Source organism: Peromyscus leucopus, chromosome 1 (genome assembly GCF_004664715.2).
Source record: "Peromyscus leucopus breed LL Stock chromosome 1, UCI_PerLeu_2.1, whole genome shotgun sequence".
Lineage (NCBI taxonomy): Eukaryota > Metazoa > Chordata > Mammalia > Rodentia > Cricetidae > Peromyscus > Peromyscus leucopus.
Window position 1 is genome coordinate 57,364,966 of NC_051063.1, and position 115,022 is coordinate 57,479,987.

At 45.9% G+C, this 115,022-nt stretch overlaps 3 protein-coding genes across 17 annotated transcripts; 1 reads left to right on the forward strand and 2 right to left on the reverse strand.

Moving 5' to 3' along the window:
* The first annotated feature begins 840 nt into the window (after positions 1 to 840).
* On the forward strand, positions 841 to 86,757 carry LOC114709125 (RNA-binding protein 14). 12 transcript variants are annotated; one of them, XM_037208295.1, is made up of 5 exons: positions 19,420 to 19,753; positions 20,762 to 21,184; positions 60,623 to 60,719; positions 65,919 to 65,991; positions 86,357 to 86,757. In XM_037208295.1, exons 2-4 carry the CDS (start codon positions 20,773 to 20,775, stop codon positions 65,962 to 65,964), a joined length of 555 nt encoding a protein of 184 aa, XP_037064190.1. In that variant the 5' UTR covers positions 19,420 to 19,753; positions 20,762 to 20,772; the 3' UTR covers positions 65,965 to 65,991; positions 86,357 to 86,757. The 12 variants fall into 12 exon arrangements, with proteins under 12 accessions (XP_028748624.1, XP_037064179.1, XP_028748619.1 ...); XM_028892789.2 differs by lacking the exon at positions 86,357 to 86,757 and adding an exon at positions 72,317 to 73,239; XM_028892792.2 differs by lacking the exons at positions 19,420 to 19,753; positions 60,623 to 60,719; positions 65,919 to 65,991; positions 86,357 to 86,757 and adding exons at positions 862 to 1,305; positions 26,000 to 26,678; positions 28,505 to 28,934.
* Positions 54,203 to 64,297, reverse strand: LOC114709127 (RNA-binding protein 4B). 2 transcript variants are annotated; one of them, XM_028892793.1, is made up of 4 exons: positions 64,111 to 64,297; positions 63,041 to 63,464; positions 57,945 to 58,615; positions 54,203 to 54,808 (listed from the first exon to the last, which is right to left on the reverse strand). In XM_028892793.1, exons 2-3 carry the CDS (start codon positions 63,450 to 63,452, stop codon positions 57,954 to 57,956), a joined length of 1,074 nt encoding a protein of 357 aa, XP_028748626.1. In that variant the 5' UTR covers positions 63,453 to 63,464; positions 64,111 to 64,297; the 3' UTR covers positions 54,203 to 54,808; positions 57,945 to 57,953. The 2 variants fall into 2 exon arrangements, with proteins under 2 accessions (XP_028748626.1, XP_028748627.1); XM_028892794.2 differs by having other exon boundaries at positions 54,684 to 55,809.
* On the reverse strand, positions 69,786 to 112,044 carry Sptbn2 (spectrin beta, non-erythrocytic 2). Of its 3 annotated transcripts, none has more exons than XM_028892782.2 (37): positions 111,572 to 112,044; positions 105,196 to 105,374; positions 100,101 to 100,252; positions 99,505 to 99,678; positions 98,644 to 98,735; positions 98,427 to 98,507; positions 97,936 to 98,051; positions 95,561 to 95,673; positions 95,229 to 95,416; positions 92,762 to 92,879; positions 92,071 to 92,229; positions 91,459 to 91,761; positions 90,356 to 90,509; positions 89,266 to 90,136; positions 86,494 to 86,631; positions 85,146 to 85,902; positions 84,042 to 84,244; positions 83,591 to 83,681; positions 83,256 to 83,402; positions 80,614 to 80,877; positions 78,859 to 79,083; positions 77,503 to 77,592; positions 76,744 to 77,004; positions 76,527 to 76,657; positions 76,132 to 76,336; positions 75,306 to 75,680; positions 74,271 to 74,515; positions 74,030 to 74,168; positions 73,527 to 73,611; positions 73,078 to 73,274; positions 72,637 to 72,779; positions 72,473 to 72,548; positions 72,349 to 72,399; positions 71,936 to 72,156; positions 71,500 to 71,673; positions 70,963 to 71,005; positions 69,787 to 70,639 (listed from the first exon to the last, which is right to left on the reverse strand). In XM_028892782.2, the coding sequence occupies exons 2-37, from the start codon at positions 105,350 to 105,352 to the stop codon at positions 70,412 to 70,414; spliced, it is 7,167 nt and encodes a 2,388-aa protein (XP_028748615.1). In that variant the 5' UTR covers positions 105,353 to 105,374; positions 111,572 to 112,044; the 3' UTR covers positions 69,787 to 70,411. The 3 variants fall into 3 exon arrangements, with proteins under 3 accessions (XP_037064178.1, XP_028748615.1, XP_028748616.1); XM_028892783.2 differs by lacking the exon at positions 111,572 to 112,044 and adding an exon at positions 110,919 to 111,024 and having other exon boundaries at positions 70,412 to 70,639; XM_037208283.1 differs by lacking the exons at positions 105,196 to 105,374; positions 111,572 to 112,044 and adding an exon at positions 102,581 to 105,139 and having other exon boundaries at positions 69,786 to 70,639.
* Between the last annotated feature and the right edge of the window lie 2,978 nt (positions 112,045 to 115,022).

Here is a 115,022-nt window from a genome sequence, read left to right on the forward strand (position 1 = left end):
GGGATTAAAGGCGTGCGCCGCCATCGCCCGGCCAGGGTTTCTACATAGCTCTGGCTGTCTTGGAACTCACTATGTAGACTAGGCTGGCCTCAAACAGTCCACCAGCCTCCAGAGTGCTGTAATTAAAGGGGGTGCGCCATCACGCATGGCTCCCTCCGTATTTTTTTAAGCCCCGACTTTTGGCCTCCTTAGGATGACTGCTCTTCTATTTTATGAAACATTATATTGTGAAAAATCTTCATGCAAACAATAAACAGTCACCTCTGTATTTCTCGATTTTCAATCCCATTAGGTTTGTACAGACTCTGCTCAGTTTTCACTGTCTGCAAAATCCTCCAGAGCCTCAGCAACCCCAAGTAATGTGCTTGCAAACAACAAACTACTCAGGGGAGGCGCCTCTCTGGTCCTGATCCTGAAATCGGTTCCTGATCCTAGACTGAAGGCGTTTGTCCTGGTTTCTCCCTCCAGGCCTGGCCTTCCGGCAGACACACTACCACAGCACTCGGGGGTTGGCCGAGGCAGCTGGAATGCAGGAGCCCTGACTTCCCCGAGAGAACAAAGTTTTCCTAGGGGCCCTGCCGGTGTGCCACACCCCGGCCAGAGGCCGCTTTGCAGACTAGGCCTCTGCCGACTCAGCCTGAGCGCGCTCCCTCGCCGCTGGCCCTCCTTCCCCCTCCCCCCGGCGGCGGCGGTTGGTCGCGCGCCTCCGTGCCTTTGCCGCCCCCTCCGATAACAAGCGGGCTGCAGGCCCTCTGGGATTGGCTGCGTCAAAGGGCATCTTCTCTCCACCTCTTTGATTGGCTGCCGTAGGCGCGGGATGCAGTCTCCCATTGGCTAGGTTAGAGCGCCTGCGCGGCGGGGTTCTCGGTCGCCAGCCATTCCTGTGGAGGACTGCGGGTCGTTCGGACGTTTTGCCTGTCGCTGTAGGAGAGATCCCGTCTCTCCGGGAAGGCGGCTACGGCGGCAAAATGAAGATCTTTGTGGGCAATGTCGATGGGGCGGATACGACGCCGGAGGAGCTGGCAGCCCTCTTCGCGCCCTACGGCACGGTCATGAGCTGCGCCGTCATGAAACAGTTTGCCTTCGTGCACATGCGCGAGAGCGCTGGCGCGGTGCGCGCCATCGAGGCCCTGCATGGCCACGAGCTGCGTCCAGGTCGCGCGCTCGTGGTGGAGATGTCGCGCCCAAGGCCCTTGAACACTTGGAAGATTTTCGTGGGCAATGTGTCGGCTGCATGCACAAGCCAGGAATTGCGCAGCCTCTTCGAGCGCCGTGGACGCGTCATCGAGTGTGACGTGGTAAAAGGTAATGCGGGAGCGCGCTCGGGGGAGGGGACGCGCGGTGCACCCAGCCTATTAGCCACGCCCCTTACCCGGGGGTTGGTCCTTGCGGTTGGGAATGGTGGGGGACGTGCGCGGGAGCGGGGCCTGAGGTGTTGGGGGCGAGCCGAGTAGAGCCACCCTCCGCTGCGGTCCAGGCAGCATTCATCAAGTGGGAGGAGTCGGCTTGGGCGGGTGCAGTGGCCACTGCAAGCCGAAGCCACGGGGGCCGGGGACGCGCCAGAGACTTGCGAATGTACCGGGTTGGGGCGGGGGTGCATTTTCCTGGTTGCAAGGGCTTGGTACCAAACTGAAATTGGGAAGTGACGGGCACCAACCGGACCATGGAGCGGGGAAGATTTCGCCACTTCCCCACTTACTCTGCACACATCGGTCAGATCAAGGGAAGAGGGAAAAAAGGTGGGGGCTAAAGCCCCAGGGCCTTCCTGGGGTTCCCTCCTGACGAATGCTCCTAAGCGGAAGGTAACGGGGCCCTTGGTCGTTTCCGGGGTTGCAATCTTTATTAGCATTGTCTGTCATGGATCTGCTTGTACCAGAAGGACCTTTTCCAAACCCATTTGGCCTTTCAATATTTGGTGGGTTAGCCTTGGCAGTTTTGTGCTTTCCAATTCTCGGGTCCCCCCCCCCCGCCCCCCTCCGCTTTGTGTTCAGTTTTACGTCTTATCTGCTGGAAAGCCCTAATTTTGTTTATTTTTGCATGTGGAAGTGGGCTTGTGTTGTGAAGCCTTCGCCCCAGATAGCCTTTACTTGCCAAGTTGGTGCCTCGGGGCACATCTGTTTTATAAGCTTGGTGAGATTGCAAAGGGGTATGTATACTCTGGCTTTGGGGGACATCGAGAGGCGTGTGGGGTCTCTTGTTAAACTTGAACTAAATATCATTTACCAAGTAGTCTTGCTTGAATAATACTTAGGATAGCTCCCTAGTTTTCATTTTCTCTGAGGAAATGTGTCTTTTTGAGACACATTTTAGGGTCTTATTACCGCTTATCTCCTAAATGCTATTCTTTTTTGGTTGGCAAGATTTGATGGGACAACCCAGGCCAGTGTCTATTTCACTGATGCGAGTTAACTTCGCCCTGTCGTTTTCAACAGTGCAACCTGGGAGTCATGTCCTGTTCATGCCTTACTTCTGTTGGATTCATATCTGCTCATGCCCTGTGGGAAATTTTGAGGACAGGAAATAAATGCGGGTGTAGATGCTTGCTCATTCTCATCAAATAGTTCATTTGCTATCCAGGAAAGTCACACGTTTTGGGCCATTTCTTGTCTTTTCTGTAATGGGCGCGTGTTTAAAGGGGTGTGCATTACTAGGAACACAATTTTTATTCTGCATTGATACTGCATTCTGTTTCTCAACTCAGGTTATATCTGGAATGAGACTTTCTCGCAGACTAAAGACTTAAAAGCGGACTGTGGTGCATGGAGTTTTGCTTCTTTTTAGAGTAAAAGAGTGGAGAAGATCTCGCTTTGGGTACTTGGCCAGCAAAAGGATGGGATATATGAGTTTTTGTGAGTTTTGTGTTTAATTTACCTGTCCAGTTTCTTCTGTGGTTTTTAGGTAGGCTGGCTACTGGAGTGGAAATCTAGAATTCAGTACCTCAAGGGATAGTCTCCATTGGAATTCATATGGATCAATAAACTTCCTCAGATGGTAGGCCAGCAGTTGGCCTGACTTTGTTTGGGGTTGACAGTAAGCAGCAGTGAGGGTGGTGGTTGGTAATAACTTCACACATGATGTGAACTCTAGGTGGATTCCCTGTGAGAGTTAGAAAGTTTTGTGCTTTTTTTTTCTTTTGGAAACAAATATTTATAGCAGAACTACTCTCTAGGCTGATATAACACAGACTCTATATTTTGATAAAAAAGATTTGGTGAGGATCTGAACATACTTCCACTGATGCCATTCTCTTTTGGGATGAAAGCTTTTTAAAGTTGGGAGTGTACTAGAAGAGACTGGCTCTGTAAATACCTTACTCAATTTTGGGAGGGGAGGTTGAGAATGGACATGTGATTGAGCTGTCAAGTCTTTGAAAAGTACAAAAGCTTGATCTTACACAGAATGGCCAGCTCTGTTTTATTTCACAGGAAAAAAACATAGTTGCTTGGTTACTTGAGCTTAGGTATGATTTGTAAAACAAAAATCCTCATAGCAACAATAACTATTCTCCACAGCTATATACTCTTGAATATTCAAAGATGAACAGTTTCAGGAAGCATATAGGTTTCAAGGGAGGTCTGAATATCAGAAATACTTTTTTTTTTTTTGGGTCAGGCATTCTTTCTGTACACACCTTTGTAAATTCAGTTAAAAGCGTTTAGTTTTTGTTTGGGGAAAACTCAGTTTCTAGTATTCTCTTAGCTTTGTTGCTAGACAGATTACGGTGCCATCACACCATAGAAGGGCCTAAAAACATCACTTGCTAGTCACACCCATTCCCCCCATCCTCTTGCACCCTGCCCCAGGGATTCTCTGTGTAGTCCTGGCTGCCCTGAAACTCGCTCTGTAGACCAGGCTGGCCTCAAACTCAGAGATCTGCCTGCCTCTGCTTCCAAGGCGTGCACCACTACTGCCTGGCCCTACTTGCTAATCTTAATGCAGTGGTTTCTTTGAAGTAGTTCACCAGGCAAGTGGCTCTTTGTCGTCCTAGTGGTGGTTGGGTTCTGAGAGTCTTTGACAGATCTGAGTTTGGCTGCGTACTGTGATGATGAAACTTAGCCCTGTGTAGTCTCATAAACTAGGTAACAGACTTCCTGGGCTTCTGCTAACTGAGGCACATCTTTAGCATGCACATAGACATTCTTTTAGGTCTATTTTATGTCTATAAATGCCTGCATGTATGTAAGTGTGCTACATGCTTGCCTGATGCTCACAGAAGTCAGAAGAGGTTATCTGATCCCATGGAATTGGAGTTAGGGATGGTTGTGAGCTACAATGTGAGTGCTGGATACGGATTCTGGATTCTCTCCAAGAACTACTAGTCTTGTAGAGAATTCAGAATTCATCTCTCCAGTCCCTGTCCCTTTTTTGAGATAGTGTTTTATGCAGCCCAAGCTGGTTTTGAATTTGCTATGTAGCTGAGAATGGCCTTGAAGTCCTGATCTCAATTACCTCTACCTCCTACAAGCTATTATTGTAGGTATGTACTGCGATGCCCACCTCACACTTCCTTCTAAGATTAGACTTAGACATTTTCTGATAAAAGTTGACTGTATTTGTATCAGAGGCCTTCCTTCATTATGGCTCATTTGAAAGTACTGTTCCTTTTTCCTTCCTTTCGCCTCCTTTTCTGTCCTCCTCCCCTTGCCTTCCCTTTTTTGTGGTATTGGGGGGCGGGTCAAACTAAGGTCCTTATACTTGCTATGCATATACCATCACTCTGCTACATTCCAGTTCTTTTTTTGTTGAGTTGTTTTCAAGACAGGGTGTCACTGTGTAGCACTGGCTGTCCTGGAATTCACTATGTATACCAGGCTGGCCTTGAACTCACAGAGATCCACTGAAAAGCTGGGACTAAAGGTGTTCACCCCTATCACTCCGCTCCTCCTTGCCAGTTCTTAAACCTCAATTTTCTGATTTGCCACTTAATTTAAGCTTTTTTTGTTTGTTTAAGACAGGGCCTCACTGAGTAATCTAGGTTGGCCTCCAACCTCTGGTCCTCCTTACCCTTCCTCCTAATTGCTAGGATTACAGGGCTGCTATCACATGCTGGGCAGCACTTTTTTTTTTTTAAACTCAAAACCATGTGTGAGGTGTAGATGATGGGAGATCTAATTTCCCTTGTAAACCCATTGAAATTTTTGTTACATGTTTTTCCTAGCTCATTTTTTGAATAGAATGATAAGAAAATGGGTAGGTGGTCATGGTGGTGCATGCCTTTATTCATTTACTTATTTAACATTTATTTTTTGGGTGCTGGAGAGATGGCTCAGATGTTAAGAGCCCTGGCAGCTCTTCTAGAAGTTCTGAGTTCAACTCCCAGCAACCACATGGTAGCTCACAACCATCTGTAATGAAATCTGGTGCCCTCTTATGGCCTGCAGGCATATATGCAGGCAGAAAACTGTATACATAATAAATAAAAAGATTTATTTTTTTTTTAAGTTATGTGTATACATGGAGTCTAGAACTAGAGGACATTGACTCCCCTGGAGCTGAAGTTACAGGGAGTTGTGAACCACTTGCTAGAGATGAACAGAACATGCTCTTAACCACTGAGCCATCTCTTTGGCCTCCATTGTGTGCCTTTAATTCCAACATTTTACGAGTCAGGCAGACAGGTCTCTTATGAGTTGGAGGCTAGTCTGGTCTAGGCCAGCCAGGGTTTCATAGTGAGGGAACAAAGTTCAAGAAAACAGCAAGGTTCCTTTGTCATTCAGGGTGTTTGATTGTCTGTTTCCACCTCACCTTCCTGCTCCATCTCCCTTTAAGCTCCAGCTAAATCTTGATGTTTTCATTTGGAGTGGGTGTTTCTGCTTGTCATTGCAATTTCCTGGTACCCTTGTCATTCCTGAGGTGAGTTCAACCCCCCCCCCCCTTTGGCAGTGTCTTTGTAGCTTTTGTTGGCCTCTTAATTCATCTGTGTGTCTCACCTCCTGAGTGCTGGGGTTGTAGGCAAGCTTTACCATACCTGATCTCTCTGTTTTTAAAAGATCTCTTAGACCACAACTGCTTTTTTTTTTTTTTTTGTTTTTTTTTTGTTTTTTTGGTTTTTCAAGACAGGGTTTCTCTCTGTAGTTTTGGTGCCTGTCCTGGATCTTGCTCTGTAGACCAGGCTGGCCTGGAAACTCACAGAGATCTACCTGGCTCTGCCATCCAGTGCTGGGATTAAAGGCGTGTGCTATCACTATCCAGCCACAACTGCTATTTTTAGTTGATTCATCCCAAAATGGAGATCAGGAGTCAAAGGACAAATCAAATACCCTGTGGCTAGGTGCAAAGGAACATTTAGCCTTTCATAATTGTTAAAAAAAGAAGTCGGTTTTTGACTTTGGGGTCATTGAAGACTAGCATTTGTTGAACGAGGAGCATCAAGCTTGGTGTTCATGTTGTTCTTAAAAATTAAGCCTGGTGGGGTTGAGGATTTAGCTCAATGGTAGAGCGCTTGCCTAGCAAGTCCAAGGCCCTGGGTTCGGTCCTTAGCTTTGACAAAAATTAAGCCTGGCATAATGGTGCACACCTTTAATCTCAGTACTCAGGAGGCAGAAGCAGGGGGAATCTCTGAGTTGGAGACAGCCTGGCCTGCATAGTGTGTTCTAAGACAGCCAGAGCTACACAGTGAGACCCTATCTTGAACCCCCTCCACAAAAAAGTATTATTTTATGTGTATGAAAGTTTTGCCTTCATATATGTGTCTACGCAGCTCAGAAGAGGGTGTGGGATTCTTTGGAGCTGGAGTTGCAGACAGGTGGTTGTGGCCACCCATGTGGGTGCTGGGAACCAAACCTGGATCCTCTAACAACAGTGCTCTTTACTGCAGATCCAGCTCTCTAGCCTCATTTTGTTCTTTTATTGTATAAAACAGTTTTCAAGTTTATGTGGCATTATGTTTTATTATAGATGAAAAATAATATTTTCTAGGGAAATAAACCTCTGGTTGGTTAGTTTAGGTTTGAAGAATTGTCATAATTCTCCATTATCTACATCCATTTGCACCTCGTAAGGCATTTCTGTCTTCTTACTTGAACCTCTAACTTGAGGTTGGTAGGGTAATTTTTCTAATGGGGAATAAATGGTAAGTTCTCTAGGATCACCTTATGAGTCAGTGATGAATGGATCTAAGACTGGGCCTTGTAGTATAGTCCAGGATCCTTTACATTGTACTGCACTTGGCTTTTGCCTTTTGTTTCTTGGGAGATGACTTGTTCTATAGGAACAATAGCTTAGATAAGGCATCTCAGAATGAAAGTCCTAAAAGTAGGACACTTGTTTGGAGGCCATTCACAATAATTTGTTTTATAAAAATAGAGCCTTAGTAATTCCATCCAGATAACTCTTCATTTCTTGAACTGATATGACAGAGATTGGGTCCTGGCTCTTGCGTTAATTAAAAGTAGCCACAGGTCCAAAATGGAGTTAGGGGCAGAACCTTATTTTTCAAGGACAGGTTCCTTTCATCCTTTATATTCTGCTGATGGCATTATTATGGTTTGTGGTATGGTATGTGATATTATCGAGAATTTCTTCCCCTTTAAAGTTTTTCCCTGTGTTGTAGATGATTAGAGTTCTCAGATCAGTATCCTGCCTTAGAATTTCTCCCAACACAACTTACTCAGTTCTTTAATGAGAGAGCCTAGGTTGGTGATATTGTTCAGTCATGAACTGGCATGTGAGAGGCCCTTCCTATGTTCAGTCCCTGGCCCTGCTGTAGTTTCCCCCGACCCCCATAAAAGCAAGTGCCCCTTAAGGGTAAACCTGAAAAATCAGTAAACAGTTTTTTAAGGGGAAGGTATTCTTCTGTTCCTTAAAGAGGAAATAGCAGATGAAGCAATGTGATATTCATAAGGTCTAGCTTTTGTCCAAGTTAATATTTTTAGTCCTACTACATAGTCCTGTCCATGGACTTCTCAGGGATGAAACAAAGGGCATGGAAGAGCTTGCTGGGGCTTTGGTCCTGGCATTAATACATTGGTTTACAGCAAGCCACCTAGGAACTTTGAGCATGTTTACCTAATAGGGAAGACGATGGGCCTTTTCCCTGTTGCCTCACAGGTTTGTTGAGAGGTCGTCCTGTATGTGAAAGTGGATGTGAAAACTGGAAAGTAATATGAAAGTGTTTCATAGGAGGAATTTTGTGTTTGCTTCTTGCAATCACTCTGTTTTTCCTAATTGGACCTACACTGAGAATTGAGACATGCCAAAATGTGAGTGGTTGTTTCTAGTGTTTTAAGCTCTCAGCTTCAGATGTGAGTGGTAAGAGGTTATTAGATGTGCTTGAATTGAGAACACTGAGAAATTGAGTGATCTGGAAATGCTTTTTGTGTTTACTTGCTGGTTTATGTTTATAGAGGCTGTGAAGATTTTTATCCTGTGCTGGAGTTCATCTTTGCTTTTCCTTTTGTCACAGAAAGTTAGTTGATTGAGGTGGCAGGGGGACAGGGAAGAAGGTCATAGTCAAAGGTGACTGCTTTGTTAGACATCAGCCACATTTCATGGCGTACTCACGTAGAGGAGGGTTTGGAGGCCTGGTTGTAGCTGGCAACAGCTGGGTGCTGTTGTGTGTCCAGTTTGGGACCCAACAGGTAGCATGCCCTGCCCCCCTAATTGCTAACCCTCTGTCTGCTGCTTTATCAGACTACGCGTTTGTTCACATGGAGAAGGAAGCAGATGCCAAAGCCGCCATCGCGCAGCTCAACGGCAAAGAAGTGAAGGGCAAGCGCATCAACGTGGAACTCTCAACCAAGGGGCAGAAGAAGGGGCCTGCCCTGGCTGTCCAGTCTGGGGACAAGACCAAGAAACCAGGGGCTGGGGATACAGCATTCCCTGGAACTGGTGGCTTCTCTGCCACCTTCGACTACCAGCAGGCTTTTGGCAACAGCACTGGTGGCTTTGATGGGCAAGCTCGTCAGCCCACACCGCCATTCTTTGGTCGCGACCGCAGCCCCCTGCGCCGTTCACCTCCTCGAGCCTCTTATGTGGCTCCTCTGACGGCCCAACCAGCCACCTACCGGGCCCAACCCTCAGTGTCGTTGGGAGCTGCCTATAGGGCCCAGCCTTCTGCCTCTTTGGGTGTTGGTTATCGGACTCAGCCCATGACAGCCCAGGCAGCCTCTTACCGTGCTCAGCCCTCTGTCTCCCTTGGGGCCCCATACAGGGGTCAGCTGGCTAGCCCTAGTTCCCAGTCTGCTGCAGCTTCCTCACTTGGCCCCTATGCTGGAGCCCAGCCCTCAGCCTCAGCCCTTTCCACTTATGGGGGTCAGGCAGCCGCAGCTTCTTCGCTTAACACCTATGGGGCTCAGGGATCCTCCCTCGCCTCCTATGGTAACCAGCCATCCTCTTATGGCGCCCAGGCTGCCTCTTCCTATGGGGTTCGTGCAGCAGCTTCTTCCTACAACACACAGGGAGCAGCTTCTTCCCTAGGTTCCTATGGGGCTCAGGCAGCCTCCTATGGTGCCCAGTCTGCAGCCACCTCACTAGCTTATGGAGCCCAGGCAGCCTCGTACAGTGCCCAGCCCTCAGCCTCTTACAGTGCCCAGTCTGCCCCATATGCTGCACAACAGGCTGCTTCCTATTCTTCCCAGCCTGCTGCTTATGTGGCACAGCCAGCCACAGCTGCTGCCTATGCTAGCCAGCCAGCTGCCTATGCTGCACAAGCCACTACCCCAATGGCTGGTTCCTACGGGGCTCAACCAGTTGTTCAGACCCAGCTGAATAGTTACGGGGCTCAAGCATCGATGGGCCTGTCAGGCTCATACGGAGCTCAGTCTGCTGCTGCGGCTACTGGTTCCTATGGTGCAGCAGCTGCCTATGGGGCTCAGCCTTCTGCCACCCTGGCAGCTCCTTACCGCACTCAGTCGTCAGCCTCATTGGCTGCTTCCTATGCTGCTCAGCAGCATCCCCAGGCTGCTGCCTCCTACCGTGGCCAGCCGGGCAGTGCCTACGATGGGACAGGCCAGCCGTCAGCAGCCTACCTGTCCATGTCCCAGGGGGCCGTTGCCAACGCCAACAGCACCCCACCGCCCTATGAGCGTACCCGCCTCTCCCCACCCCGGGCCAGCTACGACGATCCCTACAAAAAGGCTGTCGCCATGTCGAAAAGGTACTGTATGCCCCTCCGCCTCAGCCCCCAGCTGGGGCTTAGGGCAAGGGGCTGAGGTTGGCATGGGAGGGAAACAGGAGCCATTGGCCCCTCCCTTGGTCTTACTTCTGTGGGCTGTCCTAAGGTCATGAGGGTGAGTGTCTGAACATTTCTGGCCATCAGGGTTCAGGTGGAGCATAGTGCTCAGTCTGGGTTGATACTAACAACCTAGGGCCAGGAAACATCACCATTCTAGGATAGCCTGTTGTGCCATATAGCCACTTTCTGCAGGATTGGCTCACAGCTTTTCCCACTGTCTGAAGGATCGTTAAGCCCATTCCCTTGTTGTCCTGGTTTTGGTGGGGTAGATATGAAAGAGTAGTCATTTTGCCACTCACTGGCTGAAGGCAAGCTTATGAGGTGTGTTCACCCTGGGAAGGAAGTTGGGGACCCTGCTTTTCGTCCGTCGTTCTGTTGATGAACCAAGGTCTTTTTGTGCAGGGCCTACGAATGGGGATAGTTTGTTTGGGAATGTAGACCAAAATTCACCTTGACTAGTTTGGAAGGGAGAGCTTCAGCAGAGGGCTTGGTTTCCCGCTGACTTGAACCCAGGGTTGATTTCTTGGCCTGGATAGGATGATGAGCCTTCTGACAAGGAAACCAAACGGTTGGAGACAAATCTGATAACACCCTCCCTGTCCCCAGTGGCATCTCCCCTAGGCCCACCTGGAGCCCTCCCTCAACTGTCTCATTCACCAACTGTCTTCTTCTCTCGACTAGGTATGGTTCCGACCGGCGTTTAGCCGAGCTCTCTGATTACCGCCGTTTATCAGAGTCGCAGCTTTCGTTCCGCCGCTCGCCGACAAAGTCCTCGCTGGATTACCGTCGCCTGCCCGATGCCCATTCCGATTACGCACGCTATTCGGGCTCCTATAATGATTACCTGCGGGCAGCTCAGATGCACTCTGGCTACCAGCGCCGCATGTAGGGCCATCCTGGGGATGGGGCGCCACAGGAAGGGAGAGAGAGGAAGAGGTAGGGTAGGGTGCAGACCCAGGTTATCCCCACCCTGTCTCATCCCTCTCCCGATGGTGGTTTTTCATCCCCTCCCTCTGTCACGTGGGCCTTCCCCAGGAGAGGACCCTTTTGTGTTTGGCAGTGACCTGCTTTGTTTCTTTGCCTCAGCAACACATCTTGCTACTGGCTTTAGATCTGCGGTTTTCCCTCGACCCTGCCATCTCCCCAGAATGGATATTTCTTTTATATTTTTATTTTTTTCCTGGCTCCCTTTTATTTTTCTGCGCGATACTTAAGGTTGTCTGGAGGGTGATACAACCTGCAGCTGAGGTCAGGCGGTGCGTTTTTCTTTTTAGATGTGAGGGAGGCCAGGAAAGGGTTACTTTAACCATTTCCTATGGGCCAAGCTGTGCCAGCAGTCCAGGGGGCTGTGAGTGTCCTCTGTAGAGACTATTGAGACTGAGATCCTGTTGGGACAGTCAGTTGGTATGTGTCCAAATCCCTGCTTATTACCATTGAAGTTTTAGCTGATGGTGACTGGCATAGTCCCAATTCCCTATCTCCCCAAGTAGGTGGTGTTAGAAACCTTAATTTTTTTTCTCTTTTGTATGGACTACAAATAAAACTTGGGGCGATTTGTGGTTTGGAAACCTGGTTGTCATTGTCTTGATTGCACTCAGTGTCAGGTGAGCCAGTTTGACATCCAGGAAGACATGGCAGCTAGAAGAAAGGCAGCCTGAAGACCCAGAGTGGGCATGGAAACGTGCTTGAATGGGGGGATTAGAATGATTCCCTAGTATCCAGTGGGAGTAAGCTCATTATTGTCTTAAATAGCATGCCATCCATCTTTAGAACTGGAGAGTTCAGACCAAGTGGTTGGACTTTCTAACCATCAGTTTCAGTTGATCACATCAAAATTTAGTAAACAATGCCCATTTTCCTCTGCTTATGTTTGACTAATGTCCATGACTTTTTCCCAGCTCAGGAAAAAACAAAAAGCAAAAACTACGGTCCAGCAGGGTGGTTCTGGTTGAGATCTGACTGGGATTGGGTAATGGGTTGCTGCAATGTTGACAAAGCTAATGAATCCAGGCAGTAGGCTTGAGTGAGTGTTGAGGCTGGGACCGGGGACAGGAGCCATAGTGGGGTGGGGTGATGTCACTATCCGGTACTGCCCTGTGGTTGGAGAAATGAGGGGCAAGGAATATTTGAAGTATATGGGGCGTTCTGGCCAATCCTGGTACTTCACCTGTTGAACTTCACCACGGAGCATCCTTCCTGTGTCCTGCCAACCTCGGTCATCACAACACCTGAGACTCCTTTTCCCTATCTGCATCTGTTATGGTTTTTAGATGTTTTCTTGCTAGGTTTATGTCTGAAGGTGTTATATTCCTGAGAAGGGGCTGGAGTGCAGACAAATCAAGTAGGAATTCTTGGGGGAAGAATGGAAACTTCTTACACTTTAGCTTGTCTGGGAAGACCTGAGCAGTTAGAACCAGGGGTGAGGTGGAGGCTTGAACTTGATGGGTAGATGAAAGAAGACTGGTGAAGTGGAGTGATAACAGAAACCTGATACTCCTTGGGAAAGGATGCTTTGGAGATATTGGGGGCCTGCTGGATCAAGATGACTTAGCAAAAGGAGGATGTGTGTGCCTGCGTGCGTGCGTGAGTGCGTGCATGCATGTGTGTGCGTGTGTGTGACTGCAGCTGCCAAATAGATTGGGTGGGTTGTCTCTGCCTCCTTCATTGGCTTCATAGGAACTTGGCTGTGACAGTAGCTTGCCCCAAATGTCTTCTTCCTTCTGCCCATCATGTAAAAATGCCTCAAAAATCAGAAGTTCTTATTTGTGCTAACTGAGAACTCTCAGCAAGTATTGGGGTCATAGCTCTTTTATTTGCTTCTCTTTCTGCTCATCGCCTTGCCTTCAGATGCTTTGCTGCTCATTTTCATTCCTCTGCAGAACTGGGATAGAGTGGGAAGATGGGTTTCTTAATACTTTTCTCTGTGATGGTAGAATGATCTGAGGGCTAAGTTACAAGCTCGGCGTGATGACTGTGGGGGATAGAGGGTTGAATATAGGGTTGGGATTGTGGCCTATGTATTTGCCGTATTTCTTTGTCATTTTCCTTTTTCTCCGGTTCTTCTGCCACAGTCACAATTCCATGGTTCCTGCAAAAAACAAAAACAAATCCCAAACCCCTAAAAAACCCAGCTTAATGTGTTCCCAGGGCCAGTGTTAATGATCTTTATTGCAGTCCAGACTCGTCAAAGTGATCTGGCGTATTGATTGGATCAGTATAACTGTCAGCTATCTTTAGATCCTGATGCCTTGTTGCCTCATCAGCCCTCAGGGTTCTCATTCAAGCCAGAAGGAGCTACAGAGCTAAATCATTTGTCATTTTCCTTTCTCTTGCAGATGGTTTAAAAACGGTTTCTTTTTATTTAAAATACTCATTTGTGTTAATTCTATAACCCACTCATACTTTGCTTTTTATATATTTCTGAGTTTTAAGTTCTTATAACTTGGGGGAAAGTTAGGTTTGGTGAATGGGAGGACAGAACTGTAATGAGTGTTTGGGGGAAAGGGATTTTCCTTATATCTTCAGAACATTCACCTTCTACACATATCAATCGCCTCTAGACCTTGGCCATTGGAGAAGTTGCGGCAAGACTACATAGATAGAGGCTTCTAGCCTTGTCAGCCTGTCCTCTTCTGAGGTTTGGCTTTTGATTTCAACTCCGTTGGGTGGCCTGAGACTATTTCTTGAAATAGAGGTAATGAGAGACTGTCAATGAGGAGTGTACTATGTTTCTGATCATATCTCTACACACAACCCTCCTGGCCCTTGCATCCCCAATGAAGCTGTGTCAGAGAGTCCTTTCACAGTCTGTTGATTTCCCACGCGTTTTGGCCTATCAAGCCAAGTCAGTGGAAATAGAGTAGCATGAATGGGTAAAGTCATAATGAAAATACATTTACTAGATTTATGGACTAGTGTTATTTAATAGAAGTTTGGGTAATAGAGAAGATAAGATAGCACACAGAAAGCTAATATTTAAATTCTATTTTGAAAACATGCTAAATTAAGACTTTCTTTTGAAAACCTAAAGTTGATTACAGGTCTACCTCTGAGTCATCTGAAATCTGTATTTAAAGCTTGAGATAGTAGTGCTTGGGAGCTTAGTCTTGGGTTGACTAGAGAGATCTCCACACTGGGAAGTGAACTGGGTACAGTTAATAAGCAAAGGGTAGATGGGAGAGGAGAAGAGGATGTGTCAGTGGCTAGAGAATACTTTTTTTTTGGAAATGAGGTTTGATTTGAAAACTTGCTACTGAGAATTCTCCAGTAGGACTTGCCTCAGGTTTGAGTTTGAATCCTAGTTCTACCTCTTTGTGTGATAATTGGACATGTCAGTAAGTACTTACGCCTCAAATTTGTCACCCAGCCTTTTTTTTTTCCCCTTTTTAAATTTGAGATGGTGTCACTTGTAGCCCTGGCTGGCCAGGAACTCAATGGATAGATGAGGCTGCCCTCGGTTCAGACTCAGCTGTTGGCCTGCCTCTGTTTCATGAGTGCTGTAATTAAAGCTGTAATGGAAGCACAACCATACTCAGCCTTTTCTTTACTTTTTTTTCTCTTTATTTTTTTTTGAGACAGGCTTTTACATGCCTGAGGTTGGTCTCCCAACTCCATATGTAGCTGAGGATGGCCTTGAATTCATATCTTTCTGTCTTCACATTCCAAGTGCTACAGTTACTGACATGTACCACTGTGCCCAGTGTATATGGTGCTTGGGATTTGAATGACTCCAGGGACTCCTTCATGCTAGGAAGCATTGTACCAACTGAGCTATGTCCTTAGTTCCTCATCTGACAATGATCACAGTTCTAAGTATTGCTTAAAAGTCATTTTTTTATTAACCAACTCAGAAATGTAAATGATAATTTTAGTACCAAAAAAGTGATTTATATATTAATGTTCATCGAAACAAAATGCATTAGCTCTCGTAATTATTCCCTATTAGTATTAGAAGGGGCGAGTGAACATAGGACAAATGACAAGTGTTATAGTCGGCTACTAAGTTTTATCTCTTAGGGCTCCAGAGATGGCTCATTGGTTAAGAGTGCTTTCTGCTCTTGCAAAGGGGACTGACTGGGTTTGGTTCTCAGAACCTACTTGGCAGCTCACAACAACCCTTAACTCTATCTAGTTCTAGAGCATCCAATGCCCTCTGCGGGTCCTGTACATGGTGCACATAAATACTCACAGGCTCACACACATACCCATAAAACGAAATTCATTTTAGTAATGAGACATTAGAATTTGGGGTCACTGAAATGACCTAGTGTAGCACTTAGTTGTGCAAAGGACTTGGATATAGGTGTGAATGCAGCACATACAAGTCATACTTAAATCTGAATTTTTGCTGACTGGTAAATAATAGTGACTTAAGCTGCTAGACCACACCAGTTTTGGTTACCCTTCCCCAGACTCTGATGACACTATTTTGTGCCCTAGGATCATGTTCTTTCGTTTGTGGAAAACGAAGTTTGTGGACAAGGAGAGAAGTCTGAATGTCAGGGGTAGTATAGTCTAACTAGCAGAGGGCCTGGAGCAGGCCCGCTGTGGGGGTTAGCCTGTTGGCTCCCTGTGAACATCCTGGAAGGAGAACTGGCTTTTAATTTGAACTTGGGTCAAACTTGTAACTCATTTTTGGGTTAGAGGCCAGTTACTTATTAAAAGTGTAAATTATTAGATGGATGAGTTGGCTTATGGCTATATTTCTAGTACTAGAAAGGCTGAGGCAGGAGGATCATGACTTTGAGGTCAGACAAAAGGCATCTAAGAATTTTTTGTTATGTTGCTGCAGAATGAACCCAGGTCCTTGCTAGGCAGGCATTTTGTGACTGGGTAACATCCCTAGCCCTGACAGACAAGATGATTTAAAAATAGTATTCCAGGACAGTGAGATGGCTCAGGCAGCAAAAGTGCTTCTGTAGGTGGGATTATAGATAAGGTAGAGGGATTGAATTAGGTGCCTAATTTTTTTTTATTTAGGGAAAATTATACACCAAGTTCCTATAGCTGTGAGTAACCTGTGAGTAAGCTGTGGGTAAATAGACATCAATATGAAGACACTTGATCTATAGTTAACCTCTTTACCTAAGGCTTCATTTTGCTTTTATCAAAGTTATGATGAAAAGCCACCTCGGACTTGATTACCAGATTTTGTTTCGAAAGAAATTGGAATGTTGTTCTGGGTGATGATAAGAGTAAGGGTGTATGCTTACAGTACTGGTAACTTTTTCCTTGAAGTTCTGGGATTCTAAACTTAAGTTCCTCACATGTTAGGCTCTTATCATTGAGCATATACCTCTCCAGCCAACATACCTATGTCCCAAGATCTTCCTCCAGCCAACATACCTATGTCCCAAGATCTTTTTTTTTTTTTTTTTTCTAGACAGGGTTTCTCTGTGTAGCTTTGAACCTTTCCTGGAACTCACTTGGTAGTCCAGGCTGGCCTCAAACTCACAGAGATCCGCGCTGTTTAATTTAGAGAAGGGCCACCACCGCCCACCTGTCTCAAGGTCTTAACATGATACTGAAAATTCAGTCACTTACTTCCTCATGGTTATCAAAAGTTTTCTCATGCATTAGTTTCTTAGCAAATATTTGAGTGTCTTTCAATGTTACCAGAGTAGTTCTAATATTGAGGGCATATAATATGGAAAATGAACAAGATAGAATTTCAAGTGATAGTAATTATTTGCAAAAGTAGCATGAAATCATGAGTTACAAGTCAGGGTCCATGCCTTTAGATGGGGTTGCCAGTAAAAGATCTGAAGAAAGAATTTTCTATTCTGAGTAGGTAGGGACGATAAAACCAGTCTTTATCTGGAGGGCTGGTAGTGGTCAAGCAGACTGAGAATGTAGCAAGAAATTGGTTGGGTAGATTGTTAGTCCATGGAGAAGTTTGAACACCTCACCCCCACCCCATTTTTCTTTTTGACAGAGTCAAACTATGTAGGCTTGGCTAGCTTGGAACTTGCTATGTAGACCAGGCTGGCATTGAACTCTCAGAGACTCAACTGTCCCTGCCTCTCATGTGCCTCTCATGGTATTGCCTGGTCAACTGTAATAGATTTTAAAAACGGAGATGATTTCGATTTGGGGGTTGGTCATAGGGTGAGGTCTGGTGGTCTTGATGTCTGCACAGTGGCGTGAATTGTGATCCCTTGAATTGTTGCCAGTTTCTACCTTTGAACCTGTAGAGATTCTAGTTTAGTGAATGAATTGGTCCTGTATGCTATTGCAGGTTTTTTGTTTTGTTTGTTTTTTGTTTTTTGTTTTTATTTTTCAGGGATTTCAGCTTAAGAAAACTTTGAAGATTGAACTGAGAGAAAAGGATTCCTATACCATATGCATTTCTGGATGCATATTGAGTTGTGATAATGTAGTGTTAGACATCCTCAGAAAGATCCTGTGCAGGACAGTAGAACTGGTTGTTTTGATTACTGATATCAGGTGGCCTTTAATCAGTCTCAGGTGCATCAGAGTGAAATGAACCATGGCCATATTTAGTGTTATATTTTGAATTTTTTCCTTTTCTTTTTTTTTCAAGACAGAGTTTTCTGTGTAGCCCTAGTTGTCATGGAACTTGCCATGTAGCCCAGGCTGTCCTAGAACTCAGAGATCCGACTGCTTCTGCCTCCCAAGTGCTGGGGGTAAAGGCCTGTGCCACTACTGCCTGGCTCTCTCTCGCGCGCTCTCTCTCTCTCTCTCTCTCTCTCTCTCTCTCTCTCTCTCTCTCTCTCTCTCTCGCTCTCTCTCTCTCTGTCTCTCTGTATAAATGTATATGTATGTGTTTGTTCTGTTTTTTTTTTTTTTTCGTTTGTTTTGTTTTGTTTTTTTTTTGAGTTTTTTTCAAGACAGAGTTTCTGTGTGTAGCTTTGGTGCCTGGTGCCTGTCCTGGATCTCGCTCTGTAGACCACACTGACCTTGATTGAACTCACAGAGATCACCTGGCTCTGCCTCCCGAGTGCTGGGATTAAAGGTGTGCACCACCACGCCCAGCTATATTTTAACTTTTTAAAGATACCTTTTCTCATACTTAAATTGACTAGTTTTCTGCTACTTAGTTAGGCTTGTTTTCTGTCTTGTGCTTTTTGTTTTAAGCTCTCTCCCTCCCTCCCTCCTCTCCTCCTCTCCTCTCCCTCCCTCTCTCCCTCTCCCCCCTCACCCTCGCTCTCGGTGTGTCAGTTTTGGATGGAAGTATGCTATTTGTGTTATTTCACTCCTGATCATCCTGTTCTCATGAAGTTCCCCTGCTTTCTGCTTGTTCATGTTTAAGTTACCATTCAGCACATTTCCTTTTATCCCCATCTTCAAAAGCTGCTTTGCAAAGGGTCATGACTAAAGTTGCTTGCTCCCTGAGTATGGGACTATATGAAGCAGCCAGTGGGTGAGAAAAATGTGAGGGAATTGGACCCTGTGAAGAATGTTCGTTTGTATTTGTTTACAGCTGAATTGTGACAAAGCCTTTTCTTCTAAGGTCAGTTCTAGGGAGTTTAAACTTTTGCAGCTCTGGTTAATGGCACCCAATAAAATCAAACAAAATCAAACTTTTGCTGTTCCCGTTTTTTGCTTTTGCTTTTTGTTTTTTGTTTTTTTCTCTTGGCGGGGTGAGGTTGGGTTGGGGGTCAGTTTCATGTTTACACACCATTTGGGGCGGTGGGAGGCGGTTGCCTAGAGGGTTCTTTAACCCCAGTGCCTTCTAGGTCTCTGGCTGGCTCATTTCGGCCATTACACCGTAATTGAAGCTGGATCCATGAACTGTTGTAGAATTTCTCAACTACCTAGTTTTAATTTCTGGGTAGCTATGGGGCTCCCGGAGGGCTAAAGTGGAAATTGCCCAGGGTGGAGGTTGATTTTAAGTAGGGGCGGGCGCTTGGCTCTTTATTGCCGGAGGTCTGTGTAAACTGCTCGGATGCAGTATCCATGCTGCGGGGTGTAGTGGCGTTCAGTTGAAGGGGGATGTGAAATCTTGGATTAGAGGACTGAGTACTCTCAGGGTGTGCAAGTGGAAGTGATGGAATATGAAAGCTTAACAAAGTTGGGGCCATGGAGCTACTAACTGCCACACTCAGGGTCTTGCTTGTTCTGCCTAATGGCGGGCCGCACTTCGAAGAAATCCACGTTTGTAGCTCCTCCCGCACATGGACCTCTTGCCCAATCAGTGGCTTCGGTTTCACTAGGCTGGGTACTCATTGGCTTTCGTATAAAAGCTCCGTATTACTGACGTTTCCACCTCTTCCTGGCCTCTCAGGTAATTGGCGTTCGCGGTAACCAATCAGGAAGAGGATCTCTGGGAACGCCCGCCTATTACTTTACCGAACGTCCAATCCGGTGGTAGGTTCACGCCCCCTTTCTACCCAGAGTCACTGCTGTGGCCGCCGCCATTTTAGCGTTTTATCAGAACCACCCGCGCTGCGAGGAGGACGACCTGCAGATTTCCATGTGGTGAGAGACTCCAAGTCCTGCTGTGTTCTTTGCTCTGTTAAAACTTACCTGACTCCCTTGGGCGTCAGGGTTGTCCTAGTGGGGTCGCGGCCCGCGCACCCGCCACTGAGAGCCGACCTCGGTCCTCGACTTTGTGCGGTAAGCCTGAAGCAGCCCTCCCCCAAGTCTCCACCCCCCACCCCCCACCCCTTGGTCCCTGGAATACCTTCCTTTTGTCCACTTCATCCTCTCCTTTGTTCGCTTTCCTATTTTGGGGTTTCCGCCCAGATAACGCTTAGATTTAGACAGAATTTCTCATGCCCCAGGGCATTGTCATTAACCAGTCTGTAGCTCCAATCTTTCACCAGGCAGTTTTTCTTTCTGTAGAAACTACTTTGTAATGTGTGTTCCCCCAAAAGTTTTCCCCTACTCGGGTGCTTTCTGTTTTTCCTATGCTTTTTATGTGGTTGAGCCCAGTGTTCACTATTCAAAGGAAACTCCTGAACGAAGCTACTGCAAGGCCCACGTTTCCGGAAACGGTTGCTAAGAGAGGAAGAGCTAATTAATTAGCAAGTCTAGTAGTTCGAATCTTGTTTTCTAATGGTCATCACAGTGGGCTGAAATGCTCAGTATATGTAGTTTTTCATTTATACACAAAACTACTCTTTGTCTAGGGGCAGGGGATGTACACTCAGTGGCAGAGCACTTGCCTATAATGTATTGCGCTGTAGGTTTGATGTCCAGAACCACAAAATCCCTTTGTCTACAAAAGACTGCCCTGTTAGAGACCTACCACTTTAATAGAAGTTCTTGTGGGGATCTCTTGTTGAACTCCCTGTGGGTTATTGTTTGGAGATGTGTGGGCATACCGGGAAGAGAAGTTGTTATATATATATTTTAAATGTGTTTATTATGTATACAGAAGAGGGTGCCAGATCTCATTGCAGATGGTTGTGAGCCACCATGTGGGTGCTGGGAATTGAACCTCTGGACCTCTGGAAGAACAGTTGAGCTCTTAACCTCTGAGCCATCTCTCCAGCCCCCCCCCCTTTTTTTTTAACTGTATGCTAGAGTGAAAGGAGGTGATAGTAATTTAATTAATTAATTTTTTGAATAGTGGCTGTGAACTTAGGTCTCCCCTTAAAAATTTTGTCTTTTTACCTGCAGGCTGTGTGGAGATGGTGAAGCTATTCATTGGAAATCTGCCCCGGGAGGCCACAGAGCAAGAGATCCGCTCACTCTTTGAGCAGTACGGGAAGGTGCTGGAATGTGACATCATTAAGAACTATGGTTTTGTGCACATAGAGGACAAGACGGCCGCTGAGGATGCCATACGCAACCTGCACCACTACAAGCTGCACGGAGTGAACATCAATGTGGAAGCCAGCAAGAATAAGAGCAAAGCTTCAACCAAGTTACATGTGGGCAACATCAGCCCCACTTGTACCAACCAAGAGCTTCGGGCCAAGTTTGAGGAGTATGGCCCAGTCATCGAATGTGACATCGTGAAAGATTATGCCTTTGTACACATGGAGCGGGCAGAGGATGCAGTGGAGGCCATCAGGGGCCTTGACAACACAGAGTTTCAAGGTGAATCACTCTCTTTTGGTGGGAGAGAGCTCAACACAAGGCTATTAGGAAGAAATTGGATGAGTAAAGGGTTTGGGATATCCATTTCTTCAGCAAAATTTTTTGTTTATTCATTTATTTTGTGTGCATGTGTGCGCACTGCAACGTGCGAATGGAGATCAGAGGACAACTTGTGGGAGTCTTTTCTCTCCTAGCATGTGGGTCCCAGGTATGGAACTTAGGTGGTCAGGCCTGACAAGTCAGGTGACAAGGGCTTCTTTCCATTACTCCCTGAGTCAGGTCGGGTCCACTGAGCCTCAACCTCTTTCTTATGAAGCCTTCAGAAACAAGGAAGGAAGTAGGTAATGAATTTCTTAAAATGGAGACTGGTGGTTTGGATTGGGGGCAAAAAGTTGGTTTTCATTTGTAGTCTTTAAGGCTTTTGAGCCTGTTGTGAAATCCTTTCTCTCTGCCTGGCAGTGGTGATGCATGCCTTAATCCCAGCACTCTGGAGGCAGAGGCAGGCACATCTCTTTAAGTTGAGGCCAGCCTGGTCTACAGAGTGAGTTCCAGGACAGCCAGGGCTGTTACACAGAGAAAAACAAAAACAAAAAAAAAGGAGGGGGGGACAAGTCATTTCTCTGAAGACTTTTTCTTTTACCCCATTTTTGTAGAACAAAAAGCTTCACTCGATGGTTTATTGGCTCAACACAGCATCACCATTGTGTTGCACTTGATAGAGGAAAATCCAGAGAAAGCAACATGTCAGGGACAATTTGGGTTAAGCTTCCCCTCTGGTCCCAGTTCTTTTCAGTAAAGATAATGAGCTTTAAAAGGTTCTGGCTCAGCCGGGCGTTGGTGGCGCACGCCTTTAATCCCAGCACTCGGGAGGCAGAGCCAGGTGGATCTCTGTGAGTTCGAGGCCAGCCTGGGCTACCAAGTGAGCTCCAGGAAAGGCGCAAAGCTACACAGAGAAACCCTGTCTCGAAAAACCAAAAAAAAAAAAAAAAAAAAAAGGTTCTGGCTCTAACTAATTTTGCTTTACATCTGTGCCAAGGAGTTACATTTTCAAAACCACTTAGCATTAGAAGACTGATTTTTAAGGGTCTAGGGAGGAAGCATTGGGATTTGGAGCAATAATGGCATGTTTTCTAGTTGGTTTCAGGTGCATGTATGAGTACATTGGTTTAGACATTTGGGGGATAGTTTGGGTGTTACCATGAAGCCCTGGTTAGGTGAATTGTTTTGTGCCCAAAGGGCATCTTGGGTGTTGATGTGGATTATCAATTGATTTGGAAGGTATTTAGTTTTATTTTAAGATCAAAACTTTTTGTCAAGAGTGGCATTTAAATGATTGCCGAACATTTAAATTGCCAGCTGAACTTTGAACTCCTCCCATGCTTCCAGGTTCCAAGAGTCAGAAAAAGTTTTTCCTAAGGTTCTGATGAACTTCCAAATTACAGAATGGTCCTGGAAGTCATAGCTATATTTCTTAGAGGGGGGGGGATACACAGAAATTTTTGAAATATTTATGTGTGTGGCCTACAGAAATCAGAAGACTGTGTCAGATCCCTTGGAACTGGAGCCAGGTGGTTGTCAGCCACATGATGATACAGATGCTAGGAACTGAACCCAGGTCCTCTGGAAGAGCAGGAAGTGCTCTTAACTGCTGAGCTATCCCACCAGACCCCTAACTGTATTTCTATTTCTTTTCTTTTTTTTAAAGTATTTTATGTGTGTTGCTTGAGTGTGGTATGTATGTGCACAGTATGTGTGCAGATTCCCCCCGGAACTGTTTCAGATCTGGGTTCTGGCTATATTAACACAAAGTAGTGGCTGGTTCTTTTCTTCAGTGCTACTTTTGTTGAACAGTGCTTTACTGTCATCTTTGTTCATTTCCCTTAAATTGAACCTTTCTGAGAGTCTGATGACACCCCCCCCCCATGTGACAAGTGCCCAGTGTCATGGGCATTGCTGTGCATTATTAAAAATGTCACACATTTCTCAGGAGGTCTAGTTTGCTTCCCTTTTTTAATTGGAAAGCTGAGAGTTATTTTGTCAACAACTTAATTGGAAGCAAAGACTGCTTTTGTGGAGGGTTCTGGCATGATACCTGATTTTTGGAGACTTTCCAGCACTTTAATCACAAAAGAGGTGGTGTCTACTAGTGGCAGTTACATGTGTAAGGGGAGGACGGTGTGGTTCATTTGAGCGCAAGATGCTAACCTGTTTAGTTAATTTTACAGTATTTACTGTAATGCCATCTTTTTTAAAAATACGGTGCTTTCCACATGCTAATAAGTGTTCTGCTCCTGAGCAACAACTGGAGGCCATCTCTTCCCTCCTTTCTTCATTACTAAGGTTGGGCCCAAGCCATTTTCCTGCCTCCAGCCTCCTCTAGGTGTGTTCCCCAAGCCCCCAGTGTGTGTGTGGGGTGTGTGTGTGTGTGTGTGTGTGTGTGTGTGTGTGTGTGTGTGTGGTATTTTGAGACAGGGTTTCTCTGTGTAACAACTGCCTTAGCTGTCCTGGAACTTGCTCTGCAGAGCAGGCTGTCCTCAAACTCAGAGGTCTGCCTGCTTCTGCCTCCTGAGTGGATTAAAGGCATGCTCTACCATGCCTGCCTCTGTTTGAATTCCTAATTGATTAGAGGTTTTTTTGTGTGTGTTGAGTAATGATAATTTACCTGACTGATCCTTTCCTTTTCAGTTTATCACAATTGGGTATATTCTCTTTTTTGCTTGCCTACTTGAAGAAAACTGATTTTAAATTTAAAAGGTTTAGTTCCTTTTTTGGACACCAGAATCAACAAAATCATACATCAGGGCATTTATCAATGAATGACTCTGTCTTAAATGTGTTTGTTTGTTTCTTGATTGCTTTTTTTTTTTTTTTTTTTGTAATTTGTTATATGTCCTAAAGTCCTGTGGCGTCGTAGTCTTCCCCCACCCCCAAATGTCATGGTAGTCTGTTACAACCTGTAAATACCTAATTGCCTGTCTTTGTTCTTTTGATGATTTGGAGCCTAGTAGATTTATTAAGCTTTACCTATTTTTGTGTTTTGTCTCTCCACTTCTTTTCTATTTTCTGGGATCTAATTTTGATTTTTCAGGTGAGATTATTTACCACTTTCTCTGGTGCTAGAGAACCTACTTCTAGTCACTTTTTAAAAAGTTATTTTTTTTAGTCTTATTTTTATTATTTTATGTATATGTATTTTGCCTGCATGTATTTCTGTGCACCTCATGTGTGCCTAGTACCCCAGGAGGCCAGAAGAGGGCTTCAGTTCCCCTGGAACTGGATTTGTAGTAGATGGTTGTGAGATGCCATGTGGGTACTGGGAATCGAACCCAGGTCATCTGGAAGAGCAGACAGTGCCTTTAACCTCTGAGCCATCTCTCCTCACATTTTTTTTTTTTAAATGAGTTTGTCTGCATGTATGTGTGTGTGTGTACCACATGTGTGCCTGGCACCTTGGAGGCCAGAAGAGGGGATCAGATCCCCTGGAAACTGGAGTTACAGGTAATTATGATGTCATGTGAATGTTGGGAATAGAATCTGACTTCTCGGGAAAAGCAGCCAGTGATCTTAACCACTGTGCCATCCTTCCAGCCCCCTTCTCTGTTACCTCTTTAACATATGTATTTGGGTACATTGGAGTCTTTGCATTGTGAAGATTTTGCTGGGTTTAGATCACTTTTGAATTCATTTGCCAGTAAACTTGTTGATATTATTAGTAGAAATTTCTTAGGTGAAAGATTGAGATTTTAATTTTAACCTTTATTCTAAAAGTTGGTGCTTTTCTTTTATTAGGACTTTTAGAGCTATTTTGTATTTTCAAAATACCAATTGGGATTTTCAAAGAAAGGTGTTTGGAGCATGTTCTTAGAATTACACATTCTTACTTGATATTTGAGACAGGCTGTATGTAACTCATATTGAGCTCCAGTTTAACTATTCTCTAGCCTCACTCTTCAGAGTGCTAGGATTAAGGACAGTGCCACCATGCTCAGCTTTTTTCATCTTCTCTCTTAAATAAGAAAGCATTGTAATTCTTCTCTGAGCAGTTTGTTTCACTGACATTGTTGGTTATTCTTGTACCTTTCTTGTTCTTTTTTATTAAAATGTATTTCCTCTGTGTGTGTGTTTGTTGACAGCTTGCCCAATTTTCTTTTGACTTTTACTGGAGAGTCAAATTGTGGCTAATCCCTATTAGGATGATTATTAAATGAGATAGAACAGTTTAAAGAGAAGACCTTCATCTTGTGTCCCCAGACTTCCTTAATTCATGACTAGTCGGGAGATCTAGCTTGAAACTTGGCTGCCAGGCTCAGCTTTGGAACAAATCCTGATCATTCTTAAGTGTTGGTAACTTTAGAATCTCTTTGATTTGGGGTATCTATGCATAAAATTGGCTCAACATTTTTTTCCTACTTAATGCAATCTTGATAGAAAAGATGGGAATGCCAGGTTTTTGGAGCACTCTCAGTTTGAGTTTCTTTTGTATTGGGCCATTGGGGTAGCTATTTGTCCAGTTACTTGGCAGTGGATGAAATCTCTCCTTTTTTGAGTAAGAGTAGAATTCTTAAACAGAAAGCTGGTGTTGATAGCTATAATATTTCTTATTCATCTGGTTATCCTTTGCTTGAAATCAGGCCATTTATACTGAATCTATATGTTGAGTTTCCCCCTCCCCCAAAGAAAGTCTTTTTGACAATTTGTCACACACACACACATCAAGAGTTGTTTAGGAAAAGCCATTGCTGTGACCAGTGGCTGGGGTAGGGGCTTGGGCTATTACTTTGTGATAGCAACCCTTCTTGCGTCTGTTTCTTCAAGGCAAACGAATGCACGTGCAGTTGTCCACCAGCCGGCTTAGGACTGCGCCCGGGATGGGAGACCAGAGCGGCTGCTATCGGTGCGGGAAAGAGGGGCACTGGTCCAAAGAGTGTCCAGTAGATCGTTCGGGCCGCGTGGCAGACTTGACTGAGCAGTATAATGAGCAGTATGGAGCGGTGCGCACGCCTTACACCATGAGTTATGGGGATTCATTGTATTACAACAACGCATACGGAGCGCTAGATGCCTACTACAAGCGCTGCCGTGCTGCCCGGTCCTATGAGGCAGTGGCAGCTGCAGCTGCCTCTGCATATAACTATGCAGAGCAGACTCTGTCCCAGCTGCCACAAGTCCAGAACACAGCCATGGCCAGTCACCTCACCTCCACCTCTCTTGATCCCTACAATAGACATCTGTTGCCGCCTTCAGGAGCTGCTGCTGCAGCAGCTGCTGCAGCTTCTTGTACTGCAGCTTCTGCTTCATATTACGGGCGGGATCGGAGCCCCCTGCGTCGCGCTACAGGCCCAGTCCCCACTGTTGGAGAGGGCTACGGTTACGGGCATGGCAGTGAGTTGTCCCAAGCTTCAGCAGTCATGCGGAATTCCCTGTACGACATGGCCCGGTATGAGCGGGAGCAGTATGCGGATCGGGCGCGGTACTCAGCCTTTTAAAGTTTGAGGTGAGAGTGGGGGGTGTCCCCTGTTGGTTTTGTCATCCCTCTGTGGCCTCCAATTAGGCTGCCCTCCTTGCTTGCCTTCTGCAGGGCTAGTGTGAGGTTACTAGCATGGTTCAGTTTACAGACAAATCCTTAAATGCTGAATTTGAAGTAAATATCCTTTGCTCTTGTGCCTATTTTTCCAGGGCTTCTAATAGTAGGAGGCATTCTCATTGTATTTGTGTCTGGAACACAATGGTGTACTGGTGAATTTTGGGTCAAGTCTGTGTGCTTCTGTAATTGACCTGGGATCCAGACATTTAGACTTAGGTGTGCAGCTTCTCAGAGTCTGCTGAATTTCTTAGCTGTGCGGCACTAGTTTTTTTTTTTTTTTCCTTTCTTGAGTTTGCTGTATTGCATTATGTTGTGAAAGGGTCTGATAGGACCACTAATGATAAAGTTCGTAACTAGTTAACTGATTATTATTGTTCAAATCCTATGAAGACCTACAAAATGGCATCATCTTAATCTTGAAGAATATTTCTCACACTCTCAAAGGTCTGTCTTAGGCACTTTTAAAGAATTTAACTAGTGATATGAGGCAGAGAATGGTAGCAAACATTTCTCAGAGTAAGGAAGTCTGACATAAACTTCAAAGTCCAACTTAGCTGCTCAGTCCAGCTTCATGTCCGTAAGAGTCCAGTTTTGTTATCTTTTATTCTGTTGTGTTGTAGCCTTTGATTTTATTTACAGTTTTCATTTTTGACCCTGGGTTTGACATCTTTCACTTAGGTAACATAGCAGTATAAGTTTACATGCATACTTGTGTTTATTCCTGGGTAATATTGAAATCTAGGCTTAGGAACTTCATCATGACCACATCACTTCCTCATCTTTCCATTAGTTAAGGACCTTTACTACTCAACTTGACCTGAGTCCATTTGACAATGACAGAGTTTCACTTTGTAGCCTAATGCTGGCCTTACCTGCGGCAATTGTGCTTCAACCCTGAGTGCTGAAATAGGTGCTTATCACCATGGTGGTGCTTCTGTTTGTAATACATTCTCTTTTGATGCTTCTTGTCAGCTTTGGGCTCTAGGCTTTTAGAATTGCTGCTGTACTTAGGGTACTTTTCAGTTCTTTTAGTTTTGAGGAGCCCTACTGTGTCCCTGACATTGTCACAGATTCTTAATCTTGTAGTACAGGTACTTTGTCATCTTTTATAATTAAGGCCGAAAGTATGTGGCTTGCCCGGGTCCATTGACTGGTCCAAATGACTGACTGGGTTTATTGACTAGAATTGTGCTGGAAGAGAAACTTGAGTGACTTGATGTAGCTTACACATTCTCCAGTGCCTTCTTTTAAAAATTATATATATAAACCTTCAAACTTGTTCAGTTGATGCAACTTTTTTGTAGTTCTTGATTGATACAGTGTCCTTGGCAGTAATTTTTAGGTTGAAACATACTGTTGACTTTTAATCTCAGAGGCTAATTGGATCTTTCCCTTTTTTTTTTCTGTTCTGAGTTTGTGGAATTACCTTCTCTTGAGAATGCTAATAATGTTAGCATTGGAAGTAATAGAATGTCTTTTCCTATTAGGAAAAATTTGCTGTTTAATTTAGAGAAAGGCCTTTCTTTATTTACTAGGGGACTGTTTAGCTTTCCCAATGATTCTCTGACCTTCAAGCTGTTCTCATTTTTAGAAATTATGTTGATACTAAGGAAGGGTACAAGTAAACTTAAAAGTGAGTATTAAGGTATGACTTTGTAAGATGTTCTTTGAAGTTTCTCAGTGGGAAAGCCCTTTTGAGCTTTGCTGTAAAGCCCCTGTACTGTGCTCTCTTTCAGGTGGGATGTGTGTGGGCTGAAGTCCCGAGCTGCGGTTGTGCATGAGAATACACCCTTCGTGGTGCCCATCTCCGGGACGTTCTCGGCCCTGTGCATTCAGTTCCTCAGGAACCACGGACCTTATTTTACCTTGTTAAGTTCAGACTTGCTCTCCTATTCTCTCTCCTGCTCAATTTCCCGTTCTCCTGTTTATTCTTCTGTAGCTTCCCATTCATGTTCTGTTCTGTTCTGTTCTGTTCTCCCAGCATGCCTCCTGTGCAGAAACTGGTGGGGGCTCTGCTGTCTGTTCCCTGCCTCCTGACTGTAGCAGGTATTTGATTTGGGAATGACCTTGCTGAGAATCACTGCTCTGGGTTTTCATTTTTGGCCCAAAGGCTAGTCCTAGAGATTGGGATCACTTTCCAGTGAAATAAATGGTTTTTCAAATTAGGGAATGTGTGCTTTGAGAAAGTTCTTGTTTGGATTTGTTTCTGGGTTGTTTATTTGTACCCTGAACAGAAGGTGGGGAATGTTTAAACTATTTAGCTTTGGGTGAATAACACTGTAGAGGTTTTTAATTTTTTTATTTTTTTAAAGACCTTTAGGTACTAAAGGGAAAAGAGGTTATACAGAAGAATTGAACTAGGCATCCTTGTTTCAATGAAGACATTTCCTACTGGTCCACTTTTTGTTATAAAGCCAACTAACTAGTGGTCTAGAGCTGTAGATCTTTACTTGCCTTGAAAATAATCATTATGTATACTTACAACTGCTGTTAACACTCAGTCAACATATCTCCCATGACTTATGTCCAGGAAAGAGGTGAAGGTTTCAGGGAAAAGATGTAGCTTTCATCTTTGGGAAAAATGAAGGTATGGCTCCCACCAGAGTGCATTTTGCTACCCATTGACCAGTACTACTTTATGGTGCATTTCACCGTTCATATATATGATTCTGCCAAAATCAAGACTCTACATGAGTTCCACAAGCATCTCATAGCTTGTACTTAATGACTTTAGATGAGAGGTATAAAGGGCCTGGCAGCTCCTTTATAAGTCATTAATTAAACTTAGTTAATCAACAGTTAGGACAGTGTTTGAATGCAGTGAGGAACCACTGCTTTAGTATCATGTTTTTATTAAAAGTTTGTCTTCCATGTTTCAGCATATATAGAGCCGTGTCTCAGAATCATTTACTTGGTACTGAGTACCTACTGTTATGCCAGGCATGCTTTTAATAAATAATAAATAAAAGGGTCATAATGATAAGGATAAAAGGAAATAAAGATGATAAAGGAGCCACTTTTGACTTGGGTGACTTCAAAATTGTCTACTAACTGCTTCTATTCCATTGATTCATTTTAATTTATAGATGACTGGGATTGTGACAGCACTCTGTGGACAAAGGTAATTTTTTTGTGATGTGAGACCCTGTGCTAGGTGATGTATGTGTTGCTCCTCAGTCTTTCCTGGAAAAAGTTTTTCTTAGCAAGTTTTTCCTTCCGGGCTGAATTGTTTTCTTTGCCACCTCTGCCTGTCTTAGAAAGGTTCATACCTATTTTGGTCCCTTTTTCTTAGATCCAATTACTCTTGTGCACATATGAGTTTTAGCACAATTTCTTGATGTGAGTTGAAAGTTGGGAATGGCAAGTCTCAAGATGGAGACTTATATTTGTTGAGGATACTTTGACAGATGATGACCCAAGTGTTAGGAATTTTAGAGCTTTTTTTGTAGGATGGGGTGGGAAGCAGAAATAAAAGATACATCAAATCTGGCTTTGTGGCATGTTCCTTTGATGTTAGCTCTTAGCACTTGGAGCTGGCCATGGTGGCACACACCTTTTATCCCAGCACTTGGGAGGCAGAGTCAGGCGGATCTTGGAGTTCAAGGCCAGCCTGGTCTATATAGTGAGTTCCAGGAGACTGAGACCCTGCCTCAAATGAGTAAAATTGAATATCAAGTGAAGGTTCTTGCCTAAATAGTTTCTTTGTTTTTATTGACTTGTCAGAGTATACCTGGGTGATTTTTTTTTTTTTTTACCATGTTGCTCAAGTGGTTCACCTGCCTTACCTTCGGAGTAGTTGGGGCTAAAGGTATACATACTACACTGTAATATACTTTTACATTACTAGAATATAAAACATGCAGAACGATTAAGATTTACCTGACTCATCTTTTTGTTTTAAGAGACTGGATCCTGTAACAACCTAGCAATGTTTTCATCAGTCTATGCCGGCTCAGAGCTTTTTTTTTTTCTTCTTCTTTTTTTAAATAAAAGATGTGCTTTTGCTATGTATACAACCAGACTGGCATCTATGTATATAACCAGACAGGTATCTATTGCCAAGTCTAATGACCTGGAACCCACATGATGGAGAACCAACTCATCCATGTTTTTCTCTGACATCCACATGTATTGTGGTACACATGCATGTGCACACACGGGAAGAAAGTACTAGCTGAGTGTGATGGCATACTGTGTAATCTTAGCAGCATGTAATCTCTTGAAAGCTGAAGGGATTCAGAGTTCCAGGACTAACCACACTACATAATGTGATTCAGACAAAAAATCTATTCCTTAACTGGCTGGAGAACTTTTATGAAGTGTAATGGGAAAATAGTGAGTTGAAAATTACGATGATGTAGCTCTGTTGATAACATGCTCTCTTAGTATGCTTGAAGCCCTGGGCCTGAGCTCTAGCACTGTAGAACACTATGTGATGTGCATTTATGTAGTCTAGCACTGGGGAGGTGGAGGCAGGAGGACCAGGAGTTGCAGGTCATTGTAGCTACATAACCAGTTAGAGCAGTGGTTCTCAAACCTTCCTAATGCCATACAGTTCTTGCTGTGGTGACCCCAACCATAAAAATATTTTTGTTGCTACTTCATAACTAATGTTTCTACTGTTATGAATTGTAGTATAAATATCTGATATGCAACCCCCGTGAAAGGGCCATTCTAACCCCAGGGGTTGCAACCTACAGGTTGGGAACCACTGAGTTAGAGGTTAACACAAACTGTCTCAACAGTTTGCAGACACTGAATATAACCGGTTTCCAATATTAGAGTGGTTTGAAATTATTTTGTTCTGAAGTTTCCAGTCAAGTGAGTGAGTATTCCATGAGGCTACATTGTTGTATAAGTAGACAAGATAGTACTGGCATCACTTACCTCCTCTGTTTCAAGGAAAATGCTTCAATTTAAGTTAAACACATTTTCCTCAGCACTCTGCCATTCATTTGTTCACTGACATGACTAGCATCTGTGAGCTGGCCTTGACCTCACTGATTACTCATTGTTTACCAGGTGTGGGGTATATGGAGAATGCATCTCAGTAGGGTGTCAAGCCTACTCACTTGGCCTCCTTTAGCTGTTGTGCACCCCTCCACCCCAAGTTCCCAATCTTGGGTATGCAGATACTTGGCCTATCCTTGGGGGAGGGAAAAGGGTGATTGGAGTGATTAAACTTATTTTGTATTGAAGGATGATCCCTTCTGGTTCTTAGTGGATCATAGGTCCTACAGGTGTGGTCAGGGAGTTCTCAAGTAGTAGTAGACATTTTGTTTTTGGCACTAAGGCCTCTTCATAGGGCCTCATGAAAACTCAAGAATGTGCTCTTCCTTTGAGCTATATCTTGTACATTAGACCAAAAGATTGACGCTGAAAATTTTCAGGACTCTTCAGAAGCCGGGTTAACTTTGGTAATACCAAGTTCAGTCCTCTTTACCTTAGTGCATTAATACTAATGTAGACTTTAGGAGGAAGGAATAGTGAGAGGTGTAGATCATGTGTGCTGTGGGAATTAAGTGCTGTTTCTAATTGTTGGAATCATTTTTTCTCTTAATACATGAGGTCATGATGAGATAAAGATTGATTTCCCAGAATGATGGCAGTGCAGTCCCAGGACTATTCTCTGGTTTGTTTAGAGAATAAGTAGGCAGGATTGGAGCAGGAGTTAATTTCTCAGAGACAGAGTATTTAAACATTTTGAAAATGGGAGGTTCATTTGGAGATTTAGAAACTGAATTGCCAGCTTTTTTAATTAGAGAAGAAAAAATTTGCAAGGAAGTTCTATGTAAAAGTATAATCTTGGCATTTAGGGTGCTGAAGGAGGATGATTGTGTGAATTCTAGCCAGTTTGGACTTCGTAGTACATATGGATTAAGTTTGAGGCCAGTGTAGACTATATAGAGTGACAGCTGTAATAGTGGTTTGTCTTAGTTTGAAGTAATATAGCAAAGTACCATAAATAGACTGGTACACACACAATAGAAATTGGTTATAGTTTTTGAAACTGAAAAGTCAAAAGTTTCTAAGTCCAGCAGATAGCAAGCTGGGTGGTATGGTGTACACCTTTAATCCCAGTGCTTGGGAGGCAGAGGCAGGTGGATAGGATATTGTTATATAGAAAAACCCTATCTCGGAAAACAAACAAAAAACCAAAAAACAAAGCCAGCAGATAGCTAACTTAATTAGCTTCTATTCTGTTGGTTTCAATGTGGCTGAAAGATCCCTGTTTTTTTTTTTTTTTTTTCCCCCCCAAGACAAGATTTCTCTGTGTAGCTCTGGCTGCCCTGGAATACCTTCTGTAGACCAGGCTGGCCTTGAACTCAGATCTGCCTCCTGAGTGCTGGGATTAAAGGCGTGTACCACCAGCTATCTCTGGTTTCTTTCTTTTCTTTTTTTTTTTTTTTAATTTTTTAAATTACACTTATGATATTCATTACTTACACTCATGATATTAATCACATTTGTGGTATTTATAGATTACATTTGAAGTATTCAATTATATATATATATATGTATATATATATATATATTTAAATTTTAAATGCTGAATGTCATTTCTTGAAAGGGGTAGGTGGTCTTAAATACAGGCTTACAGCACAATGGGAGGACCCCGGAGGGCAGAAGTTCGCTACTGATGTTTTACAATCTTGCATCTAAGCTGTTAACGCCCATTATTCAGGATACACAGACAAGGAACTTCCCATAAGCATTCAGGAGGGTGGAACCTGGCAGGGAATTAGCATAGGGATGATATCAAAGTCAAGGTCTACAAGCAAGGCAACAGTTACCCAAAACGGGGGCCAGGGACCTACAGGTCCCCGTTTTATTAAAAAATGAGCTTCTGACTTAGGTTGCGTGGGATGTCAGCAGGTCACCTTACCCGTCATGGAGATGCCTGCCCAGGCCCCACAGGTACTCTGTCTTAGGTTGGTGAGTGCTCCCCAGGAATTACCCGTCTCTGAATACTCATTTTCATACAGGCTCAAACATCATACAGGCTCAATCGTGTGTGAGCTGCATAGTTAATTGCTGCCAAAGATCTCACAGTGGCACTGGGCTTGCAATCTGTGTGTTCGATACAGAAAAGACCAACAGAGGTCCTATCTCACCCATAGCCAGTAGGCTAAAGGCAACTGAGCTTTAACGAGCCATACTGTACGTTGGAGTCCTTATAAGATAGTATCCCAAAAGCAACTGGAACTTGAGTTTATAAATTTATAATTTTCAAAGCCAATGGAGATATATATAACTACTGAATTAAATTTATCATGCCCAATAGAATGAAAGATTAACTAACTCTGTGGTAGCTACTTTTGTTGCCAGGGTCTCTACTGTGCTAGCTGTAGTAAGCAATTATGAAATGGTAATCCCCAGAAACAGTAGCAGCTGTGTGTGCCATTGCTATAACAGCAATAGCAGCAGCAGCAATGTCAAATTCTCTTCTGGATTGTGTGGACATCCACTGGCATGGATACAATTCCAGTAACATGAACAGCCAAGGTCCGTTTTTCTTGATCCCAGCATGACTTTAGCTGGCAGCTCTTCTGGAGAATCCAATCTCATGGCTATAGTTCCTAGGCTTACATTAATGCTTGCCAAAGCTGGCCATATTGGGCACTCAGTCTCCATTGGCATCAGAAGGGTAGATTTTTTTCATGAAGACCCATTAGGTCTCTGTCATGTTGGGCTTCAGCAGCAGCCACAGGGCGCATTCAGTGCTCAGGAATCCAAAGAGGAACCTCATTGTCCTGAGGAAAGACATAAACCAAACACAGGGGCCACCTCAACACTAGATCAGGTCTCCTCCACGTGCTAGTAGAAAGATCCTTCCATCGCTCCAGAGGGTGATTTACAACAGGAGCCCTCCAGTGCTTATCTGCATCGCATCCTCCAGCAGAATCCACTGATAAACTCCAGCAGAATCCACCAATAAAAAAATTTAAAATATATAAAACAAGGGAAAGAATAGAATGTGGAGAGGAATGATGAGTCCCTAGTTCTCCCTTTTTTTAACTTTAGTAAACTGTTTAATATTTCAAATTTTTCTTTTACTTTGTTGTTTAAAATTAATTTATTTTTCTATTATCAGCTTGATAGAGTGTTTTTTTTTTTTTTTTTTTTTTTTTTTTTTGATTTTCGAGACAGGGTTTCTCTGTGTAGCTTTGCGCCTTTCCTGGAGCTTATTTGGTAGCCCAGGCTGGCCTCGAACTCACAGATATCCGCCTGGCTCTGCCTCCCGAGTGCTGGGATTAAAGGCGTGCGCCACCACTGCCCGGCAGTATGTATTCTTAATAGTGAGATGTTTCATTGAGGCTTGCTCAGTAATTGAGTAAGACCGAAATTTACTATAAGCCACAGTCATCCTAGGGGCCTCCATGCTATATATATATATATCTCCATCATGGTCCTGTGGGTTGTAGTCTGATTGTTCTTTAGTTTATATCTAGAATCCACTTATGAGTGAGTACATACCATAATTGTCTTTTTGGGTTTGGGTTACCTCACTCAGGATGATTTTTTTCTAGATCCATCCATTTGCCTGCAAATTTCATGCTTTCGTTGTTTTTCTCTGCTGAGTAGTACTCCATTGTGTATATGTACCACATTTTTTTCATCCATTCTTCAGTTGACGGGCATCTAGGTTGTTTCCAGGTTCTGGCTATTACTGGTTTCTTATAGATGGTAGTTCATTTGTGAAGGCTTTGCCCTCATGATCAACTTCTACTAAGGTTTCTACTTTGATTGGCATTTCAATGTATATAGATGATAGAACACATTGAATCCATAGCAGTGTCCTGCTGTTTATCATGGTGGCAGCAAATGAAGCATGGATTGGGTAGTGTGTATAAGAGCAATATTTGCTGGGTGGTGGTTGCTCACGCCTTTAATCCCAGCGCTTGGGAGGCAAAGGCAGGCGGATCTCTGAGTTCAAGGCCAGCCTGGTCTCCAAAGCGAGGAAAGGCACCAAAGCTACACAGAGAAACCCTGTCTCAAAAAACAAAAAAAAAAAAAAAAGAGCAATACTTCTCATCGTTTTACATACTAGAAATGGAGAGGTAAACTGGGTAAGATTGTGCATGATTTTGATCCCAGCACTTGGGAGGCAAAGGCAGGTGGATTTCGTTGAGTTTATATAGTCTAAATAGTGAGTTCCAGGACAGCCAGCTATGTAGAGAATAAAGAAATTAGAAGGTGATTTTAAAAGTGCCAAATGGTAAATTAGGAACATCTTATTCAGAAACAAGAAAGGAACAGCTAAAAATACAGAAGCAGTTGGTTCTGGAGAGTGAAGAGAGGGATTTTCAGTGTCTCAGATACATGTTTGTCAAACCATGTTTTGCTAATTAATAAGAATAGAAGATTTAGTTAAGCTTATACCATATCCTTAGGGTGGCTGATCATGCCTTTGAGAACATGAACATCTTGTGTCAAGAATGACTTTATAGCAGGAAAATAGCATGCCCAAGAAGTAAAGACGATGCCCTCTGTAGTGATGAGCTAAGACAATTCTTTGGAATAAGGATACTCACTTGGGTTCTTCTGTATAGGACTTAGTGGTAAGTGAACTTCAAAAGATGAATTGAGCATTTTACTACTGTTCTAGTTTTGTCTAAGTTGTCAAATCAAATAAGAGCTAAGAGTGTGTCTGAATTTTCCTTTAGTTCTTCTACATCTTACATGCTTAATAGCCTTTGGGTATACAACAAAGTGGGACCACACAATTTTACAGTGTAAGGACCATTGACACCAAAGCAATAGTACACAATTTAGTACAGAGCTGTGGTATGGAACTTCTAGTCTAAACTCTTCTCCATGGTGTGGAAAAGGGAAGGAAGATGGCTTTTACTTGTTGACTTCAACTAAACCAGAGCATTGTGAGGTACCTATGTAAAAGTTTAAAGAAACAGACATAGTGTACAACAAGAAATTTTTGCTGGAGGCTAGAGGCACGGTGATGGCTGCAAGTTTGAAACTAGCCTGGTTGTCCACAGCAAGCTTAAGGGCTATCAGGGCTACATATCAAGAAACAAAATCACCAAAGGTTTTTAACTTTAAAGCCAGAGGGGCAGTGTGAGAGCTAGAATTCCAGCATGGCACATCTCTGGAGTATGCGTGGCCCAGAGGGAAAAGGAAAAATCAGCTGGACATGGTACATACACAGCTGTAATCTTAGCTAGTCAGAAAGATGAAGTAGGAGAATTACATTTGATGACAGGCTGTACAACTTTGTAAAACCCTTTCCAACACAGCCTAGGATTTTTAACACCATGTGAAAGGTTCTGTGTTAAAGCCCCCCAATACTGCCAAAACAAAAACTGACATTTGCCTGTTAGCTACTTAGAAGGATGAAACTTGGAGTCCGTCAATTTAAGGATAGCCTGGGTAACATAATGGGAGCTTGTCTCAGAGGAAAAAAAGATTTATGGAATTAAGTGAATTACTGGATGTATTTTCAGTCCTTAGAATATGATTTTGACATTGTGTCTAGAATTTGAATATACATATATATATATATATATATATATATATATATATATATATATATCATAGTTTTGACAGTTTTATATTCTAGTAGCATGAAATGGTGTGCCTTAAAATTAATGTTGTTTGCCAGGTATAGTGGACATATGCTTATAATCCAGCATTGCAGCATGAAGGGTGGAGGATCAAGTTTTCAAGATTATTCTCAAGGAATAATGAATTCCAGGACAGCCCAAGATCCTGTCTCCAAGGGAGAATAAAAAAAGGCAAAGTGGTATTTTGTATTAAAAAGGATGACAGGGAGACAGGCAGTGGCACACACCTTTAATACCAGCACTTGGGAGTTAGAGGCAGGCTCTGAGTTCAAGGTCAGCCTGGTCTACAGAGCAGTTCCAGCCAGGCTATGCACAGAAACCCTGTCTTGAAAAACCAAAAAGAGGAGTCGGGGTGCGTTGACAGGAATGCAGATTTACAGTATGTTTTGTTTTTGTTGTTGAAGTTCTGGCCATCAGCAGATCACAGTAAACTATTCCAAGATCTGAGTTTGCACGTTATGGTTTTCTGTAGGTCTTGCTTTTCCCTTGAAGTCAATCCAGTTTATAGGCTCATCTGCTGGGTTAGTAAGTGTTCTGTTATGAAAACCCCCACCCCACATTTAAATCTTTTTTGACCTGATAGATTATAAATGGGGTTTGGGCTAGGTTATATATAGCTTAGTAGTAGAGTATTCAGGAGGCCCTTGGCTCAATTTCCAGTGCTAGAGCTGGGTGTTAAGCACACCTATCACTCTAGCACATGGCATCAGAGGTTTGGGAGGATCAGGAGCTCAGGAGCTCTAGACAGGCCAGGGGAACATAACATAGTGTAACTCTCTTTCAGAAAAAACAAAACAAAACAAAACAAAACAAAGGTAAGCAACCAGTTGGGTTGCAGAAGCAGAAAATAATTTGTAAATTCTAAAGGCCGTCTGTCTAAGAAAGTATTTTACTAGTGGTTGTAGTAAGAGTCCTTTTGGCTGATTTCTATTTACTACTGTGTTGTCATATGGCAAAATGAGGTGAGGGACCTTTGGGGTCTCTTACAAGGTTACTAAATACTTTATATGAAAGTTCTGTCCTTAAAATGTATTTTATTACTGTCCAAAGACCCTGTCATCACTGGGATTACAATCTGTAACATGAATTTTGAGGGGGGCACATTTTAACCTAGCCTTACCTTGTTACAATAAGCATAGTTTTTGTTGTGTATAAGACAGATACTTAATGAAAATTGATCAGTGGGTATGTATAATTCATGGTTACCTGTTAGTTACCTGAAACAGTCAAAGAAATATAAAACAAGAGAGTGAAAATGTTACATATTGTCATCATCTGATCCATCTTCCTTCAAAGATTCCTCAGCACATTTCTGTTTCCTCCCATGTATCTTTCAGAATAATATCTTTCTGTAGTTAGTTCACCAACCTAGCTGAACTCTAGTTCAAAAGCTTTGTCTTTAACTATATCATTTCTGATATAAATTATTTTTGCAACTTCTTTACATCATGGAGGGTCATTTCTTTCATTTGAAGCGTTTCTATTTCTTTCCTGGCTTTGCCAGTTGGCACAGCCCCATATGAAATACCTGATGATGGGTCAGTCCTACAGAGCTCTGTATTATCATTTGCACTGTAAGACCTCAACATGAAACTGTAGCCCAAAGGTCTAATCGCACCATAATGTGTATAAGCATATACATACATGACTACCTTGACCATAAGATGTTCTAAACTCTAGAGACATCTAGAATTTAGAGAAATGGTAGATATAAAGTTGGATGCTGCTTCTCCAGCTCTGCTAAGGAACAAGTATCTGACAGTAAATATACTCCTGTCATACCAGCATTAAAAAGAGTTTGGAGCCAGGCAGTGGTGGCGCACACCTTTAATCCCAGCACTCGGGACGCAGAGGCAGGTAGATCTCTGAGTTTGAGGCTGGCCTGAACTACAGAGTCAGTTCCAAAGCTACACAGAGAAACCCTGTCTCGAAAAACCAAAAAACAAAACAAAAAAGAGTTTGGAGCCTTCCTAAAGTTTGCAAAGAACTAATTTTTCTGCTTCAAATACAGCACCACCTTATATCTTCTCCAAATAGTTTTTTACTGTTTCTACAGCATTCGTGACATATTCAACTTCCATCAGGAGAGAATGTAGAGTTTGACAGGTCATACATACCTGGTACAAATGGAGGTCATGGTGCTGGCCCACCAGACTATGGAGAACTTGCAGGCCTGAAGTGTGTGTGTGTGTGTGTGTGTGTGTGTATACATACACAAAAGAAGCACCCCCCTCCCCACATTTAAATCTTTTTTGACCTGATAGATTATAAATGGGGTTTGGGCTGGGTTATATATAGCTCAGTAGTAGAGTATTCAGGAGGCCCTTGGCTCAATTTCCAGTGCTAGAGCTGGGTGTTAGGGAAAGTGGGCATATGGTTTAAGATAGGGCCCTCTGTAGTCCTGACTCTCCTGAGACTTGCCAAGTAGACCAGGCTAGCCTCAAACTAAGATCCACCTGCCTTTGCATCTGCTTTTATAACAGGTGAAGTGAATCATTTTTCAAGAGCCTGTTGAATTTCGAGTTTTGTTTCTTGCTATGTAGCCCAGTCAGGCCTGAAACTGGAGTCCTGCTTCTGCCAGTGAAGTGCTGGGATTGTAGGAATATGTCACCCACTTTTTCCCCCTTTTCAATTTTTTGAGACATGATCTCCCTCTGTAGCCCTGGCTAACCTTGAACTTGTAATCCTGCTTCTTCAGCCTGTCAAGTGCTGGGGACCACAGACCTGTGTGGTCATGCTTAGCTTTTTTTTACATCTTTTTATGTCTAACCTTGTTTTTAAATTGGTATATATGAATTGGGTATCAATGATAGCTTTTTGATATTTCATTTAATGATTTTGTCAGGTAAGAAAGTTTAATTACATATCCATAGTATCTGAGCTTTGAGCATTTTCAGATAACTAGTGTTTTGTCTTAGACTGGGAGTTTTTTTGTACTTGACCATAAGAATATTGTTCCTTTTTACAAAAAAGATTTATTTTTATTTCATGTATGTGTTTTGCCTACGTGAATGTCTGTGTGCCATGTTCATGCCTAGTGCCTTCAGAGGTCAGAAGAGCATGAGATTCCTTAGAGCTGGGAGTTATAGATGGTTGTAAGTCACTATGTCCCCTGCAAGAGCAGTAAGTGCTCCTAATCACTAAGTAATCTCACTAGCTCTACTTTTTATACTTTTGTACAATTTACATTTTAAATTTTTGCTTATTTTGCGCGCGCGCGCGCGCGCACACACACACACACACACACACACACACACACACACACACACACACACACACACTGCACCATGTATCCTCGAGGCCTGAAGAGAGACATCATCTCCTTAAACTGTAGTTACCAGCCATTGTAAACTGCCATAGGGATGTTGGGAATGAAACCCAGGTCCTTGGCTAGAACAGCAATTGTTTAACTCCTGAGCTTTCATTCTAGTCCCATATTTTAAATTTATTTGATAAACAGTGTGAAGTGAGTGACTGACTTTGCTATTTCAATGACCACAGTTAAAAAGGGCCAGTGAGCTGTTTCAGTGAGTTAAAGATGATTAACTTAAGTTCAATCCCCAGACCCTTTGGAAAGAGAGACCCGACTGGTGAAAGTTGTCCTCTGGCTTTCACATGTGTACATTTTGATATACGTATCATAATAATAAAGTTTCAGCTACAGCAAGGCTAGGGAATTGTGGCTTTTTATTTTGGGTGGTGTTGAGGTAGGGTCTCTACATAGTTCTGTCCTGAAGCTTGCTCTATAGACTATGCTGACCTTGTACTCTCACATCTTCCTGTCTCTGCCTCCTAAATGCTGGGACTAAAGGCCTGCACTACTGTGCCTGGTTTTTAGTTTTGTTTTGTTTGGAATGAAGGATGCCTCCTACCCTGTAATTAACACCTTCATCTCCAGGGAAGCTATTGCTCTAGACCAATTTAATGTACAACCTCTGGGGACAGAATCAGGCATGGAATAAATTGGGCTGCAGTGTTTTGATTGTTAATAGACTTGCTGTAATTCAGGATGCTTTATCTTTTTGGAGGAACTTGGTTAAGGATTTTACTGTCAGAACCTGTAGTTTTTCCTAGGTCAGTTATCATATAATGCCCAGAGTCTGCTCTTCAGAATTGAATCCATAGAGCCTGTTAGTCGTAATGGGTAACATTTCCTCTCCTCACCTGTTCCTTCTTAGTCTAGTAATAGTTTACATTTTGGGTGGGCAACATGTAAAACTAGTTTGTATCAGGAACACAGTTTTTACATTTAGTTTTGTACTAGGGACTGAACCTAGGGTTTCATGAATGCTAGCAAATGCTTCAAGCCACATTTCTGTTGTGTGTGTTGAGGAAGGGGTTCATGCAAAAGCTTGTATGTGTGTGAGGTCAGAGTTTGAAACAGATCCACTTTTTTTTTTTTTGGAGAGGGTCTCTGTAACCTTAGCTGTCCTGGAAATTGGTATGTAGACCACACTGTTCTGCAACTCAGGAGAGAAGGAGAGATTCATCTGCCTCGGCCCCTCAATACCCTGCTGGTATTAAAACTGTATACCATCATGTTTGGCCTCTTTATCCTTTAAAAAAAAAGTTTTAAATTTTGTGGTGGTGGTGCACACCTTAAATCCCAGCACTTGGGTGGCAGAGGCAGGCGGATCTCTGTGAGTTCGAGGTCAGTCTGGATTACAGAGTGAGTTCCAGGATGGCCAGGGCTGTTAAACAGAAACCCTGACTTTGCTACTTTTTCACTCCTGTTTGTAGCAAAACCTTTTCTATTGTTTGCTTTCCAGTTACTGCTTCAGTTGTTTTGTTCTTTTTTCACATTAGTTTTTATATGTGTGGGGTGCTTGTATGCTGTGGCATGTATGTGGCGGCCAGCAGACAGCTTGTACGAGTTGGTTCTTCAGTGTGGATCCTAGGGATGGAACTCAGGTTGTCAGGATAAACGGCAGAGCCCCTTCCTTTGTTTTTCTCTTAAACCTATTTTAATCCAGCTTTTCTCTCTACCACTCCAGAGTTAGTTCTGCACTAAGCCATGCCATTTTTCATTTTAAAAGACTGTTTTGTTTGTCCTACATGATGTCTTCGCCACTGAGGCTTAATGGAAGCTCCGTCATCCAAATAAGCTTTATATTAAGGACAGTAAATGCAGAAAATTAGGATGTATAGCATTGTAGTGCAGAGTAGTGTGAGAGGATGTGGAGAATTTAAGCAGTGAATCTATGTCTATGATTTTATAGTAAGTGAGGTCTAACTTTTTTTTTAAGAGAGAAATATAGCTAAAATTTAATTTAAAATGAGAGGCAAACAGATACCTGGGGAGAGAGTTGTAGGTAAGAGCTTTAGTGGAGACTCAATATACCTGGCCCGTTATAACAACAGTAAGGAGGGAGGTAACAAGAATGGTCAAGAAGGCAGAGATGGGACTGATCATTTCAGGTCTCTTTTAAAAATGGGATGAATTTGTGTTGCAGGGTTTTGAGTAGAGTAGTAATGTGATGTAAATTTAAAGAAAAATTAGGATCTTCCTGCCTCAGCTTTTTGGATTGCTGAGGCTAATGCCACTAAACCCAGTCCTACTTTTTTTTTTGTGTGTTAAATTTTTTATTCATCAGGTAGTGGTGGAACATGCCTTTAATTCTAGCACAGAGGCAGGCATGTCTCTTGAGTTTGAAGCCAGCCTGGTCTACAGAGTGAGTTCTAGGACAGCCAAGGCTACACTAAGAAACTGTCTCAAAAAAATTTTTTTTCCAATGATTTTCTAAGATACAGGATCTTAAAAGTTTTCCTCAAGGGGTTGGAGAGATGGTTTGACATACCCACATTAGGCAGCTCACAACTGCCTGTAATTCCAGTTCCAGGACCTCTGCCTCCTAAGGCACACTCATACACATACACACAAATTAAAAGTGTTTATTTGTCCTCCCTTCAGGATTCCAATACTACTACATCTACATGTTTTACATTGTTCCATCACTTCCTGATACTTGTTCATTTAAAAACAAAGGTTGTCAAGATGGCTCAGTGATTAAAGGCGCAAAGCTTATTAGTCTATATTAACTGTACAATTTTGGATTTCTGTGTCTGTATGGGTGTGTGTTATGTGCACATGAATGCAGTCTCATCAGAGGCCAGCAGAGGGTATCAGATCCCTTGGAGCGGGACTTAAAAGGTTATGAGCTGCCCAGTATAAGTGTGGAAAACCTAACTCTGGAAGAGCAGTAAGCAGCTCTTAATTTCTGAGTCTACTCTTTAGCCCCTTATTTATCTTCTCTTGTTTTACTCTTCAACTTTCATTGATCCTTTTCTTCCCATCTAATTCACTACCCTTCTACTTGGTTTTCTTTTTGGTCCCAGGAAGTTTATTTAGGACTGCTTACAGCAGCATGGGTAACTTACCAGTGGCTCTACTACTGAAGAAAGTGTCTCCCTCCCCTAGCAATCTTACTGATGAGGATCTATAATATAATGGAATGTTGATAGTCCCAATTTTGTGCAGGCCTTAATGAAGTAATCAGTGCTGTTGTGAGTCCATTAGTTTAACAACCAAGTCAGGAAGACAGCATTTTCCAATGCCATCTCCCTTATTCTTACATTCTTTTTTTGTTTGTTTTGAGACAAAGTTTCTCTGTATGACTGCTCTGGCTATCTTGGAACTCTTTGTAGACTAGGCTGGCCTCGAATTCACAGAGATCCTCCTACCTCTGCCTCCTGAGAGTACTGGGATTAAGGCATGCACCACCACCACCCAGCTCTTACATTCTTTTATGTGCCCTTTTCATTGATATTTCCTTAATTCTGGATGGTAAGTGTAACAGATGTCCCATTTAGGGCTGAATATTCAACACAGTTAATTCTTCATACTTGACTAGTTAACAAGTCTCAACCACAATTGCTGTCATCTGCAAAAAGAAGTTTCTTTGACCAAAGCTGACAGTAGCACTATTTGGGCACAAACATGAATGCTTCTTTATAAGGGCACAAAATGTTTGTTTAAAAACAACAGTAGTAGCTTTCTGTCTAGGGCCTATGACTTCCCTAGTCATAGGGCTCTTGTACTAGGTGAGAATTCTCTTCTGTGGAGTGGGGCTCTGATCCAATCAGAAAATGGTTGGTTGTCCTCATCAGGGCAGTCATGCCGTTATTGTATCAGTAGGCATATTTTGGCTGGCAAATAAGTGTAACACACTGCTGAATAAGCCTGCTGATTACTTTTCTCCCCAAATTGGTTTTGAACTTCTGATCCTCTTGCCTGTACCTTTTCAGTGCTGAGATTACAGGTGTATTGTCTTAAACTTGGCTTAATTCACTTAATTTCATACAATGCACTGGTTTTGAGTGCAGGTCAATACATTTTGACAAACACATTAACAAGTGGTGGTGATAATCACCACAATCAAAATGAAGGTCATTTTTGTCTACAAAAACTCTTGTGCTTTGCAGTTAATCTCAACCCCTGATCAGTTCTTAGCTTTAACATAGTTGTATAGTCTTCCAGGGCCTTCCAGCCTTTTCTGAGTTTTCTCTTTCCCTTTCTGACATCTTGATATAGGAGACTCCAGAGAGCTCTTAGATTTTGTTCCTTGTCATCTTCCTGTCTCCATTTAAGTGAGCCAGTGAATTCAAGGGCTTCCTATATTCAGAAATTCCCCATTTTGTATCTTCAGCTCAGATTCTGCTGGAAAAGTTTCAGATTTATGTCTTATTGCTCATTTCACCTTGTTTGTGTGATGTTTCAAATTAACTAATTTCTACAACTCGTCATGTAACTCAATTTCTAGGCTCCCTCCACTATTCATCCTTCTGTAACCTTCCATCTCAGTCTGTTGTGTTCTACTGTTTCAGGCACACTACACTGATGTTTTGAAGCATGTTAGATCCCCTTTCCCCTTTGCATTTGGATCTGTCAGTGCCCTTTGCAATGTTATACCACTCCATGTCACAACCCCACAGTTCAAGGGACTAATCTGCATTCTCAAGTATGTATTTCCTGGGGCTGGTGAGCTGGTAAAAGCCCTGCCTGGTACTTGAGTTAGTGCCAAGACATCCTGAATATATTTGTAATTTCTCTTTGCAGAGAAATGGTTGTTGGGAAGGAAGAATAATATGTACTTACTGTTAAATATCTGTAATCTTTAATTACTCATGAGACTAAGGTAGGAGGATCAGAAGTTCAAGGGTTGTCTGAGCTATATGGAGTTCAAGGCCAGCTTAGGAACTTAGTTTCTAAGCAGAGGATTCTCTCTCAACATGTAGAAGAGTACTTGGCATATGGCATACTAAAACACTAGATTTAGTACCTATATTTTACTAAGGGGGTGGGGGTGGTGAGCTATGGCTATATTTGCCTGTTCTTCAGTCTTCCTTGGCTATTTTACAATCTCCCTCTAAATCAGTATTTTTCTGTATAGCTCCATCTATGCTGTGACATTTGGCAATGGCTAAAGGCTACGTGTGCCTAGAGTGTGTATTTTGTGGTACTTGCCCAATTTCTTTGCTTATTCATTGACCATTTATATAAAACTGTGAGACAGATAGGAAATTTTCTGCCCCAGTATAAATATATATAATGTATAAATATATAAAAATAAAAATATATGCCACAGTTTCTACTGCTGAGCTCCAACCACTACAAGCCCAATTTACTTCCTGCAACACATAAAATGGGCAGTTGGTAGTAAACGTTTTATGGAAACTATCTCTTGAATATACCACCTCTGCCTTCTCTACCCCAACTGGTTTATTTCTTTTTTAAACTATGTTTTGCATGCATGTACATGTGGTGTGTGTGTGTGTGTGTGTGTGTGTGTGTGTGTGTGTGTGTGTGTGTGAGAGAGAGAGAGAGAGAGAGAGAGAGAGAGAGAGAGAGAGAGAGAAAGAGAGAGACAGACAGACAGACAGACAGATAGATAGACTAAGGTCCTCTGGAAAAGCAGCCAATTTTCTTTTAATTTATTTTTGTTGGTGGTGGTGGTGACAGCATCTCTTTCTAGGTCCTGGCTGTCATTATGCTCACTATGTAGATCAGGCTTGCCTTGAACTCACAGAGATTCTCTTACCTCTGCCTCCAGCATATGGGATTAAAGGTATGTACCATTTCCCCTGGCTAAAAAGCAGCCAGTGCTTTTAACTGCCTTAGCATCCATTTGTATGCAAAAAACAAAAACAAAACAAACAAACAAAAAACCTGAGTGACATTCTAGGACCAGATTCTGGATTCTAACTACAGGACTCAAGAATGGTCACTTGTAGCCTAGAATTATCCCAGCCAATGAGTTTAAGAGTTTAGCAATCTAGCCGGGCGGTGGTGGCGCATGCCTTTAATCCCAGCACTCGGGAGGCAGAGCCAGGCGGATCTCTGTGAGTTCGAGGCCAGCCTGGGCTACCAAGTGAGTCCCAGGAAAGGTGCAAAGCTACACAGAGAAACCCTGTCTCGAAAAAAAAAAAAAAAAAAAAAAAAAAAAAAAAAAAGAGTTTAGCAATCTAAAGCCCCGTGTAATGGCTTACCCCTTGAATCTAGTACTTGGGAGATTGGAGGATTTGCTAGAAATTTGATCGCAGCCAAGTTTACATACTAAGTTCCTGAGATAGAATAATAAATACCCTGTCCCAAAAAACCAAACAGCACTGTAGAAAGGTAGAAAGGCAAATATATGGATGTATCTTAGGCCCCAGGAGTGCCCTGTCTCTTGGAGAGCAAATAGGGGAAGTATGATATGTCCCAGGAGTGCCCTGTTACTTGGAGATGTAAGCCCTAAGGGCAGAGCTGCTTCTCTCAGCCTGACCTAGGCCCTGCCTGCAGCTTCATTTCCTATTTTATTTTTTTCAAGACCTTTTTTTTTGGTGCCTGTTCTGGATCTCGCTCTGTAGACCAGGCTGGCCTTGAACTCAGAGATCCGCCTGGCTCGGCCTCCCAAGTGCTGGGGTTAAAGGCATGCGCCACCATCGCCCAGCAAGACTATGTAGCTCTGGCTGTCCTGGAATTCACTATGTAAACCAGGATGGGTTCATACTCACAGATATCCACTTGCTCCTGCTTCCCAAGTTCTGGAATTAAAGGCATGTGCTGCTACACCTGGTTCATTTCTCCATCTTGATAGTTCCATCCTGGCCAGTTTGGGCCACTGCCAGCTGCCCAGTTGGCCTTGCTATATGAAGAATGAGAACTTCTCTTTCTGATGTGTGTATGGGGGCAGGACTCTAGCTTTTCAGGACCTTTGCCAGTTGTTGATTTGTGTTTCAGTTTTTTGTTCTTCAGTTTCCTAAGGTAAACAAGCATCAAGAATTGGGGTGGGGCCATTTAGCATTTCTAAACTTTAGTTCCTTTAATTACTGGGAGAGCCAAATATAATCATTTGGTCTTATGGATTAGCAGAGATGATGATAGATATGTGAATTCTATTTGGTCTGGATCCCTAAAGGTCCATTAAACTGAAGCACTCTTTAGAATTCACCTTGCCAGTCTTTTGTTCATCCTGTGAGTTCTTCGAGCGGATTCTATTTCCTGCACTTGAGTTCCCTTGACATAGGCCCACTCTAACGAAAGCATCCCAGGCACAGATTCTTTTGACAAATAAGTGATTCTTCCCTGGGATATGTATTTTTTTTTCCCCTTTTTTTCTCTCAAATTTACAAAGACAAAAACTCCCCAAGGTCCTACTGAGTGAAATTCTGAAAAGCCACAAACCTAGGCAGACTGCTTCCCTTTGGTGGGGTGGGGGGGTGGCATTTTGCAGACAACCAACCTTTCTGTCCTTGGGAAAAGCTCCTTGCAGTACATTGCATTCTTTTCTGTGCCTGTCTTCACTGTGTGGCTGGAAGTCAGAGGAAAGCAGTAGGTCAAAGGCTGTCTCAGGCAGACCTAAAAGATGAAGCAAGGCTTTGTTATAAGAGCTTGTGCCAAGCAGAGCAGAGCCTTAGTACTTCGTAGTTCTGTGCCTCTCTCCCAACCCCACAAAGGCACTGCACTAACACCAGGAAGTTTTTAAGGAACCTGGCTGCTTTTCTTCCAGGCAGTGAAAATATTTAAGTCAGCATTTACTTTCCCTTGTATGAGTGTTTCACAGAATGCTGCTGCTGTGGCTGAGCCTTGCTTGGGTCAGTACCCAGGGCTCTGCCTCACCTAGCCAACTGCACAGAAAGAAAATCATGGAAGCAAAAGGCCTCTCCCTCCCTCTCCCAAATTGGGCCAGCAACTTCCCTCAGTTCTCATTATCCCTCACATTCACACTCTCTGTAGCAACTGATGTGTAGTTTTGGTTTTTGTTTGTTTGTTTTGTTTTGTTTTGTTTTTGAGAGAATATCTCATTGTGTATCTAGCTAGCCTGGAACTCATCTTGTAGACCAAGCTGGCCTTGAACCCTCATGGATTCACCTGCCACCACTGATATTAAAGGTATGTGCTACCATACCTGGCTAGTGTAGTTCTGCTTAAAAAAAAAAAATAAGATTTTTTTTTGTATTAGTGTTTTGCCTATGTGTATGTGGACCACATTTGTGCCTGGTACCTAGGGTATTGGATCCCTTGGGACATGAGCCACAATGTGGGTGCTGGCAATGGGACTTGGGTCCTCAATCCTTTGAGGGGTACTCATGTAACTCAGACTCTTCTTGAGTTCACTGTGTAGTAGAGGATAACTTTAAATTCTGATCCTGCTACCTTTACCTCTCAAGTCCTAGGAATGCAAGTGTGTTTCACATCATCAGGATTTCCATTCTTAATCTTTAAGTGCAAGTAAGTGGTGACGGCAATGCAGTATTAACCCCAGAACTTTGATTTCAGACCTGTTCCTAACCTACCTTTCATATTCATCTCAGTAGTCTCTTTAAGATCTCCAAGTGACTGTCATCCCGTGTTCTGTACTATTTCATTCAGACATGGCCTGGCCCACTGCAGGTGCTCAGCCACTGTTGAATAGAAAGTCAGCTTGATGGATTTCAGAGATTGAAGCCCTCCCCCCAGACTGCCACTTGATAATCTTTATCTGTGAACCATTTCCTATCTACAAGGTATTGTTTTAGACCTCACCTACGATCTGTTCTTACTTTTCTTTTCCATCAGTGATCTCTAAAGAAAAATTAATGAGCTTATGATAAGTCTGTGTCTTCTAAAAAATTCCTTCACAGCTTTCTACAAGGCTCAGCATGAGTGGCTCCCATCACTTACTCTTTTGGTTTCCTCCACACCTTTGCTCAATCCTCAGAGCTGCCTTTTTGGCTAATGGGTGTGTCTCCCTTTCCCTCCATTTGGGATAGCCACCCTCTCTCTGTAGTACTCTGATGTTTATACATTGTACATTTGGCCTTTCATAGTGCTTAGCACAACAGAGTTAAGGTTCACTTCTTCAGTAGGAACACATTGATCACCACCATATCCTGGTACAGCGCAGGAGTTCAAATAGCAGATAAAGTTCAGGAGCATTTAGAGTGAGAGGTCTCATGGGACTTGGGAAGTCTATGTTGAGAAACTTCATCTTGGTGAATGAAAGGAATTTTGTACCTACAGTATGCAGCTTCTCATGGAAGAACTGAAGTTTAGAAATAAAAAACATCTGTTTACTTCTTGGCAGTTCTAAATTTCACTATCAAGTTGTAGTAGTTATTAGCCAGTTAGATTATATAAAGTTTCATGGAGCTGGAAAGATGGCTTTGCATGCTGCCCTTCCAGAGGACTTGAATTTGGTTCACATCTCCTCCCTGCTCCCGTGGTGGCTCACAACCTGTAACTCCAGCTCCAGGGTATCCAATGCTGTCTTTTGGCATTCATGGGCACCTGCCTAGACATGGCATATAGTCACACAGATACACACATACACATAAAGAATGTAATTTTCAAGGCAGGGCTTCTCTGTGTAGTTTTGGTGCCTGCTCTGGATCTTACTCTAGACCAGGCTGGCCTCAAACTCAGAGAGATCCGCCTGGCTCTGCCTCCCGAGTGCTGGGATTAAAGGCATGCACAAATGGAAATTTTTTAAAAATTGAATTTCTGAGTACTACTAGGTGTAGTTTAAATACTTAAGATTTACATGTGGCTGCAGACTGAACAATTCAATACAAGTTTTGCCAAGTCTTATCTGGCCATGACTCTATAGAACTATTTGTATAGGTTTTTTCCTTGCATGTTCTGCGAATGATTTGAGGGTGTTCAGGATCAAGATACATTAAACTATCATGTTAAGTTTGTCAAAACCTAACTCAGAATACCACTTGATTCTGGTGAGGTCAATACCTGCCCATTTTTTTTTTTTTTTTGTTTTCTGTTTTGCTTTTTGAGACAGTTCTGGAGCTTTGTATTTAGACCAGGCTGGCCTCAAACTTAGAGAGAGCCTCCTGCCTCTGCCTCCAGAGTCCTGGGACTAACAGTGTGCACCACCATGACTGGCTTGATAGCTACACGTCTTTATTGTTTTGCCTGGTAGTGTGCATACCAATCACAAAGAAGTCCCAGTGGCTTTGTCTTAATTTCTTTAGTGTGATAACAAGGATAGTCTTACCTTTCTGTGAAATGTTAGAATTAACAGGAGCTTTTTGTACTTCATTTGCTAATTGGAGTGTGGGCATGGACTTTTAAACATTGTCATTCTGGCCTCTACTCAAAAAGTCAGAAAATGGTTAAGCATCAAATATGTGAAGTCAGAAGTGGTATAGTCTGTAATCAAAGCGTGAGAGAGGATGGTGAAGGGTGACAGTTTGAGGACAGCCTGGATAACAAAGCAAGCAAGACCCCATCTCAAAAGAGAGTAAAAGGGGCTGGAGAGATGGCTCAGCTGTTAGGAGCACTGGCTGCTCTTGCAGACGATTTGGGGTTTGTTTGATTCCCAGCCCCCATGTGGTAGAACTGTCTGTAATGCCTTTTATAGGTGATCCAGTGCCCTCTTCTGGCCTCCACAGATACTAGGCACATGCACGCAAAAGAACCATTCATGTAAAACAAAAACTTTTTAAAAAGTAGAATGTGTGGGGTGGGATGGGGTTAACTTAGGGGCAAGTACATTAGGTACACACAAGGTTCTGTATTTGATCTCTGACACCCTCACCTAAAAGAGGAATATTTCACATGTAATCAGAATGTTCATGCCACCATTTCTGTATAGGTGACAGTAAAGCTTAAGCAAGGTTTGTTCCATCATTCAGTTTTAATATATAGGAGCTAAAGACCTTCAAAGTATTGATTAGAAAATTTTCTTGGGCCAAGTGGTGGTGGTGTACACATTTCATCCCAGCACTGGAGAGGCAGAGGCAGGAGAATCTCTGAGTTCCAGGCCAGCCTGGTCTACAGAGCGAGTTCAGGACAGCCAGGGCTACACAGAGAAACCCTGTATCATGGAAGAAGAAAAAACCAAAAAACAACTTGGGATTGGTTTTAGAGGCTTATGCCTTTAATTCTACCACTTGGGAGATTAGAAGCAGGAGAATCAGGAGTTCAAGGCCAGCCTTAGCCATATTGAAAGTTAAGCGGCCACTCTGGGGTAATTGAAACTCTTTTAAAAAAAATTTTTAAATTGGGGATGTAGCTCAGTTGGTAGGGTACTTGCACACTACACATGAAGCCCTTGGTTTGATCCCCAGGACTGCATAGAACTAGGTGCAGTGGTACATGCATATAATTGCAGTACTCAGGAGGCAGGATGATCAGTGAAGCTAGTCTACCCTGTCTCAAAAATTAAAGTGCTTATTGCTCAGCCGTAAGACCAGAGGTCAGATCCCTAGGACTCTTGGAAAAACTGGGGGCTGAGGTGAACACCAGAGTTGGGAGATGTAGAAAGGGGAGACAAGAGGATCCCAGGACTGGATGGCCAGCTAATTTAGCTAAATAACCTGTATTGACCTCTTATTTCAGCCTGTGTGTATACATACACACACACATACACACACACACACACACACACACACACACACACACACACACACACACACACACACACACACCAAAAAAAGGATTATTTATTTTTGCTTTTTTGAGACAGTTTGTGTGTGACGCTCTGGCTATCTTGTAACTCAAGTTTGTAGACCAGGCTGGCCTCAAATTCAGATGCACCTGCCTTCACCCAACTTTGCTTTTTTCAATTTAAAAATTTTTAGAAGGGCCATTGAGATAGGCATTTGCTGCAGAAGCCTGATCCCTAGAACCTATGGTGGAAGGGACAGAACAACCCCTAAAAGTTTTCTTCTGACCTGAGTGCTCCTGCACTGGCACTCAGGTACCCACACTCATTCTCTCTTCTCTCTTCCCTTCCTCCCCCCCCCAATAAATAAAACTTAAAAAATTACGAGAGACTGGAGAAATGGTTGAGTTTTTCTGAGATTGGTCTCAAAAGCTCAGGCTAGCTTTTGCTACCAATTTGCTATGTAACTAAAGCTGACCTCCAGCTTCTGATAATCTTAACTCTTGTATTGAGTGCTGGAGTTACAGGTGTATGTCCTGGACTCAGCCTGTCTCTTTCTCTGTTCAAAGTCTATTTTCTGATCCAGCAAAACTGCCTTACTGACCCAGGTGTAGTGGGGCATACCTGTAATCCTAGCACATTAGAGGTTAAAGGGGTAGGATTAGGAGTTCCAAGTGTCAGCTACATGTGATTTTAAGACCAGTGTCAACTACAGATCCTGTCTTAAAAACTAATCCTCCCATGCCCACCCCCCACCAAAATCAATCTTATACTCATTTTAGCTAAAGCATGAGCCCTGCAGAAATATTAATACTTTGAGAAGAAGTCATTTTTAAGAGCTCCTAAGTCAATTTACATGAATAGCCCCCTCCTTCCACTTTTGTTGGTGGGGAGAAACAGAAACTGACCCTGGGCTTTGTGCTTTACCATGGAGGTATATGCCTAGCTTCTTTTTTTTAAATAAGTTTTTGAGATTTTTATGTATATGGATTTTGCCACATGCATGCAGTACCCTTGGAGGTCAGAAGAGGACATCAGATTCCCTGGAACTGAAGTTACAGACAGTTGTGAGCCACCAATGTGGGTGCCGGGAATCAAACCCAGATCCTCTAGGAGAGCACCCAGTGCTCGTGTTGCTGAGCCATCTTTCCAGCCCCCCTCCTTCCCCTAGTAAACATAGGATAAAACATCCAGGAATGATGACTTACGTCTAATCCCAAGATTGCAGAGGCAGAGGCAGGAGGATCAACATGAGTATGAGACTGGTCTGTTCTATATGGCACATGCCAGGGCCACATAGGGACAATTTGTCTCAAAACACAGGAGTGGTGAAAGGGAGAGTGATTATGTGTGGGGGGTAGGGCAGGGAGAGTGTTTATCAAGCCTACAAGGGAGGGTGTTAATCCAAGCCTAAAATGTTTGTTCTCTAAAAAATATTAAAAAAAAATTTTTTTGTGAGTGTGTAAGTGGCTGTATGTATATATGTATGATGCCTCATGTATATATGCCTGATGAGGTCAGAAGAGGGCATCACAGATTCCCTGGAACTGGAGGTATATAGAGATGGTTGTAAGCCACTATGTGGGTGCTGGGAACTGAATTGCTTGCTTCTAAACAGTGAGCTACCTGTCCAGCACACTATGATGTTAAATTAAGTCCACTTGATAGGATTTATTAGATACTTTAGCTTAGCCTTCTTATGATACAGGATTTCCTGTGGGGCTTTTATCACTAGTGTGCTGGGTCCTCTGTAGAATAGCTGTAGTTATTTGGAGAAAGGAGCCTGACCACCAGCTATATGAAAGTGGCCAGTGTCTGAAGACACAAGCTAACTTTGCTCGGCTGTCTATTTCTGAAACCATATTGCTCCACTCAACTTCCTTCTACATTTTAGGCATGCACTTAGTTGAATTCTATAGCTCAAGCACAACTGGGAAAGAATCAGAAGACACTAGTGGTAAATAACAGTCACTCAATTAGGAAAAGATTAAGTGTTAGAAACATTTATTTGTCAAAAAAAAAAAAAATGGGAGGAGTGGAATAAAACAAGGCTAAATTTCAGCTAATGCTATACCACGATCACAGGTCAGACAAAACCGGTAAAACAAAACAAACAAAACAAACAAAAAATCAAACCAAAACAACAACAAAACCCCAATGGTCCTAGCAACTTCAGAAGTTTAGCTTCAGTGTTCAAGTCCAGAGCTAACAGAAGAGTTAAAGGCTGCTTGCCACTACATGGTCATTTTAAAGGGAAAGGAGATGCTGCAGGAAGGCAGGGACAAAGGGCTCAACTCTTCGGGAAAGCAAGATTAAGAGGGGCTCCACTGTACAGGAAAAGGGGGTGCCAGCATAATCCTTACCTAGGGCTGTTCAGAGGCTGAGAATAAGGAACAGAGTGAAAGGCTACAGACAACTAGCATCGAGGAGAGAAGTTAACTTAGAATTAAATTAAGAAAAAAAACATAGTTGGTCACAAATTCCTTTGTTTACTGAAACATGAAGCAATGGAAACATCCCGGCAAAGGGGACCGCGAGGACCAAGTTCTCATATATGACCGCAGCCCGAGGGTTCAGTCCGCAATTATCCTACCTGAAAGAAAGCACAACACAAGAGGCTTACACAATGCCTGGAGAGCAGCCTGGTTCCGAGTACAAGGGCCCTGGTCCCGTCCTGTATTCCAGGGGGGGAGAGGGAGAAACAAAGAACAAAACAAAATCAAGTCAGACTGGGTTGGATGTGTATCCCACAAAATCACCCAGGAGTCTAATAGCTACATCTAGGAACCTGCTTATAGCTGTATGCTGCACAAGATGCAAACTCCGCTTTCTCCTGTCTTAACTTAGGTAACCCCTGTAGTAGAAGGCTACCACTGCTTCAAAGAAGGTATAAATTTTCAATAACTACAGGTTAATTTTGTAGGAATTTTTTTTCAGGAAAGAAAGCAAAAGATGGTAAGATATCAGATATAGTCAGTTTCTCTCTTTTCCTTTTTAAGAGATGGGATTTAATTATGTTGCCCACGATGACCATGAACTTCTGTTCTAAAGCAATCCTAAGTAGGTGGGACTACAGGCATCCACCACCCATGCCCAGCCCAATTTTACTATTACAAATGTTCCAAAGAAAACATTCAAGAAAACTTAGTAACAAAGACTAGATGAAGTCTCAAAGAACAGTTGGTCATTCACCCTTTAAGTTGTCTACATGTCACACTGTCAGTTCAGAACCATAGTTGCAGTAGTTTTCTAATTGACCAAATATCCCTTGACAAATCAAAAGAAGAAACTACTGCTAGGACTGTCTAATTCCTCCATTGATGATGGGAACTCCAGACACCAATGGCTGGGGGAAAAAAAAAGTTAACTCACACCAAGCTCCTCTACTTAATACAGACACAGGGCCAAATCTTGGTCTTGATCTGTGCCAATCGACTTCAAAAGCTGTGATGTTCTTGGATCAGTTCTGTTAGGGTGAGACCCGAATTTGGATCCCCAACAGTTGTAGAGTATTTCATCCTGGCAGCCTCATTAACATCAGGCTCCTGGGACTGCAACCAACTCAGGGTTATTCAGTCCATTTGAGGTTCACACCTGGAAGGTAAGTTTCTTTAAAAGTCATCACTAAAAAGAGGTTAGTTGAACAGCTACTGACTGAAGTTAAAATTCACTTTTAAGATGTCCTAACAATACCCTTAAAGGCTATATTATACTAATTTAATATTTAACTTTTAAACATACTTTAGAAACAAAGTTATCTTAACAGATTAATTACTAACTCTATCAGAGGTATCTCAGAGTAGATCCAGCTGTAGAAATTAATAGCAAACTCCATTCACATGCTGAACACGACTGAATGATCTTAAGAAATCCCAAGTCTTACTGACACAACTGTACAGCATATAACTTAACAAACATACATGCCATTGTTTTCTTAACATACAAAATCGGGATAAGTTGGGAACACTGGTGTCTCAGTGGTAATTTGTTTAACCGCACTGAAGGGGCTCTAACTCAGGTGATGCTCAACTTCAAAGTACAAGGAAAACCATGAGAAAATTGTATGTTGTTAATGCCATTTCCATTCTAATGAAGTTTACTTGTCTTTGAATATCCCCAATTCTTGCCATTCCAACACTCTTTGTACACACTTCCTGAAATAGGGAAACATTAAATTTCTAATGTCACCACTTACAAGATTTTATGTATATCAGAAATTATCAATTTATCTAATTACTTGAGTGTTCCCTTAAAAAAAAAAACTTGCTGAAAGAAACAGGAATTCTATCATAGGCTACAAAGAAATAGGGCTTAAGTGCCCACAAAAACATGCTGTGGGCTAGAATAAGGACTTGGAACACATCATAAAAACATTGAGAACTGAAGTGTCTTAAAACATTAAGGCTTTATCTGATTTAAAAAGTAACACGCCTAAGAACTTCATTTGATAGATGCTAATGACCCAAGAAATAGTTGGGTTTTGTTTTTTGTGACAGGAGTCTTCTCTGTTTCCTAGACTTTGCTAGAACTTGCCATTAAGTAACCTAGTCTATCCTCTTACAATCCTTTTGCCTCATCCTCTCTGGCACTGGGATTACAGGTATGAACCACCATGTGCTACTCCAAGAAGTGTTTTACTAGGAAACTGGAAACCCTTGAAGTTAAGAGTTAAAATTCTCACTGTGCTGTCCATTACTAGCTCCCTAATGTACCCTTTACCACCACCATAGCAGTTTAGTAGTGGGAAGAGTTGATTTTATTATTTATTTTGGTTTTTCAAGATAGGGTTTCTCTGCAGCCCTGGCTGTCCTATAACTCACTCTTTAGACCTGGCTGGCTTCAAACTTAGATCTACTAGCCTCTGTCTCCCAAGTGCTGGGATTAAAGGTGTGTGCCAAAACTGCCTGGCTGGAAAAAGCATGAATTTAAGAGGTCTGAGTCTGAATTTTGGCTCTACCTCTCATTTACCAGATGATCATATGCAAAGTACTGATGCTCTCTTACTAAAGAACTAAAGAGCCGGGCAGTGGTGGCGCACGCCTTTAATCCCAGCACTCGGGAGGCAGAGGCAGGCAGATCTCTGTGAGTTCGAGGCCAGCCTGGGCTACCAAGTGAGCTCCAGGAAAGGCGCAAAGCTACACAGAGAAACCCTGTCTCGAAAAAAACAAAACAAAACAAAAAAAGAACTAAAGACTTAGTTCTTTCCTAAATGAGGAAATAACTGTTTATACAACAAAGGGCCAATATATGTTAGCTTCCTCACACCTCACTCCAACCCCCTACCCCATACCATGTTTCTGTTTACAACATTTTTTTTTCTTTTTGTTTTTTTTTTTTTTTTTCTCGAGACAGGGTTTCTCTTTGTAACTCTGGCTGTCCTGGGACTCACTATGATAGACCAGGCTGGACTCAAACTCTGAGATCCACCTGCCTGTCTCCCCAGTACCAGGATTAAAGGCATATGTCACCACTGCCTGGCTTGCTTACAACTTTTAAAATAATATTCTCATTAACTGAGCTTGTTACTATTTGAGAAGTAACACACTGGAATCATACTAACTCAACAGGCTAATTTAAATAAACCTGTGGTTGAAACTACAGAAAATACTGAAACATGTAATTTGTGCATTTTGGGTAGGGTCTTGTTTGGTGTTCTGGCTCCTCAGTGAAGCAAAGGTCTCTTGTAGGTAACTAAATGTGAATTTCAACCACATCCACCCAACTCTCACCTCCAGTTTTTAAAAGGCTGAGTACCGTGCTCGGTCCACATACTGCTCCCGCTCATACCGGGCCATGTCATACAGAGAATTCCGTGTCGCTGCTGAAGCCTGAGACATCTCACTCTCTGGCCCATAACCGTAGCCCTCTCCAACTGCAGGGAGCACAGCTGCATTCCGACGTAGTGGGCTCCTGTCCCTGCCATAATAGGAGGAAGAGGCGGCGGCAGCCATGGCTGCTGAGGTGGCTGCTGAGCCGGAGTTCTGCAATAGGTGTCTGTCATAGGGATCAACAGAAGTGGAGTTGAGGTGACTGGGTACAGCTGAGCTCTGGACTTGAGGAAGATGAGACATGGTCTGCTCTGCATAATTGTACGCAGAAGCTGCAGCGGCTGCTGCCACAGCTTCATAAGATCGGACCCGGTAGCGCTTATAGTAGTCAAGTGCTCCGTAGGCATCGTTGTAATACATGGATTCCCCATAACCCATGGGGTAGGGCGTGCGCACCGCTCCATACTGCTCATTGTACTGCTCAGTCAAGTCTGCCACGCGCCCTGTACGGTCTACTGGACACTCTTTGGACCAGTGTCCTTCTTTCCCACACCGATAGCAGCCGCTCTGGTCTCCCATCCCAGGGGCAGTCCGAAGTCGACTAGTTGACAACTGCACGTGCATTCGTTTGCCTTGAGGAAACAGATTAAAATTATTATTACTCATTAACACTCTTTTTCCTCACCCAGATAAAAGTAAACATAAAATACATATCCATACACACTCCTGCGAACCTACTTCATTCAGCAACCCCTTCCAAAAGTAAGTTTCAACAGAGGTGAGAGCTAGAATATCAGAGTTCTTAGAGACCAGTCATATACTGTTTAATGCCAGTAGCATATCAGACTCTCCTCTACTTCCATCTCCACAATCTGTTTCCTTCCCCCATGCAAAGATTGTTTTTTTCACTAAGACTGTTAGGTTACTACTTCCAAATCAAACTAGATACCTAACAAAACCTCACTTAACAGTGGTGTTAGAAGTCATCTTTTCCACCTCTAAACAATTCATGTTAGGTCTAAGCTCAATGGAAAAAGCACGTGCCTTTTAGCATGTATGACACCCTGGGCTCAACCTCCAGCACTGCATCACCCCAAACCCTACAACAATCCCAGTTCAACAGCAATCTTCTATCCACTATGTTTCCTCCAGGAATGTGTGCAGGTGCTATGTTGGGTACCCAAGTCTTACTTGGCTATCATTGGCTTCATCTGTACCTGTGCGAATTAAAAGGACCTCTGTAGATTTCAACCCCACCCCTAGTTTTTTCCTCAGGATCAGAACTATTTGAGCAAAGCCTCTTACAAGAGTTAGGTATTAAAACTTTAAAGCTTTTGGGGCTGGACATGCATCTCAATGGTTGAGCACTTGGCTCCTGTGTGCAAAGCCAAGTTCCATCCCCAGCACCACACAAAAATAAAGTAAAAATAGTACTAATTTTTTTATTTTTCAAGACAGGGTTTCTCTGTAGTTTTGGTGCCTACCCAGGATCTCACTCTGTAGCCCAGGCTGGCCTCCAACTCACAGAGATCCTCCTGGCTCGGTCTCCCGAGTGCTGGGATTAAAGGCCTGCGCCACCACCACCAGGTCCAGTAAGTACTAGCTTTTTAGCTTTTTAGAGACTCTTCCCATGTAAAAAAAGATCAGTGTTTTTGGACTTGGTATAGTGATCCACACCTTTAATCCCGGCCCTCAGGAGGCAGAGGCAGGTGGATCTCCGAGTTTGAGGCCACCCTGGTCTACAGTGAGTTCCAAGACAGCCAGGACTACACAGAGAAACCTGTCTTGGGTGGAAGGGGAGTACTTCTGACCCCAGCTGCTAGTAGATAGTCTTCACAAGACCACTGATGATGATGCAGTAGACAGATAGCAAGCAGATGGCATTAATTCTCTGAAAGCATGTGGCCATCTGAGATTTTAAGTATTCCCAATCATATAGTTATTAAGGGCTACAGTGCTATATACTTATCAGAAACATTTGTGTCCCCATTAATACTTCATATGTAGAGATCTCTATAATTTAAAGGATTAAAAGCCATTTGGCTTTTAACAGACACAGTGACAAATACAGTGATTTTTCCTGAAGTCTCAGCCCTATTCCTACTTTTAACTTAAAAGAGGATGAGAGTGCTTTACTTCATCAACATTTGTGGCAAAATCTATTTTTGTAGTTGTGGAAAGGATGCAAGTTTTTTTTTTTTTTTCTGACCTAGAGCTTAAAAACACCTGTAATATAAATGATAGGTGGCTCCATTGTCTTACACCTATTCTTTCCAAAGGTTACAGGGGCTTTCAATTTAAAACCTCAAATTCTTATACAGTACTATATTTCTCTGTTATCTTTAGAAACAGAAGTTTTGCAGCTCTACTAGACAGATGAAACTCGTAAATTTTCTCAAACCTCCAAGTTACTGAAATTTGCCAATATCTTCCAGAAAAACAGCCCACTAAAAGTATTTTCCCTTGAAAGCTGGAACAAAAGAGAGTATTAAAATGCTAAAAGGTGGGAAACTTAATTATAAATTCTAATTCTATCTTGGGTCAGAGTCCAAAGAAGACTGGAGATGTAGCTGACATAATAATGATCAACCGATGCTGAAATGACACCCCTAAATTCTTACATATCCTTCCCAATTCAGCTGCCCGGATGGTTACTTGGGAACAGCATCGTTATGGTTTCCAATTCAAACTGCATTCACTGCTGCCTGTGGAGAGGAAACATCTTGAAAGACCCAGGTAAACTCAGATTCTGTCTTTAGAAGTTATACAATGCAAGATATAAATTATAGACAACCATTAATACATAGAAATAAAGGTTCAAAAGATGCTCAAAGTGGCACTTTTTAGACCAAAAAGACTTTAAATTGAACAAAATGTCAAATTGGCATCTAGATTGTATTTTCTGTAAGATATGTGACAGAATTATACATACAACCCCAGCACTCAGAAGTCTGAAGTAGGATTTTGAGTTTGAGAGCCAGCCTAGGCCATATGTCAAGACCCTGTCTCAACAAACAATTCATATCCAATACTAAACTTTCTGTTGCCACCTGGGAAAAAAAATTAGCCAATTACAAAAATATCTGCATGTATAACTTGGACTTCATAAGTGTATAAACCACTCTCCATAAGAGCCAGAAAGAGAACGTGAAACCAAATAAATGATTCTTCTTTTTCAACTCAGTTTATTGTCTGTACTTTCTATGGAAGTGATTATATATGTACATATATAATAAAATACCTTCATTGCATTATTCAGATCCCCATTTCTTATGTAATTATATTTGTTACTAAACAAATATAATGGTCAAGGAGCATAGTTCAGGGGTACTGTGTATATAACATACTCAAGACCCTGGGTTCAATATTTAGCACCCCACTACCAAACAAGAAAACCACATGACTCATCCTTCTAAGTTAACTCCTATTTCCCCATTTCCTTTAGAACTCAAAAGGGCATACTATGAGAATTTATCTGCAAAGTTAGTACTTGGTTTTAAGTTTTTCCCATTTATTTTGTTACCTGATAAGTGAACCCTTCTTCAGAGATGGGAATATACAGGCCATTGGTAGAGCACTTGCCCAACATTTGTGGGGCCCTCAGATTATACCAGAACCAAGGGAGTGGGGCAAGAAAACGCCTTCCTTCCATTCCCCTGACCATCCATGCCCACCTTCCATAGCAAGTGAGAATAATTAGGAATTTTTCAGTTGAAGTGTAGTAGCATTGTTCCAAAGTAAAAATAGAAATTAAAAAAAGTTTAAGCCAAGTGGTGGTGGTCTGGTCTACAAAGTGAGTTCCAGGACATCCAGGACTTACGCAGAGAAACCCTGTCTAGGAGTGGGATGGGGGTGGGAGAGTTTAACTATCACATTTTGAATATTTTTCTAACCAGAGTAGGAAAAAATTCACGGTTGCAAATTGCGCTCACCTTTCATTATATATTGCCTTTATTGGCAAAATGCACTTATCACCTCATTCTAATCTCACTGTCATTCTTCTTTGAGTTCTACAACTTTCCCTTTTCCCCATAATTTCATTGTTTTCTAGGTTTAGCTTTGTATATTTAACTTTTTTAGTGGTATTTATGTCAAAAAAAAAAAAAAAAGGGTGTTGACTTAGGAACTAGATGACACTCAATAAAAGCCTTGTAGACTGTGCTAACCAATGAACTTCCTGCAATGTGGGTCTGTTAATATGTTCCCAATACAGTAGCCATTTCCCTCATATGACTCTGGTATTCTTGAAATATGCCCACACTGGAGACTTCAATTAATTTAAATTTACTAGCTATATGTAGATTGTGGCTACTATAGTAACACAATTCCAGGGTTTTCAGACAACATTCTGTGTTATTAATGATAACACAGAGTTACTTATTGTCAATGTAAGCAATACAGTAAGCTCTATGATGCCCTCACTAGAATTTCCCCAGAAGCAAGACTATCATTCCCATTCAACCTTGAATTTCTACAGAACAAATGTTTTAACCTGTTAGAGGTAAGTAATAATAAGTGGAGCACAAGAACCTATGGCATCTTTCCTGGCTTTGCTTGTAGTACACAGACTCAACGTTTTTGGACACCCCAAAGATACCCCCCCCCCCAACTGAACACATCACAGATTTTTCACACAGTGCTTCCTCTAGATATTCTTTTTCCTCTGTGCTACCATCATCCATCATTCAAAGCATCAGAATATAAAAAATCTAAGGCTTCTGGGTCACAACAAGAGCAGCAACTAAGTCTCTAGGCCTTTTCTCACACTCCCTGCCTAGGCAGCTTAGACTTCTAGCAGCACTCAAGTGAATGAAGACCAAAGAAAGTAAGCCACAGTTTGTGACCCCACAGTTATGGAGGAATATCTTTGTAAACTTAATGGGAAATGTTTACTTCCCCAAGAGTAAGTTATACTTAAGAATAGTAAACATCATCTATTCATTTCAATTAAAAGAGAATGGAAGAAGCCGCTCTCACAGCCCCATGGTCTTATGTTGCTGCCTCTGCCTTGAGCTAGCTCCACGAAGCTCTGCTACCCAAGCCCCAGAACAGTTCACCTTGAAACTCTGTGTTGTCAAGGCCCCTGATGGCCTCCACTGCATCCTCTGCCCGCTCCATGTGTACAAAGGCATAATCTTTCACGATGTCACATTCGATGACTGGGCCATACTCCTCAAACTTGGCCCGAAGCTCTTGGTTGGTACAAGTGGGGCTGATGTTGCCCACATGTAACTTGGTTGAAGCTTTGCTCTTATTCTTGCTGGCTTCCACATTGATGTTCACTCCGTGCAGCTTGTAGTGGTGCAGGTTGCGTATGGCATCCTCAGCGGCCGTCTTGTCCTCTATGTGCACAAAACCATAGTTCTTAATGATGTCACATTCCAGCACCTTCCCGTACTGCTCGAAGAGTGAGCGGATCTCTTGCTCTGTGGCCTCCCGGGGCAGATTTCCAATGAACAGCTTCACCATCCTGACAAGAGCCTGGCAGATTACAAACAAGATTTCAAAAGTCAGGCGTGAAGTGAGACATGGCATAGCGCTGCAGCATTTCTGTTTAATGGCCCAACGATTAATACCTTCCCGACCCTCACATAGTTCATTATTCCTTTTGAGAGAGGGACAGCAGTTTGTTCCTAAGTAGTGTGCAAGCCGTGTGACAATGCCAACAGAAGGTCGGGGGTCAGAATGCACAAGGTCCAACATCTCCGTGGGGTCAGGCACACCTAATCTACAGGGTTGGCTGCTTCAAGGCTTAGCACAGGGAAGAAAACACCAAGCAGAAAGCAAGAAACACCGAATGTCCCTAGTTACAAGGTTTTGGAGGGAAATCCGTGTGTCTGTCCACAGCGCAGTATCACCTCCTTCTATACTCTAAGAACGAAAAGCCCTCCTCGCCCACACCTGAACCCCTCTCCTCGGCAGCCCAACCTTCAGCTCCTTCATCCCAACAAAGACTCTGCCCGACCCCTGCCCCGCCCCCTCCGGAGACCGGGCCCCGCCTCCTTTCCTTGTCTCCCCGGGACCTTCCTCAGAAGACGAGCAGCCCCGACCCGGGGCGTTCCCGGCCCTCCCGAGGCCCGGCCAGGCCGGCTCTCGGCTCCCCACACACCCACAGCGTCTCTCCTACCTCCGGGTGGTGCCGGCGGTGGCGGCGGGTCCCGCGTCAGAGAGAACCCTACAAAATGGCGACGGCCGCTCGAGCCTCGGCGCGACCGAGCGCTTTCTCGCGCGCCAGCTCACGCACGCGCGAGTGCGCGCTGCCCGCCTCCCCTCCCCCTCGTAGGCGCGGGGCGACCAATCCTGCTGCCGCACACAAATGGCCGCCCCCGTGCGGGGGCGGGGTCACGTGGTGACGGCACTGCGGAGAGGAGGTCAGCCCCGGCTAGCCAATCACCACCCTGGGAGAGGGTCGCGGCTTGCGCGTCAAAAGGGCTCAGGAAGCAACCACTGCCTTGGCGAAACCGTAAGCCCGGGGGAGTCTCTAACCATCACAATGGAGCGTGCTATTAGGTCCACTGGCGAGGGAGGCTGATGACAAAGGGTTGTCTCACTGGTCCCGCTAGAAGGGGGTTTTCTCAACCTCTGTGGCGTCTGAGAGCGATGCTTCAGAAGTCTAGGCACCCCATCTTAACCTAATCTCTCCCTTATTTGCGGGGAGGGAGCGAGAACTCCCTTAAGACAACTTAATTTCCACTGCAATTGTGTTGTTCTTTGGAGAGGAAATTGAGACTGAGAGTCGAGGGGCGGAAAGATGATCTGTGCAGGTTAGGTCTGAGGAAGGCATTTCTCTATCCAAACTATACTTTGTCATGTTTATTTATGAATGTACGTGGGCTGGGCTTTCCCTCTCTCGTTGTCTCTCTCTCTCTCTCTCTCTCTCTCTCTCTCTCTCTATCTATCTATCATCTATCTATCTCTGATTCCTGAAATGTGGTGAGCACTCCCGAAAAATACGTGGTGCAGAAGTCCAGAGAGATCCCCAGTTTGGGAATGAGTGGGACGAGGGGCTCCACGTCCAGTCCAAGCTGCCAGAGGTGCAAGCAATTGTCAGGCTCCTGACTTTCAGATGCGGTGCAAGGGCGCCTCCTGGCGGCAGCAGGGTGCTGACTAGGTGGATTACTCACTATGTCATTCAACAAAGCGTAGCCATTTAGAGATTGGTGAGTTGTGTTTATCTCCTCCTCGAGGCACTAGGATGGTTGTTAGACACCATTCCCCATTGTGGTAGTTTCAACACTAGCTCCTCCAATACAAAAAGACCAGTTCCCCAAGCTACTTGGAAACATTTCTTTCACCAAATCCATGTTTCCCAGTCATTTCAGAAGCCATTGTCTTTCCAATTGTAATAGACACACATTTTTTAAATTTTTTTTATTTTGTTTTTCAAAACAGAGTTTCCCTGTGTACCCTTGGCTGTCCTGAAATTCACTTTGCGATCACACAGCTTTGCATTCTGTCCTTATCAAATTTCCTGAGGTCTCCACAACTAATGTTCTGTTAACAGTTACCATCTTTCTCTAAAATTTTCATTTCACTCCCTTTTTTTAATTTTTGAGATGGCTTTACTGTTTAGCCAAAGCCTGGCCAGGAACTGGATGTGTAACCCAGACCAGGCTTGAACTCACAGCCCTCCTACCTGAGCCTCCCGAGTGCTGGGAATTATAGGTTTGTACCATCATTTCCAGTTTCTGGTTTTCTTGTCTTTCTTTTTTTTTAATATTGAAAAAAGTCATGTGAGCTGGGTGGTGGCGGTGCATGCCTTTAATTCCAGCACTCAGGAGGTGGAGGCAGGTGGAGCTCTGGGTTTGAGGCCAGCCTGGTCTACAGAATTCCAGGACAGCCACGGCTACACAGAGAAATCCTGTTGAGAAAAAGAAAGTTATATATGTTATATATATGTTTGTGTCTGTGTAAATGTATGCTTTGTGTGTGCAGGTGCCCACAGAGACCAGAAGAGGGTGGCAGATCCCCTGGAGCTTGAGTTACTGGCACCTGTGAGCTTCACAATGTGAGTGTTGAGAACCATTTTTGGGTCCTCTACAACTGTTTGAACTGCTGAGCCATCTCTCCAGCCCCTGCAACATGCCTTTTCCTGACTTTTTTTGTTTGTTTGTTTTTGGTTTTTCGAGACAGGGTTTCTCTGTGTAGCTTTGCGCCTTTCTTGGAACTCTCTGTAGCCCAGGCTGGCCTTAAACTCACGGAGATTTGCCTGGCTCTGCCTCCCAAGTGCTGGGATTAAAGGTGTGCACCACCACCGCCCGGCCGAGACATGCCTTTTAATGTGTGTATTTTTTTCCAATTCATTTAGAACTCTTCATTGTGGAAAATTTCAAAACAAAACAAAAAGAAAAACCCACAAATGTAGACTTGTGATTAATTCCTCTGGACCTTTTGTCTAGCTTCAACATTTCCCCCAGACTTTTATACACACAATGTAATTTTGTCTACCTCACAATCTGTTATTATTATTCATAGTACTGGGGACCAAGACCTGGGACCTTCTCTAAACTATACTGCCACCCTATGTGTTATGTCAATATCATTTAATATTTATGTTCAAACTTTCCCTAGATTGTCACAAATCCATTTTATAGTTGGCTTCTTGGCTGGTCCTAAACAAGGTTCACCCATTGTACATTTGTATAAATAATGTAAATGGTATGTTGTGTAGCTAATTAATTCTTGTTTTTCCCCTCTAAGTGTGATGTGTTAAGTCTAGTTTTCTGTGATATTCTTTGCTTCAGCCATGCATTTCACCTTCCCTTTGTTGTAGAGAAGCTGCCAAAATTGCCCCAGTTCCTCAGCATCATAAACTAGGTTGTGAATAGCAGTCTGTGTGTGCTCTAGTTATGTGGAGGAATATAAATCCAGGGGTAAAACTGCTGAGCTATTGGGTCATAGGGGACATAAAACTAGCGTGTCTAAGTGTGCTGAGTCCCCAGAAAAGCTCTGCTAGCACATCCTCTTACTTGCAACACAGAAGGGCACTGTTTTATCCTCTTTATCATGGTTTAACATTCAGTTTCCTCATTTCTGTCAAAGAGGTGTAAGGTATTATTCCCAACTTGCTTCGATTTGTTGTTGTCTCATGACTAATTTTGGAAATACCTTCTTGTTCTTAAAGTCTTGGAATTTGTGCTCGTATAAATTTCCTGCTCCTCTCTTCTGCCTGTATTTCAGGTTGAAACGTAGGACTTTGCTGCATATTGTAAATATTTTTTTCAAAGATTTATTATGTATACAGTATTTTGCCTGCATGTGTCCTTGCAGGCCAGAAGAGGGCACCAGATCTTATTATGGATGGTTGTGAGCCACCAAGTGGTTGCTGGGAATTGAACTCAGGACCTCCGGCAGAGCAGTCAGTGCTCTTAACCTCTGAGCCATCTCTCCAGCCTGTAAATATTTCTTATTGGCTTCAAATATCTTGTATTTCCACTAATATCTTTGTCTCTGGAAGTAAATTTTGTTTTTTGTTGTTTTTTTTTTTTTTTTTTTTTTGAGACAGGGTGTGAATCTTTTTTTTACATGTAACCAAATTAATTTTTGTTTCATAAAGATTTTTTTTTTTTTTAAAAGATTTATTTATTTATTACATATACAGTGTTCTGTCTGCACACCAGAAGAGGGCACCAGATCTTATTATGGATGGTTGTGAGCCACCATGTGGTTGCTGGGAATTGAACTCAGGACCTACTGGAAGAGCAGCCAGTGCTCTTAACCTCTGAGCCATCTCTCCAGCCCCCAAGATTGCTCTTTTATGTTCCCTTTAAGATACTCTCTCCTACCACAAGTCATGTAGATAGTCTGTGTTCTTTTCCATTCCCATTATCTTTCATGTTTAGGGCTGTGGTCCATTTTGAACAGTGCTAGCCAATGGAGACATAATGAACTATATTAATAATTCAAAATGAACTGGGAAAATAGTCTATGGGTGAAACTCAAAGGTAAAGCATTTATCTAACACACACAAGGCCCTGGGTTTCATACCTAGCACCACAATAAATACAAATTTTCAGTAAACATCCAAATATAAAAATTTGAAATCTATTTTAATAATTTTGACATTTCAACATGTATTCAATATAAAAATTGAGATATTAGAATTCCTCCTAAAGCCCTGGAAATCTGTTATTTCATACCTTCAGCACATCAAAGTTTAGATTTGCCACATTTTGGGTACTCTGTAGTCCCATGTGGCCAGTGGCTACCATGTGGGTCAATGCAAGTTAAATCCACCCTTGTCAGTGGTATTCAGTAAAAATGCAAACAAGTTCATTCCTATATAGCTTATCCATTTCTGTTTGTTTCTGTTTCCCACCAGTATGCAGGGCTAACACTAACACTGTTTTTGTGCCCTAACCTTTTTTGTATCCCTCGGGATACATGTATTCCATCTGCCATCTTTTCCTCTCTTCCACCAACATTAAAAAGTTTCTCTTCTGAAGACTTGCTTCCTAGCCCTTTGCTTACCCTCTTCTCCATTCTGCCTATATGGAGTCATACCATGAAGTAGCTTCAGTAGCTGCCCCATGTGTAGATGATTCTCACCTAATTCTTGTCTTTCCTTTTCATTCACGTGCCTGTTCTGCAGGAACACATCAGTTGGTGGTGCTACTTATTATCTTTTAGATAGAGGTCATCATTTCTCCATTAATCTCTCTCTCCCACACATACCACATTTGCTTCTAAACTTTTCAATTATTGTTTTTCCCCAAGCCACATAATCTGAGCCCTCCATAAGGACTCTCCCATGTCTAACAGGGCGGTTTCACAGCTGTCCTTGAATTATGAAAACAGGTGTCTGAGTCCTCTTGATGACTGTTTTTTCTGTAGAGGGGTTATTACTGTTATACTGATGCATGTTTACTGTGGGTATTGAATCTACTTATCATAAGAGAAAGGATAATTACCCTGTGAATGATAGCTGTGCCAGATCTGATGCATGGAGCCCACTCTGGGCTATGTGATGCTAGTCCCTCGCCTGCATACACCTGACTCTGCTTGTCATTGTTTTGACTGATAGTAGTTGGGCCGGGCTGCTTAGGGCCCTTGGGCAGTTATGCTGAAGACAGGGTAGTTTTTCTGAGTCAAAGAGACCCAAAACTTCCAACTTTAATACCTCCTTTTTAAATACTGCAAACTTTAAGAAAAAATACTTCTCTCCATTTCTAGAATATATTGTGTATTTATTTACATGCTCAGGATGTACCTTATGTATTCCTAGGGTGACGTTGTTCTAGAGTTCAGGAAGTGGGAACCTGCCACTCTTCTGATTCTGTGTGAGCTCCCTTGATGCTATGGGAAAGACAGAAAGTAGGGTGCTCATCTTCTACTGCTGGCTAAGCAGCAGCTGAGACTAGGTTGTGGTAACATTCCTCACCACCCCTTAGTGAAAACAACTGAGAGACTTGAGAGTGAAGAACTGTGTCCGGGCTCTTCAGTGGTAGAGTGTTTGCCTAGCATGCATGAGGCCCAGCGTTCCATCCCCAGCACTGCAAGAAATGAAACAGCTTTTTTAAAGGAAAAAGAAAAGTGCACCAAGGAGAAGGAATTTCCTGCCTTTTAACATAAATACTATTAATTAACAACAACCCAAACCATAGTGAATGTCTTTGGTCTAAACAGAGGCTTAGCATAGGCCAATCCAGTGAAACAGATCACTATCATGGGGAGACTGAGATAGGGAGGCTCTCAGGATCACATGATTCTTTGAGGCTCAGAAGGTGGGGGTAGAGTGGATATCTGACACACAGGAGACCAGAACCAGAGAGGCCGTGGTCAGAAAAGTAACAACACCAAGAGGCAGTGAGAGAAGCTGAGCTGTTTAATCACCTCCTTGGATAGACTCAAGGATGTGGCTACTCCTGAACAACTCACACTTGGGAGCCACCTCGAGTGGCTGGAGGAGCAGCCACCTGAGTCAGAGGGTGACGCAGGGTAGGCAGGGAAGGCTTCCATGCCTCCGACTCCATCCTCTGGTGCTCCTGCCCTCGGGTCCTGCTTCAGCTCTGAGAGGGTCCTGGCTGACCCCAGAGGCAAAGAACTGGATGGTGGATGGCACACCCTAGCTATGGTGGCACAATGACCCTGAGGCAGGGACAATGGTTTCCACATAGCCCACACTGAGGGTGACACGATCTGCACCATGGTGGGGGTGGAGGCATAAGGCTTGGGAAGAGGTGACAAGGTGGGGAAGAGTGATATTGGGGGTTGCCTGGGTCCCACCACCAGTTGAATTAAATAGCAGAAGAGAAGGTTGTTTGTGGGAACACTCGTTTATCCCCAGTGACAGTTCCTGGTGATGGGCTGACCTTAGCAGCAGACCCTAGCAGCAGGCAGTTGTCCTGACAAGAGGGCGGTCTCTGTCGATAGTCCCTGGTAGTTTCCTTAATGGAAGGAGGGAGCTGGCCTGGGAGTCTTGCCCCCGACTACTTGTTCTTCTTAAAGAAGCTGAACCGTTTTTCTCGCTCTCTTTCTCGGCCGTCCTTGCTGCGAAGCACGATGGAGCCCTCGGGCTGTGACACCGGGGGCATGGTCATGGCCCGAGTCAGGCCTCGGCTGGCACTGGGCACCACTGGCTCTTCTGGCTCTCCAGAGGCAGAGGATGCAGTGGCAATGGCTGCATTCACCACTCTCAGCCACGAGCTCATCTCTGCCTGTAAGGGACAGGGAGACATCAGCTCATGCTCAAGGACTTTGACCTGGGGCCGCATGGAGCAGACAGAAGGAAAGCATGATAGAAGTAAGTAGGGAAAAGATTGAATTTTTCATTTTTAGAAGGAGAAAAAAGATCCCTTTAGGATAGGGAGCCTCAGCTGGTCATGGTGGCAATATACCTGCGAACACAGACCAGGAAGCTGAGCTAGGACTGTTGCTATGAGTTCGAGCCCATTCTGGAATAGGAACCAAGCCTTCAGATGACCCTGTCTCACAAAACAAAATGTTGGCAGAGAGAGAGAACAGCAGGGGGAAGGCTCACCTCATCCTTGGCCTGGAATAAGTATTCTTTGCCATCCTGTAAGCTGTTGGGAGAGAAGGCACAAGGCAGAGCTAAGAACCTGTATTTGGCATGTCAGTGCTTCTGTGAGCTCAGTATTCTCCCATGACTGGATTGACTGGGAGGGCACAGCCCTCAAGGCCAGATCATGTTTACACATTCTTCATAGTTTTAGGGTTTTGCAGACTCTTTCTGGTAGAGCGCAGAGGGCAATGTTAAGGTAGGCTCTTGCCGGCAATGGGCAGGCCCCTGGAAGCCAGGGTGAGCTAGCATCCTGCCATCAGTTTCCATCCAAGGTAACTTTTCAGCCTGTGTTTTAGCTCCTCCATTCTAGTGTGAGTCGGGACCCAGAATTTCTACTCTTTTCCACCTACAAATGTACCCAAGCACCTAGCATAGCAGCTCCATTCATGTGCTCTCTTCAGGTAACTTCCTTCCCTCTGGACCTTGTTCATGGTTCATCTGCCTTGCCTTATTTCTGACTCTCCATCCCAACCTGAGAGCAGCCCTGGTTCCTACCCCAGCTTGAAGACATGCTTGCGTTTCCGGTAGTCAAAGGCCACACTGCCCTGGGCCCTGGCCAGACTGACAGGCACTTCTCCATGGTATGGCACCCCTGCACCAGCTGCCCTGGCATCCTTGTAAAAGCCGAGGCTCCCACGCCGGAGGACACAGTACACGTTCTGCCAGGACCTGGGGAGAGATGGCAGGGTCAGAAACCCGGTAGATAGGCAGACTGGTGGCCTTTGTGGGACCCGTAACATGTAAGTTCCACAACACAGTCTTTAGGTCACTTGTGGCCCTCCTCTGAGCCTATGAGAGTCCTGAGTTCCAGCCCTTTCCCAAAGGACAAACTCCTAAAGTGTTCCCCTGTCTGTCTAGGAAGTTTTCAGGAAACTCTCCTCAGAAGCAGAAACCTGAGAGGCTACCGGCTCTGCACAGCTAGGCCTGGTACCTGTTGGCGGCTTTCTTATTGAAGGCCTCCATCTCCTGTTTGCGGCACAGCATCCCTTCCATCTGTTCCTGAGCAGAGAGCTCAGGGCCTCGTGTGGGCAAGGTGGCAACATGGGTTGATTCAGATGATCTGCTCTGGGGCATTGGAGATGGGGCAGGGCCCCGGGGCCGGGTCTGCCTCTCTCCCCGGGGCCCACTGGACTCGTCCCCTGTGCCAGATCCCTGTGGGGGGAAAACAATTTCATTGCTAATAAGTGATATGGATGGTACCTTGCCTTGGAGTCAGGAAGCTTATGGCTAAGAGCTGGTCTCCCAGCCCAAGCTGCTGTTGAGCTTCATACCCAGGATCCCTACCCACTTCTTTTGTCCCTTCATCCCCCAGGTACCAAAATCCACCCCTCCAGAGAGACTCACAGGCCCTTCTGAGACACTGCTCTGTTCAAGTCTTTGCTGTTCGAACAGGGGCTGCAAAGAGAAGAAGCCGTGAGGATGTGGGAGCTGGCAAGGTCAAAAGGAATGCTCATGGACATGAAATTACCTGTGAAGACTCTGTGTCTGTGCAGACCCCGTTAATACTGGGTGCTTGTGTGGATGGTGGCAGTTGTGACTGGGTTCTAGAATGATCAAACGGGACACAGAATGGTTATCTGTGGCTTGCTTAGGCTCAGCCTCAACCTCCTGGCCCAGGTGTCTAGTTCTTACCCATCCCAGGCAGTGTCAGGAGCTGTCTGGCCATCTACCAGACTCCCTTCAGGCCGACCAGCCATGGGCTCTGGAGTAGAGGGCTGTTTCCTCCGTTCCTCCTCCTCCCTTTTTCTCTTCCGCTCCTTCTCCCGCTCTTCCAGCTGTCAAGAAATGCTGAGGTCAGCAAGTCTCATGGTGAGGAGAAAAGCTGAAATGTCTCAGCTCTAGCCCAATAAAATAGGAAAGACGGAGACGAGAATCTAAAAGAAGATAGGGCAAGAAGCAGAGTGATCTCAGTAGCACCCAGGCTAACTGACATCTGTGGTCATGTGACAGAAGAGCACTCTCGGCTCACACACAGAGAAGCAGTGCATGGGGAAGAGAAGAAATTCTGGACAGTAACAAGAACAGGCTGGGCTGCAGTGGGGTCGGGGACCTCTGAGGTCCCACAGTCCTCACCGCAGTCAGCTTCTCCAGTGCACTAAAACGTTCCTCCCAGGCCACTGCTGACTTCTGGAAGGCTTCATGTCGCTTGATGAGGCTCTCTACTTCATCCACGGTGCAACCCAGCTCTGCACTTCGAACTAATGGCTCCTGGCTGCACAGCCAGGCCTCTGCCATCCCTGCATCTCTCCCAAACACAAGCACCTCCAAAACTGCCATGGTTGGGGCGGGACAGAGAGATGGAAAATTAGAGTATGTAGTGGCAGGAAATGGTAGCAGTGGCAACTTCAAGTACAGGGACAGAGAAACCATTGTCCCAGAGCACTGTCAGTACCAAGTATAGGATCCTGGAATCCCACACCCAGGGTTCCTGATGTCATGCACTGTGGCCACTACAGATAGGCAATGCCCAGGCCTTTCTCACAAGCCCCCTTCCTCCAGCTGACACTCCCACAGTGGCTCACCAAGCTGCAGCCAGTCCATCTTCTCCTGCCACTTGTCAGCTGTCTCCTGGCGCCTGGACTGTAGCTGGGAGAGCTTCTCTGAGATCTGGGGGTAGGGGAAGGAGGCATGGCTTAGGAACTAATGAGGCCTTTCCAAGGTCTCTGGAAGCCACTGAAGGACAGCAATGATTTCTACTGTCAAGAGGAGAGGAAAATAGTTCTGGGAGGAGAAGTGGGATTTTAGAAATCCCTGGACAGCATTGAGAGGACAGTGAAAATTCTTGCTAAGAAAGAATGACAAGAAGCAGAAGACAGGAAAAATCAAAGCTGGGTGTGGTAGTGCACACCTGTAGCCCAGCACTTGGGAGGGTGCAGCAAGAGAACTGTGGCCAGCCTGAGCTACATGGTGATACCCTGTCTCCAAACAAAACAAAACAAAACATCCCAAAGAACAACAACCAGGAAATTTCAGGAATGATCCACGTTCGGTGTGGCTGGCCAGGTTCTTTCCGGGTCTCACCCACCTCCTCAGCAGCATAGTGGCTCCGGGCCAGCAGCTCCTGCCCCATGTCAATGCAGGAGGAGAACCGGTCTGCTCTGGCCTCTATCTCTGCTTTGATGCCTTGTTGGTTCTTGATGACTAAATCTGCAGAGGACACATCCCTAGGCCAATACAAAGATGGTATTACCAGCTGCTCCAGTCCCACCACAGCCACTAGTAGTATCACATAACCTGTGGAGGATGCCAGGCACTGTGCGTCTCACCGGGGCCGCTCCTGGGCATCCATCTGCAGGTTAATCCCATCCATCCAAAGCATCAACTCCCGGACAGCCTTGAAGAATCGGAACTTATCCGTAGTGTCCAGTAAGAGCTGACGACGGGCAGCGGAACTTCCCTGGAGCTGGGCCCAGGCCTCAGCCACTGCCTGCATGTGACGGCCAATCTCCTCGGCCTTGTCTCCAGCATAGGCCTTCTGTAGCCTGTGGCCATCGTCCTGAACCTGCTGGACCTGTGGGAACCCAGCTTTGAGTCAGGCAGAGCTGGGAGACAGGAGCTGAAGTCGCTCTCATTCCCGTGCTGCTTTCTGCCTCCCGTTTGGTCCACCGGCCAAAGACGTGGTAGAAGAACCAAGGTTCGGAGCTCTACCTACCACCCTCTGTCCTATTGGACTTCCCCTGGGGCCCAGGCTACCCCAGGGGAGAGGGCTCTGAAGTCAAGTTGAGCTATCCTATCCAGGGTGTAAGGGACATTGAAAAGTCACTAGAAGAAGAGGTGCAGCCTGCAGAGTAGACTTAGGCTGAGGGCTGACTGGTCATATGGGCTTGAAGGAATGATCTGTGTTAATTTCGTAAATCCAGAAGTCTGGCCTGAGTGGCATCAACAGGTGGGTTTGAGCATAGCATGAAGGATTTTGCAGCCATTGGAACCACTGGAAAAAGTCATGGGTCTTTACTACAACTGTGAACTTAGCCAGCGAGATGCCTCAATGACTTTAAGCACTTGCCCAAGCCTGATTATTGGAACCTAAAGTGCAAGGATAGAACCAAAGCTGTCCCCTGACCTCCATACATACATTAAAGTATGTGTGCTGATGCATGTGCATGCACATACATGTCATAAAACAAGCCTGAATATGGTGGCTGATATCCATTCCTCGAGTGATTTTAACCTTATCTTCAAATGCCCCTCCATGGTTGCCAGCCTCCCAGCCTCTCCAAAGCACACGAACCTCCCTCCTCCCATTTCCCACCAGTTTCCTCTTAGCCTTCCCTTCCCCACCTGTCCAGCTAGGGTCAGACCTGGGTGCTGAGGGCTTGGATGTCATGCTCATAGGCACAGTGCCGGCGCTGCAGGGCCTCGGCAGCATTGAGGTCACGGCCAGTTCCATCTGGAAGCTGCTGTTGCTTGTGCTGTACCCGTGCCAGGGCTTGACGGGCCCCGTGCAGGAAACGCTGCAGCTCATAAGCAGCAGCCAGCACCTGACCTCTTGTGTCCAGCAGCTCCAGCAAGTCAGCCCAGGCCTCGTTGAGACTGTCCTTCCACTCAGCCACAGTGGCCCGTGCAGCATGGCCCCCAGAAATGAGCCCGTTGGCCAGTGCATTGGCACTGTCTACGCGCTCCTGGCCAATGGTGCTGGTGTCCCGGGAGAACTCTCGGAATTTGTCCCGGAGCATCTGATGGAGGAAGCATTTGTAGAGAGACAGGGATGAGACCTAGTGTGTGAGGTCACTGCCTCATGGAGCAATCACTTCTCTCCCCCAAACTGAGAACCCATTGTCCTAAAGGCACCTAGAGGCACTTCAAACTTTTAGCCCCTAACAAGGATGCCCTAACTATGGCCTAGATTTCTGTACCAGTAACCTCTAACCACAGCAAAGAATCTGAAGTTCACCCTGTTTTGCTGAGGTCTGTTGGAAAGAGTAGCAATTTCATTTTTGTCCTCACCTATGGTCACCCCATAACCCTCTTTCTGCACAATAGTTCAAGTTTTATAACTCAAAACCCTTAAGAACAGTGCCTTCTCTGTCTGGCTCAATGTCCCCACCCTCAGCACTCTGCCTGGACCAAGGCTTTGGTCTCCCTGTGGGCCCTGATCTTCCTGGTGCCGATCCGTGTGGCACTCACAGTCACATGCTCATAGTCCTGGCCCAGCTCATGGGAGGCTGCCACAACTTCACGCTCCTGTATCCACTGTTCCAGGTCATCCAGCTCTCTGCGGAGCTGGCACAGCCGGAGGTGCTCCTGCAGACGCTCACGCCGCTCTCCTGCCAGCTCCTTCAGGCTGGCATACAACTTGTCCACCTGGGCTTGGCGGATTGTTAGCCTTGTGCTGCAGGGGTGGAGAGAATGGCTTGTTCCATGGAGCTTTGTCTCATGTCCCTAACTGCTTGCCAAGCTCTTTGCTTTCTAGTCTGTTCTGTATGCACATGGTTCAAAGATGCCACAATTCCTGTACTTTTCCAGAACCAGCTCTCCTCCTCTCCTCCAGAGTCTAGGCCCTTTGATACTCACACACTCACCTCTCTGGGTGTTCATGGTCAATCATATCTTGGCTGCTAGCTGCTAGTTGTTTGATGGTTTGAGCATAGTCGGCAAGGGCTTGTTCCAATACCTGATGCTTCTTCACTTCTGCCTGGGCACTCAGTTCGTCCTGGGAGAAGGAAAAGGAGACATCAGACAGCAGGGTCCTGGGCAGGAAGAATTGGCCAAACAAACCACCATTGCTCTGGTTCTCACCTTGGCTTTCTCCTGGCCCATCATGTGTAACTCCTGCTCACCCATCCAAGCCTCGGCCTCTGCAGCATCACGATAGAATTGCTGGGCTCGAAGGGCTTCTTCTAGTCGCTTACCCCGAAGCTCTAGCTCATGGCTCAGGCGTTTCCACATTTCCTGGAGCTCAGCCAGCTCTGGACCTGCTGCTGCTGCTCCCAAAGCACGCTGCCTCTCTTTGAGGTCTGCAATCCGGGGCTCATGGCCCTGGATCTCCTTCTGCAGGGTCTGTCCCAGACAGAAAATATACTGAAAAGCTTGCAGAAAGAACCCCAAGCCTCTATCCCTTTAGACCTCCTCTACCTGGAGCCCTTCCTATATTCTTTTCCTTCCTGAATCCTCTTGCAGACTCTTTCCAGGTTAGGGTCAGAATGTGATATCCCTTCAAACCTCATGCTTTCCTACCAACAGAGGCCACACTCCTGAGCTAGGGGAAGTTAAATCGCCAGGTCTAGGACTACATAGCAACAAGATAATGCCATAGAAACCCTGTCATACGAGAAAACAAAGGAGATGGAATGTATGGCAGCATACATCCATCTTTAATCTCAGCAGACAAAAGGGGATCTCTGTGAGTTCAAGGCCAGCCAAGGATACATAGTAAGACCTTGTCTTAAAACAATAGCACCCACCTTCCACCTCCCATCATCACCCCCAAAAAAGGACAAAACAAAGGTCTGAAGAGGCTCTTGGGAATTTTGTTTTCACCCTTGCCCTCTGCCTCACCTGGTTTTTCTTCATGAGAAGCTGGACGCTGGGCAAGTCCTTGCCATGTTCCATAGAGCTGGCCATGGGTAGCCGCTCAGTCACCCACAACTGGAGAGAAAGGAAGTTAATAGAGGTGCAAAGAGGAGCCACCTACAGTTACAGCTGTGTATGCAGGAGCAGCCATCTCAGTCTAGTGTAGAGGGCCTTGCAGAACATCCATGAACATCCTTAGGGGGAACACTCTCAACACAGAAGAGGGATAGAGCACTGTGGGCATCTCCCCGGTGCCCAGAAAGAGGCTAGAGAGCTACATGGTACCAGGGAACTCCTACAGCTGATAAACTCCTTCAGTAAAGTGGCAGGATACAAGATCAACTCAAAAAAATCAGTAGCCCTCCTATACACAAATGATAAAAGGGATGAGAAAGAAGTCAGAGAAACATCACCCTTTACAATTACAATAGCCACAAATAATATAAAATACCATGGGATAACACTAACTAGACAAGTGAAGGACCTGTTTGATAAGAACTTTAAATCTCTGAAGAAAGAAATTGAAGAAAGTATCAGAAAATGGAAGGATATCCAATGCTCATGGATAGGTAGGATTAACATAGTAAAAATGGCAATCTTACCAAAAGCAATCTACAGATTCAGTGCAATCCCCATCAAAATCCCAACACTTCTTCACAGACTTGGAAGAAAAATACTCAACTTCATATGGAAAAAGACTCAGGATAGCTAAAAGAATTCTATATGATAAAGCAACCTCTGGAGGCATCACCATCCCTGACCTCAAGCTCTACTATAGAGCTATAGTAATAAAAACAGCTTGGTACTGGTATTAAAAACCAACATATGGACCAATGGAATGGAATTGAAGACCCTGACATTAATCCATGCACATATGAACACCTGATTTTTTTTTTTTTTTACAAAGAAGCCAAAACTATACAATGGAAAAAAGAAAGTATCTTCAACAAATGGTGCTGGCATAACTGGATGTCAATATGTAAAAGATTACAAATAGATCCATATCTGTCACCATGCACAAAACTCAAGTCCAAGTGGATCAAAGACCTCAACATAAATCTAGTTACACTAAACTTAACAGAAGAGAAAGTAGGAAGTACTCTTGAATGCATTGGCACCGGAGATCACTTCCTAAATATAACACCAACAGCACAGACACTGAGAACAACAGTTAATAAATGGGACCTCTCGAAACTGAGAAGCTTTTGCAGGGCAAAAGACAGGGTCAATAAGACAAAAAGACAGCCTACAGAATGGGAAAAGACCTTCACCAACCCCACATCTGACAGAGCTACATGGCTGGGAGTAGCTTGCCGTTCCATGCCCAGCCTGGTTACTCACTATCTCATCCTCCACATCCCGGTGGAACTGATGCTGCTCTCGGGAGGCTTGCAAGCGCCGGCATCGTTCCTTCATGGGTTGGCACAGGGCCCTGAACTTCTCCTCCACGGCCCTTGAGGTCCTTTCTACCTCCCCTGCACTCTGGTCTTCCTGGGCCAGGGCCTTTGCCTGGGCTTGGATCGCCTCCACCTCCTTCTCTCTCACAGCCATCTCTCGTTCCAGCATCTGCAAACACAGAAGAGAAAAGATGTCAGTGCCACATTTCCACCTTCACACTCAGAAGACCTAGCCTATATCAAGCCAGTCATGATTCCTGATCACCTGGGGAGAACAACCTCTTTCGGTCTGGATAGGTCAGTCCCAAACTTTAACACACACACACACACACACACACACACACACACACACACACACACACACACGAATTCCAGGACTGTGTGACAACTATGCATATTATGAATTCATTGTCAAATCCACTTCTGCCTCACTTTCAGATGCTGAAACTAGACCAAGTGCATTTTCTTTTTTTGCCAACTGGTACAATGCCAGTCTTGTCAGAAGAGGGCGCTAAAGGCATAGCACAATGCACTGGAGGAGGCATGCTTTGCTTTTTCCTTGGCCTTCAAAACTGCCCACAGAGAACAAGGGGTCTGGTAGCTCTTTCCCCTCTGGAGCCAGGGCTCTACACTCGCTGTTCCGGGATTCTTAGGGTCAGGCAATCAGCAAATATAGTCTACTTAGTAAATAAAGTGTATTGGAGCTGAGCTCCATTCCTCTTATGTATTGTGTGTATGGCTTTTAATTTTCTCTTACATGATAAAGACAAAGTTGAATTGCTATGATAGAGATCGTATGACCTACAAAATGCAAAGTATTTATCATTTGGCTCCATTGAAAATGTTTGTTTTTTGTTGTGGTGGTGGTGGTTTTTACATTTGATATATTTGTGGGTGTATGGGGGCAGGTTCTCTCCTACCATGTAGGTTCTAGGGAGGGAACTCAAATAGTCAGGCTTGGTGATAAGCATTTTTATCCACACAGCCATTGCTGGCCCTACTGTCTCTTTACAGAGAAAAGGTCTTCCGACACTTGCTGTAGAATTCTGTTTAAGACTTGCTACAACTTAGATGTGGTTTGTTTCCTCCAAGACTTAGGCTGAAATCTGCTCCTCAAGACAAAGTGTTGACAGACAGTAGAGGGGCCTTTAAGAGGTGAGTAGGCCATTAAAGGGATTTATGTAGTTCCCATGGGACTGGATTAGTTAAAGGGCAGGTGGTAAAGTGAGGCTGCCTCTTGTGTTTCGTCTCTTTCACACGACCTAATTTCCATCATGTTCGCCTGTCATCTTACGACACAGTACAAGACTCTCCAGAAACTGAGCAGATACTGGTGCTATGCCCTTGAACCTCTAGAACTGCAAGCCAGAATCAACTTCAAAAAATAAATGACCCAGGCTCATGTATTTTATTGTAGCAACAGAAAACAGATTGAGATAACACCTTTAGTACTAATACCTTTTACTAATGAATACCTTTGTTAAACTAAAGTTTCCCTGTCCAAGGCATTGATGTGACCTGTCTCCTGACTTTGCCCTGACTGACACACAGCCCTGTATACTGTAATGCAATTTTTAGTTGAAATCACTGTTAGAAATGCTAAAAGATGTCATCTACCAGGTCTCCCTCTTGAATTGCAAGAGCTAGGCACCCTCTTCCATTCTCCTCTGTTCACTCTCCCCAAAGGCCCCCTGCATACCTGTTGCTTCTTTAGTAGGATGTTGACGCTGGTGAGGTCCTTGCCATAGTCATCTGAGTGCAGCTGGGCCTGCAGACTCTCCAGCCAGCTTTCCAGAGCAGAACAGCTTTGGGCAAATAGTTCTGCCCGGTTGGCATCAAAAAGGCTTCGGGCCTTGGCTTGGGTGGTGGTCTCCAGTTCATCCCAGCGCCTGTGCAGGTCTCCCAGCTTCTCTGACACTAGGATTTTGAGTTCTGGCTTTTCAAGAGTCAGCTCCCGCCCTTCCTGAGTGACAAGACAAAGGAGTCTAAGTGCCAGGGTTAGAACACCACTGAATGTTGCAGGTTGATCACAGGATAGGGATCTCAACAGTAGAGAACTGAGTGTATCAAGTAGTTCTAATTTCTTGTGTGAGACGGGCTTATTAGTAGACTCTTCCTAGAAGTTTCTAAAGCCTTCTGGACTTCCCTTCTTTGTTGATCATACTCCACTCCTTTTTCAAGATCCAACTTGACTCTCACTTAGGAAGCCATTGTGAGCTGGGCCTGGAATTTTGGTACTTGGGAGGCTGAGACAGGAAGGTTGCTGTGAATTTAATGCCAGCCTGGTCTACATAGCAAGATACTGTCTAAAAAAAATTCTTAAAAGCCACTTGCAATCTTTTCTTAGTTTGGGTTCCCTACTGCTCATAGCTTCTAGCGTTCCACTGCACATGGACTTCAGTTATCTGTTGTCATTTCATGTTTCTTAGCTCATGTCTTCTCACTTGCACTATAGCAAACAAATCTCACATGGTCTCTCCATGTTTAGTCCTTCAGCTTGAAGACTTTTGTTCCTGTGGAAGTACAGGAAGCATGTGTGGTGAGTGAAGTGCCCTCACCCAATGGCAGACTGGGAGGTGACTAATCAGCAACCTCATGCTGTGGTGGGATAATGCTGCTTCAGGATCTGTGTTGTCTCCCAGGGTGCCCCAGTAGCTCTGAGCCCCAACAACCTGGTGGCAAGCCTGCCACGGTGATACTCTCCTCTCCTTCTCTCCCTCCCTTCCTCTGTGGTACGGGGGATAGAACCTGGGCCTCACACATGCCATGAACATGTTCTACTGCCGAGGTACACGTCTACCCCAACATATCCTGTCTGGACAGCTCTCTTCTGTCTCCTCTTTCCACTCCCTCCTGGGTTTTGTGGCACCACCTCTCCTGAAGTTGGGCTGCTCCACAACTCTGGTTTCAGGGTCGGCTTCTGAGGCCATAAAGTCAGATGCTTTCAGGTGTTTTATGTGGCTGTTCGGGATGAAGAGGGTCAAAGGGCAGCTTGGCTTATGTGGCTTCACAGCTTTAGCACACGCCTTGCATAGTGATCCAGGCTTGTCCTGACCTTGCCCAGGACACTTGTCCACTTTTGCTTCCAGGAGCCTTGTCATACATTCCGTGCTCCTGACAGACTGACTTCCTCCTCACACTTCTGGGTTTCAGCTCATCACTCACTCTACCTAGAACCTAATACTGCTGCTTGCTCACGATTCTCCTTACCTTCCACAGACGGCCTGATGTGTTCCTACTCGTCTCTACTCAGCTTAGTGTCAGGGCTTTAATGGACTCTACCTTTTGGCACCCACTGTATTCTACTCTGGATCTTTTCACTTATTTTTGCAATCCTGGGCATTGAACAAAGGACCTTGTACATGCTAGTCAAAGCTCCAGCTCCAGCCCTTTTTTACTTTTCATTTTGAGAGAGAGAGTCTTACTAAGTTGTCCAGGATGGCTTTGAACTTGGGATCCTTCCATCTCAGCTTCCCAAGTAGCTAGTAGTTAGTATTACAGGCCTGTGTCAGCAGACTGTTCTGCTCTGGATCTGATTAGTTGTCTACGTATGTCTCGCATCCTGGCTGCAGTGCTTTCCCTTGAAGTCTGAACTAGTGGTAGCATCACCTCCTTTTCCTCTCAGTGCTTGCATATGGTGCTAAGTGTGTGTCTGCTGAACAAATGCAAACATTGCTCTCCTCTCCCCAGTTACTATGCTCTTGAGGGAGGAAAAATGTCTTTTGATATGCCATGTACCACCTAGCAACATGCTAGCTCACATTATCATCTCTAGGAATATTTGCTGAGTAGAAGCAAATATTCACTTATCCTCAGCAGTTGAGGCAGAGCTGTGTGGGAGACAAAGTCCTAGGAATGTTAAGATTCAAAAACAAGGATTGTCAAACCATGGCAGATGGACAAAATCTGCCCCCTTGCCTGTTTTTATAAAGTTTTATTGGAGGACAGCCATGCCCATTAGCTTCTATGACTGCTTTTGTGCCGTGACAGCAGATAGAAGGAGCTGTACACAAGCTGTATGGCCTACAAAGCCTGAAGTATTTCCTGTCAGCCCTTTGTAGATGTTTGCAGACCACACAGCAGAAGAGGCTGTGCTGCCGCAGATCCAGAAGCAGTTATGACACTCAACCCAAGCCACAACTTGGCTAATATACTGTATTTTCTTGAGGTTCTGTCTGACAGAACTTCATCCCCAAGCCCTAACTTTCCATTTTATCAATGTTGGCCTCTGGAAAGAACTATGTTCTGGGGTTAGGCCCCCTCGGGCTAGAATGTGTCCAGGATATGTCCAGAAGCAGCTTCAGAGGCTCGTCATCTTGCGGCTCTGGCCACACTAGTTACCTTGTCCACTTTGTCCAGCCAGTCCTTGTTGGCTGCCAGCTCAGCCATGAATGCCTGGTGCTTTTGCCACTTGGTGTGCAGGTTGCGGGCCTCATCATAGGACACATCCTGAGCTGTCAGCATCTTCTCATCAATCCAGAGTTTCAGCTGGTGCAAACAAAAAGCAGGAATGAAGAAGATCTTTTAGAGGGAGGAGTGGTGGGGGCAGATGAGCCAGGAGATGCAGAAGACTCCACAGGAAGCCATGAAGGGTGTGTGTGTGTGTGTGTGTGTGTGTGTGTGTGTGATGTATAGCTAGGAAATGCTACAGGATACCAGGGAACTGAGAGTCTCACCTCTTGACAGTCTTGCAAGAAGTGCTGCTGCTCTCGGTTGTCCCGAAGGCGGCCCAAAAGCTGCTGCACTGCCTCCTGATTCTTTCTGTGTCTGCAATGACAACCCAGGATGAAACCATGACCCTTAACTCACCTGGAAGATCCAGTCTTCCTCTTATGTGAATTATGTCCCCCAAGAGTCCCAAAAGACACCCAAGGAATTTGATTTCTAGGCCTGCCATCCTAGTAGGCTCGAATTTGGCTCAATGTGGCAAGACCCTCGTGGATCCTGGTCCAGCCTGTCCAACCACTCTGATCTTCTTTTATTTGGTCATCTGCCTCTAACTCCTTTCTGTCTGTCAGTTCACCTGGACACAGATGAACTCAGTTCTCTGGTGTATCAAGCTTTAGACCACCCTCTTTTCCACTATTTTCCCCCAAGTTCCTCATTTGTCCATCATCCTCACCATACCTCTTCTCGATGGAGTCTGCCTTCTCTTGAATCTTCTCAGCATGGATGTTGCCTTTGGACACCAGCTGGCGTCCAGCCTCCAGGAGTCCACGGATGCGCTCTCCATTGGCGTCCATGGTGCTCATGAAGTCTTCCAGCTTTTTAATGGCCACATCTGCAGCCTGGAGTGTCCCTGGCATCTCCGTGTGAGACAAAACATATTCCTGTGTGGAAGAGACAGTAGCAAGCTCACTTCCCATAGCATGTAGATTCTACTCCTCTGAGAAGACTCGCCCAGAGGGACCAGCCTGGTGAGGAACAAAGTGGCCCAGATGGCTCTGTAGAGAGGGCAGAGACCACTAATGTGGGCACCTTACAATGGTACAAGGCAACTAACTGGGCTGGAAGACTTTTACCAGTCCAAATTCGTTTCATCTTATTTGTAACTATTGATTTATTTAATCAGGACTAGCCAGGCTTTTCATTTCCTTTAAAGTCAGTTTGGTTATGTTTACATTTAAATTTTGTTAGAATTATTATATTCTAGTAACACAGCATTTCTCAACCTGTGTGTTGTGACCCTTTGTGGGTCACATATAGATACCTTGCATATCAGATATTTACATTATGATTCCTAACAGTAGCAAAATTACAGCTATGAAGTAACAATGAAATAATTTTATGGTGTGGGGGGGGTCACGACAATATGAGGAACTGTATCAAAGGGTTCCAGAATTAGGAAGGTTAAGAACCACTGTAATAACATATAAAATATGTTATTAGAACATATTTCTAGGGCCTGGAGAGAAGGCTCAGTGGTTAAGAGCACTAACTGCTCTTCCAGAGGTCCTGAGTTCAATTCCCAGCAACCACATGGTGGCTTACAACCATCTGTAATGAGATCTGGTGCTATCTTCTAGCTGACAGGGACACATGCAGGCAGAATGCTGTATGTATATTAAATAAATCTTTTAAAAAACATATTTCTAATATGTACTTCCTGCCTGTATTGCTTGCTCAACCATTCCAACCACACTACCCCTTCTGCTGCCACTTTCTTTGTCCTTCCTCTGACCCCTGTCTTCCTCTTCTTCCTAATTGGGACTCTGCTCCCTGGGCTCTTACCTGGCTGCTGAGCACGCCCTCCGCCTGGCGAGCATCTCTCAAAAACCCTTGGAAGCCATGGGCCTGAGCCAAGCGGCCTTGCCGACTCTCCCACATGCGGCCCAGCTCCTCCCAGCCGGTTCCAAGGGCTTCCAGCCTCTGCCTGAGGAAGAGGCATTGGGGATCAGCCTGGTCTCTGGTCACCTCCTCGCCCAAGGTCCTGAGGCGGCTGTACTCGCTCTGGGCTCGCTCCACCTCTCCCCGCAGGGCTGCGTGCTGGGCTAAGAGGGCTTCTGCCTCGGGCAGGGTAGCTGGCCCTTCTTCAGAGGCTACAGCAGTCTGAGTGCGGCCTAGCCAGGCCTGGAAGTCATCCAAGCTGCGCAGGAAGTCTTGCAGCCTCCGAGCTTCACCCAGGGACTCTTCTCTGCGCCGCATGGTGGCCCGAAGATCCTCCCAGCCAGCTTGTACCTCTCCAAGCCGGGTGTTGATGGCAGGGGCTTGGGCCGGGTGACCCGCAGCCAAGGCATTTGCCTCTTGGGTTAGCTCACCCACCCGAGCAGAGATGGCTTCCAGATCTCTCTCAGTGCCTGCCAGTTTCCGCTGCAGGGCTAGCACACCAGCCAGATCGTTGCCCAGGCCTTGGGTGGACTCAATGACCTTGGTCTTCTCTCTCATCCAGGCCTGGGTCTCTGTGCACTCTAGGTGGTAATTCTGGATGCTCAGGGCTGATGTCAGAGCTGCCTTCTTGCCATCTGCCAGCGACCGAAACTGTTGCCACCTGTGAGTAGGGAAAGGTCTACATGTGGAAGGGGCTTAGCGTCCTTGCCCTGGCCAGGTACCTGGAGACCTCTTCCTACTGCTCTGTGCACACACCTCCTATTTCCACTGTCAGAAGGGTTACTCACCCCTGCTCTTTGCTTCCTTTTCTGATAGTTCCCAGCTTCTCTGGACTGCCTTGACCTCTTCTATTTCTCTTTCTTTCTTTCTTTTTTTTAAAGATTTATTTATTTATTACACATACAGTGTTCTGTCTACATGCCAGAAGAGGGCACCAGATCTCATTACAGATGGTTGTGAGCCACCACATGGTTGCTGGAGATTGAACTCAGGACCTCTGCAAGAACAGCCAGTGCTCTTAACCTCTGAGCCACCTCTCCAGCCCCCTCTTCTATTTCTTTTATGACTTCTCTTCTCTCCACATATTCCAATTAGCTTTCTTTCCTCATTTTCAGCCACCCTTCCAGGCCCTACCACATTCTTCTTCCAACTGCCATCTGCACTGCCTAGTAAGTAAATTTGCTTCTTCCCCCCCCCACCCTTTTTCTTTTTAGTATTATTCCTTGGGGCTGCATCCCCACCTCAAGCCCACCTGTGGTTGAGCTGCTGCTGGGTGCCGATGATGCGGTCCTTGCCTGGTGGATTGGCCTTCAGCAACTGCTCAGCAATGTCATTTACAGCAGTAACCCGTGCAGCCAGGGCATTCATTTCAGGTTCCAAAGTCTCAAACCTGAGGCCAGGGAAGAGTAGGTCCTGAATGATATGAGGCAGCAAGGTACCCAGGTAGTTTCCCTTAGATGCCCACAGAAACACTGTCCCTTAAATGTTGTGGAATAAACTTTTTGTACACTGTGAAGATGTGTCACTCTGGTTGGTTTAATGAAAAGCTGAACAGCCAATAGCGAGGCAGGATTTCCAGGCCAGAGGACCCAGGGAAGAAGGGTGGAGACTCCCCGAGACGGAGAAGAAGCAGGATGGGAGTACAGAGTAAAGGTGACCGAGCCACGTAAAGAAGTTCTAAGAACTAGTTAGGGACCAGCCTCAGCCAAGGCCGAGCTTTCACAATTAATAACAAGTCCGTGTCGTGATTTGGGAGCTGGCTGTGGGACAGAGAAAGACGGGCTACACTTAAACAAGAGGCTCCTGTCCCAACTGCTGGGCCTCTTAGCCTACAAGGTCCACAGTACCTGCAGGCCAGAGCCCCCAACTCCCTCAAAACAAGGAGAAAAACTAACCACTGTAGGGCTGCTCAGAAACATAGTGAAGATCCAAAGTCAGGAATACCTGTACAGCAAGTCAAACTCAACCACCTTAGTGTTCCTCTTGGGGCTCTTACCCCCAACCACCTACCCATGCCACATCCTGCTACTATGAGCTAAAAAGATCCAAAAACAAATGTCTAAGCATAAAGATGTGAACTCCAATGTCTTTGGGGGCAGGGAACACCTGACGTTTCTGTAAAAGGCCAGGTGAGTAAATACTTTTGCTCTGTGAGTCACAGTCCTCAACTCTACTAGGTGGGATGAACATAGCCACAAAGATCCATAAATGAGAGGGCAGGCTCTGCTCCAATAAAATTTTTATTTACAAAACAAAACAACTCAGGCAGCAGGCTGGATTTAGCCCAAGGATTATCGTTTGTCAAGCCCACACCATAATAGGAGATCTTAAAAACTTAAAAACATTTACTTACATTTCAAAACAGCCAGGAAATTTGATTATAGATTGACAGTGGGTGACATCTAAGAGTTTCTAATTTTGTTTTATGTGATAATGGTATTGAAGTTCAATAAAAATGTCCTTTCGGCTATTCATGGTAGCATATGCCTTTAATCCCAGCACTAAGGAGATAGAGGAAGGCAAATCTCTGTGATTCAAGGGCAGCCTGGCTTATATTGCAAATTTCAGGATAGCCAGGGCTACATAGTGAGAATCTTTCCCAAAAAAAAAGAAAGACAGAAAAAAGGGGGGAAAAGATGCCCTTTCTAAATGACTGTAAGGTTTACTGCTCTTTGGATACAACTCAGGTCGTGTGAGTATGCACCAGCAGAAACAAGATAAGGTGGTGTCAGATCCCCTGGAACTGGATTCACAGGCAATTGTGAAACACCTGACGTGAGTTCAGGGAAGCAAACTCAGGAAAAGCATTGCTCCCAACCACTGAGCCGCCACTCCAGCCCAGCTATTTTGTGTTTTAACTTGTTCTTTTAAGTCAGGGTCTTACAATGTAGCCCAGGCTGCCCTGGAACTTTCTACACAGCTCACATTAGTCTCAGACTTATAGAGGCTGTCATAATTTCTTGGATGCTGGCATCACAGGCATACTCCATAGCTAGCTTCCAATTGCACTATTTTAAGTCCATACATAATTTAAAATTATTATTATTATATATAAGGATACTTCCTCATCTTTTTTTTTTAAAAAAGATTTATCTATTTATCATGTCTACAGTGTTCTGCCTGCATGCCAGAAGAGGGCATTAGATCCCATTACAGATGGTTGTGAGCTACCATGTGGTTGCTGGGAATTGAACTCAGGACCTTTAGAAGAGCAGCCAGTGTTCTTAATCGCTGAGCCATCTCTCCAGCGCCCCCATCTTTCTTAAAGGGGCTATCTTGAGGAATCCTATTAGAGACTTGCTTTTTAAAAGGGAAATCAATCAAAAAGAGCAAAAGATTGACAATAATGAAATCTGGGAGACGGACACACAAGGGTTTGTTGTGACATGTTCTCTACTTTTGAGTATGGTTGGGCGTGGTGGCACATGTTTGTAATCACAGCACTCAGGAAGCTAAGACAGGAGGATTGTTACAGCTCACCGAGCCTGGGCTCTAGAGCAAGACCTTGTCTCAATATATTAAAAACAAGGACGACGGGAGAGATGGCTCACTGTTTGAGAGCAATGGTTGCACTTGCAGAGGACATAGGTTTGGTTCCCGGTATGCACACGGTGGCTCATGTAACCATCAGTAACTCCAGTTTCAGAGGATACATTGAGAGAAGTCATAAAAGGAGTAGAAGAGGTCAGGGCAGTCCAGAGAGGCTGGGGACTATCAGAAAGGAAGCAAAGAGCAGGGGTGAGGAACTCTCGTTTCAGTACTTCTGACCTCTGCAGGCACCAGGCACACAGGTGGTGCACAGACAGACAGACAGACAAAACACTCAAGCACATAGGACACATCTTTAAAAATACACATACTAAAACTAGAAAAGAAACAACAGAGCCCTATAAAAAGATGGTAGTTAAGACTCAAAGACTACAGTTAGGGCTCAGAGGGATGTTGCTGGCAGTTTACAGGTGTACTTACACCCCTGTACCAGGCCCCCAGCTCACAGGTGATGCCTCTCGCGGGAAGGCCTTACCTCTGCTGTACCACCTCCAGGTCCTCCAGGCGCTCCGGCAGGGCCAGCCCGTTGAGCCACTGCTCCTTCTCCTCTATCCAGAGCCCACAGGCCCCCGCCTCGCTGAGCATGGTATAGAATGCCAGGGCTGCCTCCAAGGCTCGTGCACGCTCACCCGCCCGGGCCTGCAGCTCCTCATAGTGCCGCTCCAGAGCGGGCACCCTGCCCTGAACTTCAGGTGTATGGCTCAGCGCAGGCGGCAGGGCTGCAGCCTGCTCCCTCAAGGCATCCAGTGTGGGCCGGTGGGCTCGGATCTCCTCCTCAAGGGCCCGGTGCTGCCTGGCCAGGGCCTGTGTGGAGAACTCATCATGCCCTACCTCAGGGCTGGATACCAGGCGTAGTGCATCCACCAACCAGGCATCCATGTCATTCGCATCTGCCTGGAACTGGTAGAGGCTGGCAGCCTGTGCTAGCCGCTGGGCTCGCTCCTCGGCCAGAGCCTCCAGCCGCTCCCACTGGGCCTGGAGCTCGGCTGCACGGGTTGAGGCTTGGTTGGCTCCAGGGTGGCCCTCAGCAACCAACTGCTGGCCTTGTTCCAGGGTCAGCTTCAGGGGCCCCAGACGGCCACTCATCTCACCCCGGAGGGCTGTGTGCTTGTTGAGCAGGCGGAGGACACCGGTCAGGTCCCGGCCTGTCTCAGCTGAGGCCAGGAGGTGCTGCTGCTCCCGCACCCAGGCCTCAGCCTCACCCACTTCCCAGAGGAACCTCCAGAGACGACGTGACTCTTCCAGACGGGCCCTTCGAGTTGCTGCCAACTCACACAGGGCCTCATAGCTCTGCTCCAGAGTGGCCACCCTCTCTGACACCAGCTGTGGGTCACATGGTCTATACTCTGAAAAGAAAAAAAGCAAGCCAGAGGTCCAGAGCTTCCGCTGCTCCCTAGCCACCCTCGTCATGAATCACCAGAGCTTACTCTGGTAGGTCTCCCTTTGGGATCCAGCTACCACCATTACCCGCCCATCAGTGATCCTGCCCCCACGTTTTCCCAAGTGACAAGCCTATTCCTTGTTTCCCAGTCCTTCCATACCCAGCTCCCCCTCCCCAGTTTTACCTTTCTCTTGGTCGCAGAAGCGCAGGGCGGAGGCGCTGACTGCTCGCACCCTCTCAGCCTGCACTGCAATGTCTGCTTCCACCAGCTCGTGCAGCTGCAGCAAGTCCTCCACTCCAGCCAGGTGCTTGCCCAGGTCCTGAGACTGCAGCCGGCCCTGCCAGACACACACGGCATGCCAGTGCCCGGCTGAGAACTGTCTAGCACCCTACCATGGCATGCCAAGCTCACTGCAGCTCCCTTCCACCCTCTTTAGCTAGCTCCATGTTACACCCGGGCGAGCATACCTGCTCCCTCTCACACACAGGGACACCCCAGTTCGGTTCCCACACTTGGTTCTTTATCCTCAGTTGCCCTCTCATGGAACAGTTTTCTTATTAAATCCTGCTCTGGAATTTTTATTGTGAGTCATCTCAGCTCCAGAATCGTAAATACCCACTAGTGTCACGGTTCTGTGACAGCAGCCTTCGGCATCTCCCCAGACCCACCCTCAAGCACACCTCTCGCCTAGAAGATGGCAGCCTGTTTCTCTGCTCCCACTCTTGCAGCCCACAGACCGTCTGCACACAGTAGCCCAAAGGACCTTTTTAAAATACGAGGTGGAATCACACCTCTTCCTTTCTTTGAAATCCTTTAAACATTCTGTCTGAATAAAATCCGAATTCCTTGACCAAGCCTGTGGGGCTCTAGAGGAGTCAGCCATAGCCCCCCTTTATAGCCACTGGTCTACCTTTGTGACCCCCATGTGCCCCACTTGCACAGCCCAGAGCTGGAGCCTCGTCACCCCTTCTGACCAGAACCTGCTCTCCTCAAGAGTGCTCTGGGCTTGCTCTTTGCCTCAGTTCAAATGTCCTTCTCTTAGGAAGGTGCTTGCTCCAGTGCCCCCAGGCCTTAGAACCACCTGCCGTGGTGTCTATGGTTTTTATCAGCCTCTGCCCCTAGGCTGGGAGCCCCACAGGGGCAATCTGTCAGTTTTGCTCATCAGAACTGGGAGGGGCCGGCTCTGCATTAGTACATGCTATAGAGAGATGGGCTGGGTGGGTGAGTGAGGTCGACAGCCACATCTCAGGCCCCGCCCCCCAAGTCATGCCACAAGTGGCTACTACCTTCATCTCTGCCATCCAGTCCATGAGGTAGAGCAGGTCCTGAAACACTTTCTGCAGCTCCAGGTTTAGAAGTAGTCGCTCGCGGCGGGCAGCCACCATCTGCCGTAGGAAGTCCCAGAGCCTGGCTACGTTGTGCTGCCGGGCTGCGATGCGTTTGATGTCATGGTAGTGCTCAGCAGCCAGTTCCGCAGCCACGGCATCCACTGCCTGGACCCGGCCACTGTAGGCCACAATGTCTGTCTCGATGGCTTCGTGCTTCCGCACCGCGGCCTCCACTGCTGCCAGCTCCAGCCCAAAGTTGTCCTGTGGCAGAGGCCGGGAGGGCAGGGTTGGGAACCCAGGGGCAGTACCTCTCTGCTTGCTCCGTCTGTTCCGCAGAGCATGCTGGCTGCCAGATGCCAACTTGAGGTAGTGGCTCTCTGTTCCCTCTGGATCACCTCATCCTGCCTCACTGTCTTTTCTCCTGGGCAAGCCTTGGGCCCCAGATCCTGAGTCTCTTTCATGACAGATACTGTGTTTTAACATCTTCCTGCCCTGTAGGAACCCCTACTGGTACTGTCTCTCTCCCATTTCTCCCCACCAGCCTGGATGTGCCTGGAACATGAGTCCTACCTGGGACACGAGGCGCTGGTTCTCGCTGAGCCAGGTTTCCCGCATGGCAGCCTTGCGGTCGAAGCGAGCAGCCAGTTGCTCCAGCTTCTCCTGGCGGATCAGCTCTGTGCGCAGGGCCAGCTCTCGCTCATGTTCGGCCTTCTCCAGCCGCTCCCAGGCCTGCGAGGTAGAGATTGGATTAGGACAATGGGTCAGGGTAGAGGTCAGCAGGGCCGGGGCCCAAGTGAGTGCCACAGAAACTTGCTCTAGTGGATTCATGGAATGGGATCAGTGAGGCACCTGTGCCTGAAAATCTGAGAAAAAGGGAGAGGTGCCAGGCACACCATGAACCCACATAATAACTGTTTGCTTCTGGACGAGATATGAGGTCATCTGTGGAAAATGCCTGCTTTGTCTGCTGTGGTGGGACTGTGGGTAAGTTTACCTGAGTTAGTCTAACTCTGTGAAAACAACGCAGGAGTAGAGACGGTGACATGGGAACACGCTGAAGAAGACAAAGGACTTGAGGTCTGACTTATTTACAGAGACCACGATCATGAGAGGCTCCCAGAGTCAGGTCTGAGAGTGTGGGCAGTGGGTGTCAGGGCCTGGTGGAGTCAAGAAGGCCCTGGGTAACGGGGAGCATGAAGGGTGCCTAGGCCAGGGATGACCAAGGATGGCCATCTGTGGATGTTAAGGGGGAAGCATGGACCTTGTTGATGTCAGAGATGAGCCGGCCTTCACGGGGCGTGTAGACCTTCTGGTTGTTGGCCCGCAGCTTGCTCTGGATGGTGAAGAGCAACACCTCCAAGTTCCCTTTCTCTGTGAACCTGAAGCAGAGACCAAGGCAAGATTAGAGGCAAAGACCAAAGGGGACCCAAAACCTTGACTCTACACCACAGAATACTCATGCTGCTTTTCTTCTTGCAAAAAGTTACAGTGCTTTGTGTGAAAGCCAAAAAATACTAGCAAGTAAACCAAAAGAACATACTTTGGTTTTCTCCTTTTTTTCTAGGGAACTCAGTGTGTATGTATGTATATATATTATATATATATATATAATATTTTAATAAATAAAATTTAAAGATTTATTTATTATGTATACAAGTGTTCTACCTGCATGTATGCAGGCCAGAAGAGGGCACCAGATCTAACTACAGATGGTTGTGAGCCACCATGTGGTTACTGGGAATTGAATTCAGGACCTCTGGAAGAGCAGCCACTGCTCTTAACCTCTGAGCTATCTTCCAGTCCCCAGGAACTCAGTATATTGACTGGGTTAGCCTTGAACTCACAGATCCGCTTGCCTCTGCCTCCTGGGGGCTGGGATTAAAGGTGTATGCCACCATGCCAGACCCTCACCTTGTTTTTCCTTTTCCTTTCCTTTTTTTTTTTTTTTTTTTTTTTTTTTGAGACTGGGTCTTGCTATGTAGCTCAGGCTAGCCTTGAGCTCATAATCTTCCTGCCTTAGCTTTTAGAGACCTGGGGTTACAGGTGTGCATCACTATGCTTGGCCCAAGGACATTTTTTATTTTTCTTACTATCTATTTATTTATTTACTGACTGCAGCACTGGGGGTGGACCAGGGCCTCACACATGCTAAGCAAATTCTCTACCACTGAACTACATCTCCACCTCTTCAAGAAAACTTTCTGCCAGCACCCGGGAGGGAGAAGCAGGTGGATCTCTGTGAGTTCCAGGCCAGCTTGGTCTACAGAGTGAGTTCCAGGGCTACAGAGGAACCCTCTCTCAAAAAACAAAAACAAAAACAAAAACAAAAAAAAAAAGAAAAAGAAAAAAACCTTTCTGTTTTATCACAGGTCTCATAGAGTTACCTAGGCTAGCTTTGAACTTGAGCTTGTGATTATCCATCCTGTCTCAGCTTCCTGAATAGCCTGGATTATAAACCTGCAACTCCAAGACCAGCAGAAACATCATTTTAAAGTAACCAAGAGCTCCACAGAAGGGGTGACTGTTGTTACCCATGGAAGTGCTGGTTTCTTCCTTGCACCATGGGGAGCTAGTGTAAACAGAGCTCAGTGATCAACTCAGCAGCTGTAATCAAGACCTTGGCTCTCAGGACTTCCCAGCATTAGCACATGGTAACTTCTCACTGTCTACATTCTCTCATCCCTGTTTTCCAGATAAGAACACTTAACACAAACAAGCTATATAAGTTGTCCAACACAACTGCTGAGTGGAAGAGCCAGGATTTGAACCAGGCACCTTAAACTTAGGTGCTTACCACTTTGTTTGCTGTGGCTTACGATGAACTCTTGTAGACCACTTCTTCAACTATGACAATCTTTTCATGTCAAGCTCATTTGGAGGGATACTATTTTCAGTGGTTGCTTCATGGCTTATTATTATTATTTTACAAAGGTCATGTTGAGGAGTGTCCTTGAGATTACATCTTTGTTGAATGCCCAGAAAAGGATTTTCCAGGCAAACGGTACCTCACACCATTCCCTGGGCTGTACAGAATAGTTGTTTTTAGATAAATATTAGTTTTGGAGTTAACATATTAACTCCAAAAAGTTTGATGATGATTCTCTCCCCCTCCCCGACCAGTATGTGCCACAGAGAATTGTTAACAGCAATCCTACACATGAAGAAATGAATGCTAACTACCTCTGTGATGCTCATTCTACATCAGCCACGTCATACCACCAGCTGCTGACTTGTCTGTCAGGTCCAGTCCTGTCTGTTCCTACACTGAGACTACGGTGCTGCATGACCGACCCCAACCAGTATTTTTCCTTTTTTCAGGCAGGGTCTTACTCTGATACTCAGGTTGGAACTCAATATGGCTGCCCTTAGAACTCATGGCAGTCGTCCTGCCTCAGATGCCCAAAAGCTGGGATTTGCAGGTGCGAGCCACCACAGCTGGCTTGCAACCAGTAATTTTATCTGATGGACTGCACTGACTTGACATGCCATGGCAATCATTCTTCCATGGCATGCGTTTTAAAAACGGCTAGTCATTAGAAAATGTGTTTTGGAACAACTGCGCCGTTTGGATGCTTCCAGCACGTTGAGCTGAGGGAAATGAGCCTTGGCTGCGTTTCTGTACTGCCAAATGTCCCTCCCAAAAGGCCGCCCTCTTTGAGGCTTTCTCTCAAGTGAGCACAGCTCTGGGCAGGCATGCTCTGGCAGGGTGGGGCCCAGGAGACACCTACTTGGGTGGCTTCTCCACAGTGCGGTAGGAGTTGAAAGACTGCAGCTGGTTCTGGACTCCGTTCAGGGAGTTGGCCAGCTGCCTGTCATTGAGGGTCACAATCGTTTGTTCAATCCACTGCAGCAGCTCAGAGGCCAGGGACTCATATTTCTCTACCAGGTGTTCCGCCTCCATGGCATGGTCCAGGACCTGTGGGACAGGAGATAGGTAAGTGGGTGTCCTACCCAGTGCTATAGCTCCACCCTGCCCCGTTTTAGGGGAGTGAGACCGACGCAGGCCTCCTCCGGCCCGCCCCCTCTGGCCCTTAAGCCTGCTGCCTCTCAGGAAGGGTACCTTGCCAATCCTTTTGCCTTCCACAGCCAGGGCCTTCATCTTGGAGAAGTAGTGGTAGTAAGTGGCCACGTAGGTGATGATTGACTTCTCATCGGGTTGATCCACATTCACATCTGAGGAAAAGGACCATCTTAGGTGAGGCAGACATAGAACCTGCCTCCCTTCCAGAAGTAGGCCTAAAACCTAACCGACTCACCTCATGCTAGGGGCCCCCAGCCCTCCAATGCTAACACATCTTTTTCAGATCCTTTTAGAGCAGCGGTTCTCAGCTGGTGTGGTGACCCCCAGCCATACAGTTATGCTTATATATACGTTACAGTTATAACGGTAGCAGTTATAATTTTGCTGTTATGAATCATTATGTGGATATGTGATGTGCAACCCCTCTGAAGGGATTGTTCAACCCCCTTCCCCAAAGGAGTCGTGACCCACAGGTTGAGAACCACGGCTTTAGAGCCAAGTAACAACTCAATTATGCCAACTTCCTCTTAGATATGGGAAGGGCCTGCCAAGCAGAGGGCGAGAAATCCAGAAGCCCAGGAAACTTTTTACTTAGTATATGTGATACACATTAAAGCAAGCAAATAAATAGCATTCCCATCTGGTGGCTCATGGTCCCCAGAGGCTAGAAAAATGTCTGAAGTGTCCATGGACTGAGGACAGAGACTAGAAGCTAAGCCTCTCAAAGCTGGGTGCACTATAACGAGGACAGACACCAGCTCTTCGTGTCATCTGGGGCATGGTCACTGCTGTTGTCTCCAGTCTGTTTCTAAAGTTCAGCCGTGGGTAGACCCAAGGAGGTAAGTATCCCTCAGACCAAGCATTCGCCACACAACCACAGCTGACAATGACTTGTGGGTCCCTGGGCTGTCTGACTTAGGCCACACCACTCCGTCTCAAAGGCTAGACCAGGAGACAGGAAGCCCCTCAGAGCCTTCAGAAAACACCAAGGCAGGCTGGAACTCCTGAAGTCGTCTCAGTCAAGTCCACAGGAGTCTTCACTTGACTCCCGTGTCCCGCACAATAGTCATGCTTTGCAAATGTTCTCCAAGGAACTTTGCACTTAGCCTGCTTCTGTCTCTAAGAAGCCCAGATACTCTGAATGACAGCTGAATGACATGCTTGTCATTCTCAACTAAGAGGGCTACCAGCGGGATGAAAGTCAGGGAGAAAGAATCAAACCAGCCAGCCAGGCGAAGAAGGAATGCTTCCAATGGGGGCTCTTGGTCTGGCTCTCCTCCCTTTTCTGGCTGCACCCAGATTACTCTGCCCTGCAGAGGCAGAGGAGGAAACGAGCTCTAGAGCTGGACTGAACCTGACTCACAGCTGTACCAGGTCTATGACCTTCAGCAGGTCACCTGATCTTTAAAGGTCCCATCTCTTCCGTAAACTGAGGATAATAATGGCAAAGGGATGTTGTTAGGACAAGTAAGGTATGTCGAGTGTAGTGCAGCACCAGGTACAAAGAGCCCAGTGGCCCTAACTGACCATAGCACCATGGGAGGCGGTCAGCAGGGACAACTGACCATGGGCTAGTTCTTGGTGAGAACCAAAGGTTGTACAGCTTAACTAAAACCCTAGAATTTTAGAACAAATCAGAGATCATGTGAACCAGAGTTCTCTCATTTTATTTTTAAATGTTTATTTTTGTGGTGCTAGAATGTGCACAATGACCTCTGAGTTTCATTCCCAGCTCTGTTCTTCCCATTTTGGAGATGAGGAAACTAAGCCAGGCTAAGTGATCGGCTCTAAATCATACAGGTGCTCTGGGCTGAGAAAGAACCTACAGCCCGGAGCTCTCTCTGAGGCAGGGCTCCCCTTATTCATACAAACTTGGTTTGTTCTGAGGTAGTCTGTAGCACAGGTTATCCTCAAACTTGCTATATAGGAAGGCTGGCCTTAAATTCCTAACCCTAGCTGGGCGGTGGTGGTACACGCCTTTAATCCCAGCACTTAGGAGGAAGAGGCAGGTGGATCTCTGTGAGTTCGAGGCCAGCCTGGTCTACAAAGCGAGATCCAGGACAGACACTAAAACTACACAGAGAAACCCTGTCTTTGAAAAACAAACAAACAAACAAACAAACAAAAAAAGACCCTAACCCTTCTACCTCTGGCTGCCGAGTATTGGGATTGTAGGCATAAGCCAACTCACAGGTACCTTCTTTCTTCTTCCAAGACACAACTTTTCTTACCATAAAAGTTATCCTTTAAAAGTATACAGTTCAGCAGCTTGGAGTGTATTCACAAGGTTGTGGAAATCATTGCTACCACCTAATTCCAGAACATTTGCATCCCTCCACTGTTGCTGGTTCTCCCTGGCAACCACCAATTTGCCTCTGTCTTCCCTACACCTGTTTTGCAGAGCTCTGGCCCACCTTCAGGATCCAGGAGCTTGGTCAGGCCGAGTTCCTTTTCAGCCAGATTGAAAGCATTCTGCAGATTGTAGTGTGCATTACACTTCTTCAGGGACTCAAAATCCAGCAGGTCTGGCCTGGGGGTGGGGGAGGGAGGGACACAGAACACATCAAAAGCATGTCAGAGCCTAAAGAAAAAAATGTAAATTCATTCCTGGTTGGAAATACCCCAAGCCCACTCATGGTATACCATGCTACTTCCTGGCTCCTCTCCCACAGTCTTTTTTCCTTCCCTCTTTTTGAGACAGGGTCTCTTCTTATGTAGCCTTGCCTGGCTTGGAACTCACTTTGAGACCAGACTGGCCTTGAATTTGCTATTCTGCTTCTGCCTCCCAAGCCTGGGATCCCCTTCATTTTCCCTCTATAGCTACGCTCTAGCTCAGCCACTCTCCTGGCCTCTGCTGTGTGCTCCTGGGTCATCCACTCCTGTGTCCATCCAACTGACTTCTCACCGGTGTTTGTGAACAATGGCGTTAAAGGCCAGCCCATCTCTCCAACTGGTGGTAAAGTTGTGCACGTTGACATTGGGATACCTGTACAGAAAGACCAGGAAAAAACAGTGAGCACTTGAGAGCCCTGGTCTGCGATACAAGGACAATGGGCAGGTTGTGGACCCGAGTCCATCCCAGTGTGGCCAACCCCGACAGCCATGCTCCCGGGCCCCCTCACCCTGCGGTCTTCATCTGGCACCACAGCAGCAGAGCGTCCTTGGCTGACTTCTTCTCCTTGTTGTCCTCTGTCTCCACACTGATGTCTTGGATCTGAGAAAGGAGAAAACAGGGTGCAACTCCCCAGTGGTGTCTTGGTGATACCAGAGACACTCAGAGAAAATCACAGAAAACTGATTTTTAGGAATGTTGTGTGATGGGACAGAACCTGAGGGAGCTCTTCTTTCCTAGGCTAGTGACACAGGTTCGGGGGATTGGACAAAGGACGTCAGTGGAAGTGCCTACGAGGGGAGGGGCTGGTTCTTCCGTGTGGAGAGTACGAGCAGGGGAATGAATGTTTCCTGAGAGCTGGCTTTCAAAGATAGAGCTGAAAGAGGGAGAGGTCAACTGGAGAATGACGGGCACCATTAGAGAAGTTGAGATGACACCGAGATAGAGTATAACATGGAAAGTGACAAGACACCCCCGTCACCTGCATGGATATGCTTCAATGGCAAGCTGCTCTAGAAAGTTCTATGCTCCGTTTGTAAATTTACTTATTATTACTTTATTTGTTATATGTATGGGTGTTTTGCCTGTGTGTCTGTCTGTGCACCATGTGTGTGCCTGGTGCTCTCAGAGGCCAGAAGAGGGCATCAAATCCCCTAGAACCCGAGTCATAAGTGATTGGGAGCTGCATGTGGGTGCTGGGAATTGAACCCAGGTCCTCTGGAAGAACATCCATTACAGTGCTTTTAACTCCTGGACCATCTCTCCAGCCCCTCAATTTTTGTATTTATCTTGTCACAGACCATCAGTAACAGCGTGAGGGTATAGTCTGGTTGGTGTACAGCTCACACCTTAGCTAACACCTGGAGGATACCTGGAATCGAAGGATGATGGTCCACACCAGCCCAAGGGTCAGACGGTGGTTTCCATCCACAATGTCATGGGAGCCCATGTTTTCCAGGTGTACTTTCTGCTCCTTCAGGAACTGCAGGGCTTTATCCACATTCTCCAGGCAGTGGATCCGCATCCGGCCCTTTGTGGGCTTTGGCTATGGGTGGATGAAGGGTACAGTGACATGGGACCATCGTTTGCTTTCTTCCTAGCTTTCTCAGCAACCTGCCCCATAACCTCCCATGATCTCCTTTGGGAACACAGGGACAGCCCTAGGGCCAGGCCAGAGGTCATGGAGCCCAAGCAAGGTTACAGATGCGGCTTGTGCAGATTAAGATTCCCAAGGGAATTAACTGCACCCAGAGTGGATGGGAGAAGAAACGTTTTCAATGGGGCCACTGTTCCTGTCTCTGCAAAGCATGGCTCCCATGTAATCCATGTAGCAAAGCCCCTGGGAATGAGACCATCCTCCAGGCAGAGGAGCCATGGTATTTTGCTCAGCTCTTTATGGCACCCCCTGTGGTTTGTCCCCTTGGCCAGTCTCTGAGGCTCCCTCCTCTGCTCACTGTCCCAACTCACCAGGGTCTCTCCCGAGAGCACCTCCAGGAGCCTCAGGAGGTTGCGCCCGTCCCGCAGGTCGCTGTACAGGTCTCCCACCCGGCATGTCACCCGGGCCAGGTGGGAGTTCACCCACTTGGTGAAGGTTTTCTTCTGCACGGCTTCTCGCTCATCTGCAGTGGTGACAAGGAGTCATTCCTGTCCCGCAAGGACAGTATGCTTGCTTCTAAGCACTAACAGGCATGTGTGGGATGGGATGCCTGCGAGAGTCTAAGTGACAGCTGGGATCGGGCAGGGTTAGGGATGACCAACAGAACAAACAATAATCTAAACAGCTAAGAAATGAAGAGGCTGGGATGAACTCGTGAGCCAAGGAAAGGATAAGAAGAGCAAGATAAAGCCGGGCACAGTGGCTCACACCTTTAATCTCAGGTTCGAGGCCAGCCTGGTCTACAGAGAGTTCCAGGACAGCCAGGCTACACAAAGAAACCCTGTGTGTGTGTGTGGGGGGGGGACCCAAACAAACAAAAAAAGAAAAGACAGACAAAAAAGGTCTCAAGAAGAAAGGAGAGAAGAAGCTGCCCAGGGAGGGGCTGGGGTTAGGCTTCATGCTCTAACAGTGATGAAATACCGGACAACTTACTCAATGCCTCAGTTTCTCCACTTGTAGGACGAGCATATTCCTATTTTATTGGGTCACTATAGCAATTAAATGAGATACTGGGTATGATACATCTAGTGGTTGTTCAGTAGGATGTGGCTCCCTGCTGGGGAGCTTTGATAAAGGCAGGCCCTCCTTCTCCTTCAGATGTGGACAAGGGAGAAGGTGTGACCTCTAAATATGGCAGACCTCCCAGATGGTCAGCACCTGGACTCCTAGTGGAGAGGCTGTGTGGGCTTTTAAGGCAGCTCCCTGCTCCGGGTCATGTAAGGAAAAGGTAGGCTACTCTACTCTGAGGCAGGCCTGCACAGTTGGCTGTAGAGGGTCCAGACCTAGGACACTATTACCTCAAGACTCAGAAATAATTTATAAGAAATCAATTATAAGAATAAATCGGGCATGGTGGTGCAGGCCTTTAATCTTGGGAGGCAGAGGCAGGCCAATCTCTGTGAATTCCAGACCAGCCAGGGTGGATCTCACCAGACAGTGAGACCCTGTCTCAAACACAAACAAACAAAAATAAGAACTTGCAAGTTCAAGGGGGCAATGCAGGTGGAGCTGAGTGCCGACCTTCAAGTGAGGCAGGCAGGGCCTGGCAGCCCAGTCCCCAGGGGGAGCTCCTGACAAGGGATGCTGTCAGGCTGCACCAGAAGCTGATGATTACAGACTTTGTAAATGGAAAGGGACGGAGTAAGCTCTGTCCTGTCAACTACTTTGGAGGTCAGGATTCCTGCCAGTTGCCCTTAGAAAGCCCCTGTGGGGACCCAGCCCAAGTGGTAAGTGTGCAGTGTCATATTTACCTCCATCTCAGCACCAGCACCTCAGAAATTTAGACTCATCCCTTAATTTCACATTCCTGTGCCCCTCCCTGATAAAACAGCCACACACCCAAGGCTATTCCCGACTTTCTCACCTCCAATTCCTGTGCCTATGCCAAACCGGGGGTCCTAATCACCAAACCGGGGGTCCTAATCACCATGTGGGATACCCCTTAGCACTTGTGCTGCCTATGGTGACTCTGGGCCTCTTTTAGGGTTCCAGGCCCTATGTGAGTTGAGGACAGATTAAGTCATCTGGCAATTACTGAATCCAGGGAGACCTCCCTGACACCAGGCAAGCTGGCGTGGGGCACACAGGCAGACTAAAAGTGGAAACAGTACCTAGAAAGATCTGGTAAAGCCAGGCACCAAAGTGTAGCATCACAAGACACCCACAACATCCCTAAACACACATGCCATGAAATAAACTTATTTGTGCCAAGACGAACATTCCAGTTCAGACGTCTAGAGACCTGTGTGTACAAACCCCCTCCTTTGACACACGCTCTCCACTTTCTACATAGCCTCTCTTCACAGCCATTCAGAAGCCCAGGCAAACACATAAAAGCTCTAGGTCCTAGGCCTCTAGCCCACGCTTCTCTCCTTCCTTAACAAGGCCAGCATGGCCAAACCATGGGGGTGAGCCACGAGCCACCAGGGGAGACTGCTATGGCCTCTCTAGCTGATGACAAGAACCCAAAAGCTCTTCCATCCTCAGCGCCTTTGCACCCATCAGGGCACCTCAAGGTCACACCCCTCATGCCACCCCCCACCCCCCCCCACCTCACTCCACCTCCACCCCCACCCCCTCCACCCCCGTCTCATTCAGTGGGATTCCAGTTGTCCTCATGCCTGGATTCTCTGGCTATTTGCAATGATTTCCCCTAAGTTTCACCACGTTGTCCCTCAACATAAACACTGAGTCACAGGAAGTGTTAGGCATGGGGTTCTGGGCATGCTAGCTCTACCTATCCCAGGTCCCCTTTGGCACAGCAGGCTCCCCTCTGCCCAGGGAAACTCACCTTGAAGCTGTTTGAAGCGTCCTTCCAGCACACTGGCATACTGAGCAGGATTGATGAAGGCAGCTGGTGAGAGCAGGACGCCCCCAGGGTTCTGAGACCCCTCCAGAGCCTCATAGTAAAACTCACCAGCCCCGTTCAGGCCATTTCCATGTACCCTGCCCACTCCGTTCACACTCATGGTGCCTGCTGCCTCCTACTCAGCCTGTGGCCCAGAGTCCATGCTCCCTGCCAGGGCAGGGCCAAGCGTGTGTGTCCCCCGAGCCTGTGCTGGGGGAGTCCAAAAAAAGGCTTCTGTACCTGGTTGGGTGGAGTTGTTTCAAGGATGCTGGGAGTTTCAAGGAGTGGGGAGAAAGTTGTGGGATGCCTGAGCTTGAGACAGTGAGTAGGGCACACCTGGTTATGGGGAGAGGAGACAGAGGCAACTCCAGACAAACAGGTCGGACAGTGGCGGGGGAGGGGCAGGCTGCTCAGGAGGCGGAGCCAGTTGGGGCTTGGCCAGGCCCTGCGGGGGCGGAGGAGGGTGTTGCCAGCACCCAGAGACTTGCTCGGCAGGCCACTAGTTGCCCAAGACTAGGGAAAACCTGCCAGAGGGGCCCCAAAGCAAACTCCGGCTTTCAGAAGGTCTGCGATGAGCAGACCTCTCTGGGCGTCCCTGGGTGGGCTTGTTTCAGGACATCTGAACTTTGATCTCAGCCCTGAGAGCAGAGAAGCACTGGAGATCCTGGAAGAGAAGCCAGGTGTGCTGACTTCTGTGGCCTCCTCTGGGGAGTAAGTATTGTGACTGCCCTCCAGTACCAGCCTGTTTCCTTTGCCCACCAGGCTCCCCAGTCACCTCGCCAGCCCCCACCCCAGTACTGGGCACAGCTATCGACGCCCCTCCTACCTCTTCCTGGCCTTCAGCTTTTGTCACTGGCGCCTACACTTGTTCCTCCTCATCTTTAATCATTCAGGATTTATTTGGCACCTACTGAGTGAGTGGCACTGTGCAAAGCAAAGCCCATTCAGAGATGCCTCTTCAGGGGAGCCCAGCCTCGAGCGGGGGGGACAAACACTCAAGGAGAGCACTGGGTGCTGTGTGCGTGCACACGGTGACTGTCCTGATCGGCACAGGTCTTGTGTGCAGAGTTTGATATTGGGAAGTATGTGTCAAATGCTCAGACATGGTAGCAGTACTATGTGTCATGCTTACAGACACGATGAGAACTCTGAGTAGCACCTGTCATATGAGCTAGGCCTGGAAAATGGACTGGGTAGCATGTAGCATGTGCACATAGATAGAATGATCAGTCACATTGGTTGGCATGTGACCTGTACAGACACAGTGGCAGTTCTGGGAGGTACGTATAATGGCAGATATCAGGAGAGCTTTGGGTAGCATGTGCACAATGACATCAATGATAGTACCAGAGGATTCACAAATCTAAAACCAGGGAACCAGGCACACTTCCCCAAAGAGGTGACGTTTTTCCATACCCCACATTTCCTGTCTTCCCTGAACTACTGAAGTACCAATATGAGTATTTCATCAGCCAATTCTTCAGTCCCAGCCAGTAAGATGCCAGGAGAAAGTGACCCATGGACCCCACGAGCTGTAGCCATTATCTGGTGCTGGACTGGCCGAGTCTAATTTCCTGGGCAAGCTTTTAAAGGTCCTGAGTTCTGAACTATATGTGTAAAGGTTCTGAACTTCATCTTTCTTGAGAACCTGTGTTTGTAAAACTCATCAAGGCCTCCAGATCTCTTCCAGCCCACCGGGCGGGTGATCACTCCTTAAGTGGAAGTAATCTCTCATACTGGAACTGGCTAGGCCATGGGCAGGTCAGTAGCTATGAAGAGGGTGGGATGAACGTGGAAGGCAGATTGGGTGGGCGGCCTTAGGGTGTGTGGGTGACTCAGTCCCCAAACAGCCACTGGCTGGTGGTGTCAGGTGGCAGCTGCCCTCCTGTTGCCATGACCACCACCACCACCACCACCACCACCCCCTACAAATGCAGGAGGCCTGTCAGACTGGTTTGTTTGTGCCCAGCACAGCCAAGGGGAGAGCCCTGGCCATAGGGGAAGGCAGGGGCGGAGGTGGGGTGGGTGGAGAGCAAACCCCGGGAGCATGGGAGGGCTGCTGAGAGAACTGCTTCGGGAACAGGTAACTAAAATAATAGGAGTAACAGACAGCAGGAAGGACAGGTGGAGAGAGTGCCGGGAAGATAATAGGGCCGGACAGAACGGAACGGGTGTGGGAAATGACAGTAGAAAAGGGATGGCACTTTGGGAGGGAAGGTGGGGAGAGGCGGGTGGGGACAGAAATGTAAAGAAGAAAGGCAAAGTACGGTAGGGACGGACACCTGACTCGGTCAGTCGGGAAGTAAGCTCATCCACGCAGCTGGGCACGTCCAGGGTAATGTGGGTGGCATCTCTAGGCTAGGGGAGAAGGAAGCTGAGGAATGCTCTACAGTGCAGGGAGTTTGACCTTGAAGTTGGATTTGGGGACCAGGGGTCTGTATCTGCTGCTTCAGAGCAGCAGCTTAGAAAATGAAGTCAGTCTTCCCATAAAGACAGAAGCTCATAAACCCACCTCGACCAACCTCATCACCTCCCTGCCCCTTCCCACCCCTCCTTACCTGCCAGGGCCTTAATTCTGGACCTCTCAAAGAGGCGGGCTGAGCTGCTGTCATTGTCCCAATCCGAGTCGGGCAGGTCCCAGCGGTTGTTGATGTCACTATACTGGCCCTGGATCTCCAAGCTGTCGAAGTCTGTGGGTGACAGAGTGCTGCTCATGGTGGTGGGTGGCTTCCTGTTCCTACAAGAAGACGTGGCTTGTGAAAAGCGCCCTGAGATGCTGAGCCTGTCACTCATCATACCTTTCTTCTTTTAGTTTGTGTTTTTCTTTCCCTTTTTCTTTTTTCTTTCTTTCTTTTTTTTTTTTCCAGGCAGGGGTTTCTCTGCGTAACAGTCCTGGCTGTCCTGGAACTCACTTGGTAGACCAGGCTGGCCTCGAACTCACAGAGATCCACCTGGCTCTGCCTCCCGAGTGCTGGGATTAAAGGTGTGCACCACCACTGCCAGGCAAGTACTAGCTTTTGAAGCATGGTTCTTTCTTACTTTTTAAAAAGAGGATCTTAGGGGGCTGGAGAGATGGCTCAGAGGCTAAGAGCAATAACTGCTCTTACAGAGGTCCTGAGTTCAATTCCCAGCACCCACATGGTGGCTCACAACCATCTGTAAAGAGATCTGGTGCCCTCTTCTGTGTACATAATAAGTAAATAAATCTTAAAAAAAAAAATCTCACCTTAAAAAAAAAAAAGAGGATCTTAGTCAGGCAGTGGTGGTGCACACCTTTGATCCCGGCACTCAGGAGGCAGAGCCATGTCGATCTCTGTGAGTTCAAAGCCAGCCTGGTCTACAGAGCAAGATCCAGGACAGGCACCAAAACTACACAGAGTAACTCTCTCTTGAAAAACAAAAACAAAAACAAAAAAAAGAGGATCTTGTCCCCTACTCAAAAAACAACAACAAAAATGCCAGGCCCAGCATTTAGGAGGCAGAGGCAGGAGGATCTCTGTGAGTTAAAGGCCAGCCTGGTCTACAGATCAAGTTCCAGGACAGCCAAGGCTACTCGGAGAAACTCTGTCTTGAAAAAGGCTTTTAAAATTTTGTTTTATAGCTATGGATATGTTGATGCCTGTATATATGTGCACCATATGTTAGCCTGGTACCCAGAGAGGGCAGGAAAGGATTCTGAATTCCCTGGAATTGGAGTTACAGATAGTTGTAAGCCGTGTGGTTGCTGGGAATTGAACCTGGGTCCTCTGAAAGAAATACCACTGCTTTTAACCACTGAGCCATCTTTCCAGCCCCCTAACTCTTCATCATAGCTTCTGGTACAGCGAACATTAACATCTCTTCTGACCATCCTGGGGCCCTTCAGCAGTGCCCTGAGGGATCAGCACTCATCCCAGCCTTCCATGGCCTAGACTACGGTATCTGGACCATGTACACTTGCCAATACTATTTATGACCTTAACTTAAGCAAACACACTCTGTCCTCAAATGAGCTTCAGATTAGCTGCTGGGAATTTTTTTTTTTTTTTTTTGGAAGTCTGTAAGGTCCAAAGTTCTGATGGAAAACAACATTTACTAGCCACTCAAGGGAATAGGTGGTAGAGAATTATAACTTTAACAGAACACTAAATTCCACAGTTTTTCATTTTCCTAATATCTCTTCAACACAAGACAGTTTAAAGTCATGAACTACTCCATCTGGGTGGTGGTAGCACATGCCTTTAATCCCAGTACTCAGAAGGCTAAAACAGGTGGATCTCTGTGAATTCGAGGCCAGCCTGGTCTACAAAGTGAGTTCCAGGACAGCCAAGGCTGTTACACAGAGAAAACTTGTCTCAGAAAAATAAAATACCTGACCTGGGAAGGAAGGAGGTAAGGTTTGGGTAAGGCTAGGTGGTGAAAGGTGGGAAGGATGATGTGTTCACATGGGCACACAAAGGCAGAATGTAGCTACTATCATTAGCTGGTTCCAAAGAGCTGAACATGGCCCTCTTCAAGGGCAGGGCTGCACCAGTATTTTCCTGGGAGTGACATGAAGAAGGTGTGTTCTACTTTCCTTTAAGTTACTGTTATAGAACGCTCTGAGGATTTATTTGGCTTATACTTTCAAGTCACACACAGTCCATCACTGAGGGAAGTCAGGGCAGCAGCTCAAGCAGGAGAAGCAGAAACCACAGAAGAATGCCCTGCTCGCTGGCTTCCTTTCAGGAACATGCTTAGTCGGCTTTTTTTGAATAAATACATCCCAGGACCACCTGCTCAGGGAATGGTGCCGCCCTTAGTGGACTGGAGCCTCTTACATCAATGAACAATCCAGACAGTCCCCCACAGACATGCCCACAGGCCAATCTCCTCTAGACAATTCGTTAGAGGAGACTTTGCTCTCAGACTGCTCTAGGCTTTATCACATTGACAGTTAAAGCTAACTAGGCCAAGTTGTGAAGAATAGAGGTCTCCAGTTCCTAGATTTGGCCCTTCATTACCCTATAGATGGGCAAGGAGTTTTGCTTTCCACTAGGCCTAGGACTTCTTTCCCAGCATTTCCCACCAACAGAGTCTCTGGATTTGCTCTGTAAATATTTATATAAAACTAAATTGTAGGGCAGAGTTGAATCACCCTGAGCAAAGGACACTGTAAACCAGGCACGACCTGATCCAGTCCCCTAACACTTTTGGTTCTGAACTAGAAAACAGAGTCTGACTCAGAAGCATTGGCCTTGGCCCTACTCTGTGTTTGGAATGAAAATCTCCTAACCAGCAGCTGCTCTCAGTTCAGCTGAAGGCAGGGTGTTAGAACCCAAACAATCTCTCCACAGACCATCCAGCAAAAGCACTCCCGAATGACTCCCAGTTTCCCCCTCGTGAGTTTGTTATAATAAAAGGAACACCATTTCCTTTTACAGGAACAAACCCCACTAGGGTCCCATCTCTGTGCCTTGACAGTCATTTCCAAGCATTCTAGCTCTGGACCCCCATCGTCTTGTACAATATGTTTTCTGTGTTCCAACAGTTGCCAGCTCCAGAGCCTTACGGTTTCTGCTTGAGATTCCCCTACCCAGGTCATCCCTTACATATGACCCGGGTCTCCATGCTCGGACTTCCAGCAAACCCCCAGCCATGCGACTGTCTTTCTCCTTCAATGGGGAATCCTCAATTTTATTCTCCTCCAAGGATTCCCGAATTCTGGCAGAAGGGAGGTGCCCCCAAATCATCCAGATTACAGTCCTGCACTCCCTCAGCCTTAGCCACTGGCCTCAGCCAGCCCCAAGAGGCTTACGTGGTGGTTAGCTTTACCTCCCACTAGCTTCAGGCTAGAGGTCTTGCTAGAACCCCTGCCCACCCAAGTACTGCAGGACAGACTCTGCTTAGCCATGGTTGGTCCTGCAGGCAGCTGGGCCCTCCCTCACTTTCCTCCACTGGCACTGGTTCGAAAAACTAGAAACCCTATTTCCTGCCTTGCCTTGTCCTCTAGTTCCCCCCTCACGACATCCTGCTCCAGATTAATTCTTTACCTCCCTTAGAGCATGATCCTTCCTCCTCCTGCTCCATTCAGCACTCTGAATGCAGCTTTAGTGTGCTTATCACATTTATGACCGTTAGTTGTTATGTTCTCTGCTTGTTCCACTTTTAACTCCTTGAGAAAGGGTCTCTCTCTCTCTCTCTCCTTTCTTTCTGGGCCCAGCAGAATAGGTAGTTAATAAAGAGATATCACATGGATTCACTGTCGTTCTTATTTTGGTCATTGGATCAAAGTCTTTCTTGGGGATGAAGAAAACGCTCGTGGGAAGAGTGGCAATGGGAGAGAGAGCCCCGTTCTCTGCGGGGGAGGGGGGATGGGGGGGGACTTTCAGGGCTAAGCATCGGACAGGGGAGTCGCAAGTACAAGTCACATGACCTGAGTGCTGGATCACAGAAACAGATCACTGCTTCCCTCCACACCCCATTTCTGGTTTGGCAGATCTGGAATGAGCCTGGGATTTTGCATATTTAACTCATTCCCAGGTGGCTCAAAAGATGCTCATGAAAGGCGCATACTCAGAGGGCCACCGTCCAAGCAAGCAGCTGGAACTACTTAGGGAAGCTCTGAGGACTGAGAAGGCAGAAAGTTCCAGGGGTGAGTGTGACTGCAGATGACTTCTAACCATGTGCAGGCCTTTTCCGAGGCTAAACTAAATACCTCTTCCCTCTCAGAACAGGAGCCAGAGCCCCAGGCCATGACAGCAAAAATGGAGATGAAGTGGGTTCTAGAGCTAATCAAACCGAATTGATACTGAGAGGAAGGAGGGCAGGGCTGAACAGCCATGACCAGAGGGTGAATAACACATTAGGACAGACAGGGAGGGACCTGAGCGAAGTAAAAATCCCATCCGACTCAAAGTATGAAGGGATTGATTGGCAGGGAGAGAAAAGGGAAAGAGTCATGGTGAAATTCAGGTGCTCAAGAAAGCCAGAGAAAGATGCTCCAGGGCAGAGACGAGGAGAAGGAAAAATAAGGCCCAACCTGTCTCCTAGGCCGTGTTCCTGATAAAGCTCGGGACTCTGCTGTGACAAATTTAGGGAAGATGCATGGATTTTTCATTTTCTCCTTCAGAATCTGCTGTTTATGCTGATCATGGTGCTGCACACCTGTGATCCCTGCACCCAAGAAACTGCCAGGAAGATCACCTGGTCTAAAACCTAAATAAATAAAAAATCCTCCACCCGGGGCATAATTATTCAGCCTCATTTCCCCTCCCTTACCACCCCGCCCCTAAGCTTGAGCTTACATCAGTTTCTTTACCAGAAAAGCCTAAGCTCCGTCTTAGCTCCTCCTTAACCATTGATCCTGGGCTCTTCTCAACATGCCAAGAGGTTGGCTGCCCCAGGCTCAAGCTGAGATACACACGAACACATATGGAACTCACTCTGCTCTCTTCACCTTCAAGAGAAACCGGGCTGTGGATACTGACTGACAATGCCTACAAACCCAGGCTCTCAAAATTGGAATTGTAATGGGGGGCAGCAGCTGAGAAACAGCCCACGGAGAAATCCGTGGACAGGGCAAGTCTGCATCTCAGACAAGCATGCAGTGTCATGGGGATACTGGGGTGCAGCAGGCTGGAGCCAGAGTGGATGGTGGAAATGGATGGTGGAACTGGAGCCCCAGCCAGGCAGCCTTGCTGGGTAGTTTTATGATAGGCAGACTCCACAGCCCTGTAAATGTACAGAGCCCCAGAAACACCTTACACAACGCTTCCTCGCAAACTGAAGAGGTTTCATCCTCTCTAGCAGCTACAGTCATCTCCACCAAACCGTGTCCACCTCTCATACCAATGTGAGACCTAAAGGGCAGCATGGAGCTAGCTATCACAGAGGTGAGGAGAAGCCCCATAACCAGCTGCCAACAAGCTGCGGAGCTGGAGAAAGCTGTGTATTCACAGGCCCCGGACAGACCCTAGCGCGTCCCCAGTCCCACGGCCGGTCCACCGCAGGAACCGCCGCACCACGAAACGCCTGCGCTGCCAGACGCGCTCCGAGCCCAGGCGACCCCGATCCATCAGCGCGTCTGTCAGCCCAACTCTTCCAGACTCTTCTCTGCGCTCCATAGAGGTCTGCGTACCCCAAGCCTCGTCCCCCACGGTCTTCAGTGGTACCTGGCTGGCCCGCACAGAACCCGGGTACTCGGCGTCGCATCCTCCCTCCTGGGGTCCCCAGGACCGACCCCACCGCCTGCATGCGGCCGCACAAAGCGCGCCTCCTTGCCGGCCGGGACAAAGCGGGCCGGGGCGCCGGCTGCACCTACCTGGGTGCAGAGCGCTTGCCGGGTAGCGGGAGCTCGGCTGGCCGGGGCGCACTGGTCGTCGCCGCGCCTACAGCCGGGTCGCGGGGGGTGGTTGCGGGCGGTCACAGGCGGCGGCGGCGGCGGGGCGGCCGCGGGGCGCACGGCAGGCGGGCGCTGTCACAGGGCGCGAGCGGCGCGGGGGGCGCGCGGGGCCGGCGGCCGCCGGGCGCGTGGCGGCTGCGCGCGGGCGCGAGCGGCGGGACTGCGGCGCGGCGGAAGGAGGACAATAGCCTCCCCCTGCCGCAGGCCGCCGGCTCCCGCGGGAGGCCCGGGACCATCTGGAGCTCGCGGGCCCCGCGGGGCTAGGGGCGGGGCACGAGGCACCCCCTCCCCGCCCGGCGTCATGGCAACCGCGGCCCCTCTCGGTTCTTACAGTGGTTCCCCGGCCGGGGGTCGCTGACCTTCCCCGGGGCAAATTCAGAACGGCCGCTCCTCCGCCGGCTCCCGACCCCCCACGGTCTTCCGCGTGGATGCCCTGCTTGACCCCCACCTTCCGGTCCTCGGGTACCACCCACAGTTAACGGGGCTCATTCTTCCCAGTTTGGACACTCCACCTTTGTCTCTGATGCGCCTTTGCCGGGATGCGCAGGGCAGCCCTTTTTAATGTCACTCACCTCCGAGGTTTCCCCGAGATGCGGCCTCCGTTTCCTTTTCAGATGTCCCTTTTTGAGCACCTCCAGGCCATCTCGCTTAAGCGTTTCTTTCTGCCTTGCCCCCTTTCTCTCGTCCTCCTTCCGGCAGGTAGGCTGGCCCGCTTTCCAAAAGCATCTCCATGGTGCTCCTGGAGGTTCGCCTTCTCACAAATCAGATTCTCGGAACCGTCATCACAGCGGCTCCTCAGCTCCTCTCATTTATCAACCAGGAGCATTCTGGCCTAGTCACTGTCTTAAGGGGGTTGGGGGCAGGGATGGACATTTCTAGGCCTGGCACGGCTGGGTTTCTTCTTGGTTTATTAGCAGCTGAGTGGTCTACGGTTTAATGGCATTAACCAAGGTGAGCTGCTGTCTGCTTAGGAGAGGAAGGAAATATGCCCAAATCAGAGCAAATGCACAGAGTGGGTGCTCGCAGTGGGTGCTAAAAGTGCGTTCTGTCATGTGACACTCCCACCCCCACTCCAGCTCTGAAAGTACTGTTCTTCCAGATTGGAGAGCTAAGCTCAGGGAGGAACCAGAAGGAAAAAAAAAAAAACAAAAAACTGAAAAACAGGATGGATTTTGTAGAGACGTTGGGTTACATACTCCAGAAAAGAGGTAGCCCCCTTCAAACCTGGGGAATGTCTGAAATGGACAAGCAAGGCCAACAAAACGGATGCTCTTTCTGTGAATTATTGAGCTTAAGGTTTTATAATGGTTTTATTGGTAGCCAAATGTTAGCATTTTGCTTTTTTTTTTTTCTGGAAAGGTATGCATAACCAAGACAGCTACATGTATGATTTTCACCAAGTGAAATCATTGTGCTAAATGTACTTTTAAAAATCTGCAAGGTAAAACACAATCTTGCTACCACCACTCAACAGTTTATGCTTCATCTACCTGGCCTTGGTTTTCCTCATACATAAAGTGAGTTGGGGGAGGGGTTGGGAGTTTTGTTAAAGACTGCTAATCTGACCTGAGATTCTACCATTACCCCGGAATTTAGCCGTCTCTGGTACCGCTTACTGTAAACTGTAATTCAGAGTATTTATGATTTTTTTTAAAGTCACTTGTGTTGGATGTGCTATTCCTTTAATCCCAGCACTTCGGGAGACAGAGGCAGGCAAAACCTGTGTGAGTTCAAAGCCAGCCTCGCCCGTTCAGCAAGGGAGTTCCAGGCCAGCCAGGACTGCAAAGAAAACAAAACAAAAACCACATCGCTCTTCTTCAGGCAATGGAATCAGGAGAGGACACAAGCTTTTGCTGTCCCCAGAGGCCAGAGTATTCTGGATGTTCAGGAAGAAAGAGGCCACGGTGCACACAATGGTCACTGTGGAAACTTGGCCAGGGACATTAAAATTGATCATGGGATGGGAATTAGCTGACCACCAAACAAACTGAAAGCCATTTATTGCTGCTACTCATGATTTTGGGAACCGAGGGTCTCAGTGACAGCCTGTTAGATTGTAGCCATTAGGAGGCAAGGGTGGTTGACATAAATAGTAGCTTTTGTAGATTAATCTCCCACTTTCAGCATTGTACATCTTTCAAAAGCCTTGTAATATAAGCATTCTAATTTTCATCCTTAATTTATTGATGAACAAAATGCTATTTAGACACCTAAGTGGAAGTCCACGTTAATAGAATTAACTCATGGTAGAGACTTCTTGTCTTCTAATTCCTAGTCTGTTCGGAGGAAGAGTATGGCAGAATAATCAAAAGTATAAATTTGGGGTCAGGGTAGCTCAGTGGTAGTTCAGCTCCCTACAGCACAAAGCCTTGAATTTAATCCCTAGCACTGGAGGGGTGAGGGAAGGAAGGCAGCAGTGGGTTTGGAGTTGGACTCCCCGAGATGAAGATCTAGTCAGGAGCTGTGAGTGGTGTTTCACACGGGTTATCCAAGTGCTCAGGAGGCTGCAGTGTGAAGGTCACCAGAATAACTTGGACTACAGAGTGGGAGACTGTCTCAGACATAAATAAAATCGAGTTTTGTTGTCCGACCTTAGATATGTACTTACCTGGACCTGCAAGATGTGAGGGTCGAGTGAATTATTGCAGGTAAAGTAATGGAATAGCATTCTGCCCATAGTAAGCACTCAATCCATGGCAGCCATTATTTTATCACAGTCCTACTTCACTGTACTGTTTCCCAATTTGGAAAGGAAGCATGCTCAGTGAAGGGAATGCTGAGATCACTCGCCTCAGCTCTGCGACTGGGTTGCTCTGGAAACTTGTTATTTTGCACTGTAGTGAATCAGTACAGTCAATGACAAGGAGAACCTCTGCTTCCTTTTCCTGTGAGTTGCAAAAGTGAATGGAATGATATCCACCAAGCATGCTGAGCTGCTCAGAGGATTCAAGTTTCCTGCTTAGGTTAAGCACGATCATTCACGGGAAGGTCTTGGCTGTACTATCACACCTAGATCTGGAGCTGAATTTTCTGCACTTTCTGTACCGCGGAAGAGGTGTCTCTCTCTTCTTCCACCCAAGACTGATTCTTCTGGTTCCTGTTCTAAGTCTCAACCCTCCCAACCGTCAGGGCCCTCACTCCTCCTGGTGACCATTTAAACACGCTTGATTACCTGCCAGCTTAAAAAGCAGGAAGTCTTGATGCCCTCTATTGTCCCCATCCCCAGTCCTTCCTTTTGTTGCCACTGAACCCATGGCCTTGTGCTTGCTTGGCTAGTATCATACCCCGAGACAGAGCTGTCCTGAGTCATCTGCACCCATCGGCCCCACTTCCTCAGCCCTATCAAGCATTCATAAAAAGATGTTATGACTTCGTATGTGCCAGGTACTGTGCTAGGATCTTGGAGGACCCCCTGGTGGGTGGGGATCACAGACAGTAATAAAATGATCGCTTAGTTGTAGCCACAAAGTACAGTCTGTTATGAATGAAGACTTCAGATGTTATAGGAGAGCTGAAGAGAGAGCCGTAACCTGGGTAAAGAGGATGAAAGGAGCCTCAGGGCTCAGAAGATGCCACCTGAGATTGGAAGTGAGAAGGGCTGACAAGTCGGGGAGTGGGGAGCAGTCATAACAGTCACTGACACTAACTGAAGACTGTTTCTTGCAGTTTACACCTTACTTCTCTCCCTTCTTTCTTTCTTCCCCTTTCTCTCAGAGTGTCACTACGTAGCCATGGCCAGCCTGGAACTAACTAGTTCACTATGTAGACCAAGCCGCCCTCCCCCACCCCCAGCTTGGTATGATTCTCCTGCCTCTGCCTCCTGAATACAAGCCTACCTCATATAATTTTTTAAAAAGGTTTTTTTTTTATTTTACATGTATGAGTGTTTTTGCCTGCATGTGTGTATATTTGTACCTGGTGCTCACAGAGGCCAGAAGGTATTGGATTCCCCTGGAACTGAAGATATGGATAGTTCTGCGTTACCAGGTGGGGGCTGGGAACCAAATCTTCATCCTCTGCAGG

Coding starts and splice junctions, on each gene's coding strand:
- LOC114709127 (XM_028892793.1), bottom strand. CDS start 63,452: ATGGTGAAGCTGTTCATTGGAAATCTGCCCCGGGAGGCCACAGAGCAA. Junction 58,616..63,040: donor TGACAACACAGAGTTTCAAG/GTGAACTGTTCT, acceptor TGTTTCCTCAAG/GCAAACGAATGCACGTGCAG.
- Sptbn2 (XM_037208283.1), bottom strand. CDS start 102,758: ATGAGTGTGAACGGAGTGGGCAGGGTACATGGAAATGGCCTGAACGGG. Junction 98,736..99,504: donor CCATCATCCTTCGATTCCAG/GTATCCTCCAGG, acceptor CTCCTTTCTCAG/ATCCAAGACATCAGTGTGGA. Junction 83,403..83,590: donor TCTTGCAAGACTGTCAAGAG/GTGAGACTCTCA, acceptor TGTTTGCACCAG/CTGAAACTCTGGATTGATGA.
- LOC114709125 (XM_028892786.2), top strand. CDS start 969: ATGAAGATCTTTGTGGGCAATGTCGATGGGGCGGATACGACGCCGGAG. Junction 1,306..8,631: donor CGAGTGTGACGTGGTAAAAG/GTAATGCGGGAG, acceptor CTGCTTTATCAG/ACTACGCGTTTGTTCACATG. Junction 10,097..10,855: donor GCTGTCGCCATGTCGAAAAG/GTACTGTATGCC, acceptor TCTCTCGACTAG/GTATGGTTCCGACCGGCGTT.